Source organism: Stegodyphus dumicola, chromosome 6 (assembly GCF_044657685.1).
Source record: "Stegodyphus dumicola isolate Sdum_Otavi_A_Nest chromosome 6, ASM4465768v1".
NCBI classification, from domain to species: domain Eukaryota; kingdom Metazoa; phylum Arthropoda; class Arachnida; order Araneae; family Eresidae; genus Stegodyphus; species Stegodyphus dumicola.
Window position 1 is genome coordinate 203,923,816 of NC_140773.1, and position 144,179 is coordinate 204,067,994.

The following is a 144,179-nucleotide window of genomic DNA, read 5'->3' on the forward strand; positions in this document are numbered from 1 at the left end:
GAATACATTGTATTGTTTAAAACATAGCCAGCGCAAGTAATCTTGTTGGAAAGCACTATCATCGCATCAACAAAATGAGCTTCAATCAATAAATGCATTTTTGTAGTCAGGTATGCTTTTCTATTCTTTAAAAGTTAGCTAGCATGACTAATGTTAATTCTTGAATAATTCTGAATTAATCAGGTAAAATTTCTTACCTGTCTTCTTCCAATGTCACCGGATGAGTTAGTATCTTCTCTTCTTCCTAACACTCAGTAGGGCAACCATACTATATGAACAATTCCAGTTAAAATTTAAATGAACTGCATTTACAGTAAAATATGAATAGAGATTTACTGGACTATAGTTTACTTTATATGAATTTTCAGTGCCCCGACATGTCTTCATTCTCTGAAAGTTCTAGTGGCACTGTTTGATAGACCTGTTGATGGCACTCTGGCAGCTTTGTGGATGTGACAATTAACATTAAATTGTAAGCAGTAAAAGAGTGATTCATTGCCAAGAGGATGGAGACAGACGTAGGCATGCAAACAGACGGATAAAATACAAGTGGTACATTATTTTGCATCTACTTACCCTATAAAAAAGCTTGAATTGACAGCTCATCATTTTGTAATTGATTTCTTCATTTTAACATTCGAATGGTAGCTCAGAATAGATATGTTCTTATGAAACTGGACAGGTGTACAGCCCATAATATGCATGATCTGTACCTAAATGTAAGGAACCAATGTAAAGGTTCACATTTTCTTCTCAGAATGAAACAAGTTGTCTTCAGGATTATTGCAGTGAAGAGCTCTTATTGCAAATGACTTGTGAGAGCTCTAATTTGCACTGATGAAAAGGAGACAGGAATGCCAACCTGGATTGTACTTGATGCAATAAAAGCTATTGCCGCACCCAGAAAAATCCATGTCATGATAGTACATATAGAACTCTTATCAGAGCCTAGAGACATAAAGATGCTAATCCTGTTGACGAGTTAGATGGTGACAGCGATACCACTTCACCTGACAAATGAAATTGTCTTCAAGATGTTATGAACGCTGCTGTTAGTTTTGAGAAGTTTGTTAGTGCAGATCACGATGTTGCTGTGTGTGTTCCAGAGGAATCTGATGTACAGGCAGTTGTGTCTGAGGTGCAATAAATGTCATCAGAAGAAAATGAGGAAGACAATATCATTCTGCCCACCCTCCAGGAAAAGTTACACACCTTGGACATAGAACATTTTGCTGCAACATCTGAATTGACTGCTAATTTTACAGAAATGATATTATTAGGCATTTTCATTCCTGTCTGTGACACTGCAATATGCAAGAATTTTGCAACAAAAAATAATAAATTTTTGCTGCAAAGTCCTTGCGTATTTTTTATGCATTTTTTGAAGTTACAATAGAATAATTTATGCAGTACTGTAGTGTTTTCTGTGGCAACATAAATATATTGTATATAAGTGTATACTTTAAATAGTTCGTGCGTAGAAAAAAATTATTCCAAAAATAAAATTTGAGCCAACCAATTAACACAAACTCTTGATTTTTCAGTCCCTTGAGGTTCGTATTAAAGAGTTTACTGTGTATATCTCTTTATGGCTATGAAGATGTGAGCTAATGCATTTTCAAGAGAAGCCTGCAACAAAGATTAACTGCTGACATGTTTTATTTTGGAAGTTTAGTACTTATTCTCTCTCTCATTTTTTGGGGGGTAGGGGTGAATTAGGAATGTGATACATGTTATAATTTTAGAGATTACTAATACTTGCATCAATTGAATTTGAATGTTTCTAACATTCACTCATTATATGCAGTTTTTAGCAAGCGTTTAATAAAAATTGTCATTACATTTCAAATACATTTATAGCACAAAGACAGTTTTCATGATATAAAATTTCACTTTTGCTTTCTATTCTGAGTATATAAAATAATCCTCCATATTTTCAGTTGTATTTTTTTTTTTTTTTTCAAAATATGCAGTGATACCAAAATTTATGTAATTTAAATTCCCTTGATTTTTTTCATAATTACTTAATAATCACCAATAAATTATAATTAAATTTGTAAGTTTATTCATGTTAAAGAAAAATTAATTTTATTGATAAATGCTGTTCCAGTTGCTTAAAAAACTGAATTGTGTTAAATCATTTAAAATTTCAAGGTGAATTTGGGAAGTTCAAATTATACTACTATAGTGTAGATCGGATATTTGTTACTGATGGATTGCTGACCATTAAATAAAAAGTATTCTATAATGAAAGGTAAACTTAATGTTATGCTTAAAAGAAAAGAAAATTACAAAACCAAATGAAAAAGTTTCTGCAATTTGAATGAATTCTGAGTTTTTGAGCTTTACATAAAATATATCTAATTAATTGTGTAATTTCTATAATTGGTGACTTACTCCCAAAGTTTTAATTCCTCATCAGCATCTTTTCTGCAGAATGCTTCATTTTTAGATTTGAAAACTTCAGCTTTTATTTTGTTTGGGATAGGACCTCATGCTGCTCACTTCTTATGAAGATTCTCTTACACGGGTTGTTTGCACATTTTCAGAAGAAATTTCATGAGAAAAGTGAAGAATCTTTCAAAAGAAATAGTGGGTAACGATTCATAGTTTTGAGCCCAGATTATTGTTTATTTTGAAAGTGGCATGTGTAAACAAGTTTGGGATTGGAAATTATGTTCCTTTACTTTCTAAAGAGAAATATTCTTTTTCCTGTAACTAAAAATCGCTGTGAAAATCATGGAATCAACATCACTAAATGCAAAATAAATAATATTCATAATGAAACTAAACTTTACTTACTATTATTTTTACATTGGGGGGGGGGAATATAAAAAGTATTCGTGGAATGCAATACTTCAAATTTACAAGCTTGGTAAAAAAAAAAAAAAAGTCCACCAATTCGACAGTTACAGTTGAGTTGGTCCACTAAACTGTAACTTGTTACTCAACAGTTAAAAATGAAAGAGAGAGAAAAGAGATCTGCTAACTCAACAGTTACAGTCAACAACAAATAAAATAATAGATGAGAAATTCATTTTTAAAAAAGCTATAAAGCATAAAATTCATCACTTTTGGCCTAGGCAAGTGACTATGTGTTAACTTGAATTCAAACCTGTTTACATTAGAAAATCCTTCAGAAAGGCATCCTTTTTTTTTTTTTTTTTTTTTTTTTTTTTTTTTTTTTAGGCTGATAGCCTGTATTTGCTTTCTCATAATCTATCTAGGCCAGAGTTTGAATGCAAATGGTTATAGAATTCCCTGTCAAAATCTTTTAGCCGGAAATAAGTTGGTCGGTTAATGTGTTAAGGTAAAACACATAAGGAAGAGCCTAAGTGATACCTTTGAGAACGAGTTTCTTAGGACAACCTGCTGATATTCTCGTTAGAAAGGCGAAACCCCGTTTACTGGAAACCAGAAACAGATCAATCTATCAATGTTCAGTGATTTTAGTCATTCAGCATTAATGTGCTAGCTAATCTTAGGAATTCAAACAAAATAATTTTAAAAAAAAACACTTTTGCTTTCAAATTCCTTTGGCAAATGAATGTTATAAGTTAGCTGAAAGAATTTGAAAGGATTTTCTTTATATTACAGCAGGCGCAACTTCATGTTTTCATTCATGTATTATTATCGAATTACTGAAGTCCCGCCCGCTTATACAAGGAAATGTGGAAAATACATTGTTTATTGTGATCAACAATTTGATTACAATGTGATTATATTATAATCAAAATATTATAGAGGGAACTTTTTAAACTGAAGTTGCCAAATAAATTGAAAGTAAAATATACGAATTGCTAAATGCCGTTGAGTAAGGATTTGATTCGCCAGACAGCTTAGTTTCAATATAAATCAACTAAACCCGTTTTCCAATTCAGTAATCAGTAATCGAAGAAAGAAAAAAATTCTCATTCAAGACCGTCCCATACCGGTGTTCAGATTGTACCTCACATAAATGCGCCAGTTTTTAGCACCAGGTAAACAACTTATTTAATTAAAATTTTGATTAATTGGTGCCCCATGAAATCTTATTCCCAGGAAATCTAGCCTCTAAAACTCACCTCTTATTTTGACACAGATGTAAATGATAGTAAATTTCATGCACTGCTTTAAAGCGCTACTACATAGATAGTATGAGTTAGGAACAGCGTGGAAACAGAAGAATGTTTTTGGAATTTCGTGTAAAACGTGTCCTAAACAAGAAATACATCATTAGAAATTGTGATAGGCACAATTGGGTGTGAAAAAGAGTATGCAATGACATGTGACAGTTCGAGTTGTTCATCATCAGTTGTTCGAGTGAAAGGAACAGACTTGCTTAGTGAGCAGTTGAAGTGAGAGGTGCAGGCATATTTAGTGATCAGTAGAATGCAACACAAAAGGTGCTAACGATAAAAGAGCTCGCGTTCATTGGGTGTTATGCGGAACACCATTGGAAGAGCTACAGCAGAATACTGAAAATGCTATTACTACCATCCCTTAGGCTATGTGTGTCTCACAGTTTGATAAATCGAGTACAGTGGACATCGGCGGTGGCCATTTTCTGTAAAGCATAGTTCTGTTCATTAACTACGATAAATTTAATGTCAGAATTTGTTCCTGACCTGTTGACTGTCCTTTATAAATAAAATTCAATCAACATTACCAAACTAAAATTTTGAGAGCTAATTAAAAAAATAAAGTGTTCAAGCGGATTTTATAAAACTTGACAGTTTGCCGTAGTTTTAGGTACAGAATCGAATTATAGAGGCTACTTGCACATTTCATAGACGATTTTGTTTTGCTGTTTAAAAAAAAAAAATCTTCTGTTCAGAATTCTTATTTTTTAACTGCAACTATATTTTTGAAAGTATTAATCATAGTCTGCTACTTGGCACTTTTGTTTTCACGCAAAATGTCGCTTTTAAATAAGCAATGGATGGAAGTATATGTGTTCTTTCTGAAGAAAATTATTCGTATATAGTTATCAAAAAAATGTTGTGAAAGTCATGTTATCAAAAAATGTTGTGAAAGTTTCGATATCAAAAGCTACAATAGGTAATGTTGTCAACAACAAAGGAGCGAAACGTCAAATTTTAGTTCAAGTGGAAAAATTGTTCCAGAAACGAAAGAAAAAACGGAATGTTTAGAATATTTCAAAAGTAAGGTCTTTAATGTTAAAAGAAAATCCGCCAATTCAAAGTACAGTTGCGAATCATTAAAATGCTCAGTGTTAACTGTTAACGAAATGGCCGATCCAGATTTGAATCTTAAAAAGAGAGGAAAATATAGTGTGCATCATCTTTCTCCACGATATATTGCCGAACGCAGAACGTGCTGCAGTATTCTTTATGAGAAACATTTACCCTGATAAAAATGAAAAAAAAATGTTGTCACAGTATGTAGAGTCCAGTAGATGAAATTCTGTCTGCAACTGGAGTAGCAGGAAACTACACAATAGAAGTGTTAAAGTACCCTTTATTAAATCTTTGAAAATTTACAATGCGTCAACTCGACGCTAACAAACTTCGTCTCTGCTTGGGTGGTAACTGAAAATCAAGTAACTAGAACTAAAAATTTGAAGATATTAACAAACGATAGAACTAGACTACAGGGCTTAGCGAGATCCCATACCCTTTTCGAAGCTAGTGACAGCAAATAAACGCAATTAAGCTACTTGAACCAGCAATAAGCAAACGTACCTACGCCAGAGACTGCGGCTAAATCCTAACTCTCTCTTTCTCTTACCCAAACTCAGCTTTTAAATATTTTTTTCCTACAAAGTTGAAATTTGCATTTCTTCAAGCGCGCTACAACATTTAACTATTCTGGCACTGACAATTAGGGGAAGGAAGGCTTGTAGGAAAGTTTGAATTTAAACTTTAAATTGTTAGTTAAAATAAATATAAATCCCTACAAGTATACGAATCTTGGGTGTATTTAAATGAGTGCAATGAAACACAGATCTATTTATTATCATCAAAGAGAAGAAAAAATCTGAAAACATGGTTCAATCTAAAGAAAGTTTTTCTAAGGGATTTATGATTGTTGGTGGTTTTTCATATAACGGCAAATTAAAAATGCAGAGAGTGGAGAGAAATGTTAAGATCTGCTCCACATATTATCATAAATATATGCTACACCCAATTTTCAAATATGAAATACCTTCTCTTTTCCTACAATGCCATCAATCAGTAGAAGTGCATCGAGATAAAATTGAAACTTCAACCTTCGCATTACCTCGTTTTCAAATGTAATTTTTTTTTCACTTTATAATTCCTAGTTTCGGAAGACACCACTATGAATCAATTCTTATAGCTTTGTAATATAACGCCTGAAAACTTCTTAACTGTTTCGGGGGGGGGGGAATGCGTACAGGTCATACATAGGTAATGAAATTAATAAAAATTCAAGGCCATAGGACACATCAGTGGCTAGCAGTTGCACACTGCATTTTCAAATCAGTAACTGGTGAACATCCCTTGCCGCAATGCATGTTTGTAAACACAGAGCAATGGTAAGCAATGATAAAGATTTCTAATTTCATCCCAAACATTCCTCAATTGCTGCTGCAGTTCTGCAACATGTTGGGGTGCCCGAATTTGGCGGCCTACCATATCCCACACATATTCGATTGGCGAAAGGTCTGGTGGCCTTGCTTGTCAAAGAAGAGCATCAACAGCTTGGAAACAGTCCAGAAGCATGCGAACCGTATGGGATCTAGCATTATCCTGTTCAGAAATGGCTCCAGGAATGCCATGAAAAGTAAAGCAAACAGTCTCAGGATGTCATCAGCATATCGTCGAGCAGTTACAGTTGTATGCTGAATGAGTAGGGTCGGCCTGCTGTTTTAAGAATTAGCATTCCACACCATCATATCAGGGATAATGGCTGTGCAATTCAGTAAAACAAAGCTAATTGCGAATGCTGGCATCTCCTCCCACGGACCCGTTTGTCATCTGTTCCAAACTGAAGCAGCTTCTTCGCTCAACACTATCGTTACGGTTTTTGTATTTATTTAGCTACTTTTAGTAGAATGTGTAATTAAAATTGTTTTATATTCCGGTGTAATGCAGCACGAGACTTATTTGAAGAGAAAGCCACGCCGGAAAAATTAAAAACAGGAGCACGCGCATTTAACATTTTAAGAAATAGATATCTCGTAATTGCATTCTTTTGCTATCCAGAAAAATCAAGAAAATACCAGAATATTCTCGTGCAGTATTGAAAAGCTTATAAGAGCTAGAGGAAAACATCTCAATTCAGTTGTTTACTTGTTGCTGTTATTGATTGTAGCGAATTCGCGGTGAGATCGGATTAGCTTTCTCAGTGCTTTTGAATTGAGTTCTGTTCAACGTTTTTGTATAGTTTAAAATATAACTACTGTGAGATATTGCGATATTGTACGAATATCTCTGAGGAAATTTGAGCATTTTGTTTTATTTGTTGTGATAAGAATAAATTTTATTCACTTTTGATCGGACTTGCGCATTCAGTTTATTACGAACCCGTCCGGACGCAACACTATGCTATGTCAATAGACTGGCAGCCATGATGATCGGCTACGACATACTCCAGACGCCTGTGTTGGAGTTGTGGGGTTAAAGGCAGACGTCTTAAAAGCCGCTGTGAAAGTGTCGTGAGATGGGATAGGTGCCAAAAGTGGCCCCTAGTCCCTTCCATACCACTTCGTTAATTGATGCTGTTAGAGCATCAATCGTTGACCGCTTCGTTGATTGATGCTGTTAGAGCAGCTTGGGCATGTCGTACAACCATACGATCTTGCCTCGCATTCGTGCACCTCTGCCATCCACAACCTTGATTCCGCCGATGAGTATCTTGTAGCAACCATTACTGATAGCCATGTCCGCAAGGTGCAAGTGGCGGCCTATCGCTCGGTATGACCAGGCCGCTTCACGACTCCCTACTGTAGGTCCACGTTCCTCCAATTGTCTATAAAGTCTCCAACAACGTCGTAATGGCATTACTGGTCTCCAGGGAACTTCAACGTCGACTACGTGAGAGAAATAAACTGTCCGAAATTGTTTCTTGTTTTATACGATGTTAGTTGCGCAGTAGGAACGCATGTTATGACAGAGTTAACACTCATTGTATTTAATCATTGGACTTAAAAATTTAATAATTTGCGTACTTGGTACCAAAGAACTTGCATACAAAATTTCGAAATGATTGGATCATTTTAAGGGCGCTTCGCCTTTTTTGCAAAAGCTTCTGCGCTTTTCTTGGACAGAAATCTGTAATTTTTATTTGCAAAATTAATTTAATTTTTCTTATACAGGCTTTCTTAATTCAAGTTCCATAACTTTGAACTAGTTTTACATATAAATAGAATTAATAACGAGCAAGCACAAGACTTTATGCAAAACAAATGACCTAAATGCTAACAAATAAGAATACATCAAATGCCATATCAAACGTATTAAATTATGTTAAATCAGCTAGCGCACACGTGCAGTAAACGTACACGAAGTGAGGATAAAAATGTAATTAAAAATATCAAACAAGTTAGTTAATTTAAAACCATTTTTTTTTTCAAATTTTTATTTATTATAATGTTAAGAATAAGAATAATTCCAAAATTATTTTTTAATCAATGACGACTGTCAACAATTAATACCTATATTCTCAATCAGCCAACCATTTCATTGCTTAATGAATTAATAAAAAAAATCAAAAATTATACGTAGTTATAACCGTAACTTTAAGTTCAAATATTATGATTTTTACAATAAAAAATAATGCCTGCTAATAAATATACTTTCATTCAGTGAAATTTTCATAAAACTTCGTTAAATCCCATATATACAGGAAAAAATGTTTCCAAGATATCGATTCATAAGCCCGCTTTGTAATAAAAAAAAGGCTATTAGCATAGTTCAAGAAGCTGATGTAAAATCAAAATGTAGTAGCTCCGAATCTGATGATTTGGAAGATATTTATAAGAGAAGGCCAAGTTTTGAAAATTATGAATATCCTAATGATTACTGGAAACTTATGAAATCAGTAAAATATTTTAGTTATGATAGACCTTTGCTCACAACACTTGCGCTGATTACTTCATACGACTGTGATTTTCAAGATCCTGTTATGTTAAAATGTTTGAGTCACTACAAAGTAATAGAAATTTTGCTCAATGTTTTACACAGTGACGAAAAAAGACTTCAGTTCATGGCTTTAAAATTTTTAAGAAAGCTATCAAAAATCAGAATGCTGCGTCATGAAATTGTCTATCTTGGTGGTATTCAGTCAGTGGTTAAACTTTTATCTGAGCCGCAAACTGACATAAGACAAGCGGCAACTGAAACTATTACATGCATTGCTGATTTCCATAAAGCATGGAGAACAGTCCAACTTTCTGGAGGCATCCCACTTCTTGTTAACATGATCTATCTTCCTAAACATTTACTTTATGAGAAATCAGAAGTTTTAAGTGACCATCTAACTGGAATCATAAATGCTGCTGAAGCAGCAGCGGGAGCACTATTTGAAGTTTGTAACTGCCGTAAAAATCGAATCGAGCTTTTATCCAGTGGTGCATTACGGGGTTGTCAGAATATTCTTAAAACTCCACATGTCCAATTAGCAACAATTATAATGCAACTTATTCAACGATGTGCTACTTATAAATGCGTTCGTTTGGCTATACGAAATTTAGGAATGCTAGAAGATTTTCGCAGTCATTTTTATAGTGAGGATCAAGGACTAATGCAAGCAGCAGCACAAGCGGCTTTTACCTGTGCAGAAGGAGATGAATCAAGACAATTTTTTGGCAAAGCTGGATTTGTGGATAAACTTTTTGAAATAATTCAAACGTCTTCATTCCATACAGATCACAGAATGATGGCTTCCATATCAGGGGCTTTATGGAAATGCGCAGAAAATGAAGCAAATGTCTTGCGGCTACAAGCATTGAATGCTTCGCCATTGTTAATTCAACTTTTGGCTTCACAGCCAGTCGACGTTCAGGAGCATTTAGTGGCATGTCTCTGCTGCTGTATGACAAATCCTCAAACCCGAAACACGGTTCGAAAGAATAATGGCATTGAGATGCTAATTGGACGTCTTCATACTACAGCTCCAAAACTGATAATGTATTTAAACAGAGCTTTAGGCATTGTTTCACGTGATACTGAATGTTTAGCGCTCTTAGAGAAGCATAATGCATTGCGACTAATATGGTCTCACCTTAAAAATGACAACCCATCTGTTGTGTCAAATACAGCATGGCAATTAGCAGCTATTTTAAAAAATATTGAAAATTCGGCAATGTATGTTCGATCATTGGTGGGGGGAGTTCAACTCCTAACAGAACTTCTGAACTCTAAACATACACGCGTACTCACGCCTATTTGTGCTCTCATCATTGTCTTATCGAAAGAGCCACAAAATCTTCGAATTTTATCGGATTATCATATAGTTAAATCCCTTTCAAAGCTAACTCAAACTAAATGCAAACGCTTGCGATATCATCTATGTATGGCAATAACTGCTTGTTGTCCCTACAGAAATAACAGACAGGAATTTGCAAAACAGCAAATAGTATTTCCATTAATAAAAATGCTGCAAAGTAGAGATTCAGTAGTAACAGGAGCTGCTACTCACGCTCTTTCTCAGTTGTCAATTATTCCTAAGTGGTGTGCTGTTATGTATAATAGTCCGAGAGTATACGAAATCTTGCTCGAACAAATGAAAAGTAAAGATCATGATGTTCAGGAATGTGCAGCTGAGATCATTCAGAAAATGCGTTTATTTGCACTCAATCGTGATGGAAATATTCCATTATGGTTGTTAGAAAAACATAGTCAGTTTTTTTCAAAACAGTTATAAAATGGGACCTTTAAATATTTTTCTTCCGAAACGAATTCTAACGAGGAATAAAATCTTTATTAACTATAAAAATGTGGGGGAAGTTTTTAAAATTACTTATCTATATATTTTAAACAAGTTTATTAATGTATAGCTTAAATATACACAATTTACGATACCATTAAAGTATTTATGTATTAACACAACCACCTGAGCAGAGCTTGGAAAAATTTTCAAAATGCGCCAAACTCTGACATCCATGCGCGTAACAACTTTTTCAGTTTTAGTAAGTAACGCCACCATTTTCGCATGCGTTCTTTTCGCTGCATCTGTGATGTTTGTTGCATTAAATAGTATTTTAAAATATGTGCTTGTGAGATGTGCTTGCATTTGTAGAAACTGCTGCAAAATTTTTCAGGAATACATCTTACTGCTCATAGGACTTAAAATACCCATGATTAAAACGATCGTTACAAAATTTCTACCAGAACAAAACCTCGCTTGTGAGTTTTTTTGATTGATTTTTCAGGATAAATATCTAATTAAAATAAAAAATATATAATTTTTTTTTTTTTTTTTTTTTTTTTTTTTTTTTTTTGCAATTACGTTTAAATTAATTTTTGCAATTAAGTTAAGTTTACTACCTTAATTCTTTATCATCTGTAAAACTCGCCAAATTGTGCCAAGATGGTTGCCCTAATATGTAAGTAGAACCAAAGTTATATTTTACCTTATTTTAATGAAACACTATTTTTTTAACAAGTTTATATAAATATATATACAGCATGGCAATTAGCAGCTATTTTAAAAAATGTTGAAAATTCGGCAATGTATGTTCATTCGTTGGTAGGCGGAGTTCAACTTCTAACAAAACTTCTAAACTCTAAACATACACGTGTACTCACGCCTATTTGTGCTCTGATCGTAGTCTTATCAAAAGAGCCACCTTCGAATTTTATCGGATTATCATATAAAATCCCTTTCAAAGCTAACTCAAACTAAATGCAAATGCTTGCGATATCATCTATGTATGGATATTATCGATTATCATCTATAAATCGGAGTAGTCTCTTAAATTCCTTACTTAATTTAATGCGTTTATACAAGACTTAAAGATCTTGTTCAAGTTTTTCGAAAAACCTTAAAAATTTGATATATAGATCTTGTTCAAGTTTTTCGATGACATCTATAGAAACTGCAGCATACGAAGTCCTTCGGTCATATTTATCTACCAGTGATAGCTTAAGTAAATAACAATAATAATAGCAGGGAGTTTTTAAATTAAGAATTCCATTTCAGACCTCTACTTTACTATATTCGGCATTTTCCAGCGTCATGTGCCTTCTGGGCCTTGCTTATCATCGAGCCGGAGACGTCGCGCCTTGCGCGATATTCCGGCAATATTTGTGCGGATAAGGATAAGGAAATTAAGAATTAAAAAATATAGCTCAAAGAACCAAGTTTAAATAACATAAAGAAACTACAATATGTATTTCACAAGAAAGTTGTGAATTTCTTAGTGTAACGACATAACATTAAAATGTCTACACGCTTAAAATATTCTCAGTGGAACTTTAATAATTCATTGAGTATACAATGTAGAGCAGGAGTAAACAGATACTTTTAACCACGAGCCAAAAAGGTGGTTTTCAAACGCAGCATGCAAATGGTGTATTTAATTATGGCAAAGCACACGAGGGCTATCTGCCTAAGGGGAGGGATGCCTTTCGTGGAGGACTTTCTAAGGGAAACTGGCTCGTATACACGTTACACATGGGGAAAACCACAGCATGCAAATGAGCCGTCGCGAGGTGCGATGGTGCTTGTGTGATATGTTCTTTTGAGGCTACCCTATTATTTGCTAGTATGGGATAGGGAAGGACACTCTTTTCTGGTAGATATTAAATACAATTTAAAATAGCAGTTGATACATTTAATTTCATATTTTTTACTTAAAGCCACATACATTGAATATTGGAACATGAAGTCCCTGCCTGCTTTCCATTCTACAGGTCAGAGACAACTGAATATTTTATTGGTTTTAAAAGAGAGAGTTTGCCGCTCTCCCTTTCCCTTAGAAAGCACCCCCCCCCTGTAAGAAACAGTTTGCCACTCCTCCTCTCTCTTAAAGAAGAGGCGAATCTCCCCTTTTTTTTCCTGTGAGTTTCTGCCAATTTGCAGTTTCAACACGCCAAAAATGGGAATTTTTACTATTGGTCATCAAATGATATCATATATACTGTTTTATTTTTAAATGAAAATGACGGGTAAAATGTTCTTTTCCTAATCTCCTTCTTCTGACCAGTCTTTTTATCTAAAAAGTGTTCATATTTAATTGTTTACTTTCTAATTTAAAAGCTGCTAGAAATTATAGGAATATATTATTCGGCGAATACACATACATATCTAGGATTCTCAGCTTAAGTTGACCACTAGTATATTCATTCATCGTATAAACACATGTACTACGAACTCGTGTTGCTAATTTCGGTAGTTTGAGTACAAACTTGAATAGAAAAGAAATGAAAATATCGTTGGACAAGATTTTATGACGCGCCGGATTAAGCAATTAAAAGGGACGCACCCGGTCCTCGTGCTGGCTTTTGCTCAATCCTAATCTCTAGAGCAGTTGTTGCCAACCTTTAGAGCTTCATGGACCACTTAGTATATAATTTCATATTTAGCGGACCACTAATATGAATTAAGAAAATAAAGGTAATATATGCATTCATAAAATAATAATCAGAAAACGTTTATTTTATTAATGTGAAATGCACATTAAAGATAACAAAGTTATAGAGTAACTAATTAAAAAATAAAAAATTTAGGTTTATTTAAGTATTATACATTTTTAAGTTTATTTAAAATAAAAATTTAAGAAAAAATTAGGTTAATTTAAGTATTACGCATATTTATTCCTGTTTGTTTGAAATTAATTTATGGATTTTTGGTTCCAATGTCATCACGGGACGGAGAGCACGTTTGTTTCAAGCTGAGACGGACTTTTAATTGCTGTTACAGATGGAAATGTCTTTTTGCACAAATATATTGTTGAAAATTGAATTAAAATTTTCATTGCTTTTCCACTCAGTGATGGGTGTTCATTTTTTATAAAGAGAAAAAACGAGTCTTTATTAAGATGACTAGAATTTAGTTTTTAAACTGTCTCGCAAAATAGATCAGTCTGATCTCCTTTTTCATTCATGCTTAATTTGCTATCTTCAGAGTTTCCTGAAAATGGATCTATTATCCACATAGTTCCATGCCCAGGATCTTCTTGCTTCAGCTAATAAAAACAAAAACATTCTGTCAGTGACTGTAAGTGCTGTTGAATAAAGGATACCACTTGCGGGTTGGCAGCCTTCTCTCCCATATCCTCATTAAAATTTACAGACATTTGTAGGTTTCCTTCTGCCAACAGCGTTTGCCACGGTGATATTTTTTGAAAAGCTTCTCTCTTACCTCGTACTGTAAACACGTCCTTAAGTTTTCTTTGCAAGGACATGTTTAATTCGTTTAACAGAGGAAGAACATCTGCCAGGTATGCAAGCTTGGCTACCCACTCATCGTGGAACAAGAGCTCTTGAAATTCTGAATTATTTTGCTGCTGAAAAATAATTTGATTTCTTCATGCAGGACAAACAGTTGAATCAGTACTTTGCCCCTCGAAAGTCATCTCCCTTCAGTGTGAAAAAGGTGAGTATACCGGGAACCCATTTCTACAAAAAGTGTTTCAAATATTCAAGAATTAAGCACTTGTGTTGAATTTCATTTCTGATATTAATAACATCTGATCATATAGCTGTGCGGTCATTTTTTTTCACCACAAGATGCTCACAATGTATAATGCAGTGTGTAGGCAGAAAGACTGGGTGTCTAAACTTTTCACCTTTGCAAGAACTCCTGAGCGATGTCCAGTCATGCTTGCAGCACGGTCTGTACATATTCCAATACATTTTTTCCATTCAACTTAGTGATTCAGGAAATAATTGTCAAGTACTTTAAAAATCTCAAAGCTCGATGTTCTACTCGGTAAGTTGAGCAAGCAAAGTAGTTCTTCCTGTAATTCTCCTTCGCACACAATTGCCTTGTTACTTATGTCCGTAGATTCATCAAATTGAATTGAACAAAATGGTGAAATTTTACCATTTTTATAACTTGATTTTCAGTATCTTCAGTCATTTCTTGAATTCTGCGCTTAACAGTGTTAGCAGACTTATTACTTTCAGTTCTGTACAGCTTTTTTCTCCAAACCTCTTCACAGGCTCGCAACATGCAAGGCTTGAGTACTTCTCCGATCGTATGAGGCATATTGTATTTCTCTATTTGAAGTGCTATCAGATAGTAAGCCTTTAATAGGGACTTATCTTAAACAACCATATTTTAAGGCACCTACTTGTTTTTGCATATTTTCACGCAGTCTTCGAAAATATTCAAGTAGTTTCTAAGTAAAATCTGGATGTTTTGATTTTAAGTGTCTTTCGAGTTTTGAAGGTTTTATGGCATCGCTAGATAAACTCTGAGAACAGATAATACAAAAAAGGTAACTCACTACAAGGTTCTGGATTTAATACAAATTTTCAAGAATCTGAATCACATTTTCTTCTTATTTTGGGTTTTTCTTTTCGCCTTCAGTTTGAATATTCTTTCTAAGGCTGTCTGACCGTGACGAGGAATGAGGATGTTCTGATTCTTGACCACCACTTTGTTAAGAGAACTAATACTATTTTCATTAGTTATTCTATTTTTAGTTTTACTAAAGAAATGTAAAATATTCGTTTACTATTTCTCACTCATTATGATTCCATTATCTATTTTGTTTGGATCTGAAAACAAACAAAAAAATTAAATAAAATACTAAAAAATTATTATTAATGCATGAAAAATATCCGTAAAAAGTGCATAAATTATTTCCCAATTTTTTTGCGGACCATCAAAAAGTTTTCGTGGACCACCAATGGCTGTATCAGTGGTACCATTACTGTATATATGTTGAGTATACAATTCACTAAGCAGTGCAGAATAAGATGATGTGCTGACGTAGATGAATAACTGCTTGGTAAATCTTTGAAAATCTGCAATTGTTTTTACCAGTTTCTTTCCAAATATATTACTCAGACTTTGTACGATTATCATCATCTTGATCTGTACATGTTCGATTATTTCATCTATCACAAAGTAGATTTTTACGAACAAGGAATTGTTTGCATTCATTCAAATTCGCGCCTTTCTTCACTAACCTTCTCTGAATTTAACTAAATCTTACTGAATCCAAGAAGTTAATTACGGGAACTTCTCCGCATCAGCTAAATCCCATCTTCAAACATGATGCCTAACCACAATTTACATAAAACACTGCTCTTTACATTTTCCCACGCAAATAACAAAATCAGAACCCTGTCTTTTAACGTGAACTGTTTCTGAAATTTTGGGATGCTCAAATTTCGCATATCGATGTACAGAATTCCTCTTTACATGCTAGATGATTCCTTTTCCATTGGTTGGCTAGGACTTGTTATTATTTTGGAGATGTGGAAGACACTTATCTTCCACATCTTCAGCTGGGGGATGTACGCAAAAATTATCCAACACAAGAATCATTTTTTCTTGTTTGTTAATAAACCCTTCACCCTCAAATACTCCTTCATAATAGATACAGGTATGCGAACAATGCATCTATGCGTTCTTCTGTGTCTGATAACGGATACACAAATTCTTCGTATTTTTAAAGCACCATAAATTGAGGTACTCGATTTTCACTGACAATCCCATTTTGTGAGTATCTGTAGCGTTTGCACATACCACAACAGTTAGACGGCTTTTATTCTGCTTAAGGCCATTTCGTCAAGGCTTTCATCGCACGAGCCAAAATTGATGTGAAAAGAAAACTCCACAGTAATTCAACCATATCGGCATTATGTATTTGTTCCCCGTCATCATATTATACTTATCCACTATTTTCTGAACTGCCTAAAATTTGTTTACTCACGATTCTCGGCTCTTCTCAAACCAGCAGAAGTATATAACCAAAGACTTCCCGGTCCTTCTTGAAAGGTAGTCGGAATTTAATAATGGCTTTTTCTTGTGTTTTGTAATTAGTATCTTAAGATATCAGTGTTGATAAATAAAAAAACTCTTGTTCCATTCTCAGATAATTCGGTATTATTTTCGACTATTTCCACATTCTGCCTCACAGCGCAAATCTTACATCATTTTACTGTGTATAGATTTTAAATTCTGTAACTTTTGGGTAATTTCCCTCCAAGATTACAAACTTGATGGAAATAGAAACGTCATGAGGTGGTGTAGTTAAAAGGTGTAATAAAAAAAAAATGTTTACAATAATGTACATACAAATGTTATTTAAACAATTTGCTTTTTGGAGGGGGGGGGGAAAGATACATGTGTCGAAGACAGGATTCTATTAATGTGAAGAATACAAGAGTTTCCAGCAAACATTTTCTGTGCAGTGATTATGAAGATGACATGAAAAATCGCTTGCTTGGATTGCCGCAAAAGAAACTTAAAATCCAATACTGTGAAAAGAAAATAATGCAGAGTGCTATACGAATTAAATTTGAAGAAAATTAATTTTGATATTGATTACGAAAATGATGATAGGAAAAATAAATCAAATACTAATGATTTTAAAATAGAATTCCCAAATGACGATGTAAATATTCCTGAATGCCCTAATTGTAAAAATAAACAAGAATGGATTGATAATTTGCAAAAAAGAAAGCTAGTTCAGCGTTTTACCTAATTTATTAATCGTATAAAAAGTCAAAGTAATTTTGCACGAGAAAGATCCCCCGCCTTTGCCCCTCTTTTGAAGTAAACAAAAGTTGTTTTTGTCGAAATTAAGACAGCGATCTTGTATTCATTTTAAATGTAACGCAAAGCTTAAATTGCACCCGACTCGAGTACTTCTTAGTTTGGGGGATAATTCATAATTCTGGCCTGAACGCAACGCAGCCCTAAATAAGAAGGCTTCGGCACTTTTATGTAATTGAAAACAATTTCAGCAGAAATTTGATTGATTTGTAACAAAATTAAAATTGCTTAATAAATTTTAATTTATCTCTTTACATTTTATTTAATTTTTTAATCATTAATTATTTAATTATTAATGGTTTTATTTATTTGTTTATTCTTGTTTCTCTTTCCTGACGGTCTTCCATACGGCTCCAGCCAAAGAATAGACTTTCTTTGGCTCCAGCACTCCTAATTTTAGAAATTAAGCCTTGATGTAATGCAATGTATGTGTATAAATATCAGTTAGGCAATTATTTTTACAGTATCGGTTATTATATCAAATCGGAAGAGAAAAACACCAATGTAAAATTTATAATTAAATCAAAAAAGCAATCTTAGATGAGATTACATTTTGAATAAAGCTATCGACTTCAAGGACAGTCAAACAAAATTTCCTCTTCTATAACTGCAAAAAAACAAATTGACTTTTATATTCAAAACTACGACAAACTAAGTTTTTTGGGGGGCATAACTTTAAAAAGCTGTTATTATAGTTATTACTTCCTGACAAAAGTACAAAGTAAAGGAAGTACTGTAATGTCGAAAAATTCCAGGGACCATACTTCAACGAAAATATGCATTTTGACTGCTACCGAATGCAATGTAATGATGTTTTTACGTGACATCTGTATACGTAAGGACAAAATAAAGGCCTCTTTGTCTCCAAACTAATTATAAAACTCATTTAAAATGGATTCAGTAGAGAGTTTTTTCGTGGCGTCTGTACGTACGTATGTATCTCGCATAACTCAAATACGAGTAGCCTCAGAACTGAGAAATTTTGCATATAGGAGTGCTATAAAATGTAGTTGTTTTTGGTTACAAACGACCGTACGAAAAGTATATAAATATATATACCCATTCTGTAACTAGGCTCAGTGAGCTCAGTTTTTTTCACTCTTATATGTTGGTAAATTGTGCACTTTTTGCTTTAAAAATGATTTGAATTATGTTGTTCTTATCTTCCGGTTCAGATTTTTATGCCTTTAGTTAAACTGCATGTATTAGTTGTAGAATTATCAATAATTGATTGAAGTAGAATTATCAACAATTCAAAAAATGATTGAATTATATTGTTTTTATCTTCCGGTTAATATTTTTATGCCTTTAGTTAACGTGCATGTTATAGTTGTAGAATTATAAAAAATTTAAAAGTTGTTTAAGTGTGGCCAAGCCTAATTTTTTGGTTTGGTGTCCTTTCAGTCAGTAGAATTTTATCCGTGAGGGAAAATAGTGGACTTTGAGTCGAAATATCTTTACCTCACACAGAGAGGGAAAATGAAGCAGGTTGCAAGTAAATAAACGCTCCCCACTTAGCCAAAACCTCGCAACTTTGCCCACCTTAATTCTTTCTTAAGTGCAATGTCTTTAACTGGCTCAAATTTGGCGACCGTTTGCCAAATTAGCATACTAATTAATAGCACTAACTTTCACAGAGCAGACTACTTAACGTTTTTTCCCCCGTTCAATCAAATTTTAAACAAAATTATTTAGCATACAATTTATTTCATCATGTTTAAGAACTAAGTACTGAAATAAAATTGGATTGGAAAGACTAAAAATGTTCTTTGTAATTCTGTCTTTTAAAAAAATCCAGACAAGTTAAGTTAAGGAAAACTAAAATGCGGGGATTTATAAATAATTCATTTCCTTAATTAGTATTAAAAGAGATTAGTTTATTCAGCTAGCTTGATATTTCTGTCTTTGACATACTATTAAAAAAAAGGGTAAGACAATGGTAAAGTTTTCATAGTTTATCCTTGAAGACGGCACTTTCATTTTAATTTAAGATTATTAAATTAAATTGAATTTCTTAGCAAAAAATATGAAAATCGTTTGACTGATATGTGTTACGACGTCTAATTGTTATTTAAAAAGGAAATGAATCAACAAGCTTAACATGTATGGCAATTGGCTGCATTCTGATCTTTTAGCTCACTCTCATATTTGATACTTCAGCATTAGGCACAGAAATTGCAATAAGCGTTAATGAATACTAGTTAGTATGGTAGTCTGTTAGACCCAAGCTTTATTTAATTTCTATTTATTTATTTTTTATATTTAACAACTTAAAAATATACAATACAAAATACACTAAAACATTTAAATATAACCAACATAATATACAATACATAATACACTAAAACTTTTAAACATACCTAACATAATAAGAACATACAATACAGAATACACTAAAATATTTAAGTATACGCAACATAATAATATACAGTAGATAATACATTGCAAACAGCTAAACATACAATCTTTATAACTGAATTTTAAAATAGCTTCATTTAGTTAAGCGCACTACATAACATAACTTTACTAAACAGTTGCAAATAGTTATACAATCAAAAGTCGTTATCCGGAAATGCGTTGAAGCATGCGCGTATTACCATTACACATGCGCATAATACATTTACGCATGCATGTTTAATGTATAACGGACGGTATAAGCTAAGCTAAAATTACCTAATTATCTATTTCAGTTAATGTTGCAGATTGCGTTGTTCCTTAATCTTCGAATTGCATCCGGCTTATTATTTTTTTCAGACTGATAGAGCAATTTTATAAAAGTAAGCTTGAACTTTCGATTATGTCAAATAGAATTTCTAATGCTGGATCCTGCCAAAGGATCTACAAAGCTATAGAATGTTTCGATGTCCATCAAACAAAAAGTGGAATTGCTGCAAAAAATGGATAAAGGCATATCCTTTGTTTCTCTAACCATTCCGAAATCTGTTTATCAATTTCACGCTGCTCTTCCGGGGAGGGGAACGTCGCGGCGCACAATGAACTGGAAGTTGATCTATCAGCACTATCCTTAACTTCAGGGCAGATGTTTTTTTTTATTCGCCTTATAATTCATTACTAAATGTAGTATTTCATCTCGATGTACTCTGTCTTTGATATGATTTAAATCAAATTCATTATAAATATCACGAATACACATCAAATAGTTTTCTGGTTGCAATTTTCTAATTTCGACTATGCGTAATGTATGCTTTGCGCATGCGCGTGTTGAAAGAAATGTTTAATAAAGTAAACAAATAAATATTAAGCTTTTTTATTTTTAAATTTTGATACCCTTTATATCATAATTGTTCTTTATTTCATAAATTATGGTTTCATATTTTAAATTTTATAATTTCTGCATGCCATCTTACCAGATTTAAACTGATGATCTATAATCCGGAATTGCCGTAGTTCCGACGAGTCCGGATTAAAGACTTTTGACTGTATTACCTTCAACGAAGCTTTGCACGGTAGTTTTGATAGCTTTATCTAATTTTATGTATTTTTGCATTTTTTTTTTTTTTTTTTTTTTTTTTGGAGGAATATTCAGTTCTATTATATTTTGTAGCATGTCGTAATATTGTGCGTCATTCTTTAAATGCAAAATAAGTTTTAAGATGTTTGGGTGCAGTTTTCTAACACTTTTATTTAATTTGCTATGTCAACCTTCTAAAGCATTTGTTATTCTATGCCTTTCATTGTAACAATTCCACATATCTTTTATTATGTCATTATCGAACCACTGATCAACCATATAGTCATTAAAGTCTTGAATTTGCATATTTTGAGGAGGGTAATTTTCCATGATAAGCATCCGTGCATCATCGATGCTTTTAGGGGTCATGTTTGCCAAAGCAGCTCATATATGAACACACATTTTAATTTTCTCTATAACTGGAAATTAGACCTAGTCTCTGTACCTCCCTCCAGATACACTGATTGAAGTGAAAATTGCATCCTTTTATCATGGAGTAAGGAAATGTTTTTCGCAAAGCCAATGCCACCAATTCAAAGTTATCTGGTTTCCATGCAGGGAGTAAGTGGCGAAGAGCTGTAAGCATTTTTTCATACATAATTTCAGTTTTATCTCCTAAAAGTACATATACGGTAGGGTATATTGCATTGTCTTCAGCAATAATTCCAAGGTCCATGTGAATTGTATATATCTGCTTAATTTGTGGGCAGCAGCTCTTACAAGTTCTATCCCCAAAACAACATTTACTGTTGCCTAAACATCTCAAAGAATTTTGAGCCACAAAAATCAAAATTCCTCCATCTTCGTGTATTAAAAAATTAGCTTTGTATTCATTTGGACTTATAATTTCTTGTCTTCTTTGTGATGGAGAATAAACTTTTAACGCTTTGCGATGATTTTTATACAAAGAGAATTTAACAGTTTGAAATTCTGGAGTTTCTGATACAAAATGGAGATCCGCCTCAAACACTTGTTCTTTGTAGATCTGAAAAAAATTCTTTGTAAGTTTCTTTGTAGTTTTGAGTTTCTTTGTAGATCTGCGGAACATGTGTGCTAATTTGTTACGAGATCTCTTACGGCATTCAATTTTACATTTCTCTATTTCTATTAGTGCAACACTAGGAATGTATGAATGATCTTGTCTTTCATTTATCAGGTGATATCTTTTGACTGTCAACAAACTTCCATTGCATTTAGCATTTCTACATACCCTTATTATGGACCCATTTTTAACTCATATCTACCCTTTATATGCAACAGAAGGTCTTTCTTTATAAGTGTGCAGAATTTCTATTTTGTCCACTGGAATTACAAGTAACTTAGTGTCCAGTAAGGAGAGAAAAGATAAAGTGCATGCGCATTAGGTAAGCGGGCACTGAATCATCTGCGAAAAACATTCTTTTTTTACATCATTTTAGATTTATTAAAGTATTTGAAAAGAACATGCAGCAACGATTAGATAATTCTTCAGAGATATAATTTTTGTGCATTCTGAGTTATAAAATGAATGAGATGTAACGTTGTTAAGTGAACTTTGTGGCAGAGTGTCGCTATGGTAAATAAAAATAGTGAATTTTAAACAGTGCATTTATTCTAACGTGGTTTATGCACTATCGATATTATTCATTATTGCTAATCAATAATTATTCATTTTATTGTTAATCAATTTCAAATCTATGTGAATCTGCAGACATCGATCCTGAAATTTCTAGGCAATGAAATTACGATAAATAAGCGATTTTCATAATAAAGAAATTTGAATTTTCAAATTTTGTTTTATTTATTGAAAAACAGGAAGGGCAAAGAAGATTTTTTTTAAACCTATTATTCTTTTCTGTATGTATTTAGTTTTTTTTTTCAGTTAGTCTGATTTTAAATAGTCTGGGTAAATGGTGGACCAATTAGCCAGGCAAGGTTATTGCTGTATCTCAGTTTTAAGTGAATCTGTGTGAAAGATTTTTGTTTTCAATTTAAGTTTAAATAAAATCTTATTGTTAATCAATTTCAAATCTAAATGAATTTTATTTCAGCATTATCGGTTAATTTCATGCTTGAAAGAGTAGAGCAAAACTTACTTTTTATCTAACTCTTTAATTTCAAATTATAATTAATTTTAAACATGGTTAAATTCATCTAAATTGTATTTCATCATTGCTCCACTGCTCTACAGAAGCCAAGTTTAGCAAGTTTTTGCCAAATGTGTGTATGGATAACTTGGAGTCGGAATACTTGCACGTGTACCTTAAGTGAAAGGGGGGTTAGAATTTTCGGCTAAAAACTCACTATTTTCCTTCTCGGCTCAAAATCCACGAATAAAAAATGGACATCACCAATTTTTTTACCATAGCAGCCAAAGTTGTTTACATTTGAAACTTAGCAGAATAGTGGATTTGTTGCCAGCAACAACATAGTAATGTCTTTCTTTTTTCAATTTAAATCATGCTTAACCCATTCTAGAATTATCATTTAAATTTGTTAAATTATCCCATATATTGACTCAGCATAGCGTCCACAACAAATAAAATCAGTTTCTACGCCTTCAGTGTCTTATTGCTGGGTGAGACCAAAAGTAAACTTTCAGTTTTGTGCACTGAAAAATCTGCCTTCTTGCTTGTTTTTGCGTAGAAACTGTAATTCTAATTGTAAGAATTGTTTTTTTAATTGTTTTCACTGTATTTGGTGTTTTATCTTTTTCTATAACTTTCAATTTTTAATATAGATATTTTGAGTTTTTATGTATTTTTGCTTTGTTGCGAAGTGAGAACTGAATTAATTGAATGAGAAATATATCTCTAATGAAATTTAAGGAAATAAGTTTAAGCGAAATGCAGAAAAAAATGCATATAATTTAATATTCCATACAAGGTAGTCATGTAGCGTACACATCAGACTTTTTTTTAGAAAGAGTAATAGAATTTTCCCATTTAGTATGCAGATAAAGAAAAGATAATGAATGCCATAGTTTTTTTCCTTCAAGATTTATGTTTTTTTCCTTCATGATTTAATAACAAATGCAGAGGGATAAAACCTACAACTTTTAAGAAAACATAGCTTTATTTTATCTATTATTTTTTAATTAATAAATAAGTACTATTAACTTTTCAATGTAATATTAATGACATCTTCTCTTCTAAATCAAAGCTATTTGTTCACGCGCAGATTTTTTTTCAAACTTAAAATATTTATTTCTTATATCTTACTTGCTGCGAATTGCATCTATCAACCAATGCACAAAAATCGTAATTACTTGTCATGAGGAAAAAATGTGTAAATACACCATTCACTTAGTAATTATCATTATTTAATGAACATGTACTGCAGGTACAGAGAGCAAAATACTTATGTTAACAATAAACAATACCTTAAAATGGAAGGGCCATATAGATTCTATAAAAAATAAGGGAGAAAAGTAGTTAACATAGTTAACAACGTTCTGACAATTGGAAAGTATTTGGAAACTTATCTCAGGAAAAGAGATTTAATCTACACTAATTCATCAAATCATTAATGTATTATCTGCTAAGTGTACTGCAACAAAGAATGGCATAATAATATCACAGAAAACTGAAAACAAATACTTACGAATAATAAGAAATGCACATACATAATCAGCAGCTGCATGGAGATCAGCAGAATTTCACTAGAAGTTTTCTATACAAACATCTACAAAAAAGCACTTAATTGTGGACATCAAAATGCCTTTAATCTTTTCTATTACATAATAATAATAATAAATGAGGACAAACACCTTCAGCCTTCTGTGGCCTATCTTTTTTAAACAATGATTTTCTAACATAACCTGTAATACTGAACATTACTTGTATACACTCAAGAGCCAAAACATTATGACCACCTGTCAATAATGAGTTGGGCCACCTTTGGCGCGCAACACAGCTTCAACCCGCCTTGGCATGGATGCCACAAGTCCTTGATAGATGGCCGGAGACAGATTGTACCAGATGTTGTAGCAACGGTCACGCAAATCCGATATATTGCGAATTGGTGGTCTTTGAACTCTGAGCTGCTGTCCCATGACATCAAAGAGGAGATTTCACCTCTCTTTTACACAAAAGGCAAAAACCCAAACACCATTAAGTGGGTTCTCGAATGCTCCCCTCGTACTCTATCAAAATGTATTGAACGTAGGAAAATTATAATTAATTGGAGCATTCTCCCAATCGCAGAATTCTACGGAGTGAGGAGATGCTACAGATGCCAAGATTTCTCACATTCTGGTAGTGCATGCAAATTTAGGACTTATTGCGCTTTCTGTGGCGGACCTCACTCCATAAGGAATTGCAAAGAAGACGTACCGGATTGTATCAACTGTAAACTGTTCAACTGCACATATGGAACCTACATCAATACTTCACATGCTGCATTCTCCCCCAAATGCCCATTATATCAGAGGGAAATCTCAAAAATTAAAGCTGCTGCAGTTTACACATCAAAGCAAGAAGAATAGTTAGCTTACTACCTAGTTTCTTTTAAGTTAATTTAAACTTCCCTTTGTGTACATGAATCCATCAAATACTACCGCCGCCCTTTCAATTCCCCAATCTCAACTGTTTACGACAATTTTACACAATAATTCGCCTCACAGGACAAGCTTAGAATTCTTCAAATAAACTTAGGCAGAGGAAAAAAGGCGTCAGAACAACTTAGTGAAGTAACTGAAAATAACAATCATGATGTAATTTGCATTACTGAGCCGTATTGCGTAAAAGGTGAAGTTAGATGCCTTCCCCTTCACTGGCAAATATTTTAATCTACTGAAAAGGATCCTCTAGTTAACCCACGTGCCAGTATTATAGTCACCAATACCAAATGGTCCCCTACAATTATATTAAGCCATAGAGATGTGATGACGATAAGTATTAATTGTAAATCAGAACAGCTATTAATTACTTCCATTTACTGCTCACCACGAGAGGATATGGGGCCGAATCTCCACACATTAGAAAATATCTTTAGTAATCTCAGAAGATCACAGCACGTGATTACAGGTGACTTCAATGCTCACCATCAAATGTGGCATTACAATAATACAGATAATAGAGGACATACACTAGCCGACTTTATTGCTACACACAATCTGTATATACATAACCTCTCTTCAGACACTCCTACATTTGAAACAACAAATGGTAAAGGATGGCCGGACTTGACACTGTCAACATTGAGTATCTCCAATAAAATACAAGAATGGAAAGTTCTTGATGATCCAATCCACTCAGATCATAACTACATTTCATTTGAATTATCAGAAGAAATCCCCGACCTCAAATTAAGAAGATTTTCAATCTCAAAGCAAAAAGCAAAGCAATTTGGAAGAAAAATCTCCACATGTCTTCAGTATGCGGAGAAACTTATAGATAAATGCACATCACCCGATGCAGTCCATGATTTAATGGAAACAATTATCAAAACAATACAGGAGACAGCGACCAACACATTTAAACTCCGTAACAACAACAAGATTACGAAGACTAACTGGTGGACAAAGGAATTAAGACGTGAAAAGCAACATACAAGGGCCCTTCGTAGAAAAATGAAAAGTGCTCCGGAAGGGTTGAAAATGGAAATATGGATAAAATACAAGCAACAATTGGCAAATTACAAAAAGAAAATAACTGAAGCAAAATTAAGCAGCTGGAAGAATTACTGCTGTAGTAATAAAGATACGTACGGCCAGCGGCTACAAGTAAAGTTTTTAGTCCCGCACATATCGGTCTTTCGAGAGATCAACTCTCACATAACAGCCAGCTTGGTAATGCCACTGAAAAGATTCTCAACAATATTCTAGATGTTGTCTTCCTAAAAGATAACGCAGAAGATGATGGCCACTCACATTCCGATATTAGATACAATAATACCGCTCCAAATACGCCAGACGATGTGGAATTCCACTCACAAGAAATTTCAAAAATTATTAAGTATCTTCCGAATAATAAAGCTCCGGGACCTGACGGATTAGACAACAGGATTATTAAGATAATTCACCACGCAATGCCTTTTCTGTTCCACAAACTACTAAACCTCTGCCTCAAATTTTATGTCTTCCCGAATTGTCTCAAACAGGGACAAACAATACTATTCAAGAAAAATAATAAAGATCCTACGGATCCAGAAGCCTTCAGACCAATCAACCTCTTACCTGCAATAGGTAAACTTCTGGAACGTGAATGGGCAGATTACGCCACCACTTAGAGAAAAACGAAACCATAAGCCCCAACCAATACGGCTTCAGACCTCTCAAATCTACATTACATGCGATAGAACTTCAAGAGCAGATCCGTAGGAATAAATCTTCAGCTCTCCATACAGCAGTACTCTGCATGGATCTCAAAAATGCGTTTGACTCCGTGTGGTGGCCTGGTATCCTTGAAGCCTTGCGCAACATTAAATGCCCTCAGAACATATTCAAGCTAACGAATAGTTTCCTAACAAACAGAGCAACGATAATCATCAGCAACAACTGTATAGTAGAAAGAAGAATAACGAGGGGCTGTTCACAGGGTTCTTGTCTAAGTGCAGACCTGTGGAACATCACCTTCAATTATATCACCTCCTACAAGTGGCCGGACCATACAAAGCTCATCGCCTTTGCCGACGATGTGGCCTTTGTAACAAATGGGCATTCAAGAGACATACTAGAAAAGAATAGTAACGAGACTCTCTCCATATTCCATTCCCTCTGCGTCAATCAAAAACTAATAATTTCAGAGTCTAAATCACATATTTTATTTCCAAAACCGGACAAATCGCTACAAAGGCTACCTTGCATTAAAATCAATAATAGAAGAATCAAGATCTCAAAAGAAATCAAATTTCTTGGATTGAAAATTGATCAAAAGTTTTCTTGGATCCCACACCTCATGGAAATTCGGAAGAAGACCCAAACTATTTCTAGAGCCCTCGCGAGGATGCAAGGCACAACATGGGGCCTCAAGTCGAGGATGCAAAACATTCTCTATAATACCGTGATCGAAAAAATAATCCTCTACGGGGCATCAGCATAGACTCACCCTATGACAGTGAAAAAGAAAAGACTCTTAGCTTCGATCCAACGCCCCTTCCTCTTACAAATAGCAAAAGCATACAGAACTACCTCAACGGCAGCTCTCTGTGTATTAACAGGAATCCCACCCCTCCACCTGAAAGCAAAAGAAGATGCAGACTTAGCCACGTTATTCCACCTCAAGGAAAACATAGAGGTAGAAGATCAAAACCTGTGCCCCCTTGATTTTGAACAGCCACGAAATCCTTACCTAAGACACCCTGCAGTACATGCAAAACTCAGAATATCTACAAAAGAAGACACCCTCAGTGTACCTTCATTTCCAGTCGTGTACACAGATGGGTCAAAGTTAAACGAAGAAGTAGGATGCGCATTCTTTGCACTCCTCTCAGAACAAGAAACAACAGAATGGAAAGGACACCTAAGGAACAACAACAGCGTTTTCCAAGCTGAGCTTTCAGCCATAAAACACGCTATTCTGTGGTCTCATCAAAAGCATCTAACATATGTTACCATCTACAGTGATAGCCAAGCGGCAATTAAAGCTGTCGATGATGCAAGAAACAAATCATCAATAGTGCAAGATATCTACGATTTATTATCACAGCGCAAGAGAACATCTATAAAAATAAAGTGGGTAAAAGCGCATGCTGGACAAGCCCAAAATGAAAGGGCAGATGCGCTTGCTAAAAATGCAGCTCAAGACCCATCTCTACCTCCAATCAATGTCCCATTCCCTAAATCGTATATGAAACATATGTTGAAAAAAATTACATTAAAAAAATGGGAAACTGAATGAGAAAATGCAGAAGTAGGTAGAAGGCTTTTCAACTTCTACAAGAAACCCACATATGATCCAATCTCTTATAACTTCTTCATCAACATATTCTTATCTGGACATGGTCCTTTCCCCACGTACTACTTTGCACGAAATTTGAGCGATTCAGACAAGTGCGTATGTGGGGAAAAGGGAGACCCAGAGCACTATATTTTCAAGTGCCAGCTCACAAAAGAGCTACACTGCAAAGGAAGGTCACAAATTACGCCTGAGTACATTAAATGCATGCTAACGATACCTCATTTACAACAAAAGGTTTCTTGATTATGAAGAAACTTTTTGCATATAAAAGAGAAGACATATGTCAAGATGCTATCGCATCTGTATAAATACCTCTTATTCTACAACTTGCAAAAATAATGCAAGATTTCAGAAATATTGCAAGTGTCTGAAACAGGCTAAATATGGTATAAATAGTTTTTATAAAATAGTTACATTAAGAATTTGGACTGTATTAGTGTAATAATTAAATCATTAATTAAAATATAATGTAAATAATATACGACTCTATTAGATATATTAGTGTAAATGTAAGTATTATGTGATTTTCTAATGTATATTTTCTGTATTTATGATACATTAATTTACAAAAATAATAATGTAAGACTTCAGTGCTGATGCATTTGTGTGTAACAAGTTAAAAAAATGAAAGGAAATGTATTAATAAGAGAATTCGCCTTAGTAATTCAACTAAGTATGATAAAATGCACACACGAAAAAAAAAAAAAAAAAAAAATCTTCAATTAGCTCCTTAAAATGATGTTTATTTTAATTCGATGTAACTAGATATACTAATGTAAATATATTGTTTGTATGAAGTACAATGTACAATGAAAGTTTGCATGTATGTTCGAAGTAATTATGTTATTTCAATCTGCCATAATCCAACTTTTGTTAATAGGTTAATTTCTTTGCAATAATTGTATACTATGTCTTTGTAATTGTATATTCAATACGTAAGTCTAATATTAATGTAAAATTACTATGTAAATGTCTTGGTAGGCTAGCATCCGATGCGGGCCAACTAAAAGCCCAGCGGGGTACAGTAGTGCGGCGGAGCAACACCTGTAAAAGTCACTGACGAAGTTCTGGTGCTCCGTCCACTTTTCCCTGTCCCATGACATCCCAAATGTGTTCTAACGGATTGAAATCTGGTGAGTTAGGCGGCCAGGACATTAACTGGAAATCAGCATCATGTTCCTGGAACCACTCCAACACAATTGTAGCATTGTGACACGGGGCATTGTCCTGTTGGAACATTCCATTTCCAGCTGGAAAAACAGAGGCCATGTAAGTGTGCAACTGGTCCGCAATGATGTTCAGATACCCTGTAGCATTCATGGTCTGCTCTACCACAACCACGAGTCCCAGAGACGCCCAAGAGAACGTCCCCCAGAGCATAATACTGCCACCACCAGCCTGTGTATGACCTACTGTGCATTGAGGGAGCAACTGTTCGCCTGGAAGAAGGCGTATCCTGACACGGCCATCGGCGTGATGAATGACAAACTGTGATTCATCTGACCAGGCAACTCTCTCTCACTGATCCATGGACCAGTCGCAATGTTCCCGGGCCCAGCGCAGGCCCAGTTGGCGATGACGCTTGGTCAGCAAAGGCACACGAGTAGGATGTTTGCTGCATAGCCCCATATTCAACAGTGTCCGCTGAACACTGTGCTACGATACTTTTCTACTTGACCCTGCACTGTATTCGGCTGTCAGCTGAGCCACTGTCTGGCTCCGGTTTTGCTTCACCATGCGAGAGAGTCTCCGATGACCTTTTCCTTTGATAGCATGTGGACGTCCAACACCATGTCGTCGACTGCTGGTTTCACTGTCATTCATCCACTTTTCATACGTACTACTGTATATTGCGAACAACCCACGAGTCGTGCAGTTTCGGAAATACTTGCTCTGAGCCTTCGAGCCATTACAATCTGCCCTCTATCAAAGTCATTTAGATCCACATCCTTTCCCATCACACACAGAAGTAAGTGAAAGAATGATTCTTCAGACTCTCCAGCAGCAGTTAAATACCACTTCCACCTGATCATGTGCCTTCCACGTCATCCAGGCACGTTCATCGCAAAATGTAGGGCTGGTCATAATATTTTGGCTCTTGAGTGTATATTGTGTATATTTTTCTTAAATTTCCTAGGATTTATGTATATAGATTTTTCACATTGTATTTATTCTTGACATTACATTATTTAGTATTCTTTTTGTATATCTTTCTGTTGTGCACTATACTGCATTCATTCAGCCAATAGGGGCTTATATCATACTTTTATTTAACATTCTGACTTAATTCACACACATTGCAGCTCATTATCCTGATAACATTCTTTTTTGACTTGCCTTGTTGAATGTTTAAAGCCTGTGGGATTATGATACCCTTATTTTCTGTCTTCACTTTAGAGACTGTAGTGGAAATTTCAATAGCAGATCCAATGTTGTGTGCAAAATATACAATTTCATAACAAAATCTTTTTAGCAATCAAATATTTTATTTCAGAATTACATAAGGTGGAATTTACAAATTTTTATCCTCAAAATTGGTTGAAAGTTAAAAGAAAAATAAGCTCATTGACTGACAAGAACAACAACAGAAAAAAAAAAAAAAAAATTCAACCAAAATTATTAAACTATAATAACTACTAAACTAACCAAAACTATTAAACTACAGTAGTTATTAGCTAATATTCCATTACATACTTTTATTATTTAATTAGGAAAAATAAAACAGTATGCACATATTATTTATTACATATACCTAAAACTTTAAGATATACTACTCCTTATGCAGAACAAACAAACACACACACAAAACTTAGCATAAAGGAATGCCAGAACCAATATATAGATACAGACCGTAAATTTAATCTAGCAACAAAATGAAAAGAGTTAAATATGTTTTAATTAAAATAACATACTATGTTAAAATAAAATAGAACTTCTTTTCATGATATCACATGTGTTTACAGAATAAGAATTGTATTCTTTTTTTACATTATACAGTCAAAAGCCGTTAATTCGGACACCCATAATCCGGAATGATCTACAATCCGGACCTCAAAGCTAAAAACTTTCTGCGCATGCACCGCTTTGACACATGCGCATAGGCGTTTACGCGTGTGCGTAAGACCTTTACGACTGTGCATATGCGTGTGTGCAAATGCAGAATACGCTTTCGTGTGCGCGTTTAATTAATAATTAATAAGCAGAAATTCTAAAATTAAAAATATGAAACCATAATTTATGAAATAAAGAACAATTATGATCTAAAAAGTATCAAAATTTACAAAAAAAAAAAAAAAAAAAAAAAAAAATTAATATTTATTTGTTTACTTTATTAAGCATTTCTTTCAATGTAAGTTGTTTAAGTTGCTTCGTTTTATGTGATAATACTTTCTCTTTAATTCTATAAACAGACATAATTTCTTGTTCATTTACAAAGTTCCGCTGTTCAAGTCCCGTAATTATTATGCCGAGAATACCGACTAACTTGTCAATCGAAATTTTTTCGTTCTCACTAACCTCTCTGTCACCTTCTTCATGTCTTTATCCATTTTTTGCAGCAATTCCACTTTTTGTTTGATGGACATCAAAACATACTTTCGTTTTGTAGATCCTTTGGGAGCTCCAGCATCGGAAATTCTATTTGACATAATCGAAAGTTCAAGTTTACTTTTATAAAATTGCTCTTACAGTCTGCAAAAAATAATAAGCCGCATCCAATTCGAAGATTAAGGAACAACGCAACGTTTAATGTATAACGGACGGTATAAGCTAAAATTATCTATTTCAGTTAATGTTGAAGATTGCGTTGTTCCTTAATCTTCGAATTGGATCCGGTTTATTATTTTTTGCAGACTGTAAGAGCAATTTTATAAAAGTAAACTTGAACTTTCGATTATGTCAAATAGAATTTCTGTTTCTGGAGCTCCCAAAGGATCGTACAAAACGAAAGTATGTTTCGATGTCCATCAAACAAAAAGTGGAATTGCTGCAAAAAATGGATAAAGACATGAAGAATGTGACAGAGAGATTAGTGAAAACGAAAAAATTTCGATTGACAAGTTAGTCAGTATTCTCGGCACAATAATTAACAGGACTTGAACAGCGGAACTTTGTAACTGAACAAGAAATCGTGTCTGTTTATAGAATTAAAGAGAAAGTATTATCACATAAAACGAAGCAACTTACATTGAAAGAAATGTTTAATAAAGTAAACAAATAAATATTAAGGTTTTTTTTTGTAAATTTTGACACCCTTTAGATCATAATTGTTCTTTATTTCATAAATTACAGTTTCATATTTTTAATTTTAGAATTTCTGCTTGCCATCTTACGAGATTTAAACTGATGATCTATAATCCGGAATCGTATCCGGAAGTCGCGACAAGTCCGGATTAACGATTTTGACTGTACAAAGACTTTCACTATTTTCAATTATGACAATAATTTGCACTTTAAAAATATTTATGGCTAATATCACTTAGGCTGCTATTACTCATCCATTTGTTTTAGAAGAGCAACTGTTTGGAACAATTTTTCTGCTTTGCCACAACAGCCAATCACCACAGATCACTTTGGGGTTAACATGTAAAGGGGAAACTGGTTCTCCATTACAAAGGTGTTGATAGCTGATTGGTTGAAAATGAACAACTTGCAATTTTTTTTTTAAAGGAACAAAAAAAACCGCATGTCTTTCTTTCAATAGTAAACCAGGCAGAAAAATTGGCCAAAACAGTTAATCGTATGAAACAAATGCATGTGTGATAGGGGTCTTATTCTGCTAATCTAAACTAATAAAATGTATTGAATGCCACTAGAGATCACAGTTTCACTAATGAATATTTTCTTCATATAACAGAAAAAAACATCATTTCTTCATATAACAGTTAACCAGATGAAGCTAATTGTTCAGGCTCATCTAAAGCAGTTTTCATTATACTGCCACTAAAGCCAGCATCTACTTCCATAGAATATATGAGTAATTGAACTAAATTAAAATGAGCAAGCCACTCTGGAAAAGGTTGATATGCTGGGTGATTTTCTAAATCTTTAAAATAAGCTTTGACAGTTTCCACATCATAAAAAATTACTCCTAATCCATTCAACAATTGCTTCTTTGTTATACCACGATCTAGAAGAAAGTCGACCACTTTGGAACAATTTGCTAATGATGAATTTTCACGGTGAGGGTATAAGCACAGATTATCTTGAATGTCTTTTTCAGTGCAGCCCAGTACTTCAGCAAGGTACAAAGATACATCATTTATGTTTGTTTTGTACCTTCCTTCACAAAGATACCTATCAAAACTGGACTTAGAAAGAGTAAACATAGTTATACAGCATGGCACATCAAAAGTTTTCATTGCTTGTAACCTGAGATTCAAATTGTTATAGTAATAAACTAACCATAAAAATTTTCTGTATGGTTTCAGAATGGAAAAGTCTTTTGAATTACATAAAGTTTCTAAACGCTGTTGAACAGTATTAGGGGTGAAAATGAAAACTTTCGGACAAGACAAAATCTGCTTATCTGTAATTTGGAAATCTTGCAAAACACTTTCCAGTTTTTGAACAGAATCAACCGGTCGTCTCAAAAGGATCGGCACTCTTTTTGCCACATCCAGAGTATTCACACCTAAAATTTCAGGCATTTCAGAAAGAAAGTAATCTACAGATTCATGATGTAAAGAAAGTAAATTAGGTGCTTGAGTAACCTAAGGAGGGGAAAAAAAAAAAAAAATAATGTACATCTTTTGCACAGTATTTTCTAAAGTGACACCAATTCAAAATATACATTCATTACTTCATAATAAGAGATACATAAAAATTTGTTTCAAATATTTTTCTGCACAATGTACTCCTTGCTTAAGAAACAGGAAGGCAAAAAAATAGCCCTACCTTAAAAGAGGGAATGCAGATAATAACTATGGCATTGACAGATAATAAGAACTAGCAAAAATATTACTGCTATTAAAATAATATATAATGTTACAACAATGACAATAATGGGCTGATGTAATAACAAAGCTCAGATTATGTTACTTTGAATATATATACAGTACAAAGTCCGTAATCTGGACGTCCATTATCCGGAATGATCTATAATCTGGACCTCAAAGCCACAAACCTTTTTTTTTGGTATGCTTTACGCATGTGCATTTAACACATTGACTGCCAGTCACTAAAGTTAGATTGATAGTTATTGCCACCCATATGGAAGTAAACTGTATCCAGATGCCAACATACTTATTATAAGAAATATGATTTAAAAACCCTAATAAAAGATAATTATGTGATACCTAAGTATTATTTAAGCCTTTTATTAAAGAATTTTTTAATTACGTGCCAGTGCGTGATTCGCACTACATGTCAAAATTTTCCCCAAATGCCACATTATGCGCTGGCACGTGGAATGTAAAAAATAAATTTAAATAAGAAAAATAAGTGACAGTACACATTATTTTTATATCAATATGTATTACAGACAATTATACAAATTACAAAGGAATTTATAACAAGACAATTACAAAGACATTATACAGATACATCTAGAATGTTATTTGTGTATTATCTTTGACTAATCTAAGCAGTACCCGGGAGATCCTTCACAAAATTTGCAAACATATATTGTATCTTTACATTTCCCTTGGGAATAGCAACTTTTGCATTGCTTTCTTGGAATTTTTCCTTCTTTTTTTTCTTCCCGAGTACTCAGCACATATTTAGATTCAGACTGATGACTTACAGGAGCAGGAAGAACAGATGGCTGTTTCAGTAAACTTCTATCATGGATAAACGGTAGTCATACATTGATGCATTTTCATTGGAATACTTATTATAGATAAAGTGGAAATTGTTCATCATTATTTGCAAAATATGCACAAATATTTTCGTGGGCCACCTAATTATTTTTCTCTCACAAGGATAATAAGCAAACATCTGATCTTGCTTATCAATAAAGGCCATAAATTTATTATATTGAATTATAGGTAGAGGTTTCAATTAACTTTCACCTCTTTTGCTTGTTATTTCTGCCATATTATTTTTATATTCATTGGAAATGTAAGTGACTCTTATCCTGCCACTTTGCAATCATCACACCATTAGCATACTTTGCTACAGTTTTGCTACAGTTTGCCCTTTCTTCAGTTTTTTTTTTTTTCGTTTACCACTTTTGGAAATGTCTTTCTGTTCTTTCTGATTGTCCCAGTGCAATGAGTTTTCCTATCAGCAAGACATTTTGACAGTTCATAGCTGTTATAATAATTGTCCATAAATATGCTATGTCCTACATCCAACATTCCCTCGTGCAAATTCATAACGACTTTTTTTGCATGTTCTTTTCCACCAGAATTATCCAACATGCCTGTATATATCACAAATTTCAGAACCATACCATCAGGGGTTGTGATCATGTACAACTTGATACCATATTTGTGATGTTTATTTGGCATATACTGTCTGAATATAAGCCGTCCATGCCACAATACCATAACTAATCTCATGCCCTGGGTAATATATTTCAGATACTCGTACGATGAACAAATTCACCATATCTCTTACTTTATACAGTCGATCCTTTGGAAGCTCTGTATTCTGATCTGGGATTTTTGCGAAGTGCAATGCCCTCAGTAACAACAAAAACCAATTCCTGCTCATATTTTCTGAAAATACACATAAACCAAACAGTCAATCTGTTTTCCAGTAATCTTGTATACGGTTGATTCATTTAGTTCCCATATGTATGATCAATCCCACAAATATCAAGAGTTCCTCTTTTATGGTGTTCTTCCAAGCATTGATGCGAGAATGTTTCTTTTTTTTCCTTGCGAAAAAGTATTTTTTGAGCATAATCATTAGTTTCAGCAACTATTTCTTCCAAGATACCATCAGTGAAAAAATGACGAAAGAAATCTATAGGATTGTTACTTGAAACAGGTTGGTGCAAACACTCGGATTTTATGAAAGGAAATTTTTTCATTGATGTTGAATTGTTTTCCCAAATAACGTTTTCCGCAATAGTTGAATCATCCTGCTGACATGCAGCCTCTTGCACAATTCGTTCTTCATCATCATCAGAATCCGAAATATCATAGGTACCAGTCAGAGGAACAAATTCTTCGTCACTGTCATAACTAAAATTGCTTGGGTACTCATCAGATAGCTCAGCCAACAAATTTGCTATTTCATCATCCATAAGAGCCTTTTCATATTGAACTTTTCTTTTTTTTGGGCGCGAAGGCCCTGCACTATCATCTCTATAACTCATACTAAAAGATTATTTTTTCAATAAAAAATAAAACAATTATTTCGAAACCACGATTATTTATACGTAGTTTCTAATTTTCACTCCATGCCAATACCAGAAGAAATACCCTGCATGCAATGCCAAATGAACTGGAGAATGAATAACAAGTATACGATTTTCCCGTACAAGCGCGTGACTAGCTGCAGAGACATCACCCCACATCACGCACTGGCGCATGATTGGCTCCTTGCTGATAACAAAACATCATGCGCTAGTGCATGATTGGCAGTCAATGTGTTAATGTATAATGGACAGTATATGCTAGGCTAAAATTATCTTTAGTGATTCTAAGGCATTTCAGTTAATGTTGCAGATTGCGCCGTTCCTTAATCTTCTAATTGAATCCAGTTTATTATTTTTTTGCAGACTGTTAGAGCAATTTTATAAAAATTAAGCTCGAACTTTCGATTATGTCAAAAAGAGTTTCCAATTCTGGAGCTGCCTAACGATCTACAAAGCGAAAGCATGTTTCGATGTCCATCAAACAAAAAGTGGAATTGCTGCAAAAAACGGGTAAAGGCATATCTGTCTCAAAATTATGCAAGGAGTATGACATTGGAAAGTCAACTGTTTATGACATAAGCAAAAAGAAAAGGAACTTTTTGAATTTTTTAAGGATTCCAACACCCCACTTGCAATGAATAACAGAAAAGCTTTAACTGATACTGAAGCTGCTGAACAATTTGCAAATGAATTCATTGAACTCATTACTAGTGAACAATTATCTCCAGAACAGATTTACAACGCTGATGAAACTGGTCTTTTCTGGCAATATGTACTGCAAAATACCTTGGCAACCTCTACAGGAAAAGCTCCAACTGGTGTCAAAGATTCCAAAGCGAGACTAACAATTTTAGCGTGCGCAAATGCTGCAGGAACGCACAAGTGCAAATTTTTCGTAATCGGAAAACATGCACGACCTCGAGCATTTAAAGGAGTAACGATTTTCCCCGTTATATATCGCGCAAATAAAAGAGCATGGATGACACAAGCGTTGATGAATGATTGGTTTGAAAATCATTTTATACCCAAGGCTCGAAGACATTTAAATTCGGTTGGTTTACCTCACGACTCAAAGATAGTCCTGATTGTTGACAACTGTTCGGCGCATACTTCACTTAAAGTTTTAATGAAAGATAATGTATCCGTATTATTCTTCTCTCCAAATTGTACGTCTATCATTCAGCCTATGGATATGAGAATAGTGCACGCACTGAAATGCAAATATAAAGTAGCATTTTTAAAAATCTATGTTAAATTTCTTGAACAATGGCAAGACTATTCAAAACTTTTTGAAATTTTTTAGCATAAAATCTGCTGTGTGGGGCATCACAAGATCGTGGGAGGATATGTCTCCAAATACGTTAAAAGATGCTTGGCATAATTTATGGCCAGCTACCATATTTCATGGTGAACACTATGAAGATAACTACAAATTTGAAGATTTTCGGACATTACAAACTAAAGATGAATTTTTTCCAGTTATTGGATTTTGTAAAGAAATGTGGAGAAGTGGTAATAAATGAAGATGATAAAACAGAAGTTTTTCATTGCGACGACAATGACTCAATCATCAATCAATTAACGGACGGCAAAATCTGTAGTATGGTTCTCGATCCAGAAAATACCGCTTCTGATAGTGAAGAAAGTGACAAGAGAGGTTATTGAAAACGAAAAAATTTCGATTGACAAGTTAGTCGGTATTCTCAACACAGCAATTACAGGATTTGAATAGTGGAACTTTGTAATTGAACAAGAAATTATGTCTGTTTATAGAATTAAAGAGAAAGTATTAGCACAAAAAACAAAGCAACTTAAACAACTTACATTGAAAGAAATGCTTAATAAAGTAAATAAATAAATATTGCACTTTTTTTTGGTAAATTTTGATACCCTTTAGATCACAATTGCTCTTTATTTCATAAATTATAGTTTCATATTTTTAATTGTATAATTTCTGCATGCCATCTTACCAGTTTTAATTTGATGATCTATAATCCGGAATCCCGACAAGTGAGAATTACGGACTTAGTACTGTATATATGTATAGACAGAGAGATGACAGTCCCTTCATATTTTAAAGTTCAGGCCCTTGCAGGCTAATGAACTCATACAGCTGTACTTATTGTTTCAATGTAATGTAATATTTTTCCATACTTGTCCACTTAGTCTTGAGCAAAGGATTTATGTACTTTTGGTACATATTCATCAACTACACATAAATATTTAACGTAGTGAGAGATAATCCTTTCTGGTGAGAGATAAATGTCATCAACTTAACAATGCTGAGAAAAATATAAACAATGTGAAAAATTGTTCCATATGCCAAACTGCACCACAATAGACTAGAATAATCATATAAGTTTGTGTGATATGATTGAAGAAATGTCAAATAAAGATTCAAACCTGATCATCTAAGAATATGGAAGCTTGTTTATTAAACACAAAAACTAGCTAGCAGTTTCTTCTCTGGAAACGGATTAATATGATATTTGCCTGGAAACTAGTGAATGCTTCCTTTCTTTTGTACTTGATCATTCATAGGTAGGATCCATAAATATATTCAGATTCTTGAAAATTGTTGAAACAGGTACATTCTCGGCATTTAAAAGATATTTATGGGTAGTGATCAATTTGGAGGCATGTTAGAAGAACCTCCTTCTTATAGCTTCTACTTGCCTACCAGTATTCCAAAATAGCTTTATGCATTTCAGCTTATTATTCACCAGATCATTTGACAGTCATTGGCATTTTTTCAGAATTTTCTACTTCATAACTCCACAGATATCACTGAAAGGGATGAGCAGACAGCACCATTTTACACTTTGCTGTGATGTCTACAAACTCATTGCCTTTTATCCCACATGTCCTGGAACACAACAGTAAAGAAATATTCTACCCACATCTCTTTAAATCTACATTTACAGGATTCTAAGTGACCGAACATGCTTCTAAAACTTTCAGCACACTATAAAAATTGGTCTAAATTACAAAATTTTTCTGGCATAAATTAGATATATATAAAGGGCATAAAACACAGCAGTTAGTGCCAAAGCAAAAACTGTGCAGGCTTCATGCAATTACCTACCCTCCATATGATCATTAATTATGTACCAACATAACTAGTTTCTTTTGATCCAACAGCATTTATTGAGTAATAAGTACTGTATTTATTGAGTAATAAGTACTGTATTTATTTTTAAGCTCAAGAAAAGTTTTTTTGTAGATGATCTCTTGTAGTACAGTCAAAAGTCGTTAATCCGGGCTCGCCGGGACTTCGGCGATTCCGGATTATCGATTTTTCCGGATTATAGATCATCAGTTTAAATCTCATAAGATGGCATGCAGAAATTCTAAAATTAAAAACATGAAACCGTAATTTATGAAATAAAAAACAATTATGATCTAAAGGGTATCAAAATTTACAACAACAAAAAAAAAAAAAAAAAAAAAAAAAAAAGCTTAATATTTATTTGTTTACTTTATTAAACATTTCTTTCAATGTAAGTTATTTAAGTTGCTTCATTTTATGTGATAATACTTTCTCTTTAATTCTGATGCTAAAGCAAAGTTTAAGGTTTAAAGAGATTAAACATTTAGCAGTAGTAGCAATAAAAGCTCCCCGAGATATGTTGTGCAGACATTGAAGACAATAAAAGATTTTGAACTTAACCAATTTATTAACAATATAATAAAGAATAAAAACACAGAAAATAAATGTCAACAATATTAGAGTCTTAGGAAAAATATAATATAACCATCATTCATCAAATATTTTTACCTGGTCTCCAAAACACTGGCATTCTATACAAACAAAAAGTCCTAAACAGTAATTATGCGGCCTAAAATTGAATCTGGCTACACATTTAATAAGTCCATAATCAATGGTCAAGAAAAACACCTGAAAATTTAAATGAAGTTCTTGAAAACACTTAAAACCGGCCTAACTCCGTTTGCAGAAGGAATCGCCGTTCATGTATTTTTAATTGCCGCCTTTATTGAAGAACATGGATGCTGTCCACGGCAGTCACTCACATGGTAGCCTCTGGAACCAAAGAACTTTAATCTGGAACAATCATCCCACAAACCGGAACCAAGGCACTTTAATCACCGGACTGCATGCATCCTTCTGAAGGGGCTGGAAACCGCTCACTCAAGTGCCGGGAAAGCAGGAACTAGAAGGGGTGAGCTTGGATCTTGGATCATATCTTTACTGCTGGCTTTAGCTACTAGGAGCTCTTACCAGTATATTATCATTTTACCATAGGCCATAAAGTTAAAAATTTAAGAGGTGTATTTAAAATACACCGCGCCCAAAGGCGAGATCATTAAATGAGAGAACTCATAAAATAAGTTTTGCTAAATTGCATATCATGGCATAGCATGGGTGATTATATACATAAATGGTGGCGAGAAGCGAAATGAAAGTCTAAGCTTCTGCGTGAGTCAAGAAGAGCAGAAACACGTGATCAGAGTCCGGCATTTAGATTGGTCGAGGAGTCAGAGTTCGAAAAATGAAGTTTTTGTAGTTTTTGGCAATAAATAAAGTTCGAACATAGTAAAAGCAACATCTACTTGTGAATTTAAGAGTCTTATGTCTTTTGAAACACTTGAAAATCTTCTAAACTTGCGATATAATCATTAAATGAATAGGAAACTGTAAAAGGTGAAAATGAGGTCATGTAGCTCACTAGGTCTAATGAGTGAGAGTAAGCACTTGGTGTTACCATGAACTTTGATTTTAAAACACACGATACAAAATAGTAAAAATAAAAAGTAAAAATCTTGGTTAAATAAGTAGTAAAACGAAGAATTCATCGATGAAAAATAAAGTCCTAATTTTGCAAAGTTCATCTTTCTTGAATAGTAACTGCAAAGGAATAGTATTTTTTTTTTTTTTTATACATTATATACACTACCACCACTTAGAATTGTGGTGGATCGTTCGAGGTCTTTTCACTACGTTCTCAATAGTAGGGTCATAGTCTGTAAGCGATTTAATAGCTTCATAGGGAGAATTTCTCATATCTTCAAAGAAGTTGTGTGCAGAAATTAGGATTTGGTCGTGAATTGGATTGATATCCAGGTCTTTGTGAATTTGAGAATTTCGCACGAACCAGGGTGCGTTCACTGCTATGTAAGATTTTGTTTTGAAGTACATTTAATTTTTGTCTGCCTATTTTTCGGGCAGTAGCCCAGGCTGAAACTGCATAGAGTATTATTGGTTGAATAAGTGAGATGTAGATATTTTTCTTGGTATGGAGGTTTAACTTAGAGTTTCTTCCAATTAATGAGTAGAGATCAATGAAACCAGCGTTAGCCTTATTTGTAACATATTGAATATGATCTTTGAAATTTAGGGTTTTGTCAATATAGACACCTAAATATTTATAGGAGTTGGCAACAGGAATATCTTGGTTATTGAGTCGGATATTTATATTCACTGGGATATTTTTTCTGTATCTGCGAAAGAGAACTACGCAGCATTTATCAGTATTTAGTTTGATTTTCCAGTCTTGACAAAATTTGTTAATAATGTTGACTTGGAGCTGAAGTTTCTCTAAAGCATTATTTGGACTTCGTGAACTGGTGAGAATGACTGTGTCGTCGGCATATTTGAGTATATTAGAATGAAAAGGTAGAGGCATATCATTTATGAATATTGTAAAAAGCTTCGGTCCTAAAACACTGCCTTGAGCTACTCCACTGTAAATCACTTTTTTTGAAGAGATTGCTTCACCACAGCGCACTTGAAAAGTACGATGTTTAAAATAAGAATGCATAAGCTTAATAAAGCTGTTTGGTAAAAGGAAGTTAGATAGCTTATGAAGTAAGCCAGCATGCCACACTCGATCGAAAGCTTTTTCGAAATCGAGGAAGCATGCCGCTACTCCGTTCTTTTTTGTAAATTCTTGGGCAATAAATTCAACTAAATTTAATATTTGATGTGTGGTATTGTGGCCTTTGCGGAATCCAAATTGATGCTTGTCTATTAGATTAAGGCGTTCTGAGTAGGTTCTGATTGGTGAGCCGAGCACTAAGTACTTGTTCGAAAACTTTTCCAAGCGCTCGCAGAAGACTGATGGGTCTGTAATTTTTTGCTAGCTTTGGATCTTTTCCTGGTTTGGGGATCGTTACAACGATCGAATGTTTCCACTGCGATGGAAAGTAGCTGAGTCTAATACAAGCATTAAAAATATTTGTAATTAAGACTATGCATCTTCTAGGTAAAGCTTGCAACGCTTCATTAGAAATCATGTGATATCCTTTAGCTTTGCGCTTCTTTAATTTTTTAATAATTTGCTGAACTTCGTTTGGAGATGCACGTGTAAAAAAATTAATGCTGGGACTGTTGAGGATGCTATTGACAGAGTAATTAATATCTTTTTCGTGATCAGAATTTTTATTTTCATGTTGTTTAAAAATGTTTTCTAATTTTTTTGCATGAATTTCAGCTATGGAGTCTTCGGAGTGGTGAATTTTGCCCATGTGATACAGGGGGTGAATTTGATTGGGTGAAAGATTTCTGAGTGATTTAGCTACTTTCCAAACAGAGTTTGGATAAAGATCCATGTTTTCTAGGAAATTATCCCACGAATTTGATCGATGGGTGGCGATGTCTTCTTTTATTTTTCTGTTTAAATAATTAATATGAGGTTTTTCAGTAGGATTGCGAGTAATATGCCATCTTTTTCTAAGTCTATTTCTTTCTTGTATAAGGGATTTAATTTCTTCTGGGATGCCATAGGGATTTTTATTCTTGACTGTATAGGTAGCATTATTGATAGCGTTTTGAATTTTGGAGTTTAATCTGGTGATTTCCAGCTCAATATCGCAGTCATAACGAAGTGTGGCTCTGCTGTTAACAGAATTTAGCTGTTCGGTAACCATATACCAATTAACTTTTGTATGAGCTTTAGGGAGAGGGGGATAAAATCCATAGAAGTTGAAGACTATAGGGAGATGGTCAGACGAAAGTTCTGGGAGAACATCAAGGTTAGGAATATTAGGAAGTTTTTCATCAAAACTATATCTAAAATATCCCCTAGTCCATTGTGCGTATAGTGCGTTGGGTGATTGGGAGCAATGAGATTGATGTTACTATTGTGGATGAAGTTGCTTAAATTTTCTCCATTTCTATTTGTGACTCTACAGTTCCAAGAGGATTGTTTAGCATTTAAATCACCTACTATTAAGGTGGGGTAGTTATTTTCAGTAAGTAGTTTCAGATTATTGAGATCAAGATTGCTGGAGGGGGGATTGTAGACGGAGATAAAAAGAAAAGGTTCTCTAAAATCACTATAGATAAGTACTGCAGCATTTTCTATAGTACAAGCGGGATTTAAATCATATTTGGCTGTTTTGATATGGTTTTTAATGAGAATTGCGTTTCCTCCCCCTCTATTATGTCTTCTGTCTTTTCTGTAGATGCGGTAGCCTTGTATTTTAAATTTGTCGCAAGAGCGGAGATGGGTTTCATTTACTAGCATAACATCAATGTTATGTCTAGTAAGAAAATTTGAAATTTCCACTTGTTGGTATCTGATGCCGTTTGCATTATAGTAACAAATCTTTAAGAAGCTATTTGTAGCTGAGATAAAATTTATTTGACTATGAGTTTGATTAAAATTCATAGTTTAGATTTGAGAAATATTCGAAGGCCGCCATATCTACCTCTAGTTTGTCTAATATTGTTTTTGCTGTTTTAAATTTCTGGAAGAATTCTTTAACTTGAGTGAATTGGATTTTTATCCAGTCAAAAAAGCCAAGTGGGTTTGAGTTTGTGTCTTCTGTTTTACTAGTGTTTTCATTTTCCTTTGAAGTATTCCATGCATATTTTGGTTTGTTCTCAGGGAGTGAAGGAAAATCCTTTTTGTTAAATTTAAATTGTTCTTTTTTCTTTTCTTCTTTGAAAGCTTTAGATTCTTCGATTTGCTTCTGAACATTATAAGGATGTTTACTGCAACCTTTGAAGGAAGAAACGTGATTTTGCCCACAGAGGGCACAGACAGGGAGTTTGTTGTCATATTTTGTTTGTTTACAAGTGAATGTTTCATGACGCTCTGCACATTTTAAACAGCAAGGTTTATAGTGACATTTGTCCCGTGTGTGCCCGTACCTTTGGCACTTATGGCACTGCACGGGTCCAGGGCGAGCTTTAAAAGGCTCGATGAAGACATCCAGACCTCTGAGTTTCTTTAGATCATATATTCTTTTACCTTCTTTATTTCTAGTACATTCTGCTATAAAAATAGGAAGATGAACTTTCTTTCCTTCAATAGTGTGAATTATTTGTCGAATTTTTTGAATTGGGATACCTTCTTGGGCAATTTCGTTTTTGATTAGTTCCATATTAGCTGTTTTTGGAAGTTTTTTAATTATTGCCTTGATAGGCTTTTCACTGTTGAGTTTATAAGTATGAAAAGGAATAAGTAGTTTAGTTAGGTATTCAGTAACTGTGCGGTAGTGGTCGAGTCATAAACTCTTATGGTCAGTGTACCTCCACTTAGGTTTCCACGATATTTTTTTATATTTAATTGCTCTTCAAAATCTTCTTTCATCTTATCCCAATCCCCCGTGAAGTCTGCTAAGACTATAGGGGGAATGTGTCCTGCTTTTTCGTTTGGTGTAATAAATTCACCTTCCTCTGCTTTCATATTGTCTTCAGGGTTTAGTTCCTCGAATTTATTTTTTTGAGCTGGTTCTTCAATTTCGGAATTTGATAGAGTTCTTTTATGAGTTTTTTAGGGGTTATGTATCCTTCTTTATCTATTGTGGTTTTCTTTTTGATTCTAGATTTTTGACTAGCAGTAATATCAGATTGATTTGTTTCCTCTGTTGGATTATTTAGGGTTTCTTTTTGTTTCATTTTATTAATGTATAATCCTAAGATTTGTATATCCTTTTCCATAGCATTGACGTGAGCTAAGTGAACTTCAGTCGCATTTTTTGGATTAAATGAATTTTGATAAGCATGAAACTCAGAAAGCATAAGTTGCTTAAGTTTTTCTAAGTTATCGCAGGTAACTTCCAGATTTCTGTGATCACACACAGATTTGATACGGTTTTCAATCGCCTCCTTGTCCATGATATGTATGAATCCTAACTTTTAACCTAATGGCGAAAAGAATAAAGAAAACATACTTATCGTGAACATCAAGAAGAGACGACAGCAACTCACGATCAGCTTTAGTAGTGAGAGCAATGTCGTTTTCCCTTACTTCACAAAATCGCAGGAAAAACAACGCCGTAGACAGAAAGAACAATTTCTTTAATCAACAGCAACACCTCATGCCAGCACTACCAAATCGAATTCACCCCCAGGAAAAAAAAGCGAAGGGGTGAGCCAGAGCGACGCGAAATACTTATAGCAGAAGTAGGAATGACGTCATCTCACGGCAACCAATCAGCTATCGGCACGAATCGGCTTTTCAGATGACGTAACATCATGTTTCGTTTTTGCATCTCAATTAGGTTGAAACAGTTCATTCTCAATGCAAACAGTGGCAGCAAGAAAAAGAAGTAGAAGTAACTACTATATTACATTAAAATAAGGACTAAACTAAATAAACATTTCAAGGAGGAGAGATGATGCAGTAAAAGGTTTAAAAATAAGCTATGTTTTCCAACAAATGCCCCCCACATCATCATCTCCGACCTGAAATAAAAACCGAATGCCAGTATCTTTACAAAATTCAAAACAAGAATAAATAAATATCACAATTTCATTCAGAAATTTTTAAGAAAATTTTTCTTTGGGAAAATCTTATCCCATTATTCAAAAATTTTATCGTAGCAAGAAAGTCCAACATGTTACAGAACAATACAAAGACATATATATGATCACACACTCAATACTTTTACCCAGGGCCCTGGTCACTCATACAACATTCTACACTATACAATTTTACATTTACCTAATATCCATCATAATATGACTTATAACATATTAGTTTCAAATAAATAAAACTCTTAATTTAAATACACACAAAAACAAATTTCATAGGAAAATTGTTCCACAAAATCTTATCAGGTTATGGTTAGTCAGCGGTTTTGTCATGGGATCAGCCAGATTATCTTTAGTTGGGACATATTTTAAATCAAAAATTTCCCTGTTCAATAGATCACGAATGAAAAATAGTTTCACATCTATATGTTTTGTCCTTGAGTTTTCAATGGGTGATTTTGTAAAACATATAGCAGCCATATTATCAGCAAACAATATTGGCCTCGAAACATAGTTACTTGCAATTTTAAACTGAATGCATTCATCCAAAATGTTTTTAAACCAAACTAATTCTTTTGCTGATTCAGTCATGGAGATAAATTCAGCCTCCATAGTAGATAAACTCACTCCCCTTTCTTTAAATGTACGCCAAGATACAGGTGATTCTCCCAACAAAGCTATTTGTCCACCAATAGACACCATATCATCCCTGCTTGAAGCAAAATCCGAATCTGAATATATATTGAGCTTCAGTTCCTTCCATACCAGTTTGAGTTTGTGCTGTCTGGTATTGGAAACATACCCTAACAGTTTAAGTAATCCTTCCTAGTGAAACTTACCAGGATTGCTTTGGAATTGAGAAAATATATTAACAGCATAAGCTATATCCAGACGAGTACGATTGCAAAGAAACGAGAGACATCCCAAAACATTTCTATAAGGATAATTCATCATTTCAGTCGTTTCTTCTTGTGTACTGGGACTTTGAGTATTTCACACCTTTAACTATTGGAAGGGAAGTAATTTGTATTTTAAAAGACTTAAATCGATCAACTATGTCTTCTATATATAATTGCTGATGAATTAAAACACTATTGTTCTCATATACAAACTCCACACTCAGAAGCTTTCTTGTTTTACCTAAAATTTTCAAATCAAAATGTGAACTCAGGACTTTTAATATCCTTTTGGCCTGAACTTCACTTTTCCCAAACACAACTATATCATCAACATAAACCAACAGAATGACAAAATCTTTAAAACGATAGACACAATTACACCACTCAAACTTGATAAACCCTAGGTTACATAGTGTTCTATCCAACTCGTAGTATCATAATCGGCCACTCTGATGCAAACCATACAAGGCTCTATCTAAACGATATACAAAAGTTTCTTTATCTCGCTCTACAAAACCCTGAGGTTGGGACATATAAAAATTTCCTCTGATAAAGGAGCATAGAGATAGGCACTTTTCACGTCACATTGTATATTTGCCCATCCAAGGTGTGCAACTAAAAGGGAGAAAAAGAGCCTTATTACTGAAAAGTTGACTACAGGAGAGTAGGTTTCATCATAGGTATCGTATTTAATTTGCCGATAACCCTGAGCCACTAAACGAGCTTTAAAACGAACAATGTTTCCAAATTTGTCACGTTTAATGTTGAAAATCCACCTGCAACCTAGTGGAGTCTTGTCTTTAGGAAGTGGAACAAGATGCCATACCTTATGCTTTCGCATGTTGGCCATTTCCTCTTCCATTGCCTCTATCCATTTAAGCTTTTCTGCAGATTTCATTGCCTGGTTATAAGTGTTTGGAATTGAAACATCTAGTCAGCTATCTCGGGTATACGACGTTGAAGGAGTACCAGTTGGGTCGATTTCACCACTATAAGTATTGCTTCCCTTGAAATCAAACAAGGTAGGATCATACTGAATATTATGTTCCGTGCAATACCTTTCTACATCATTTGGTGATCGTAGTCTTTGATTAGACCCCCTCTCAAAATAATACACATCCGTACAAGTGCCGTCTGGCCTTGGAACAGGTTTACGAAGCCAAGTTACTTGTCTCAATGTAGATTGAGTATCAGTGCCAATTGTAGAAGAAGGTACATTGGTATCGGTTCTTTCCTCTATTTCAGGAAAATAGCCAACTGGAGTGTCAGTAGATTGGAACTCTACCTTTTCTTCAGATTCCAAATCAGGAAGGGTGCCCAGTGCAGCTCCACTGCCACTTTTCTGCATTCCAATTGACTCTTTAAAAGTAGCATTTAGGGTTTCTACTACCTTTTGCTCATTTTCCAACCAAATCTTGTACCCTTTTGTTCGTACACTGTACCCAATCAATCGGCCCTTTGTTGCCTTTGGATCAAGTTTAGAATTTCTTTTAGCCTTTGGAATTCCCACATAGGCAATCGTTCCAATCGTTAAGATGACGTACTGATGGTTTCCGCTTAGTGTATAATTCGAATGGGGTTCTATCTTGGCCCTTATGACAGATTCTATTAAATGAATATGCAAAATACATTACTGCATCTGACCAAAATTCGGAACTCATTCCACTATCGTGTAAGATTGCACGTACATTATTGAGAGCTGTCTGATTAAATCTCTCACAAACTCCATTCTGTTCTGGGGTATATACATCTGTAAATTCGTGCTTTACACCATTTTTATTACAATATGACCTGAATTGATCATTATCATATTCTCGCCCATTGTCAGTCCTAAAGTATTTCAATCTAAGGTTCAAAGATCTTTCCGCACGTGCTATATGCCTTTCAAATACTTCAAACACCTGACTTTTCTCCACAATGGGGTACACTACCACGTAACGAGAATATTCGTCAATAAAGGAAACGAAATAACGTTCACCATTCCTACCTGGAATGTTAATAGGTCCCCATACATCAGAAAAAACCCTTTCAAGCGGTCTCTTTGCTTGAATACCTTCTAAGGGTCTATAGGAGATTCGTCTTTGCTTATTGATTTGGCAATGTTCACAAAACAAATTAGGTGAGTGCTTTAACACAGGAAGACCTCGAACTGAATGTCTCTTACTAGTCCTGACAATAGTATCATAATTTATATGACCAAACCGACCATGCCATAATTCACTATTATTATGCTGAACTGTGGATGCCTCAAATTTTACAGATTTGCCCCCCTTTTTCATTATTTTCGGGAATACATGATAGTTACTTCCTATCAACTTAGCCTTGTACAAAGTTGAATTCTCATCATCAGTAACTTTAATTTGCCCATTTTTACCATAAAATCTCGCTCCATTGATATCCACCCTAGGTACAGATATTAAATTTCGTCTCAGTTCAGGTGAATATAACACATCTTTAAGCAAAATAACCGTATCCCCAAAAGAAAAAAATGGAAAACAAATAAGGAGAGTTTAAAAGGAAAGGGGAAAAGATCACTAAGGCTTCAGGATCGTGCCTCTTGTCTTACCAAGAGGGTGATCGCTTGAAGGGCAAGGGTACCTCGGGATTGCCTCACCTTTACTCATAAAGAATGAACCCCTGAGGAGTGTACAATCTGGTATACCTCAAAATAGTTTGAAATATATAGTGCCACAAGGACTTCCTTGCAATTACACTTAGTTTCATTCAATTTTTTTGCCTTTCTACCTATTTTACAATTTTTCTTTTCTTTTCTTTTCTTTTTTTTTTTTTTAGCTTCTGAGCATGAAATATTCTTTGGAAAATATCTCCACTGCTTTATTTGTAAACAATGCAGTTTGTTACAAACACACATCCTTCTGTGTTCTGAACAGTTACATCTTGAAATATGTACATCTGTAACAGATACTATAGCAATAATCACATGTCATACAATGCAGCCTGAAACTGTCAACAAGCAATCTCAGTTGATAAGTCATACATGCCACATTAACTGAGGTGTCAACTTATTTTCATGACAACTGCCTATCAACATGTGTATTATGTTGCAGGCAGCTTTAACACAAAAAAATCTCGATGCATGTGGTACATCTTTTCAGCACAAGAGGTTAATAGTTTTAATTATCCTACAACAGATAAAATACAAAAAATCTTAAAGACTGATAAAATAAGTGTCTATACAGGGTGATACTGTGCTACAACCACTTTATCTTTCTACCAATACAATATTCAAGGATTTTAAGAAAGATTATTTAATTCTTCAACGATAGCAAATTGTGCATATTGGTATTCACCTTCAAGGTAGTTTAAAGCGCTCAGAAACTGCAATATCTGCATAGATCAAACAAACTGGACAAAGATTTCATGATCACTGAGTGATTAAGAGCAAAATGTTTTAAGAAATATAACATTTGAAATGCATTCAATAGCACAGATGATGATATACTTTGGAATAAATTACTGTACTGGATAGGAACTTGGGATAAATGAAGGAATGAAGGTGAAACTTCCACTGCTCTATTTGCCTTTGAAAATTTGAATCTAAACTTTAATCAGTGAGGTAACAATATAGCATTAGTGATTTGAATAGATTAATTTAATGACAAATTAGATCAGAGTTCTCACAAATAAGACAATGGTTAGTAGCTCATAATTATATTTTGCTTAAAACCAAGAAAAAATATTTTTGTAACTATGTAAAATACTTTTCGATAAATATTAAATGAATTTGGAAAAAAAGTGTTCATTTTTAAAGAAGTGAAAATTATTCACTTTTTTATGAAGGTCTGAAAAATGGGTGCAGATATTACTTATGTGAACATGGTGTCAAAAATTGTAATGATTAGAAAAAGCATTAATATTTAACAATCATGGCATACATGCAATTTACATTGTATACGGAAAATAAATTAAATAAAATACTAACCTGTGAAATAGAAAATCCAAATTTCTCAAGAAGTAAATTTAAAAGTTGGTCAGTATTTAAAATACTTTGTACTTGTAATGGAGGATACCTACTAAGTAGTCGATTAGCTTTATACAAGGAACAATCAAGTTTATTAGATAAAAATACAGCATTCATTGCTGTTTTGATCTTCTTCAAACTACTGCCATCTCTGTACATCTCTTGTAAGCGTGATATTATTTCCCTATTATTTCCAGATCCAAGCAAATAAGGCATGATGTGATGAGGCTGACTATCAAATGAAAAAGAAATGCCTTCTTTCTGCAAGGTACCAGGTGTTTTCTTAACAAATTGAGGAAATCTAAAACAAACAAACAAATTTTAAATTATGGTAATCTGAGAAACTGAATGCATTTTACCAATTATATTTCAGAATCGTAAACTGTAATGACTCATAAATAAGATATTCTTAACTCTTTGATGCGTGCGTTACTATTTTTATAATTTTTTTAACTAAAAACTCTAGAAATTGAATATTATGATCGGATACACAAATAATATATGAATTTAAAAAATCTACTCTTGTTCATTGTTCTGTGGGTGGTGGTAACACTGTGAAACCACACGTTTGGCTGAATGGATAAAACAACTAAGTAAAATAATGATTTAAAAAAAAAAAAAAAAAGACTCTCTTTTTTTCTTTTTTTTAAATTTTACAGAACAAATTTTTTTTTTTTTTTTTTTTTTTTGTGACACTGTTCAAAGCATATTTTGTCTTTTTGGTACATGCATAGACCCACATTGCACGTTTAGCACATGTATCTTATCTGAGGTTTCTTCCTTGTGCTACAAAATGTACACTGCTCAAAAAAAAAAAAAAAAAAAAGGACAGTCCTATATCTCCCGATCTACTGGGCTGATTGACAAAATTCAAATAGCATTCTTCATGTCTCGAAAGCACGACTTAGGATATATATTAGATTTATATATAGCACTATTCTGACATAGGTATTTTGACACAAAATCGGACTTTTTCTGAAATAACATACCAATTTTTTTACATATTTCGATTCTACAACTTAAATTACGCCTAAATATGAAATTTTGTAAAATTTGGAGCGAAATTTACGGAGAAATTCACAAATTTATGTTGGCACTTTTTTGTCAGTTTGCACCAAGAATACTTCACTTGGCGAACTTCTTAATATATGGCAACCTAGTTTCCTTTCCCGTAAGAGGAAAAAAAGTCACCATCGTTCCTTTTTTCCAAATAATATTCTTCATATTATATTTTTAATTATAACTTATTATTTTAAGTATTTTTTCTTTTTTGAATTTATTTTAATTGTTTAAGTTGCATGTTTTTTCTTCGAATAACTGTTTTAAAAATTTCTATTTACCTATTCGAACTGCGTAAATAAAGGTGCAGCGTTTATTTTTTCAAATAGTTTTCTTTATATATATTTTTTTATTATAGTTATTATTTTAGGTAATTTTTAAATTTTTATACTTTTATTTTAATTGTTTGTGTTGCATTGTCTCTTCAGATAATTGTTTTAAAATTTTCTATTTATTCCTTCGAACTGAGCATTTTTAATATAAATTTTCCAAACTTTGATTTTATTTATTTGAATTGCGTTTCATTCGGAAGAATACTTTGTAACCCAGACTACGATGCATTTGAAAACTGCATATATTAAAAGAGAAAATACAGTAAAGCACAGTTAACACGCCTTTCAATGTTCTGTTCAGAAAAGATATATATAAATAAGAGAGATGTATAACCGACATTTTAACTTAGGATGACTTGCATAAACTGCTTTAAACAGTTTTATCATTGTGCCCATTGCTTTACACAATTTTATCCTACATTTGGTTTCTTAAAATGTTATTCATATTTTAGTCAAATATTTTATTTTTGAAATCGCAAGAATCAAATATCATAACATTGAAAAGTTTTAAATTAAAAAAAATACAAATACTAAATTTTACGAAAAAATTTATTTTTCTTCTTTTTTTCTTTAAGCATTCTGCAAGTATATTAAAAAGTATCCAACTTTTCGAAACATTTTGGTATTTCTGACAATCATTTTAAATAAAGTTATCGCCTACCACTTCATAAAGGCCCACAAACGGCCAAGCGGTAAAGACGCTGATCACTGGTAGTTCGGTCCGAGGTTCGAATCCCGTGAACGGGCTGGTTGCATGGGTGTTTTCGTGGTTTTCCCGATGTGTAACGTGTATACGAGCCAGTTTCCCTTAGAAAGTCCTCCACGAAGGCATCCCTCCCTTTAGGCAGATAGCCCTCGTGTGCTTTGCCATAGTTAAATAATCCAATCAATCCAATCCAATCCTTAATTAAATATAATTGATTTGTAACTTCTACTAGAACTGACGTTAAGAATTGACGTGCAAATAAAAAATATCGTGTGCAATCTTGATTAATATAAAATTTAAAATATTTGCACAGAAAAATATTTGCATTCAGACAGAATGTTTTTTGAAATATTTGCAATTACTTTATAAGAAGGATTTATTAATAACCATAATAATTACTTATTATTATGAAAGCATCTTAATCAAATAGCTCCCATGTTCTTTCTGTGTTCAAATAACCAACTAACCTAGTTTAAGCGTGATTTCCAAGAGAAGTTACTAGCAAAACCCGAATATTCATTAACAATCATGTAGCTTGCCAATTGGGAGCAACATGAAAGATATGGTGCCAATAATTGAATTGCTGTTACGGTATGCTGTTTCTAAACTTAGATGGTCATTTCTTAATTAAATATAATGTATGTGTAATTTCTACTAGAGCTGATGGTAAGAACTGAAGTGTAAATAAATAATATTGTGTGAAATATTGATTAATATAAAATTAAAAATATTTCCATAGAAAAATATTTGCATTCAGACAGAACATTTTTTTGAAATATTTGCAATTACTTTATAAGAAGGATTTATTAATAACCGTAATAATTACTTATTATATTACTGATGATTAGGAATCAGTTCTTGACAATTACATTCTAAATTAGAATTTTAAGAATTATTAGAATTTTAAATTAGAATAATGAAAATACGGTACGCACAAAAATACATTTTAAGATAAAAAATGAGTTAAGATAAAAAATGATTTAAACTTCTTGAATTCATTTAATAAACATCGTATCCTCGTTGTTAATTGAATTCAGAATGTTGGGTGTCGTTTATATAATTATTCTTACTTGTTCACGGAATCTGCTGACTTATCCAGAGATTAAGTAGCTGCAGATCATTTCTACATAACCATTAAACTTCCATTAATTCAGTCTCTAGAGGGTTGTATATTTATATCATAATTTGACTTTTATAAAAATGATTATTCTAAATCTTATGTTTCTATAAAAATATACTGTGCTTTAAAAATATGGATGATAGTACCAGCCGCTCTTTCAGGCACTTCAAAAGCATCAGTTTGTTTAGAAATAAATTGTGCAGTTAATGTCATAAAATTCAAATAAACATCAAACGAAAATTCTCAGTTTTAGACAATTCGATTTAAATGAAGTAAAGTAGCAGACGATAAAACGCCGAAGGTAAAAATTTACTCTTATTTAAAAAAAAAAAAAAAAAAAAAGAGAAATTAAAAAAAAATATTAAAAAATTTATTTAAAAAAATAGCTTTTCATATAGTATTAATAAATATTTATTACACATCATTGAGGGAAAAATGTCATATAATTAATTCTCCGTAAAATTTTACTTGAAATTTAAGGTTAAAAATAGCTGTGGCAATACAGTGTAACAAAAATCCATAGACCACATTTGGCGTTATTATTGCTCAAAAAAAAAAGATGCCAAATTTCAAAACGCGAAAATATGTAAATTTGTGTATATCTTAAATTTTGAATAAAAAAGTCTAATTTTTTGCAGATATGCTTAAAAATATACCTACTTTAAGATGATGGTAAAAATTTTATAGGTTATAATACAAAATTTTTTTCAAAAAATTTATAAAAATTATTTAAAAATAGAAATTTAAAAAATAAAACACAAAAAATGGGTAAAGTTTATTTGGAATGAACCTAAATTTTGAAATGTGAGAGAAAAAATCAAAAAAATTTAATAAAAAAAGAGATCTAAATAAATATTTGCCAAATTCAATTAACATTGAGGAGCTAAAATTTTGAGAGCTAATATTTCAAAAACTACTCATACGATTTTTACAAAACTTGGCATTCTGGCATAATTTGAGTCGTAGAATCAAAATATGTAAAAAAATTGGTATGTTATTTCAGAAAAAGTCCGATTTTGTGTCAAAATACCTATGTTGGAATAGTGCTATATATAAATCTAATATATATTCTAAGTCGCGCTTTCAAGACATGAAGAACGCAATTTGAATTTCGTGAATCGCCCCAGTAGAACGGGAGATATAGCACTGTCCCATTTTTTTTTTTTTTTTTTTTTGAGCAGTGTACATTACCTGGATCTAAATTTCACTGGTGTATGTCCAGCGTTATTTAGTTTCTTTTCATCTGGCACGTGAAATTTGTGGACTTTTATGTTAATGGGGGGGGGGCTTGGTCTTTTTGCCTTTGGTATGGATCATTCATTTCCCATTCATACTTATTTTATTCGTACTTCGTCCCAAAATATTCAGAAAATATTTTAAATTTAAAAACAACTTTAGCGATTTCTATTTTTAATTATAGCAAAGTATATTTATATTAAATTTAAACCACAGGAAATAATTTATAAAATCACAATACTAGCTTGGGGAGCAAGTGTGTTGAGGTCAGAGAAGTCTCTGGAAAAGAAAGACCTTTTTACTGGGCAGGTGCATGTATCGTAAAATAACTCTGTGGTTTCAAAACCCCTTATCTATATCCGGGTAAAAATAAACATTCCTATTTGAGAAGCAAGCAAATGCCATTGTGAAGAGCAATGGTTTCAAGGTACGACCACCGAGCCTCTAGAGCATTGTGACACAATGCTCTAGTGGGGCAGTGGTCGTGAATGCCATACATATAGAGCAAATGCCAAACATATAGAGGTTTGCATAGCAAATGCCATACATATAGAGGTTTTTTTTTTTATATATATATACAGTTTAATTATTGCTATTTTTTATTGTTTATGATAGAAATCATGATGTATGATGAATAACTTTTGAAATTTAAAGTTTTTTATATTAATAAAAGGAATTTATTTTGTCTCATTGAAAAATAATTTTAAAAGGCATCCGATTTGAAGTACTAAGACCTAAAACATGTATGATTCTGCAGTCATTTTGTGTTATTTAGAGGTAAAAGATCAGTAATCAATCGATTTTCACTAAAAAATTTCGGAAAGAAGAGGAGAAAAATATTCTAAAATTGGTGGTTCCAAAGCACGACCACCGCACGCCAAAGGGTTAAAATGAGCTTCTTAATTAAAAAATATATCAGCTTTATAATCTAATACTTAACGTCTGTGGGACAGCATATTGCTGAACTAAAAACCCTCTGCAGACAGATGTGTCATATATGTATCAGTCCCAACTGTCGCTAGCAGCCGGGCGATGCACTGGTGCATCACCGTTTGCATTGATCTTCCAGGTGAGTGTGGCATATACACACTTTCAAATATACACATTCTTTTAGAATTTTTTAAATCACTATGAAAGCATTCCATGTCCACCACAGTTAGCTTTTTTGAACAAATACATTGTTGACCTTGTGTTCATGAAATACTTTCTGATTCTGGTGATTTGTTTAGAAGTATGGGCAGATGATATAAAGCATGGGTGTCTAAACTCTGACCGTTTGAGAGCCGCATTGCAAAGGGGAAAAAATTGCGGGGCCACATATACAACATTTTTTAACAAATTGAAATAAAATTTAGCTCTATGTCGCAATTACGTCAAATTTTTACCAGATAGTTCAACACTTTGTAGTTAATACATCATGACATACTAACATGTTTTTATTTTTAAATAAACACCAATAAATCGATTATATATAAATCGAAATAAAAAATGTTTAAATTTAAATACTTTCATAATTTGCGCTTGGGCCGCATGCGGCCCGTGGACTGCACTTTAGACATCCATGAGATAAAGTGAACAAAACCCAGCTCACATACAGTTGGCTTCATGTGATATAAATATAAAACAGTTTCTGATGCTTCAATTTTTTTTTTTTTTTTTCCTATGGGAGGATTGGGAGTGGAGATGTGGTTTTAGAAACTCCAATTTGTATTCAGTTTGCATCTTCTTTAGACAGCAGCTATACGTTTTTTAAGGTAAGAGAGTTAAACTAATAATAGTGCAATATCTAATAGAAAGATGCTTTTAATGGAAGAAGAATATACTCAAATTGAAGAAGAGTATATTCACCCATGAGTGTCCATTTGAGCCATGACTGATTATTCTGACACTGAAAACTCTAGATTTAAATGAGAATAGCGATTTTGATACCAAAATTTTCTGAGCCTGAACCGGAAGTCTGTTTTGCTTTCACCTCACAATAAATGAAAACAGTGGCTACTCTGTCATGAACTCAATCTGCTAAGTAACTGGAGCTTTATGAATTTACGGGAATTGCAAAAGTTAACTTAATTCAAAGTTATGTGAATGAAATTCATTTTTTTCACCATCTTTTTCTCGATATTCTAATGAACATAATAGTTGAAGAAACTAGATGTGGCCTACAATCAATTATTCTGCTGGGATGGAATTAAAAACTTCAATCTGAAAATGTGTTTCATAACTAATGAAATGATAGCAACTAGATTATCACATGTTGTCGCCTTTTTGAATCATTTATGATATAATATTTGATCGCATATTTTATTATTTTTTTATGTATGTTTTGATATAGATTTAAGTAAGTTTTTTACATCCTTTCATCAAGATGAGTCAAATATTTTATTTTGCATTTATATTTTAATAAATTTCTTTTAGAATTTCTTGATAGTCTGTAGTTATGAATATATTACTGTTAGATGCCAATCATAGAAAAAATCAAAACATTTGATAAAAAAATATTTTTAATGAATTTTTTTTTAAAAAAGTTAGGTTTAGTGACGTGAAATATCCCATCTTGCAAGATCATACTATTGCAACAACACACCATCTCCAAGGTGAGTTGCACTAAGTGGCATGCCCTTGCATAAGAGGATTAACTGTAATGCATATATGATACACCTGTCGTGAAGGAGTTAAAAATACAAAGTAACTTTTCACTTAACACATACATATTTTTTAATTTTAAGATGCACCCTATAATTTCAGTCCCACTAAAAGAGAAAAAGATTTTCACTTTAATAAAATAAATGAAAGTTAATGATAAAATATATCTAGTAAATATTTTTAGTAGTTAACTTATTAGCAACAATAAATCTTATTTAAACTGATGATTTGAAAAAACTATTATTTCAGAATAATTAGGAATTCTTTTACAAATCCTTACCTATAATTCTGAGACACCATTAAATCTGAAAAGTACTTTATTTATAGTAATGTTTATATGGAAAAAAGGGCATGTCATAAAATTCAAAGAAATATAGTACAAATCTCATTTATGCATTAATTTTTAGCTATCACGGCCAAATTTGTGAAACAACATAACCTATTTTTCTTATTTGCTTGTTGTTTGTTAAATGATTTTTCTTGTTGTTCGACTGTTTCAACCATAAATCACAAAAAATTCCATTTTGCTTTTTTTCTGACATTCTTATCCATTGAATATGACTTTTAAAGCAATTTTGGTACTGATGGTATACATTCTGAGCAGTGTGCTATTAGTACAACCAGATAGATTTCTATGCTAATGAGTCCCAGTGTGAATCTCGGATAAAGGATGGATGCTTATGTGTTTAAAACTTAAGCCAACAGGTCATTTGATGGTAAGGAAAAGAAAGTACAAGACCCAGTCAAAAATGGAGAGATCAGGCAGATAGCCCTCTTGTGCTTTGCCTAAATCAAATAATCCAGTCTAAATGGTGGTCTAATCTCTATAGCCTTTGCCATTTTCTCACTTTACATGAGAGTATTTCTTTTCAGGAATGTAATCTGTTCTTTCATCTTTCACCAGGAATCAACCTCTGTATGTTGCTTTTGATTTTGAACAAGGATTGGATTTTTTTTCTTAGAAATGAAGAAAGGATCAATTATAATCAACAAGGAGAACTACTGATGTTGCTTGTTTTAGTTTATACTTCAACATATGTATAACCAGTTCAGCAGTTTTTGATTTAAAAAACTGAATTATGTTATCGATTTCATTCAAAATGAATTCAAAAGTTATTTAAAAAATAATTTACTTTGTTTTCTTTTCTCAATTTTACTTCTTTAAGGACAGTTTTCTTTACAGATGTTTTGAGTGATTAGTTGTGATTCAGTGTCTCGGAAGATTTGCTGTTTTTTGTACCGTACTAATATTATTCAGTTCTTATATGGCTTGGTAACCACTGAGAAAATCTCTATCAGAGATAAAAAATACTATTTATGTAGCAGTTGTTTTAATATGCAAAAGAATTTACAATTGGTTGGATACATGAACAAGATTTATAAAGGATTACACAGAACTTTCCACCTGTACTTGATCAGTATAACTGTCAAAACCTTCCCACACATAGATGTGTATAAGCATTTAAAATATATTACCTATATCTCAGTAAATCAGTTCCTTTAGTATATTTTTCTGATAACTTCAACAACCACTCAAAATAGCATGCTGTATTCACATTTTTTCTACATAATAACTCTTTCATGATGATTACTGGCTAACCCTAGGCAGAGATCATTATTTACTTCAGTTATTGTATTATTATATTGTTAATCTTTGGGGTAGGGAGATGGATGGCCTTCTAACCTAGATTAGCAATGATTTCAAATTTTATTTAAAATTTCTGATCTATGTTTTGATAATAGTGATTTTAGAAATCTTTCATCTTCATCACCAAACTTTTGTTTCAATAATGATGCATCAAGCAGTGAAGGATCCGACACAAACTTTCAGACAAAGTTTTTGTCAAAATACTGTATACTGATGCTAGCAAAATTTTGGTAGCTTATGACATTTTCTCCTATGTTGCTTGATGATGCTCAACACCTGCAGTTTCAGAAAGCTATAAACTTGAAAGGGAAGATATTTTGCATTAGTTTTTTTTTTTCCAAATTAGATTTTGCATCTGCATAATACCTATCAAAAATTACACTATGACTTTGTGGGAGAAATGAAAGGTGAATGACAGTATAGCAGAACCACTATATTACAAACATAATTACCTATCTCATTCCTGATAAAAACTCATGAAAAGGGAGGAAATGTTTCTACTGTTCTGATAAAATATCTGCATGTCAACCAGCTTGGTACCTAAGTGATTTTACATGCATACAGGCTGTTTCATTTTGAATGGGACAAAAAGAGAGTATACATGTGAATGCTGTAATTACTTTATTTTGATTAATCCAATTTACTGTAGTTTCTATAGATGTTCTATGTGTGCCCCTCCAGTGACACAGCAAATATCTATGCTGTATTCCAGTTCCAGCCACGGTCATGATAAAATATCCTTTGTTAATGAGTCGAGCACTTCACTTATTCACTGCTTCAGTTGCTGTAAGTTCTGGGGAAATGGAGGGACTTTATCTTTAACAAAACACCATTGAAAAACCTTACAAGAGGTTGATCTAGGGATCTCGGTAGGGAACAAAGCAACAGCATATCGTATGACTCAGTACAACCAATATAGTGATGGGGTAGACTATCGTTCAGATACTTGCATATTTTTTATGCCAATGAAGAATGTTGAAGCACTGTCTTGCTGCAGAATGAAGTCGGGAACTGCTTCCTCCAAATGAGGGGACAACCGTTCTGATAGCATAGCTTGATAAATGTGACCGTTAATCAATTTTTCCATGAAGAAAAAAGGACCCCAACCACAAATGTTGGAAATGGCACAGAAGACATTCACCTTCGGAGAATCGTGGTAATGTGGATTTCCCATGTCCCAAAATCATAAATTATGTTAAGTGGCTTCATCCGTAAATACAAAACTGTTTATGAAACCATCTACCTCAAGTTTATTTTTCAAATTCTCACAGAAAGCTGCAACAGTTTGTTAAGAAGGTTTAAATGACTGAAAGGTGTATGGCCAGATTTGTTGACATTTCCATAACACATGCCACACAGTTATACAAGGCATACTGAGTTCAGAATTTGCACGATTTTGTGGGACTTTAGCAAGACGTTTCATAAATTTTTTCAACCACTTCGGCTTTGGCTACTGTTCATCCTAGGTTGGTTTTCTTACACAAGGAACCCATGTCCTGAAACTGCTTCACCTATCATTTGATGCTGTGGTTCTTTACAGATTTCATGTGAAAATGTCTTATGAATGAAAGATGATAACCTGTATGTTGTGGCAGAAATGAATGATGATAACCTGTATGTTTTGGCATGAATGAATGACGATAACCTAATATGTTTTGGCATATTCCAAAACACAGTATGCTTTCTCCTACATGGATAATGACATTTTGATTTATAGTGTCTCTAGCATAGATTTCATTTCACTGTTGCCTGATAAAAACTTGCATAATTGTAGTTTCAAAATTAGTTTGTTTCGATTAAATAAATCAGTTACAGAATTTGAACTAATCTATTATTTTTATCTATTCAATATGAAACAACCTGTATTTTATTTTGCCCAAAAGAGATAAAAAAAATGAAGGACTCCCTTCAAAACCAAGGAATTCTGCAATCTAAGTCAGTAAAACGTCCATTTGAGTAAATCATAATACTTTAACTTCTCAAATTTTACACTTACAGGAAGGAACTTTATATTTAAATAATTAAAGTATGAAAAATTATATTTTATTACCAACAAAATCTCTCCCACTCACTAGGCAAAAGGTGTTTTCATGACATTAGATACCTTTTTTGAGAAATTTTTTAATTAAATGCATATTGCATCTAGAATTAATACTTAAGGAAACAAGCTAATAAGCCTTTTTTCAAGACCACATCAATATAACTAAAAATATTAAAATAAACTGCCCTTCCTTTCAAATCTTGTAACGAAAACTCTCCTACAAACTGAAAATGGATACTCAATCTGCTTTCAAATGAGAAATCTGTACAAAATGCTTTTAGAAAAGCTAGCTACTATGTAAAACAGAAACATCGATGCATTCAAACATATGCCAATTAATGTCGTATATGTCAAATAATTGCTCAATCATCAATATTGCCATATATGGCAATAGTGGCTCAGCCAAATATTGCCATACATGTCAATTAATTACTCAGCCTTCAGATGTTATGCTAATGCTGGTTTATAATCTAAGCAAATTAAACAAAAAAATGCATATTAATTTCAATCCTCAGTTCATTTAATTTTATTCAATCCTCTCATCAATACGTACTGAAGTTCAGATGCCCACCACCAGAAAAAAAAGATATCCAGGAATTGAAAAATAATTCCACAGTAATAAAAGCAAAATGTTAATTTCAATACATAAGGATATAATATACACATATTTTTTTAATTTGTGGTGATTTTCAAACATTAATTTCAACAACCACATTAATACTTTAGTTATAAAAAAAGAGAAAGAGAAACTATGATCTTCCAGACGCAAATAAGTTTTTGTACAGAAGTATGCAATTTAATTGATTTTCTCTTGCATTTTGAAACAAATAATTAAAATTTGACATGCCTCCTACAGAAAAGCAAGCAGTGGAATATTTGAATGTTTTAAAAATTACAACATTGGTTATAATTAGTGTACACGATGAAAACTTTGAAAGATTGAGTTTTGGCAAAATAGTGCAGTAAAAAGCCACTTAAGATTCATATTTAAGGGAATTTATATTGTGCCTAATCCATAAAGATGACGACTAATTTGTTACTATTTTAAATGCCACTAGGAAATTTTGGTCACTGGAATGATTAGAATAAATTTTTAATCGATTTGATTGTCAGATAATCTCAAACACTGAAATTCTATTCTAATTTGTTTATGTGTTGTATCCGTAATTTGTATCTGTTGGTTCCGGTTTGGCTTATGTAATTACGGCAAAACATCGAGGGCTATCTGCCGAAGAGGAAGGACACCTTCGTGGAGGACTTTCTAAGGGAAACTGGGTTAATCTTTGGATTATGGTAACTTGGCGATTTTTTAGCACCCAACTCTGCTACAGCAACCCTCTATTCTTTTTTTCGCCGCCATTTTGTCTTCACGAAATAAAGACATGTTTATTTTCTTTTTATTTACTCAACACTTTTTCCAACAATCCGAATTACACTTATGCTAGAAATTTTATGGAACAAAACTGATTAATCATGACAAATATTAACTGCAAAATTAGGAAAAAGTGCAGAATCGAAAACTCCTTGCCGCGTTTTTCAGAATCGCACATACACAGTAACCATGTACACGTCGACTTATTTTTACTTAAAAAAAATCCCAGAATTGCACAAAAATGGCATTGCACTCACTCTTAACTTTATCCATCTACACTGCTATTTTCTCATAAATTAAAAAAATTTGCACGAAAATGCAGGAAAATTTTGTGAATCTTTAAACTCCGTAAAAAGCACATATATGAAATTACCTGATCGCGAAAAAGTATATACCCTTTCCAAGGATGAACATTTGCATGTATAATATAAATAAAATATCCAAAAACTTTTACCTTTAAATTATCTATTATAAACGTCACCAACAAATTTATAACGCAAACATTAAAGTGGTTTGCCTAAGGTGGTTCATATATAATATTTAATAGATAATTAAAATTATCAAAACGTTACTTACTTTAAAATATTACTAGCAGTAACATTAGAGCAACCTAATTCCTTAAGTGAAAAGTACCGATGTTGTAATAGACTGGAGTTCAAAGAAAGAATAATAGGAAATTCAACTAAATCACTAAGCTTTAAGTGTTCACTACAAAATTTAGCATTGCGAATAAAGTGTTCTGATTTTAACTGCAAAATATTTCTGTTTCTTGCAACTATCTCCCCAGCCGTAAGATCTGTGCATTCTAATACTTCGGCAAGCTTATGTATGCGTAATTTGCGCGCATTTTTTGCACTAATACTTTCCTCAGATGAAGACCTGAAACGAATGTGTTTAACTTCAACAATAAATAACTGCCTAATTACACAAGGTTTTGTAATAATTAAAGGCGAAAACATGTTTACATCGCCTGACCATGCCTTATTATTTTTTTCCTTTGCATGACATTTCACTTCACATCTTATCATTAAAGAAAAACAGTTAGTTAATATTTTATTATTTCGTATCAAATATGCCATTATTCAAAAAGTTCAATAATTCATTAACTAAAATATTAAATATAAATTAATAGCAACATTTTCAATATGAAACTTTAGAGTTACTTATTTATATAAATCTAAAATCATACACATCAGAATGCGACTCTGAATCTGGCTCCATGTCAAAACATTCATATAATTTTGCCTAAGGTGGTTTGTATTTTGGCAACGTCGGCATATTAAAAAAAATTAAACAACATTCTTTTTGTGGTATTAATAGGTTTTGTACGTTTAAGGTATGTAGCGATTTATTATTAACCATTATTCTAAATCCATAACATATATACATTTTTTGTTTAGGAAAGTCGTTATACATGAATGAATAAGAAACTGACGTGGTATTTGCGTCGCAATTGCCCTTCAAATCTTCCGAGATTCTAATGTTTTAAAATTTAGAGCGTGGGTGTATGTTGTGTTTGTTATGTTTTTCTTTGATAATTTCATCTTTTGTTGCATTATCTGTTTTATCTTACATTCTTTAGGTAATTTTAATGCGTATATTTGAAGGAACTTTAAAAACTTCTAATTTCTTTTATGTTTTCTTAATACTTTATATAAATGAAGTGAATTTAAAGTTTTATATAGAGCATCGTAATTATTTGCTATTATCTTTAAAACAGTTTCGTCATTAAATGTGTTTCTTCAGTTAAGTATATGCATGAGATACTGTCACATGAAAAGAGAGATTCATTAATGATAATTTTTGTAAGCTTGTGAAAAATCAGTCAAAATAAAAAGCTTTTAGTATATTCGTGTATTATATATTTTATAATATTTTTGATAAATTAAAAAACACTTAATGTGAAGTGTGAAAAGAGGATTTTATAAAATCTGTAATCATTTATTAAATAAATGAGAACGGATTTTATAAGTACTGTTTTAAGTAGGTTTAGTTTGTAAAAGATTTTAAAATTTTCCCTTTTTAGTCTGAGTTTTTATTTCTTTTTTAATTTAATAAATAAAAATAAAATAATATGTGCCTCTGAAGTTTAACTAAATGTGACATTATTATGTTTCATTAGTTTTAAGATTCGCTGCTTAATTTCAGTCTTACTCGGGGGAAAAAATGAAATCAAATATTTAAATATAACTAGTAATTATTTTTTAATGATTGATTTTGATTTATTAACAATTATAGTATTCTTATATAAATTAATTTGGAAAAATGCATTAGTATGGAATATTATTTAAAATTCTGAGATGAATTTGAAATTCTAAGATGAATTTTGAAATTCAAAATAATAATTTGAAATTCTAAGATGTTATCAGCTTGAGGCACTCCTTGTATTTAATACATTTATAGGAAAACGGTGATCTTAAATTCAAAGAACATATTCTATTTTGGCAGAGATATGTTATATTTTATTTATGTTTAATTTTGGTTCAGTGCTTTTCAGTTTTTATAATTGTATTTTAAAAGCCATTTATAAAGATGCATCATATTGACAGGATAGGTATATATAATATTTTTATGTCATTAGTGATATTCTTGTAGTTTATAATTTATAGGAAATAATTCTAGATTACAGGAGAGCAGAAGTAATTCATTAATGCAGCACTGTAAAAAATCTTTTTAATTAAATTAACTGCAGTCCTTTTTTTTTTTTTTTGTGTGTGTGTGTGAGTGTGTGTGAATGCTTTTATATTAATTTTTATGTCAGTTAAATAAGAACTATCCTCCTTTTAATTTCTTCATTATTACTAGTTTGTACCCTGACCAAAAAAAGTGAAAATTAGAATGACGGATACTTTTCTGTTAGGAGCACCATCTCAGAAAGATATCAAAATGCTGTACAAATGTTTCTTCTGGTAATCATTACCTAGCCTTTGAGAGTGCAAAAAATACATTTGATGACTTATTTTGTTTCGACTGGCAGCTGCACATCCTTCAACAACAATGTTAGTGGCTTTTATCTGTATCTGAGGTGGCATTTCTAATGGGAATATACCAAACAATGTTTATTGACCTTATACTAGTTTTATTATTGACAAATTATTTTTCTGCACCAAAATATTACTAAAGGTGCAATAAATCCGTTTCCATGTTGTTAATTTTAAATTTCAAGTAATATATCCTTTGCTAGTATTAAAAAATATTAGAATTTGCTTTGAACTTTTAATTGTAATGTCTTATTCATGTTTTTTAATTATAAATTTGATATCAACTATCTATTACATTTAAATTTTCTCTTCTGCCTATAGTCTCATGCAGTTTATACACATTTATCGATCAGCATTCTCTAATTTTACAATTAAGTTGGTTTTGAAGAACGTGAAGCCTTTTCATCACTTTGCTGGTCGTCTCTTTTCTGTATGCTCAATATCAGCTGTGGTTCAGAAGTACAACATTGAGACTATTTGGCTATCTTCTGATTTCAAACGTGAGTTTTTCTTAATTTGACACAATGAAAATTCCTAGCATTGTGCTGATATTAACCTGTATATGAATGGAAACATGAATATTACTGTTATCTTGTTGCAATTTCAAATTATATAATTAAGATTTCTAAGGTCGTGAGCTACCAGTTAGTTTCATAAAGCCATTCGTAACAATTCGTTAATTTACTATTTATAGTTTTCAATCTGATTTTATGGTTACATTTATTCTGAAGCAGCATTCTTCAAGGAATTTTTTTTTTTTTTTTTTTTTTCTTCCTGAGGTATCGGTCACTGCGTAACACATACTGTATATTTATGCTCTCATTTTTAAGCATATTTCTTTCCTATTCACTTCTGACCATATGCAATATGAAAACTGCTTTATGAAGCTCATAATTAGTAAATGAACCTTACTATTCATAATCATTAATATCCCATTAAGAAGATTTAGGGCCATTGTGGATCTTAGGAGCAGAAAAAGGATATTGTGGATTAGGGGAAGAGCAACAGCAGACTAAAAATTAAAATAAATAAATGTGTTTTAAAAAATAATTAAAATTTCACTGGATTATAAAAAACATTTCAGACAATCTTTACAAGAGTCATCAAATTATGTCTGTTGACCTTCACATGTTAGTGTATGTTACATATGTGTAAAGTTCATTCTTCCTTCTCCTTTCTTCATGGTAAGTAATAAAATGTAATAGCCTATGAGTTTAATATTCTCAGAATAAAATCCCAGGTCTGTACATGTAGAGATATCAATTATAGGTACTTTTTTGTTATGCACCTGCCACACATTGTAATAGTATGTGTATTTAATTATTCGAGTTACATAAACACACACAGGCACACATAGTTCCCAGATGATGCTATCATTGGGCTTTGGCATGTGTTCAATTCATTATCACAGAGGCCAAAAGGCATGGCATGTACATAAATGGAAAAATACCCAATTATGTAGAAGTAATGTTCTCTTTCAAGTTACCTTGTGTGCTTTGGGAGGAATTTCCAGGTAGATAGATAAACATTTGTGAACATATTTCACCAATTTTAGTCTGTTTTGCAATTTTAGGGCAAGTTTAATTAATAATAGGATGCAACTCAAATGCAATAAATAAAAACATAAAGTCAGTGCCCTCAGATCACGGTCAAAAGCTATCTAATATAGTAAAATCTCTTCGGTACAACCAAGAAGACTGATTCCAGCTGATTTTGATCTTTTATAGAGGTGCTTGTTCTGTGTGACTATGGTATTGATGCTATTTCCATTCTTAGAAATAGTTGTCATCTTAGCTGGTTGCCATGAAAGTTTTCATTGTATATCCTTATTATTGCCTTGTTGGTATAAGTGAATGGTGACTCTGACTGCTGTATTGATGTGCCCAGGTTTGAATCCAGGAGAAAGCATTAATCTTTGTAAGAGTATAGTGTCTGTGCAGCAAAAGGGCACTCAAAATACACGGCAAGCCGAAATTCCTCTTATCAGGTTGGTGATACAGGAAGAAGGATGGGAAACCTTGGCTCGCTCTTTTCCCTGGGGCATTCTGCCTCGAAGTTAAGGCAGAACTGTACAGTTAGTGCGGCAGGACTATACATGTATAACCGAAGGGGAAATTCTGGTGTTCTGCCAACTTCTACATATAGTCGAGTGGTTAATACAGCTGAAAACGGGTAGTTATAGGTGAATCCCAAGCTAATGGGCTAGTTACATGGTTGGTTTACCCCGTTTGTAATGTGAATATGAGCCAGTTTCCTTAAGAAAGTCCTCCAAGAAGGCAGCCCTCCTCTTAGGCAGATAGCCCTTGTGACTTTGCCATATTCAAATAACCTATTACAAAATTGAATGAAAAATGCTTTAAGAAAGCAGTGATTATCCAAAAAGTAGGTTGGGAAGCTGCACATCTTAAATTTCTGAAATTTAGATAGATATCTAATAAGAGTTATAATACAGTAAACATCTGTAATAGTTTTCTAAGTCAGTTAGATATAATGACTTACTTTTTTGTTTAAGCAGAAATGTATATGTTTTTATGTTGGTGGTCATGTTGACAATGTATGACACTCTTAATTTTGAATGCAGTAAATTTTGTTTGGAATATGGAACAGTTTTTAGTAAATTCATTCTTATTTTTTAGTACTTTCCTTTCATTTTATTGTAACCTGGATATATATTCCATGTTAATTTATTTTTTAAATGCTTACATTTTTGTAATGCCAGGTAGATTTTCAAAAATGGAATGCTGTGGAAATGGTTGTGGCATAGATTTTTCAAAAGAAGAATTGAAGCAGAGATTAACTCCACAGCAATATTCTGTGACACAAGAAAAGGATACTGAAAGGTTGGTGTTATGTTATCTGTCTATATGGATATCTGTAACATGTTATTAACTAAATGTGTAGTTGTTTAGGGAAGTTATTACAGTAAGTATATCTGTGGGGAGCTTTGTGTTCCTTTAATTATTTATATTTTTACTTTATGTATAAATGTTAAGAATTTTGGCAGAAGATAAAACCGATTAACATAAAGAGATATAGCTGTCACACGAGTAGGATGTGTGATAGAAGATAGCTTGAAACTGTTTCGTAGGTGACTGGAATTTTGTAAAAGTGCAAATAGTTTGATAATTAAAATGCGATTTTATTTCTGGGTGATGAATTTCATAGAACATACTGACTTGATTGGTGCAACACTAGGGGTGTGATAAGTGCCCCCACAGTTTTGTATATGCATATCATATTGTTAAAAAATTGTTTACTAGAATATATTAAATTAAATTTGAATAATTCTCTTGCGCATTGCTGTAAAGAATGAAATTTGAATTTAACAAATATTCTATTCTATAAAGCTAGTATAAATTTAAAATGTAAGAAAGAAATTTTAATTGAAAAAATAAAAAATAAAATTAATTATTGCTGTTAAACTAATTTATCATTTAAATTCTAAGAGCATATGTAAATTAAATGCATGTATCTAAAACCAAGAAAAAATATATATTCCAAAAAATTAATAATTTAATTTTTTATTTTTACAATTAAAATTTCTTAGTTATATTTCTAATTTATAGAATAGAATATTTGTTAAATTCATATTGTTACAATCTATGAAGCTACCAAATGGTTAACTACATGCTTATGACCACTAAGCCCAGTGGAGAAAAGTGAGTGCATACTTTAGTAAGACCTACAAATAAACTGGAAATGGTTTGAAACCTGAATAGCAATTGTGCAAGAGCTTACAGCATTGTAGATTGCTGCAGACAAAAGCGACACATTACAGATTCTTTGTAGGTGAATGCAGGCAAATAAAATCGAAAATTGAAAAGGGTATTGCTAGTTAAGTTAGTAGTTTGTTAATAATTTTTTTTTTTAAATCTTAAATATATAATTTTTTTGATTGTAAACTTGGTTTTAAACTAAATATTAAAACTCTAAAATATTCCTTTTTTTATTATATACTAAATGCAACAATAACAAGATATGAAATTTTCTAAAATAATTCAAATTTAAGTTTTGAATTATAAATGTTTTTATGACATATATATTTATAAGTGATAGCCAACTTGTATTAGGCAAAACATGCATTGTAATATTTAACCCTTTTGCGACAAGTGCCTCAGTCACCAAACCACTGTCTTGTAATGGTAAACTAACAGGATTCACTGTCTTGTTGGGATGGGTAATTTGTATTGCTAAATGCGTAACTTTGAAATAAAATTCACATAAATTAAATTTGTATTCCCATTGTTCCGATTTTTGTCAATGAGAGGAACATTTAGGTAGTTGTCAGAATTAATTTTTGAAAACTTTATATATTTTAAACCTGTAAAGCGATAGGGCATACATCCCCATGTCGGCAAAAATAAAAACAAAAGTATTGAGAAGCATGGAAAACATCAGCTGACAAAATTAATTAGAAGCTCTGTTTTTGTACATTATTTAGCCCATGATTTCTACTTTGATTTGGAATCAAAATACCAAAAATAAAAAATACCTGTACAGAATGAAGGTCAACATTCTCCAGTCTTGATAAGCTTCACCATGAGCGACATTAAGCCACTTCCCTATAATCAGTGATATAATAACATACCTGGCTCTAAGACACAGTTGGCAGTCAATGAATATGACATACCCATTCCAAAAGGGTTAAAGATGGTAAAATGCTGTTAAAGGTTTTGAGTTCAATGATTGTTTTAAGTCTAGGCACAAATGGTAATTTTATGTCTATTTTCAATTAATTAATGGAATATTGGTTAAAAATTGAGCTTTGTTATTTATATCAATTCAATATTTGCGTATAATTTGGTTGTTGAAATACTGGCATGGAAATTTCCAATAAGAATTAAGCACAAAGTTCTTAGTAATGGATGGACCAGCAGTAATATTTCATTTGTAATATACGGTTGGCTGCAAAAATATGAAAAAGCAGAATTGTGAATGATTAAAGAGATGTAAAAGTATGTAATTTAATATTTAATAATATTTGGAAATATAGTCATTAGTTAACAACACTCATGGCTATGAAGAAGTTATTTTGAAAAGAACTAAGCTCAGAAGTTAAAAAGCTTTTTTTCTCAACTTTTTAAATATGTACTGTCTTCATGCAGACAAGTTTATTTTGAAGTTGACATATACCAGTCATTTTGAAAAAAATTCTCGCATGTACTTAAGCATACTAAGAGCTGGCTCTAGATATTTTACTACCTGATGCAGTCTTTGCAGGTCCTAAAGTCTGATACTGAGTGCCTCCCTAAATTCTAAATTTTTGTCGCCCCTAAATTTTTGGTCCTAGCATTTTTCCTAAATTCTAAAAATTATGACATGACTTAATTTTGCTACTCAGTGCTTCTCTAAATTAAAAGAAAATTTGGCTTCCCTAAATTCTGCTGCCGGTTCTGGGTTTATGTGAATAAAAAATCAATTATTCTTAATTCAAATTGCACTAAATGTAATCTTTTTGCCAATGAGTATGATTAACAACATCTATTTTTAGCATATGGAAAGAAATTTTTGTTAAATTTTTCCTTGCCAACATTTAGCGCATTTAACTTAATTCTGTAATCGTCAAGTGTAATGTTAACATAGAAGGTTACCCTACTCTTTGTTATTAAATTAGTAATATTAAAAAAAAAAAAAATTAGACATTGTTGTATGAGTCATTACCCAAGTTATCTTGTGTTGACAAACATGCGGTGATGAAAGCAAAATATAATAAATAATGATTTGCCAGGTTTGGCAAAATCAACAATGTTTCTGTGTAAAATGTTTGGTTTGCCAACCAGATATGGAGCCAAATTATTGATCATACAAATTTATACTAAAATGATTATTTGTTCAATAATGAAGTATTTTATATAGTGCCAAAGTGAAATTAACCCTCCTCATGTTTTATTATGGGGGAAAAAATATCAAATGGGCATACGTAAAGCATAAAAAAAAGTGCCTAAAATTTTTTTTTGTTGGGTGGCTTTAAGGTCCGAATTTTAGATCATTCCGGATATTGGACATCCGGATCTCGAACTTTGTACTGTACTTGAATTTTACGTGCTATAATTTGAATTTGAGGCCCCACCAGTGGCCAAGCGGTAAAGACGAAGACACTGGTTGTTCAGTGCGGGGTTCGAATCCCGTGAAAGGGCTGGCTGCATGGGCGTTTTCGTGGTTTTCCCCATGTGTAATGTGTATACGAGTGTCCTCCATGAATGCATATCTCCCTTTAGGCAAATAGCCCTCGTGTGCTTGTGTGCTTTGCCATAATTGAATAATCTAATCAAATTCATTTTAAGTTGGTAGATACAATATGTGCCACCTTGTGTTATTTATACAGTGCTTAATGCTTCACGCATGCACAGTTACAATTTTTTTCATAATGCATGTAAAAGGGTTCTTAATTTCACTGTGCCACTAGATAAAAAAATCTTCATGTCGAAGAATTATTGGCAGTACTTTTGATATTTTTGAATCATTTATTAGCGCGAATCTATGAGATCAATAATTTGACTTCGTAGCTACCTTATTGCTTGGCACGCATCTCAAACTGAACTAACTATATTTTAATCCTATTTTGTAAAGATAATTAAGTTTTAAAAGCTGCTGTAAATCTTGTTATTTTTATTTGAGCATGCAGTGAGAGGTGCAGATAAATTGCTGTGATAGTAACAGTATTGTGACTGACAGGGTAATGCATAAGTACAGTCAAAAGTCGTTAATCCGGACTCGTTGGGACTTCGGCGATTCCGGATTATCGATTTTTCCGGATTATAGATCATCATTTTAAATCTGGTAAGATGGCATGCAGAAATTACAAAATTAAAAATATGAAACCGTAATTTATGAAATAAAGAACAATTATGATCTAAAGGCTATCAAAATTTACAAAAGGAAAAAGCTTAATATTTATTTTACTTTATTAAACATTTCTTTCAATGTAAGTTGTTTTGTTTCATGTGATAATGCTTTCTCTTTAATTCTATTAAACAGACATAATTTCTTGTTTAGATGCAAAGTTTTGCTGTTCAAGTCCTATAATTGCTGTGTCGAGAATACCGACTAATTTGTCAATCGAAATTTTTTTGTTTTCAATAACATCTGTCACTTTCTTGACTATCGGAAGCGAATTATAATGACGAGGAACTTGTTTTAAATCATATCAAAGACGGAGTACATCGAGATGAAATACTACATTTAGTAAGGAATTATAAGCCAAATAAAATAAAAACATCTGTCTTGAAGATAAGGATAGTGCTGACAGATCAACTTCTAATTCATTACGCGCCGCGGCGTCCCCCCCGAGCAGCGTGAAATTGATAAACAGATTTCGAAACATACTTTCGCTTTAGATCCTTTACATATTAGCAAATATAGTATATTGGAAATTCTATTTGATATAATCGAAAGTTCAAGCTTACTTTTATAAAATTGCTCTAACAGTCTGCAAAAAATAATAAGCCGGATCCAATTCGAAGATTAAGGAACAACGCAATCTGCAACATTAACTGAATTAGATAATTTTAGCTTAACTTATACCGTACGCTATACATTAAATGCGCATGCGTAAACATTTTATGCGCACGCGCACATTCGCATCCGTAAAGGTCTTACGCGCACACGTAAACGCCTATGAGCATGTGTCAACGCAACGCATGCGCAGAAAGTTTGTAGCTTTGAGGTCTGGATTATGGGTGTCCGAATTAACGACTTTTGACTGTACTATAAATTCTTCTGTAAAAATGATTTCTGTATAAATAAAATTTATAAGCATACCATTCATTGAAATGTTGAATTTTTTTAGACCATTTACTGGAAAATATTGTAATCACTTTGAAAAAGGCATTTATTCTTGCATTGTGTGCAATCAAGATCTCTTTTCATCTGAAGCGAAGTTTGAAACAAAATGTGGTTGGCCTTCATTTTTTGATGTGATTGATAGCAATAATGTGAAATTCAAAGAAGATTTATCTCATGGTAAGTTATAAAAGTAAAATATAGCAACTCAGGAAAGTAGTGATATTACTTTTCAGTTAAAATAATTTACATTTTTTTAATAATAGAATTATTAAATCTTAAATAATGTTATTCAGAACAGACAATATTTCGGCATTTTACGAAATGGTGCAATACATTTTGGCATTTTCTGAAATAATACTACCCAGATCAGTGAATTTATATGGTTATTGCCAACATGCAGTCAATGAAAAATTAAATAACATGATCAATTAGGAATAGCTCTAAGCACGTAATTAATTGAATTTTAGCAGCTCATAAAATGTGTTAAAAAAAGGCTTGATACTTTTTAGGTAAGAAATGGTTTGTAAGCATTAATATGTAATTAATAAATAGGTTTTTTGGTAATATTAAAAAATATTAAAGATACTGGCTATTGAATAGTATGTTAAAAAGTTTGTTTTTAAAAAATAAAACATTTGTGTAAACTTAATGAAAATAAGCGTGTGCATATTAAATTTAAAATAATAACAATTTGTTAAAAATAATGGTAATGAATTGTATTCTGTTGTGTTACATGTTCTGTGTTATTATCATGTATATTATCCATAGATTTAAATTTATATTATTCATTCAGACTTGCATTTTAAAGGAATTAAAGCTAAATTCTCATTTTTGTTAATGAAACACTATGCATATTTGATTTATAAAAAATCATGTGTGTAATCTAAAAATGTGAGTGAGGGGGAAGGGGTATTGCAAATCAATTGTTAGAATTATTTCTCAATTTATAAGTTATACACCTTTAGTAAATTAAATAAAACTGCCTAAGTCAACAGTAATATTGTTGGGAATTTCCATGCCTTTTTAAGTGCAATAGCAGTTGAATATAAAATAATTCAAAATCCAACTGATTGACTTTTTCAGTTATCATTTATAGTTTTTTAGCATCATTTCTTGCATAATTTAATAATGTTTTCTCTTTCCTTTGTTTATCTTTGTCTGAGTATTAGTAATAAGTTATGCAAAAAACTGATACAGTCAAAAGTCTTTGATCCGGACTCGTCGGGACTTCGGTGATTCCGAATTGTCGATTTTTCCGGATTATAGATCATCAGTTTAAATCTGGTAAGATGGCATGCAGAAATTATAAAATTAAAAATATGAAACCGTAATTTATAAAATAATGAGCAATTATGATCTAAAGGGTATCAAAATTTACAAAAAAAAAGCTTGATATTTATTTGTTTACTTTATTAAACATTTCTTTCAATGTAAGTTGTTTAAGTTGCTTCCTTTTTTATGTTATAATACATTCTCTTTAATTCTATAAACAGACATAATTTCTTGTTCAGTTACAAAGTAATTTGTCAATCGAAATTTTTTTGTTTTCAATAACCTCTGTTACTTTCTTCAGCAGGAAGCAAATTATAATGAATTATAATGATGAGGCATTTGATTTAAATCATATCAAAGAGCAGATGAAATACTACATTGAGTAAGCAATTATAAGCCAAATAAAATAAAAACATCTGCCCTTAAGATAAGGATAGTGCTGACAGATCAACTTCCAATTCAATGCAGGCAGATAAACAAACGTTAAAGTTTAGATAAACAAAGGATATGGCCTTTATCCATTTTTTGCAGCAATTCCACTTTTTGTTTAATGGACTCGGAAAGATACTTTCGCTTTGTATATCCTTTACATATTAGTAAATATATATCGGAAATTCTAAATTCTATTTGACATAATCGAAAGTTCAAGCTTACTTTTATAAAATTGCTCTAACAGTCTGCAAAAAATAATAATCCGGATCCAATTCGAAGATTAAGGAACAACGCAATCTGCAACATTAACTGAAATAGATAATTAGGTAATTTTAGCTTAGCTTATCCCGTCCGTTATACATTAAACGCGCATTCGTAAACGTATTTTGCGCACGCGCAAATTCGCAGCGGTAAAGGTCTTACGCGTTGACGCATGCGCAGAAAATTTGTAGCTTTGAGGTCCGGATTATGGGTGTCCGAATTAACGACTTTTGACTGTAGTATCTACAAGGAAGCCTTTGTTGTATGAAAGAATGATTTTATTTATTAAATATTAATTTTATTACCTTTTGATTTTACAAAGTCACGGGAAGTATATACGAGACACTGTATTGTGTCAAAATATAAATTAACTTTTTTTTTAATTTTTTAATTTAAACTCAGTTGTGGTGTCCGCCGATAACATCGCGGACGAAAACGTCGCGCAGAAAACAACGCAAGGCGAAAACATCGTGGGAGAAAACATCGCAGTTCTAAAACATCGTCGTACAAAATATCGTCGTCGAAAATAAAGCGGTGCAAAAACTTCGCAGTTTAAAAACATCGTCGTCGAAAATATCGTGGTAAAAAATAAAGTATCTACAAATCATCGCATGACGATAACATCGCAGACATGCTTTTTTCAGGCTTTAATAACTGTAAATGGATATTCCCATAATGATTTATGAGCGCAAAATGGGAAGAAGGATAATTTTTACTTTCATATTTTTTATTAACAAAAAATTTTTGCTGAAAAAGTAAGAATTTAGAATTTCCGATATATACTTAAGCATAGAAAATTAATGCAACTTATAGCACTTAATAGAATTTTAACTAACAAACTAACAAAGTAATATATATAGTAGTAACAATGTAATATATATAGTAACAAAGTAATATTAATAGTTAACTAACAAAGGTCATTAATAAGTCATTTTTATAAAGTTTTTACTGGTAATTTTTGATGAAAAGTATTATCTAAAAAAGATTAGAAAAAGGATGGTAAGTAACTGCATAACCTTATTTTTAAAAAAATTGCTAAGTTAATTTTGAGATTATTTTCTTCATTTTTGATAATCTAATACACTTATAGAGAAAATTATTTCTTGTTTTGTTTCAGTTTATTCTTAAAATGACATTAAAATTTTCATGCACAGCGTGCAGTCAGTTACTTGAATGCTGATTTTATAGTTATGAAGAAAGTCAGCTATATAATATTTCAATAGGTTTTATATTTATTAGATTATGCCAAAGCACACTACGGCTATCTGCTTAAGGGGTGGGATTCCTTTGTGGAGTACATTCTCAGGAACTGGTTCACATGCACATTATTCTTTAGAAAAATCACAAAAATCTTCATGCAGTTTTTTTTTTTTTTTTTTTTTTTTAGAAATAATGTATACTTGCAGTGAACCTGCTTGGTGACATCTCCCTCTAAGACGAACAGTGTTTTTGAGAACAATAAACATTGGTTTTAATCATCACGCAAGTTCACCACATTCACTCAAGATTAAAAAGAATGGAATTTTGAGTAGTCGCTTTAAATACGATTGCTTACATTTACGTTTATATTTAGACCGCTTAGACGGTATAGTGGTTTGAGTCGCTGTGCTGCGATACCAAAGGTCCCCGGTTCGAACCTCGGAGAAGGCAGGATTGTAACTGTCCTTCATAGGAGGCAAATGTGGCCCACCTATAATTAAGTGCCTCCGTAATAAAGTGACCATCACTTAGTAGTGGCCAAACCGAAGTCCGCTGAGGGCCGCCATTGGTAGAAGAAAACTTTTATATAAGACATTTCTTATAAGCACTTAAGAGTATTTTATTTAAATTTTCATATACATTTTACTCGAAAATTTTGTAATTACTTATTGAACTTACCGTGACAAACTTCCTAAGACAATTTTAATGTTTTTCTTTTGTGTTTAATTTTCAGAATATCTAAATTTATGCACTCCAGAAATCTGTAGCGAAATTAAAATTAATATTTCTGAGAGAGAGTCTACTATGTGGCGATTCTTTGTCCTAAGAATTCTTTACCTTTGAAGTATAGTATTTTTTAGTATGCTGTAGTTTAGTACAACTTTTAGTGTGTTGGTTGTGATTCATACTATGTATTAATACTTGTATATACTCGAAACATATGCTTTTTTTGGAGTAATGGATTGCACAGACTCTCTCTTTTTTGTTCATTTTATTGTTGCATTATGTTTAATTCTTATGTAGTGGTGATGATGGAGTGTGAGGAGCTGTATATAGTCCTTATTTATTTTAAATAATGTCCTCATTCACTTCTGTAGTCTTTATTATGTTGCACATTGTCCTTATTTATTTTGGTAATAACCATGGTTTCTTACTGATCCTGTGACTCAATTATTTTAATGCATGTTATGTATTAGTGCATATTTCCCACTAAACATATATTATAAAACTCTATTAATATACGTCTTCAACATATTAAACATGTTTTGGATATAAGAAACACAATTAATTCAAATAGACTCATGAATCTGTGAGTTTTTATGAGCAAAAATTTATAATTTTAAGTGTGATATAGTGCAGAATATCAAAAACAAGGATGTGCAAGTTGTCAAAATATAAAATCTTTAAATGAAAGGAAAAATACTTTTTTTGAGGACTCAAATACATTTAACAAATGGCATTTGGAGAAGATGATTTTACTGGTTGAAATCTGAATAACTAAATACTGAAAATTTATAAAACATCTTAAATTGTTTAACCCTTTCAATCCCAATTTATTTGTTTCAACTGACTTGATTTTTTTTTATGCCTTCTTGGTAATTATCACAAATGACACAAATCACACTAACAGAAATTGACAGTCTGTCACTAAGCCTCTATAAGAAGATGCGCACAACAATTTTGTAATGGGGATGTTAAAAATGATGCCTGCTACCAGTGGGATATCAACTATGTAGTAAATTAATGCATTTAATTCTCTCTAGGTTTCTTTAAACATCTACTGGGACTTAACCCATTGGGACTGAAAGGGTTAAGGGAGAGACTTAAATGCTGTATTTCACCGCACTTAAAATTTTCAGAATATTGATTTATGCGTTTTTACAAAAGTTCATTTTTTAATAAATGATTACATTTCATATTCAGTTATTCATAAAAGGAAATTTTTTCTTTCATTAATAGTGGTAGTATATATTTGTTTCGAAAGAGAAGTGAGAATTAGGATTTGCCTGGGAATTGTAGCAATCTGTATGCAGGGTGAAAGCAATTAAGAACTTTTCGGGAAACTAACGCTTGAAGGTCTTAGTTTTGAGTATTGAGTTGAAAAACAAGCTAAGTGGCTGAACTCAGGGGAGGGCGAATGAATTACAGCTATTTATACTATTGGAGAGGGTCAACCATTAGTTAACATCCGTGAACGGGTGTTTCGTTCAAGCCTTACTCCAGGGTCCTGTCCCCTCTGGCCGCTGAAGGCTATTTGGTTAATAAAAGACAGCTGAAAATTTCGGTCATTACTGATGATGGTCCATGTACAGACAGAAATAGCATTTCTTAACTTCTTAGTATTTGTGTGTTTTACATCAACCATGCAGTTTAAAAAGAGAACCCAGAAAAGTTTAGAGTTCAAGCGTGTTTAGATCGCCCTTCTTTGTTTGTTTTTGAAAAAAGGCCCTTTGCCTCTTTTGCATATAAGTATTCATACATACAGATTTATTTAATTAATATATAATTTCATCAATGAATTATATTAAAAATATAGATTTAATTAACATTTTCTTTCCTTTTTTGGCCAAAGTTCAACGATACGAATAATGAATAATCCGAAATTTTAAACTTTTTCCAATAAAATTACATATTTACGTAGTTCAATTAAGGAGGCGAAACTCTACGATTATACGTATGATGAAAACATCATAAATTCAAACTTTGTCGCTGAGAATGGAAAATATTTAAAATCTGAGGAACAAGATTTTCCAAAATTAAATAATTTTTTAATTATATAAACTTTAAGCAGTGTCTTTTCAGAACTGTGCATTATGCATTTATTTATTTTTTTAAATTTCTTTATTATTAAATACTTCTTCAGACCAATAAGAGAAATATACAAATTTTCCCGAAATATGTTTTAATCTGTCAAAACAACTTTAAAAATTTGGCGTCCGGTGTTTAAACACAACAATTATAAAATTTCCTTTTACGATTTAATGTATTTAAGGAATAAAACTTTAGTTTATGTAAATAATGAGAATAATATAAATACAAAGAAATGAAAAAATATAAGTGCTTTACAAGTAAATGAAATTGGTATAATGCTTTTAAAAGTACTGTGGTTTTTTTTTTTTTTTTTTTTTCCAGTTCCGCTTTCCGAAATGTTTCATTAATTCCCCTGTGCTTCCGATTGCTCAACAAACGCCCACACGACTGTCTTTCTTTATGTCTCGTGATCACAACGTCTGTTCCTGTACGATTAAATCTACATAATAACAGGACCGAGTAATTCTAAATTAAAATGTAATCTTAATTATCTAATTAATTTTAATTCTAAATTAAAATGTAATCTTTAGAAAAAATTATACAAAATGAAATTTAGAATTGTACACAGCCCCTTAAAGAATAAAATATCATATATTTCACATCTATGGCCTAGAAACAGCATCTACAGCTTTACGGACTGGGAATATCATTTTACGAATTATTATTAACTAGGAGTATGATATACGGCTTTACGAATTGGGAATATGATTTGGCCTTTACGACGAACTGTTAAAAAAATAATCTACATAACCTCTACATTGATAAGCATAATGCACAATGTTCCAAAGACCTAGTTTAAATTTATATGTGATTATCCACATAAGACAATCGTATGATTAATTCTATTCACTTTAAGTATCTTTTATAGAATATTTCACATTTAGTGCATTTGTATAACATATTTCATTAAATGTAAGGCAACTTTCTTATGTATAAGCTAAATAATGTTCATTAATTTTAAAAGTTATATAAACTTGTGGTGATATTTATATGACATTAAATAGTTTGCTATAAGATTTGGAAAAATAAGAAAATAGCCATACATTTTCTAGAAACATTCAATTTTTTTCTGGAAACATGTTTACTGAAACATTTTTCCCAGGATAATTTTTCAGGGACATTTTTTTTAACGCCATGCATAATAACACTGCTTAATAACAGTACCGTGTGCAATAAATTTTCATAATGATAATTTTTTATGAAATAATACAGTTGTCCATTTATCCGCACTTCCTGTTATTTGAGGTAATCCACATTACCTTAAATGATTGAATTCCACACATATGATAAGAAAACCTAATTAAACAAAACTTAATTAAAAGACTTAATTACTAAAAAAACCTACATAAAATATTTATCAGGACAGAGAATAATGCATATTAATTAATTTTCAGGTTTAAATAACACTGTCTTTCATGTTATTTTTTCCCGTGCAATTCCCATCTGAGTTATTTATTCTAGCTGAGTACTTCTTTCTCTTCATCATTGTCTCGGTCCTATTATCATGTAAGAGGTATTTATATTTTTTATAAAAATGCACTAAAAATAAAAATTGTTAGCAAATAAACGCATTGCACAATTTACATACTACATTTACATATAAATATATATGTAAACAACATGTCTAGAATTTAATTGCACACTTTCGACATGTACATTTCGTTTCCATAAAGAGTGTAATCTCTTATCATATGTTTCTATGTTTACACAATAGGCTAGGTTGTTTAAATATGGCAAGGCACACAAAGGCTATCAAGCTTAGAGAAAGGATGCCTGCGATGAGGGCTTTCTCGATACCAACCACGAAGCCAGCCTCTTTGCCTGAAATGGCACTGCGTTCAAACTCCTAGCATTCAGCGATTTTAACCATTCAGCCACCAATAGGGGTCATGATTACAGTAAGATTAAAGATTATAATTTATAAATTCGAATGCTTTGCGAAACATTTGTTCATATAAAATTAAATGTGAAACAAAAACAAAAAAATTCAATAAAAAATGAAAATGCGTCAAAAAAACGTGCAGAGTGACTTTAAGATTTAAAGCTCATAGCTCATTTCTGATTTTCCTGGTAGACTCAATCTTAAGTTTCTCAAGTAAATGGTTTGCTTATAGTATGATAGTGGCTGTGATCTACATGCATCGTGTGCTCGACAATACGTGGATAAATATCGATAGAGACCTCGAGATACGTAATTAATAAAGTACTTCTGATAAAACTCAACATTCAGATCATTACAATAGTCCAGTTGTACAAAAAAACATGACACGGAAGGCTTTTTACCACTTTACTTAGAGTATAATATGCTTATATAAGACATCTCTATAACTAAAACTTGGATGTTGGATTGCTGTATTTTTTACTCTTTTTATTTTAATTCTACACAGATATTTTTATTCTAACTAGACTCATCTCTCTTTTTATCTTCGTTTTACTTCTAATTGTTTATCATAAAATTTCAGTCTAATTATTTTAAGATTCAATTACTATCTGATATTTGATTTAAAGATCTTTTTCTTTGGGTTTGAACCATTTTAAGATAATTAAATAATTTATTCCGATTTCAAAACTCTGTTTACTAGCTTTTCTCAGTAAAGATGCTAATATTCGTTACCTGAAAGGAACCTCGAGTTTCATTTTTATTAAATTTTTAATCTGTTCCAGCACTATATACAAAAACTGCTCATTAATTTTAAACTACCAATAATGATCCCAGATACATTAAAAATAAATCAAATTGTAAATTGCTTAGCTGACATTTTTCAGTTCACAGAAATTTTCCTGGTGTTCAACTACTAATAAACATATACTAACTGTGTTTAATAATGGAACACCTGCTTATTTTTACTTAACAAACTGTAAAACGTCATTTGAGCCTGAAGGGGAAACAGGTGGCTCCTGCCTCGAGAAAACCATTGTTTGACAATTAGGTAAATAATGTATGTCTGATGCTCCAAGTCTTAGTTGTACCTGAAACTCGGAAACTTAACTGCGTTTTCTGTCAGAGAAGCCAACATGCCGTTACACTATATCATCAGCCAAAAGAACCGTAAACAACTTATGGTGAAAGGATACATCTATAATTTTGAACGTGCTAGTGCTGAGAAAAGTATTTGGAAATGTGTAGAGTATTTTACTTGTAAGTGCAAAGGACGAATTCACACTCAAGATGATAATATCATTCTTGAAAAATCTCACGGGCATCCTCCAAATGCTGACAAAATTACAGCGAAAAGATTATGAGTTCAATTAAAAGAGCGTGCAGTAACAACGCAGGAATCGACACATTCTTTAGCAGCAGTTGGTACAATTGGTCTTCCTTGTACTGTTTCGGGGCATATATCACCAGTGGAAAATATTAAAAAAATTATCAGATATGCTCGACACGGAGAAATGCCATTACATAATCCTAGATGTCTTGAGAATTAGTAATCCCAGAACAGTTTTCAAAAACACTAAAAGAAGAGAAATTTTTGCTGTATGACAATGGAGCGCAGACAGACAGAATTCTAATTTTTTCGACCCTCAGAAATCTGGACTTCATGGCTGAATGTCCGAACTGGTTTGCTGATGGAACTTTTAAAGCAACACCACCGCTTTTCAGTCAGATTTATACAATCCATGGTGTTAAATATGATAATGTGATACCTTCAGTGTATGTATTAATGCCAAACAAACGCGAAGAAACATACAAATGAGTGTTTACGGTGATAAAATCTTTGAAACCGGATCTGCAGCCCCAAACTGTAATGACTGATTTTGAAAAGGCTGCCATAAATGCCTTTAAAAATTCCTTTCCGAATATCATTCAGAGAAGATGATTTTTTCATTTAAGTCAGTGTGTGTATAGAAAGTTTCAGTGTGCAGGTTTGCAAAGTAAATATGAAACTGATCCGAATTTCGTTTTGGAAATCTCTCAACTTGCAGCTTTGGCTTTCGTTCCTACTTCAGATGTCATTGAAGCATTTGAACAATTAATATCATCTACTTATTTTGTAAATAATATGAACATCATTCAGCCAATCATAAATTATTTAAGACACATGGATTGGTAGATTTACTCGTCGTGGACAACGTTGCAGACCAGTGTTTGACATCTCTCTTTGGAACTGTTATGATGCTGTAAAAGATAAAGTTCCAAGGACAAATAATGCGGTTGAAGGATGGCATCGCAGATTCAAAGAACTCATGAACGGATGCCATCCAACAATCTGGAAATTTATTTATTGCTTAAAAAAGGAACAAAATTTAAATTCTATAAAAATTGAACAATACATTGCAGGTCACTATCCACCAGTAAGTAGAAAAATTTACAGAGATACATCTCTCAGAATTCAAAAGATTGTAAATGATTATAATGATCAGCCTATTTTAGACTATTTAAGGGGAATAGCCTACAATTTTCAACTGCAGGTGTAAATTTTTTATACATTAATTAATGAGGATGTTTAATGTCTGATATAATTATACATGTTTTTATTACTACAGCTTTAACATGAGTCGTAATTACATTATATTTTCTGAAAAATATTAGGCGAACTTTTATGCTCTTAGAGTTGATATTTACAATTATACTAGCTTTCATGAATATATGTAAATGATATTTTACTCGATATAATGTGTTTTATTTAAGCCTCTTTGGTATAATGTGTTTTATTTAAGCCTCTTTGGTATACAATCTTTGGTAGTATAAATCAAATTTTATTTCATCAGAGAAATTATGAACGAATTTGGTATTAACATTAACGATATTTTTGAAAAATTCCTATCAATTAAAATTTTATTTCGCTTCATTTTTCATTAATTCATGTTTGTGTGAGAAAATGACTTTAGAGTATTTGTTTACAGTGGATAAATTTTTAGCTTAATAAGCTATCTATATTTTAATAAAATTCAGTAAATTTAATACCATTGTGGATGCATATAAGACGAAATTTTCAATTTCTATTCCTTTCTGAAATCATCCTGATCAGGCAGCTTAATATTAAAGAATAGGTTTAAGAGTATTTTTTAACTCGTAAAGCAATGGGAGATATATTTACTTAATTTTATCTCAAATAACAAGATTAGACTTTTAATGGCTTTTCTTCTAACTTACTTGATATATCAAACTTATATACGTGGGCACATCTTATATGTAAGCACCTTTTGTCTTTCTGAAAGATTCTTAAAAACTTTTTCATATATGACACCATTATGTTTTGAGACAATACGGTATTTTATTGCATATTTCTGTATATTTAAAAGGGGGAAAATTTGAAAACTGAGGTAAGAGATTTGCTTTTAAATCCCTAGTCATTTCAATTTTGATCAATACTGATAATATAACATAATTTAAAAAATAATTTATTATATGACAGTAATGTAAATTTAACGTTAAAAATCCTTAACAGCAGTTTTTCATTTGCTAAATATAGAATGATATATAAATGGAAGTTTTATTTGATAAATATGAAAGGTATTTTAGAGAGTTTCATGTTTTTCTGCAATGGGTAACACTATAAACATCGGTCTTTTGCTACAAAAATACATTCTCAAAATATGCTTATGGTTTTCCATGTATAGCTTATTCGCAAATATTTATGACGCAATTTTAAATATTAACTCTAACTTAGGCGGAAATTTCTACTATGTTTACAGTTTTCTCGCGCTCCTAATTTTTTAAATGTATACAATGAAGTATTTATTATTTAATTAATTTTTTATAACTGCATTAATAGATGGTACATTATTTGCAAAGTTTTGACACGATATCACCTTTTACGAAATGAAGGAAAGTAAAATTATTGTTTATTCTTAAGCTACAAATTTTGAACAAGGCTGACATATCTACGCTAAATTTTATAATGGTGCCATAAATATTTTTCATTATTCAATAACAACTATAAATTTTTATAATTACTTAAAAATCGTAAAAGACTGGATTATAAGGCACTGTGTTTAATAAAAATAATATAATATTAAGAATGGCAACTTTTGATTAAAATATAGATTCAAAATATTATTTCCTGACGCACTGCAAGTACTGATGCACCAGTAAGTAGTTCCTGATGCACTGAAAGTAGCACAGTCTATTGTAAACGAATTTTTCAGGATGCACTTTTGGATATAATTTGATCTGATAAATAAACATTTATACAAGGTGATTATGTAATTCGACAAACAATCTCTATACTGCTTCATAAAATAGATAACTTATGATGGGAGTCTTCTTTTATAAAATACTGTGGTTTAATGTTGCAAACGAAGTTTCAGCTTAAGTTTGGAAATTAATATAGAGGGAAAGTTAAAAAGGAGTCTTTCAAAACTAACAGGTTAGCATATGAATAGCATTAGGGAAGAATATAAAACACATTTCAGTATACATTCAGTATTTATTTCACAATAAGGAAACATTTTTCACTATATAAATAGCATAAGGAAATACTTTTCCAGTACATGAATGTAAAAAAACTTTTCAGTATATATCCAGTACTTATTTCGGTATAAAAAAACTCATTTGAGTATGTAAATAGCATAGGAAAAGAATTTTTAAGCATATGATTCATATATTATATTCATATATTAATATATCAATTTCTTTAATCAACTTTCGATTTCTTTAAAAAACATTAACATTTAAGAACTAATCAATAGAAAAAATGCAAATAAACAAAAAGTAAACACATTTAATTAAAATAAAACTTTAACAAACATTCTCTATTCGTAAAAAGCAAATTTAAAGTTAATTAAATTTTAAATTATGAAATTTAATTGCAAACAAATAAATGATTAATTATTGCTGCGAACTAATCTACAATATCATTTAAATTCTGAGAGCATATATAAATTACGTGAAAGTATCAAAATCCATGAATAAATATATAATTCCAAAAAAATTTTTAATCCTAAAAAATTTTTTAAAATGTATAAGTGAATAATTGTTGAACAGGCAGGAGACAAACTTATCAAGGGAAGTTGCCTCCAAACCTAACTCTTCAATTATTCAATTCGTGTTTCGTCATCCATGTATTCAGAATTTAAATGATATTGCAGATTAGTTCGCAGCAATAATTAATCATTCGTTTGTTTACAATTAAATTTCATAATTTAAAATTTAATTAACTTTGCTTTTTACGAATAGAGAATGTTTGTTAAATTCAAATTTCATTACTTAATGCGCAAGAGAATTATTTAAATTTAATTTAACTTAATGTTTATTAAAAGTAAAACTATAATTTAACTAAAATATTTATTCTTTTTAATTAAAATAAAAATGTATTTTTTATTCACGAGAGATGCCTTTGACTCGAATTTTTATGCCTGTTATGGAACTTGAAGGGCATCAAAAGAACTTTTGAAATCTGCACTGAGATTGAACTTATTGAGATCTGTAGTTTTCAAAGCTTTATTTTTTTTAATATGAGACAAGGTTGGTTTGTATTAAAAAAAAAAAAAAAAAAAAATCTAAAATGAGAAAAGATATATATTTTTTTTTACTTCTCAAACGAAAATATCAAATGCTCCTCAGCTGACTACCTCCTATGCAACCTTTTTCACATTTTATATGATTTTTAAAATTATTTGGATGATTACTCCAGGAACCAAACCTTTTTTTAGTAAGATCGGTCAAAAGTACGCAATTTGTCTAGTAATTTAATGGGAAAAAAAGCAAAAGAAAAAAGAAAGACATGAAAGAAAAATAAGATATTTACACCAGTTTTTTTTAAAAAATAATATTGTAATTATTTAGTAAAATCATATCTTCTTGTATAATGCATACCACATTACTTCATTTTGTTTAAATTGTAGAAGATATTAAAGTTAAGTAAAAATTTCAAATTACCTTCGAATGCCACTTCCAGATACTTTTACAACAGGTAAACGAGTAAACAAAAAGTTAACATTTCTAGTCTCCTCTCCTGAAATTAAGCTCAAACTCTATACATAACTGTAAATAAATTAAATGAATATTGTAGAAAAAGTAGAAATCTTCTTCATTAAAATTTCTGAATTTATGTGTTCATTGATACTAGACTATCAAAAATGCAAATTGTGTGTCTTTCAAATTGCAAATTCATAGATATGCAAGAAATTCATATTATATTTAATTGTAGGGAGTTATGAAACTAGCATTATTTTCAATATAAAGACCTACATTCATTTAAGTCAATCGGAGTTTATTGTCTGCTTTCTAAACATTTGTCAATAAAATAAATATAACTCAAATATTTTTATATACAAATCAGAAAGACCTTACACAAAGATATAACCAGATAGCCATTATCTATACTGTTTTAATGATTTGAAGCATCATAATATGCATTTTTGTAAGACTCATTTGATAACACTGTAGTTAGCTAGGTCAGTAGTGAAACAATCATAGATGACTCAATGCTAAAGAAAAAGATGCAAGAATTCTGAATACAGTTGAGAAAATTCATAATTATCTGATTGTTTTATAATTCTACATTTCCTATGAGCTATAATTTTTATTGCAATTCTTACCCATTACAATTAGGAATATATTAATCCTAGAAGCATTCGAAATTCATTTAAAAGAAATTCAAAACAATTTAGAGAAACTACTATTTTCTACTTTTATATATGTATTAGTTTTCAATAACAAGAGGATTTCCCAAAAATTTTGGTCCGGTTTAATGCAAAATTAGAGCACAAAATTTAAATCATATTTTTCGTATCAAAATCCTAGTGCTAAATATCCATAAAAAATAATTCATTTTATGATGAAACTGAAACATTCGAAGTTTATTGCAAAAGTTGCCTTCAAGAAGCAAAATGATTGTGTCACAGTATCAATGGGAATTCGTAAATATTACTAAAATGCATTACTATAATATGTAATATAATAAGGACTAGTAAATACGGATAATATACAAAACAAATAAAGACTATATGTAGTCCTCTGAACACGCACCATCACCACTACACTTTATATAAAAATTAGTCATATTTTAACAATAAAACGAAAAAAAGTTTTTTTGAGCAATCCAGCACTCAAAAAAGCATGTGATTCGATTTTATACAAGTATATAGTATGAATCATAGCCAACATGCTAATTAAGCCTGACGTGAATATTAGAAAGAACACATATCGAAGTATAAAAAATGGCTAACTCCATGAAGTTATAAACTTATATGCAACATTTTGTTCTTTTTGTTACATGCAGATGCAATAATGAACATCGTAGTAGAGTTTTTATGGCTGGGAAAAGAGATAGAGAAGCTTTTTTTCCCTCTCTGTGAAGTGTAACAGGAAGAAAATGTTTAATGTTGAGGTAAAGAAATCCAGATAAGCAATTAGTATATTTGTTGTTTACAGTGGTGTACATAAACTGAATTCTACATTTACCTAATAACACACCTCTCATTGACTCAGCTATTTCACAGTATATCTTTGCTTATTATTGTGAACTGAGAAACTAAAACTACAGTTAATTACAGATGAAAAAAAAACAATAAGATTTGTAAAATTATTAAAACAAAAAGATAATTTTGTTTGATTTAAAACGTAAACTATGGAAATTAACATGCCTTCTTTCAAGATATCTTTTTCCAATAGTTTAACGCCTAGACGCACTAAATACTTTCATTTTTTTGAAACAATTTCTTTCTGGATACTTTAATTAAAAAATAATCATGCATGAAGCGAACCCGGATTTTAAAGTTTAATTATCATTGATATTCAAAATCATATGTTTCTAAAGCATATGTGATTCATAAATATGTATTCATATGATTCATAAAAATGTTATATTTTCTTATTCCAAAAAATTTGTCATATAAATTCAAAAAGAAATTGTACTTTCACGTTTCAGTCAGTGAAAAGAAAAGACAATATAAAATATGTACAGTTTTTATCCTTGAAATCTATATAAAGGAAATTCGATTAAGTTTTTATTTCACAAAATTTTATCTTTAATTAAAAATCTACAAGAAAAATTAGTCGCTTCAAAGTTGCTAGGCAAAGAATCGCTACAAAATAGAATCTCACTCAGAAATATTAATTTTAATTTCGCTACAGATTTTTGGCGAGCATAATTTAAGATATTCTGAAAATTAAGAAATACCGGAGAAAACATTCAAAATTGTCTTAGAAAGTTGGCCACTGTAAGTTCAACAAGTAACTACAAATTTTCGAATAAAATGTATATGAAAAATTAAATAATACTTTTAAAGTACTAAATAAGAAATGTCTAAATCTAAAAGTAAATGTAGGCAACCCTATTTAAAGCGACTACTCAAAATTCCATATCTTTTTAATCTTGAGTGAATGTGGTGAACTTGCATAATGATTAAAAACCAATGTTTATTATTCTCAAAAACACTGTTCGTCTTAGAGGGAGATAGTCACAAAGAATGTTCACTGCAAGTATACATTATTTCTAAAAAAAAAAAAAAAAAAAAAAAAAAAAAAAAAAAGAAGAAGAAGCTGCATGAAGATTTTCGTGATTTTCCTAAAGTATAATGTGCATATGAACCAGTTCCTGAGAATGTACTCCACAAAGGAATCCCACCCCTTAAGCAGATAGCCGTAGTGTGCTTTGGCATAATCTAATAAATCCAAATCCTACTGAAATATTATGCATAGCTGGTTTTCTTCATAACTAACAACTCGTCATTCAAGTAACTGACTGCACGCCGTGCATGGAAATTTTAATGACATTTTAAGAATAAACTGAAACAAAACAAGAAATAATTTTCGCTATAAGAGTATTAGACTAACAAAAGTGAAGAAAATAATCTCAAAATTAACTTAGCAATTTTTTTAAAAATAAGATTATGCAGTTACTTACCTTCCTTTTTCTAATCTTTTTTAGATAATACTTTTCATAAAAAATTACCAGTAAAAACTTTATAAAAATGATTTATTAATGACCATTGTTAGTTAACTATGTCGGTTTAAAATTCTATTAAGTGCTATAAGTTGCATTAATTTTCTATTCTTAAGTATCCTTCTTACTTTTTCAACTAAAATTTATTAGTTAATAAAAAATATGAAAGTAAAAATTATCCTTCTTTCCATCTTCCACAAATCATTACGGGAATATCCATTTACAGTTATTAAAGCCTGAAAAAAGCATATCTGCGATGTTATTGTCATGCGATGATTTGTAGATACTTTATTTTTTACCACGATATTTTCGACGACGATGTTTTTAAACTGCGAAATTTTTTAACCGCTTTATTTTCGACGACGATATTTTGTACGACGATGTTTTAGAACTGCGATGTTTTCTCCCACGATGTTTTGTAGCACGACATTTTCGCCTTGCGTTGTTTTCTCCGCGATGTTTTCGGCTGTAACCCTCAGTTGTTATTAATTTATTTATTATTAATAACAACTGAGGTTATTAATTTTTCAGTATTGCTCTTACATTGAGACTAACGGAAAAGAAATTAATTAAAAATATAAATATTTAATGATAATTTATTATGTATGTGCATTTTCTTTATGTTTCTAGCATTTTACTGTAACTATATATATATATATCATTTTCTGGTAAGCATTTCAGTATGAATTTATATACCATTTTCAAATATGAATCCTTAGTAAATCAGTCATTAAATGGCCAAATTTTATTTCTAGTATAGTATAACTGAGGTCGTGGAAAATCTGTAGTTTTTTACACTTCTAGAATATTTAATATCTTTTCCAAATGTTTATATTTTATAATTTTTGACTGTAGAAGAAAGGGGAGATAACAGTAATGTAATATGAGAGTAAGGAAAAAATATAAATATGTAGTTCTTTAAAACTGTGCTTATCTTTAATAAATCTAAAGCTTACATCAAACGTTTATTTTTCATCATACTTTTAACTATATACATTTAAAATCTTCTCCTTAACTATTTATTTTATTGTAAAAAAGCAAGTATCTGATAAAAACTTAAAAAACATTTCATTATTTTGTACTTTTAAATTTATTATGAAATAAACTAAAGGTTAATTTTTTTAAGTTCAGAGCATTCAAAATTGTTTCCTTAATAAGTAAGTTGAAAAAATTCTATAATGAATTTAAGAAATGGATAACAGAAACTTTTCACTGATTAGATTCTTGCATTGTTTAATACGTCATTATGAGTATCGTAAATATTGCCTAAAACAAAAATGATGTTAAGGAAATCTGGTTCCCATTTTCAAATATGAAAGAAAATTTTTGGAAAGTATGAAATAGTATTTTCCAGCTTTCCTAACCTAACAGTAGTACTATTGTTTTCCAAGCAGTTTGATATTTTCTGAAGTATTAATACTAAATTCTTATTGAGGATATATTATCACATTAAAATGATATTAAACCATAATCAAAAGAATTCATTTCTGACTGTAAATTATAATACTTATTTAAAATGTAGGATAAGAAATAATTTTTCTTTTCTTTAGAAAGTGAGTACATTTCTTAAACCATTCTTGGTTTTAAATTATGATAGTTATTTAATGCGAAGTAAGGGAAATTAAGTGTTTATTGTTTACGTTTGGACAGTTTCCTCACCCAGCATGAAATAAAGTCCCCTAACTTGTAATAGAGGAGTAGCCTAGACTAACAAAGCATGCCAAACACAAACATAGGGTGACATCACTTTTTTTCTTGTGCTGTCCATTTTCTTCCAGTTAGTTGTAATCTTCTTCTCCTAACTATGAAAACAGACATGAAGCGGACGGAGGTCCTTTGTTCAAAATGTGGAGCTCACCTTGGCCATGTGTTTGATGATGGACCAAAGCCAACAAAGAAACGCTACTGCATCAATTCAGCGGCACTAGATTTTAAAAAGGCTGAAGACTGTTCATCTAATGATGTTCCTAAGAGTTAAAATGAAATAATAATTTTTGTACTGCGATTAGTTGTTCTAGGTGCTCTCAGCGAAAAGCTTTTTATACTGTTCAAAATGCATTTTGTACATCTGTTTTTGTAAAGCACCTTTAGTTTAAATATACATACTGCATTGACTGTTGCTATGTGATAAAAAGTAATCAGTTTATAAAAAATATTGAGAATTTTATTTGCATTTTAAAACTAATTATTTAGTAATTAGTTTTAAAAACGTGTTATTGAGAATGGAAATAATGAACAGATGTAATGTCCGTTACGTCTGTTCATTATTTCTATTCTGAATAACACATTTTTTCATTTATGTATTAGAATGAATATAAAATGATGTATTTTTATTTTAAAAAAATTTTTCTTTTTTTGCCTTCGTAGTTAAGGCAATATTGTATTCTTAAAATATATGTAAAAGATATATATGTGACTACTTATTGTGTTTCAAGTATAAAGATGTGCATTGAATTATCATATGATTTCATAATAATTTTATCTGCATTGTGTGCTTATTTTGTGGTTATTACAATGAAGCTTTGAGCATTTACGACTTTTGTCAGTACTCGCATTTCATCTGCAAATGAAATTTTATATAGTTATATTTTTAAAATAATTTCTTTTGTTTGGAAACATTCTTGAATGAAGTATAAATTTGTTAAAATAAGAATGAATATTTTCAATGGGACATATTTTTAATAAGGGTTTTTCTAAGACCTCTGTACTATATTTCATGCTAATTTCTATTCAAACAATTATTCTTTGTAATATTTCACATCTGTAAGTTCAGTTAAAAGATCTTTTATTGATTTTATATGCATTTTTGGAGGTGAAAATTAATGAATAAATTTTTAATATTAAAAATTATTTTGATGTTTCGTATTTTTCAAATTTTGGTGTAGAAGTAAAAGTATTCTTTCAAAACTAAATGTTTTGTTTCAGATGTAATGTATGTATTATTCAATTTATTTATCATATCAGGGTGATGAACTTTATTGTAAATTGTGAATAATATATAATAGAATTAATTACAAATGAATAATGCATGTAAAATATTTCATATGAAAAGTGAAAGTTTTTTCAGGAGTGATTGAATTTAGATAAATTTAGATCAAAATAAACTAATCTGCATAATAATTTGCTTGCAGTATTTGATATTTTTTGAGAATTTGCTTCCAATGAATGTATTATTTCTATAATATGTTGAGTTATTTCTTAGTATATTTTATCTGTTTATGGAAAAAAGAGAATTTTTTTTTTTTTTTTTTAAATTTTTATTTTGGGATTTTGTTTGGTTTAAACAGTTAGGTGGTTATTAAAAAGTCATTTGCTTTTACTTTGTATATGTTGGCTAGATACAACTTATGCTGTAGTGATTAATTATTAAACTTTTAATAATTGTGAGTATTAAATGTGAGCAACTTTGGAAAATCTTAATTTCTTTGAAAAAGTGCATCTTGTTCATAGTATTATGAACAAAAGCTGAAAAATGTATTTAAATTGTAATTAGAAAAATCAAAATAAATATATGAATAAGTTTGTTGAAATTGCTTTTTTTTTTTGGGGGTGTGTGTGTGTGTGTGTGTGTGTGTGTGTGTGTGTGTGTGTGTGTGTTCGCATAGGGTGTAAAACGAGTACGGAAATATGTATACACATCTTCTAACCGAGGACATCCTCGGTTGACAAGAATGCCAGAAAATCGCAATCAGCAGGGTTCGTACGGTCCTTAAAAGTTCTTAAAAAGTCCTTAATTTTTTTCAAAAATGATTTTTGGTCCTTAAAATTCCTTAATTTTGGCCAAAACGAATAAACGATCCTTAATTTTGCTCATTTGACATTTCTTATCATTTCTAATGATTGCCATTCTCAGTGTAAATTGCGATTTCTCATGAATATGGAATTAAAATTACACCGCTCTTAAACAATCTGTTGGCGGATTTGCGTTGCAAACCGTTTGCATTAAATCTGCTGCTGAAGTATTTTTCAAGCTATGCTTCTCTAACAGTATTTCTGCTGTCTCTGAGTTATTGCCGTGGTTACAATAAGCATGCGGGCCAAAGTTATAAATTAAAAGTTCACTCCTGCTTGGTTACAATTAAAGCTTTTGTCTCCACAATAATATTAGCATATAAGCATCCTGTCTTATACTATTACATTTTTCTTAAACAAAACACTTTGTTGTGTTCTTTAAATAGTCGTGATAAAGTCCCTTATCGTCATTAAAAAGCAAATGGCCTAGGAGTTGCTGTGGCCTTCGACAGAAACAAGCAGCAATAATGAGTATCTTTCACTACAATAGAAGTTATTAACTTAAGCTAGCAATCAGATCGAGAAACGTGAAAATCTAGTTATGCTTTGCCAGGATGAAACAACTAGCTTACTTATATATTAGCTGAACATACTATCTGTTATACACGGTCACAAAGTGAGGAAGTCGATAATAAATTGCAAGTTCATCTTTTAATACCCTATGTTGTTTTTATCCCTTAAGTCATTGTACCTAAAGCTTTGGTCCCAAAATATTCCCCTATTATCAATAACAAATTTTTATTTTTCATTATTAATCTAGAGCTTTATATTATATCAGAAAGTTGCTTAAAATAGTGCAAATTATATGACCTTTTTTAATCATCAGTATTGAATTTTAGAGAAAATTAATATTCCTAATTTCAGATTAAGCAATACAGCAAAACACTTGACGCGTTTTTATCAAATTTCTGACTGCATTTTGAGCGGTGCAATGTCTCTTATTTTATTTATCTCTACATTATACACTGAGCTTCCATATTAAGAATCAGACGATATTTTCATTCGCATATATGTGAATGCTGCAACTTTTGAACTTTGAATAAAAGCATTTCGTGTCGAACTGTTTATATTAAAAGCAAAGTATTAATTACACGTACGCTACATGCTACTGCTTTAAAAACTGCTTATTTAAGCGACTTTTTTATCGAAATAACTGGTAGTGTTTGCGTGATTCATTTGTCGGGATCTGAGAGAAACTAATATGGATTGTGAAAAATTGAAGCTCAAGAAAATTGTCCCTCGTTTTGAGTTCGAGATGAGTTTCAAGTTTAGCTTATAAGGTTATAAGGTATTTCTCCCACTTTCCTAGCGTGCCTTCTTGGTGTAGTGGTTCTGCATGCTGGGCCGGTATTCCAGAGGTCCTTCGTTTGATTCCCGGCGAAGGCATTGCTAATTTTTCATCTAGCCTACTTAAAAAAAAACCTAATCACTCTACAGTGGCGCCTGAACTAAAAGGGTATTGGATAAGGTTTCTCCACACCCAGGATTTGGCGAATGGGTCGCCTGAAACCCCCAGTCGCCCTTTAAAAAGGGGAGTATATAAGGTATTTCTCCCACTTTCCTAGCGTCCCTTCGTGTTGTAGTTGTTCTGCACGCTGGGCCGGTATTCCAGAGGTCCGTGGTTCGGTTCCCGGCGAAGACGTTCCTAAGTTTTCATTTTGCCTACTTCCAAAAATACCTAAATACAAAAATGTCTACAAGGTTATTTCTTAAGGAGAAAAATATTTTCCTCTTTGGCATATGATATTACGATATGCGTTTAATATCACACAGTATGTTTTATCTACTCAAAAGTAGGGATTAATTCATATTAGTTTCCTTTATTTCAAATTTTATTTTTGAATAAGTGGGCAGATAGAATATGGTTGTTGATAGAACTGGATATTTAACGTTAAAAGCGATCAAAATCACTTTTATGATTCTTTTCAATAATTATATACTGTAAGGACTATTTCCAATTCTTTTTTATTAGTCTTAAATATAGATATTTCATGAAATAATTTTAATTGGTAATTTGTAAATAACAGATTTTATTAAAATATTCATTAGTTACAATTCTGGTTTCCTAAGCAAATTCCCTTTTTAATTTTTCTCTTTTGAAAGGCAAAACTCTCAAAATGTCCAAATCCAGATTTGATTCAAAGCGGCTAAAAATGCAAGATATAAATCGCTAACTGCATGCATATTTAACATGAATAATTTTATTATTTTAATTGTCTCATTGGAATAATGAAGGTGTTATTTACTGATCTATATCGTCAGGACTTCTGACAAAATTGAAGGCGTCAATAAAAGTGCTTGCTCATTACTTCGTAAAATGGTTTCGGTTAAGCTGATTATGGAAACGTCCACTAGAGCTGTATACCAAATAAAAGAGATGCCTTCGTCGAAAACTTTTGAATGGAAAATGACTCGTATACACGTTACATATGGGGAAAACCATGAAAACACCTACGCAGCCATTTAAAAAAACGTGGTGTCTTAATTGAAAAGTTCAAATTAAATCTGAGGTATTAATTTATTCAATAGCTATCTTTTTTTAATTGTGCTCTTATTTAAATGTACTAAGAGGGCAAAATGATCTCTCAGAGGTAGACCTGAAGCAATGTTCCAGCAAACTGATTTCGCTATTTTTTTTTTAACAAATAATTTTTATCAGTTATATCTCTATGGGATAATGCTTACAGAAAATTGTCTAAATTGACTATTTAAGAACATAAAATACAGTTTTGTAGCAGTTACTTCAGCAGAAGACTGTTAACAAATATATTATAAAATCACAATAACCAATAAAAAATTTGTAATAAGTCTTGAAATAATTTGTGAAAAAATTACTTTGCTTCTAGATCGGGAACAATAATTCATTTCACTAATAGTCACAATGCAATTCCCACTACTGAGATTCAGAAGAGTCGAATGACGAAAAAAAGTGAGAAATTTCGAGTTTACGAATCTCGAATATTTTTCAAGCCTGGCAGGATTAGATTGTTTTACCTGCTAAGGTATTTCTCCCGTTTTCTTGGCATGCCTTCGTAGTGTGGTGATTCCCGTTGAAGGCGTTGCATATTTTTCAGTTTAATCTGCTTCCAAAAAATACCTAATATCTCTACATTGGCGCCAGAATTAGAAAGAGTGGTGGATGATGAACCTCCGCACCCAGGATTCGGCGATTGGGTCCCCTAAAAACTCCGCCCTTTAAAAGGGGGAGTATATAAGGTATTTCTCCCGCCTTCTTGAAATGTTTTAGTGTGGTGGTCTGCACGTTCAGCGCGTAATTGAGAGGTCCATGGTTCGATTCCCGGTGAAGGCGTTACATCTTGCTTGTTTCCCAAAAAAAAAAAAAAAAAAAAAAAAAAAAAATACCTAATGTCTCTACAACCTTATAAATAATTATAGCAAAATATATTTTAGGATTGTCAGTGATTAGTAATTATAAAATTATGAATAACGATTGAGCTATTTTTAAGTGTAATTTCGCTTGTATAGGAAACGTTATGTTCTATATATCAAGAGAAAAGTACGAATAATGTATTATGTCCAGATATGTGATTCGCTTATTTATCTTCTTACTACTTTTCTCTACATCATAATGTACAAGCCTTTCTGATATCATATGTTAGATGTAAAATGTGTTTCTCTCGAAACACTGTGCAATATTTACTTCTAGGGCCATAGACAGATGATAGCTCCAACTATTTTGCATAAAATCTAGATAAGTGCATTTCTAGTGTAAAAAATTATATACAAGAAATAATTATATTGTGAGTTCAATTGTATGCCCTAATGCTGCGATATATAATTCTAGATATCACTGCAATTTTTTATTCATGCTATACCTTAAAGCAAGGTAGTTAGCCGTTATAAACATTCAATTTCATATTAATTAATATCTAAAGTAGTTAGGTCTATTTCGAAAAATAAAGCTGATACGGAAAAAATCGATGTCACTTTTGAAATGCAGTGAATATCCAAAAATAAATTTCATTTCCAAAACACTAAAAAAAAAGTTTCTTTTCGACCAGCAAGAAACAAGAATCACCATAAATAAAATTTATTTCAAATCATAACGAATAAGTTCTTTCTGGGTCAACATTTAACGTTTACACGACTCCTTTACACATCGGACATAACAATTACGGAAATATCTAACAAAAGCTTTGGATTATTTTTCAAGGTGCTCGGTTTTAAAGCAATGATTATAGTAATATTTGTTTCCATATAATTTTAAAGACCTTTTTGGCTACTATATTATTTCACGTTAAAAAGTCGATGAAAATAAGTACATTTAACATTTTAGAGAAAACGTAAAATAATTCAATAAATTTATTCATTCTTAGTGAAGTGAACAAAATTAATCCAATTCTGAACAATAGAAGAAAAATGTATTTTATTATTACTTGCTAATTCCAATCTCGATTATTTACTTATTCCTAGTCAATTAATTAATGCTAATTTCAAAATGATTAACTTATTATAAGAAATGATGAATTTGAAAATTCCTATTTAAAAGAGGTAACCAAATGATACTGTAATTTGTGCTAATTCACCATTAATTCCACTTTCAATATGAAGGAGATACTGTCATTTTGCAATTCCTTTTGAGAATAAAAAGGGAGCAAAATCGAGTTTGATATGATGACAAACTTTAACAACGTTTCTTGCAATACATAATGTAATGTCGCAATGAAATGGGCTTTGTTTTTCAAAATCAATTTCTTTATCGGGGATACATAAAAAATAATTCTGATATCGTTGAAATTTCATATTTCAGTTCTTTTGCACTAGTCTCCTTTGCACTCAGTCTCCTTTGCATTAGAACAATCTTAATAGCTTTCCTTAAAATCGTATTTAGCCTAATCGAAACCACAAAAATTCAAAATTTTAATTCACTGCTGGATAGCCATAAGTCTTATATTGCCATAGTTCATAGGTAAATTATTATTCTGTATATTTGATAAAGGAGTAGAAAGCAAAGCTCATGAATAAATATGCAGAAATGTTTACATCCGAGCAATTAATTTCAGGTTGCTCTTTTCAAACGCTGTACATTCACTTCGACTACTAGAAAGGCTAGCTTTTCTGTCGGAATATTTAAAACTTGCGAAGAATACAATGATTTAATAAAAATAAATTTTTGTATCTATGAATTACCAACCAATTAGTTTTTCATTAATGATTTCAAAATAAATTTTAATACATAATTTAATATTGTAATATTGGTTGCATTATTTTACGATATAGTGTTTAAGTTTCATGCCTCCCTCCTAATTTACGAAAGGATTTCTGCCGCAAAAGTGAAAGACAATGAAGCTATCTTAATTTATATGAAAATTACTTCAGGTTTCCCAGCTTTTCAAATTAACCATTATATGTTTCCAATTAATACATTATTATAAAATAATAACAAAATAAATAGTGATATGATAAATGCGTAGACCATATGGATAACATCGTTTGGAAATGGAATTTCCGGGGTTGGAATCTCAGAGTAACAAATACCGAAATACAAGAAAGCATAGCTGGTTTTTGTTTTTCCTGATCATAATAAATATCTAATAGCTCTACAAACTTCGCCTTCTTTGTCCAGAATCATAAGACATGTCTCCCATTAACGGACATCAGAATTCTCAACAATTATCCAACAATTTTAAATCTAATACTTAATTTCGCCTTCTAAATTTGCTAGCAGAAAGAGCGCATTGTAAAGTGTAATTATGATGGTGCGTTGAGAATTCTGATGTCCGTTAATGGGAGACATATGGCTTTTGATTCTGGACAGAAAAGGCGAAGTTTGTAGAGCTATTAGATATTTATTTTGATCAGGAAAAACAAAAACCAGCTATGCTTTCTTGTATTTCGGTATTTGTTACTCTGAGATTCCAAGCCCGGAAATTCGATTTCCAAACGATGAGGCTACTAGTTACACCACGAGATCATGCAGTCGGGAAAACGGAAATTCTTATACACTTCTCCACTTAAATAGCGACTGGGAGAATGGAAAAGAACCGATCTTCGAAATCCACGTGGTGAAAAATTAATACCATTAACACATTTTGTCTGGTGTCACTGCAGAGATATTATGTTTTTCAGAGCGAGAAGCGTGGATAATCAGCTATAACCTCGTCGAGATTCGAAACGAATTATGAAACTCAGCTGAACATGCTTACCAATTTCACAGTACGCAATACAATACGGCGGGGGAAAATTCGTTATGCTTCCATTTTTAATACCTAATCATTTTACGTTTCTCTGTTTTAAAATGCGTAAAAATTTATTTGAAGCTTCTTAATGCTTGCTTTTTACCTTTCGAAATGCTTGTTACAGAATACGATATTCTTCAAGGGCTAGATTACGAAGATATTATTGAACAAAGTTTTTGACAGAAGGGGGGGATTTCTAAGCTCGGCAAGAGGTTTCACGCCATAAGCACACTACTCGAAAGTACTATGTTTAAAAAAAAGTATAAGGAACAGAGATCGCAACTTTACTCGTACAAGTGACCTTGTAGAACGTTCTCAACCACGCTTCAATTTCCCGCTGTTTATTGTAACGCCATAAACACACAGTCAGCAGAAATTAATTTACATCTACTGTCTGATGCAAACTCTCATTTCAAATAACTGACAACCATTTACAGGGCATTAAAAGTCTACTTTTCTGTTCATCGCAAATGCGATTTGATTTACTTTATTTAAAATCAGAACATCTTTTTCTCATATCATACTAATGAGTGAATTATCTGAAGAAGAGTTCTGTAATATTACGAATTAGTAATCTTAATTAATTAATCTTAAGCATTTATCATCTAAAAAGCTTGAATATAACATTTATCATTTAAAAAGCTTGATCTTTATGATTTTTCATAACAGTTATTAAAAAGTAATAACATACAAATACAGCTTTTTAAAGTACTACAAGTGTGCATTTCTCACTTTTTTTCTGACTTAGTATATAAGTATACCTATATAAGTATATATAATAATATACTTTTTTCTGAATTAGTATATATTAGTTCTTCCCCCTTTTCTTGGTGTAGCATTAGCACACTCGGCCCGTATTCGAGAGATCCAGGTTCGAGTCCCGGTGAAAGGATTTTTCGTGTTTCTTACTTCAAAAATCCTATTTACTGTACAAATTATTTCTCATTTTTTGTTCTTCTGACAATGTTTATTATTCTTTCATTTCAAATTTATCGCAACTAGTAAAGTTTTTCATTCTAAATATTTTTGAGCTGTAAAGTCGCTGAATACTGAGTATACACATGTTTTTCATTTCCTTTATTTGTGGACTATTTTTCAATAAAATCTTTTAATAGGCGAAAATATCTATTATATGTGTAAGTATGATAACATAACACTAATATTTACTTTAATCAATATGAAATGTTTGATTGGGGATGTTCTTTCAGTTGTATTGTTCCCCCGACAAATGAATATATCATGGATTTTTGAATATATACGCATGTTTGACATTTTTATATTATTTATTATTAACTATTTGCTAAATCTGCTGCTGAAGTATTTTTCAAGCTATGCTTCTCTAACGGCGTTTCTGCTGTCTCCGAATTATCGCCGTGGTTACAATAAGTATGTGGGTAAAAGTCATAAATTAAAAGTTTACTTCTGCTTGGTTATAATTAAAGCTATAATGTACAACTAAAGAAAAAGAAGTCGATTTTGTCTCCATAATAATGTTAGCAAGTAAGCGCCCTGTCTTATACTATTACCAAACATTTCTCTCATACAAAGCACTTTGTTGTGTTCTTCAAATAGTCGTGATAAAGCCCTTTATCATCATTAAAAAGCAAATGGATTGAGAGTTGCTGTGGCCTTCGACAGAAACATGGTGAGCTATCTTTCAGTAGGATAGAAACTATTAACTTAGCTAGCGAATCAAAGAGGAGCTAATAAAATATTTAAATTTAGCATAACTGTGAGTAAAGTTTAAAACACAATTGTCATAACTTTTTTAAATTTTCATTTTTACTATTTGATTTAAAATATAAAATTTTATAATAGTTTTAGCGGTTCTAGTAAATAAAGTTAAATAAATAAACTAGTAAACACATTTGTAAGCCACGTGGGCTCGGGTATTATAACAAGGATTTTTTCAGTCAGGAAGATTGTTGCTATCGTCCAAATTCGAATCTTTCATTTGAAGCATCGTGGAAAAATGACACCTGGAAAGGGAAAAACCATTACTCTTCTTTTTTATTTTTTTAAATTTAATTATTATTATTTGTCGCTAAAGTGATGAATGATAGAGGTTATGAGGAATAATAGTGGTTATGTTATGATTTAAAAAGATAATTTTATTAAAAATCTGTGTGATTTAATTGAAAGATTGTGATTTGAAAGAAAATATGAGATTAAATAATAATTTACAAACTTTTCTACTTCGTAGGCACATAATAAAATTTACGTGGTGTACCATAATGTACTCATGTCGCATACGAAAACTGTAACTAATATTGTCTGAAGCCTAATATCTTCAAATGGAGCTAAAAGTGTAATTGTAAACAAAAAGGCGATATTCAGGGTAAAGTCAAAAACTCTGACACTTAATAAATTAAGAAGAAATACAGTTTTTTCGGAAGAAAAATGCAGTATCTTTAATATTAATTTTAAAATTCAATTCATATTTGGAAACCAGAGAACAGTTTCTGGGATCAGCACACCCTGTGTGATAGACTGTAAGGAATTTAACACCTGTCTCGCACTAAGTCAGCAAATCTTCAGAGCCAGATGTTCTGTTTTCTGTTTGTTGCTCTATCAAAATCCGAGTCACACATAGACCAAAAACGTTCCTCATTTTCAGATTTTCAATTAAAATTAGCCTACAGATTCCTTTGCTTATCCCAAGCATGTCTGAAATTTGTTGTGAAAATATGCTGACACATCTATCAGCTTTTACCAAGAAGGAATCATTTCCTCATTCTTTGAAGGGCACCCTATCTTTGATTCATCTTCAACGCTTTCGCGCGCACATTTAATGAGGTTTAGCACTCATATACTTATGTTCTTGATAATGCCACATCAATATGTACTGTTCGAATCATCTAACGTTTCAGTAGCAGATTTACCAAATGTGTAACAAAATTTAATGCTACAATTTTGTTCATCTCGAAGCAAAATTTTTGGTTCAGTCTCGTCTCACTAAATGAAAATAAATCCTCTGTTTTGATACGCAAACGATAAAACAACCAGTTTAAACTAGCAAAAAAGAGCTGGGATGTCACTCTATACATTTAGTCTCTCAGGTTTTTATTTTATTATTTCGTCTTTTAATTTGTCTGCTTACTTTCCGGGGATACCTTGAATTATAAACAATTTCTTAGCTCATGTAACCGATATTCATCTCAGAATTATGTTTTTATTTGATAAAAAAGTGAGCGGTATGTTCTAGAACTATTTGTTTGCTCTTTTTTCAGCTGGCCGTATAAAGCAGCTTCATTTATCTATTTGCAGTTCTATCAAAGCAAAAAAGAGGTACACATATAAGTTTTTTGCATGATACAGGAATCATAATTTATATTATAATTAGGTATTATATCTAGATAGTTCACTAGGGCTAGCAAAGCCCATTAGGGCTATCTGCTAAGGAAAAGGATGCCTTCGCTTAGGACTTTCAAACGGAAACTGGTTCGTATATAAGTTACACATGGGGAAAACAATGAAAACATCCATGCAGCCATTTGAAAAAACACGATGTCTAATTGAAAAGTTCGAATTAAATCTGAGATATTAATTAATTCAATAATTATCTTTTAAATCTGAGCACAGTTAAAATTATGTATAAGGGCGAGTCAAATGAAAGTGAGCCAACCTCTCCTCAGCAAGAATGGTTCGGTCCATCATCTGCGGCGCATGCGGGTAGCACAGAGACAGCCTTCATTTACGAAAGTGGCGCGAAAGTGTGAGGTTAAAGTTCTTTAAGGCGCTCTTACACTGGGTTGAAGACGGTAGCGTGACATAATGGACTCTCCAAAAGAGGAACAGCGTGGTGTAGTCAGGTTTTTGACAGCTGAAGGTGTTTCCCAACATGAAATTAGTCGCCATATGACTGCTGTGTACGGTGAACATTGCATCGCATTGGCCACTGTGAAGCGTTGGAGCAAACGGTTCAGAGAAGGACGTGAAAGTTGCAAAGACGATCCAAGACCGGGCCAAAGCCACCTTGCAATCACCCCCGACACAATTGCACAGATTGATGAGCTGATTAGACAAGAACGGAGGATAAGCATCGATGAACTGGCAGAGCGTGTGAACATCAGTCACGGTTCGGTTCACACCATAATTCATGATCATCTCAGTTATTGGCTTTTGTGTGCTCAATGGATGCCCAAGATTTTGAACGACCGCCAGAAGACGGAGAGGTTCGGCGCTGCTTTGACTCATCTCATCCGGTATCACAATGAGGGTGACGACTTCTTGTCTGCAATTGTGACCGGAGACGAATCATGGTGCCACCACTACGAACCTGAAACACGCCGGCAAAGCTTACAGTGGAAACATTTGAATTCACCACCCCCGAAGAAAGCAAAGGCTGTCATTTCCTCGGGAAAGGTGCTATTGACTTTTCTTTTCGATCGTCAGGGGCCATTACTGATTGAATTTGCTAAACGTGGAAAGACTATCAATAGTTCGCGATATTGGATCGGCTGCGTGTCGCAATCAAGAACAAACGACCTGGAAGATTGACGAATGGTGTGATCTTGCTACACGACAATGCTCGTCCCCACGTCGCTGATGATGTTAAGACACAACTGGTAAAGTTCAAGTGGGACACGCTGCAACATCCTCCATACAGCCCAGATTTGTCGCTATGCGACTTTCACATTTTCGGGAAACTGAAAAAACATCTGAAGGGTACCAGATTCGTGTCGGACGACGCCGTGAAGGAGTCGGTTACAGACTTTTTGAATCGACAGCCCAAGGAGTTTTATGAGACGGGGATCACGCGGCTCATTTGTCAATGGGATAAATGTCTCAATGTTCATGGAGACTACCTTTATAATACAGAGTACCTTATAAACCTTTATAAACAGATATACTACCTTTATAAACAGAGTACTTTATTTTATGCAAAATATACCTTTTATATTTTGCATAAAATAAAGTACTCTGTTTGTCATATATTCGCATTGGCTCACTTTCATTTGACTCGCCCTTGTACTAAGATAGCGGTCAAAATGATTTTTCAGCGGTATACCTGAAAGCAATGTACTAGTAAAATGATCTCGAGAACTTTTTTTAATAAATAATAATTTTCATGAGATATATCTCTATGCGATACTGCTTAAAGAAAATTGTCCAAATTGACCATTTAAGAGCATAAAGTACTGATTTGTAGCAATTATTTCAGCAGAAAACTGTTAACAAATAGATTATTAAAATCACAATAACCAATAAACAATACATAATAAATCTTTAAAAAAAATTTGCAAAAAACTATTTTGTTTCTAAATCAGGAACAATAATTTTATTCGCTAATATTCCCAATGAAATTCAGACTACCCTTGGTGTGAGATTTAGTAAATGTGTCATGTGTCAAACATCACTATTATAAGCTGTTGCTTTAAAATAGGAGCTTCAAGGTTATCTTTCTCCGCCCAATATAGCCGAATAGTCAGACCCAAATAGTTATAAAATATTCTTTTTCGATATTGTATTGGAAGTCAATGAAACTAATTTTTCTATGGTTTTAAGGCTGAGATTCAGAAGAGTCAAATGACGAAAAATAAGTGAGAAGTTTTAAGTTCAAGAATCTCGAATTCAAGCCCTGGCGGGATTAGATTGTTTTACCTTATAAATAATAATAATAAAACACATAATACGATTGACAGTGTTTAGTAGTTATAAAATAATGAAAGATGATTGACCTATTTCGAAGCGTAATGTTGTTCGTATAGTAAACGTTAAGTTATATACATTAAGAAACAGTGTGAATAATGCAATGTCCACATCTATATGAATCATTTATTTCCCTTCCTACTACTTTTTCTCTACATCATATTCTGATAACATCTATTAAGTATAATATCGCAAAGTGTTTCTCTCGAAACACTTTGCAATATTTACATCCAGGGACATAAACAGATGATAGTTCCAACTATTTTGCATAAAATCTAGATAAGTGAATTGCTAGTGTAAGAATTCTATACAAACAATAGTTATATTTTTAATGTATGCCGTAATACGTGAAGTATAATAGATGTCATTGTAATTTTTTATTACTTATCCATGCTATACCTTAATAAGGAATTAAGCTTTCATACATAACAAATTCCATGTTAATAGGTAAGATGATTATGCCATATTTCGAAAAATAAAGGTAACACGAAAATATCGATGCCGTTATTGAAATGCAGTGTGTATCCAAAAACAAATTTAATTTACAAAACGCCAAGAAAAATGTTTCTTGTCGACTAGCATCATTCAGTATGAATGAAAATTTAATTCAACCGTAGCGAATGTAGTTCTTTCTGGGGCAACATTAAACGTTTACACCACTTCGCTATACTTCCGAATCTCAGTTACGGAAATATCGAACACGATATATGGCTTATTTTTCAATAATGCATGGTTTAAAAAACAATGATTATAGAAATATTTATTTACATATGATTTAAAAGACATTATCCGCGACTATATTATTGTTACAAATTGTGTACATAGATAGATAATTTTAGTGCGATTATGAGTGAAACTATTGTATTTTGTGTAAACTATTGTATTCCGTGTATTTTAACACGGAAAATCTAAAGAGAGAAGCTATACCGCAAAAGTCAGAATACAAGAACAAGTCCATTTATAATTGAATAAACGGGTATCTCGGTAATTTGGCAAGAAATCGCCAAAAGTTGCCAAACTTGGAGACCATTTGACGACATTTTTATCCATTCCCTGTATTACCATAATAGGCATTATAATTGAATAAATGTAATTGATCACTATATTAGCTGCAACCGTAATTCGACCCTTATATTGCTTTCCAGTAATTTCGAGAAGCAGAAAGTTCTAGAAATATGTCGGCTGTCGGGTGAAAACTATATAAGGTTGGGGAAAGAGAGTATCTACTCTCAGTTAGATATTTGTATAGTTGTTGTTGTTGCGATTTGTTAGTTCAGCGTGAACTGAGATGTCTTCGGATTAGCTTTCTCTTTAGATGCATTTTGCATTGCGCTGTGTTTAATGGTGTTAGTAGTTTGAAGTTTAACTACTGATTGTATTACGTGATACTGTGAACACTTGTACGGATATTTCTGTGGAAAGTTCCAGAGCTCTGAAATATTTCTTTTGATAAAAACTAAATTTCATTAATCCATTATCGTACCTGTGTGCATTCAGTCTATTACGAAACCGTACGCACGCAACATTATTACGTTAAAAATCAATGAAAATTACATTTAACATTTTGAAGGAAACTTAAAATCACAATTGAATAAATTTTATTAATTCTTAGTGAACTGAACAAAATAAATCTAATTATGAGAAGATAACAATAGAATAAAAATATATTAGCCAGTGTTATGAAAATGTACCTTTACTATTTAAATAATGTTAAATTGATTAAAAACCATATTATAAGAAATGATGAATTTTTCAAAATTCTGTTTAAAGGAGGTAACCTAATGATAGATAATTTTTGTTAGTTCACCATTAATTACCATTTCAGTATGAGGGAGATACTGCCATTTTTTACAACTTTTTTTGAGAATTAAAAAGTGAGCAAAATCGAATTTTATATTATGACAAACCTAAGCATCGTTTCTTACAACAGATAAATGTAATGACGCAATGAAACATGGTCTGTTTTTAAAAATCGATTTCTGTATCGGGGATACATAAAAAATAATCCAAATACCATCAACACAACAATATCGTTGAAACTTCTTATCACAATAAAATTTCCTTTATACTTGAATGATCTTACCAATTTCCCTCAAAATCATATTCAGCCTAATCGAAACCATAAATCATAGGTGAATTATCATTCTATGTAGTTGATAAAGGAGTATCAGAAAGCAAAGCTAATGAATAAACATGCTGAAATGTTTACATCCAAAGCAAAACTGTTAAAAACTTGTATATTCACTTTTGTTGTTATTGCTTATGCTCACTTGTCTGACATAGTCAGTCCAAGCCCACAAATTCCTCGTGGCAAGGAGCGCTAGATTACACCTGCCGTTGGCAACAACCTTGAGCACCATTCAGATGAAAGTGTAATTTAGCTTAGTTCTGTCCCCAATTTTGATTGAGACCCTCAGACTCGTCCCCCCCACTCTTCTCCCCTTCCACCAAACCACACGTCAGGACTTTCGGCTCGCCGCAAATTTAAAGTGTCGCCATGCCGCACCGACACTATCCATTTATAAACTATCCATGCCTTCTCCGGGATTCGAAACCGGGTCCTTCAGCACGGCAGTCAGCGACGCTAACTACTATACTGGTTGGACTGCGCATTCGCTTCTACAACTAGAAAAGCTAGCTTTGCTGTCTCATATTTAAAACTTGCAAAGAATGCACAGATTTAATGAAAGTAAATTGTGTCTGCATCTATGAATTATCAACCAATTTACTTTTTCATAAATGATTTCATAATAAAATTTAATGCATAATTAATATTGCAATAGGGATTATGTTTTTATAATGTTTTAAGTATTATACCTGCCTCTACGTTGCGAAAGGATTTCTGCCGAAATAGTGTAAGACAAAGAAGCTACCTTAATTTACATGAAAAATGACTTCAGGATTCCCAGCTTTTCAAAATGTCCATGAAATCTTACCAATTAACACATTATTCTTAAATAATATTGAAAGAAAAAATGATATGATAAATGCATGGACTACACGGACACAATTACCACCTGTACGACATAATTTCGCCTTCTAAAACTGAAAAAAAAAAAAAGAGCGCATTGTAAGGCCTAAAGATGATGGGTTTGATGATGATGCGTGGAGAATTCTGATGTCTATTAATGGGAGACGTATGTCTCATGATGCTAGACATGGAAGGCGAAGTTTTGAGTGCTATTAGATGTTGTAAAGAGAGAAGTAGAGGGCGCTGCTTGGCAGTAGCGCAATGCATGTAAGTAGAAACGAAATGTCGTTTGATTAGGCAACATGATTTCTGTGAAGGTAGACCACCTAACAATAGGACAATTGTAAATATGTAAATATAACGAATAATAAATAGCATTAGAAAACTGAACCATCGGATGTTTTGTGCTTGCTCTACGGGCCGCCATGGATAAATGCAGGTTCGTCACAATGGTGCATCTTACGGAAAGTTTGGATTTGTTAAAGTGAACTTCACGAGGAAGTATGTGTCCAGACCATGCCCTAGGTAAGAGCATGATTATTATTAAATTTTGAACGTGTTTGATTTGAATTTTGATAATTTGCAGTCTTGGGTACATTTGTGTATTAACGCGAAATAATGGCAGAACTAGATAGATTAAAACGAAAGAGAACCGCATTGAGAATGGTAGTATCTAAACTATTAAAGAAAGTCGAGGATAGCTTAGCAAAGAAAGATACAGATGAATTATGCGAAGTGCATGAATTATTAATAGAAAAGAAAAGTAATTTGAAAGAATTAGACGAGGCAATTCATTCCGTAATTGAGATAGATTCTCTAGAAGCGGATGTAGTTAGTTCTGAGGAATATCAGGAAAAATGTTCTCGAGCTATTAAACGAATTAATCGAATGTTGGAAGAGGATAAAATAAGTATTAAAGATCCTGAACAAAACTTGGTTAGACTGCAAAATGTACAAACTACGGTAAAACTTCCAAAACTAGTTTTAGAGAAATATTCAGGTGATCCTGAAAAATTTATGGAGTTTTGGAACAGTTACGAAAGCACTATAGACAAAAACGAAAGTCTTAGTAAGATAGAAAAATTCGCATACTTGAAAACATTACTTACAGGTGCCGCGAGTAATGTAGTATCTTCATTAGAATTAAATGCAAAAAATTACGATGAGAGTATAAAAACTTTGAAGGATAGATTCGGGAAAAAAGAAATAATAATTAGTCAATTCATGAACAAACTGTTAAATTTAGAACCAGTAAGGAATTCAAATAATATTAAAGCTTTACGTAGGTTATATGATGAAATCGAAATTGCAGTTCGGAATTTGGAAGCGCAAGGAGTTACGAAAGGTTCATTTGGTCAGTTATTAATACCTCTGTTGTTAAAAGCTATTCCAGAAGAATTCGTTCTGGAATTTAATCGAGGGAAAAACCCAAATGAAGAAATTAATGTTTCAGACTTGTTGGACTTCATAAAGCGGGAAATTGAATGTCGTGAAGCGTCGAGTTTATTGACGCGAGATAAAAGAAATACCTTGCCTCCACGTTTCGAACATGCTAAGTCTGATTATAAAAAAATTCACAGAAATGTACCTACGGCTGCCAGTTTCAATGCTGTTGATAATCGTGCATGCATCTTCTGCGAAAAGTCCCATAATTCATTTTCTTGTGATAAAAGCATTAAAGAAAAATTGTGTAAGTTACGTACTGAAAATAGATGCTTTATTTGTTTTCGAAAATATCACATTTGGAAATCGTGCAGAAATAAAACTAACTGCTTAAAATGCGGGTTTAAGTCGCATCATGAATCACTATGTACGAGTAGTTCAAATCGTAATAAAGCGCGAACGGCTTCAAATCAAAACATAAAGGAATTGTGCGAAAGCTCGCGAGACAATTCAGTAGATGAAACACAAAACTCTCCGAAAGAACACACGCTTTCTGTTGTTCCATGTGATAAATCATTGAATAAAAATGCTTTATTGCAAACCTGTTCAGTGTTAGCTCATTATGACGGAAAGTCAGAGTTAACTAATTTAATTTTCGATTGTGGTGCTACACGAAGTTTTGTTCATATTAGTGTAGTTAAGAAATTAAACTTAAAATTTGTTGGAGAAGAAACATTGTCTATTTATTCTTTCGGAATGAAATACGCAGTACCTAAAACATATAAGGTTGTGGAATTCTGTGTTTCGGATGCGAAGCAAAAGAACAAAATAAAAATCAGCTGTCTCGTCACTGACGCCATTACGGCTGCGCATATGACTACGCCGTCAAAACAAACACTAAAAATGATGTATGAGTGCGGATTGCGAATCGCTTGTTTATGTAAAGGAAGCGTTGGAATTCTAATAGGTGTGGATTATTACTGGAAGATGGTAAGGGGGGAAAAGATTCAATTAGGAAAGGAAATTTATGCGATTTCTACTATGTTTGGATGGGTCCCAGTTGGCCTTCAAGATAAAGAGAGCGAAATAGTATCTTAAAACACGGCAATAGTAAACCTTTCTTCTTGCGTAACTGATTCATTGCGATCGTTATGGACTTTAGATTTGATGGGCCTTACCGATGACTCAGCGATTTCTAACGAGGTGAGAGAAATGATTCAAAGCTTTGAAAAGGAAATACGGGTAGAAGGTAATAGGTACTATGTCAGTTTATTATGGAAATCGGAAGCAGGGCAATTAGAAAATAATTTCGGAGTAGCATTAAGACGATTTGAAAGTCTTAAAAATAGACTTATTAGAAATACTGAGATTTATCAGCAGTATAAATCCGTAATTGAAGAGCAAATGAAGGAGGGTATAGTTGAGAAGTGTTCACAGGAAATAACGGAGGCATCGTATTTTATGCCGCACAGGGAAATAATAAAACCTAAGGAAACCACAAATTGTAGGATTGTTTACGACGCGAGCTCTTCTAGAACTAAAGGTGTAAAGTCCTTAAATGATTTTTTAGACATTGGACCTAGTTTGATCCCCGTGGTTTTGGACATAATTTTAAAATTTCGGAAATATGAAATTGCTTTCAGCGGAGATTTATCTAAGGCCTTTTTGATGATAGGAATCTTAGAAAAGGATAGGGAATATTTAAAATTTCTTTGGTTCGGGAATAGTGAGGAAAAATATAAAGTTTTAAGGTTTAAACGTCTTCCATTCGGACTTTGCTGTAGTCCAGCAATTTTAGCGATGACGATAAAATTCCACATTAAAAAATATAAAAGCACAAATCCAGAAAGTTATGAAATGTTAGATTCCTCGTTACATGTAGACGATTTATACTACGGTGCAGACACTATTGAAGATGCATGTCGATTATCCTCAGACGCGGTTAAGATTTTTAAAGACGCTGAGATGAATTTGAGAAAATTAAGGTCAAATTCCGACGAACTTAATTCCTGGTGGATTGGAAAAAGTTATAACATAGAACCAGCTAAAGAGTCAAAATTTTTGGGCATGATCTGGAACTCTGAAGCAGATAAGATCAAGTTGAATTGCGAATTTTTAGGAAATTTATCCCATGACAGTGCTGAGGCCACAAAAACTAAATATTCTATTCTCCAAAGGGTGGCCAAAGTTTACGATCCAATTGGTGTGTTTCAACCTTTTGTGATGAAAATGAAAATTCTGTTACAAAAAATTTGGACATTAGGTGTGAACTGGGATGATACCCTTCCATTAGAAATAGTTTAGGACTGGAGTCGCTGGCAAGCTGAATTAAAGGTGTTGGAGGAGTTTTCTCTTCCGAGAAAATATTTTGGTAGTAGTGAAAAATCTAAGGTTAGTCTTCATGTATTTGCTGACGCTAGCCCTAAAGCGTACGGCGCAGTAGCATACTTTAGATACCTTGATTCAGAAAACATTATTTGCACCAGTTTCATTACCGCAAAGGGTCACGTAGCTCCACTCAAGACTATGACTTTACCTCGTTTGGAGTTGATGGCTGCTTTAGTAGCCGCCGAATTGTCTATGTATTTGACAAAGCTGTTTCCTGAACTGTGTCATCAAACGTTTCTTTGGAGTGATAGCCAAATAACTATCTACTGGATAAAGGGATGTGCAAGAAATTGGAAACCCTTTGTATCAAACCGAGTTTCTGATATTCAGTCACTCACGGATCCTGAATGCTGGTTTCACTGCAGTGGGAGTGAAAACCCTGCTGACCTTTTATCTCGAGGAGAAAATGCCTTTAATCTTGTGAGAAGTTCCCTTTGGTTACAGGGACCTAACTGGCTGTCTCAACCTGAAAGTGTTTGGCCAGTAAATCAACAGACCAACATCGACGAGGAGAGCGTTCAGAACGAAGCAAGGGTGCAAACATCTCTTCATGTTTCTGTTCAAGACGTAGAATCTTCGGCATTACTACAGTTAACGCGATTCAGCAGGCTGCTGAAGGTGTATCGAATTACGGCTTATGTTATGCGGTTTGCCAACAATATAAAACGAAATTCAGTGAAATTCAAAGGTCCATTAAGCTCTGTTGAGATTTCGCAAGCTGAGCTCTATTGGGTAAAGGTTACACAGCGAAAATACTTTGCGAGGGAGATTCTAGATCTATCAAGTGGAAAATGCTTAGAAAAGACATCGTCGATTTATTCACTTAACCCAGAATTGGATACCCATGGTCTTCTGCGTTTAAAGGGCAGACTTCAATTCTCAGACTTTGCTTTCGAAGAAAAACACCCATGGCTGTTACCTTATAAAGATAGATACAGTGAACTAGTAATTTTTGAGTCTCATAACAAATTGTTTCATGCTGGAGTCGAAGCTACCTTGGCCGATATTAGAGAAAAGGTTTGGATCATAAAAGGACGCCAATTCGTCAAGTCCACGTTAAGTAAGTGCTTTTTGTGTAAACGATACAAGGTGCGTGCCGGTACACAGGAAACCGCTCCTTTACCACCTGATCGTGTTCTTCAATCATCTCCATTTTCTGTAACAGGGCTGGATTATGCTGGTCCCTTTTTTACAAAGGACAGCAAGAATAAACATTATCTGCTTTTGTTTACATGTGTTACAACTCGAGCTTTACATCTAGAACTTGTCCCTTCTATGAGCGTGGAGAATTTCATGCTTGCGTTTCGCAGGTTTATTTCTCGTCGTGGATTGTGCTCAACGATATATTCGGACAATGCCAAGATATTCAAATGTGCTGATCTCGAGTTGCGAAAAATTTGGAAGTGTATTCAACATCCATCTGTACAAAATTTGTTTTCTTCCCACGATATAACATGGAAGTTTATTGTGGAAAAAGGAGCATGGTGGGGAGGGTTCTGGGAAAGACATTTTAAAACGATTAAAACTTGTTTAAGGAAAATAGTTGGACGTTCTAGTCTCTGTTTGAATGAGCTAGAAACAGTCTTCGTAGAAATCGAAGCCATAATTAATTCAAGACCCATAACGTATGTGTACAATGACCCTTCAGAACCCTCACCGCTAACTCCTGCTCATTTTTTAATTGGTAAACGTTTACTTTCTCTTCCAGTTACAAGAGTGTGCAGAGAAGACTTGATTGGGTCTAGACATTCCTTGATCAAAAGGTATAAACATCAACAAACCTTGTTAAACCACTTTTGGAATAGGTGGAGGAAGGATTACTTGCTTTCTTTAAGATCTGTGAATTTATGTCCACCTACTAAAGTGTCAGGTCAGTTTAATGTTAATGATGTAGTCCTTGTACATGACGACCGTTTACCTAGGAATTTGTGGACACTAGGTAAGATAATAGAAACTTATCCTGGCAGAGATGGTCAGGTTCGCTCGTGTCTCATTAAAACTCAAACAGGTAATCTAAAGAGACCAGTACAATTGCTGTACAACCTTGAAGTGCATAATTAGTAGTAAAGAGTTACAGTGTAATAATCTGATTTATTGTTTGCACATATGTCATTTTCAGAGTATCTTTATTAATTAATGCTAAATGTAGTTTAGTTTATATAATTCTTGCGAATTTTGATTTAGTATAATGTTTTTTATTTAGTAATTACTTTATAAGTTGATTTAACGTGTTTAAACATTACTTAATTGTTATTTGTAATTTGATGTAATTTATAGAGTATTCAAATGTTGTGTTTGATTTAGAAATTATGGTTTATTTTGTATTCGGTTTGTATGAACTTAAAGAGTTCACAGGTGGGGAGTGTTGTAAAGAGAGAAGTAGAGGGCGCTGCTTGGCAGTAGCGTAATGCATGTAAGTAGAAACGAAATGTCGTTTGATTAGGCAACATGATTTCTGTGAAGGTAGTCCGCCTAACAATAGGACAGTTGTAAATACGTAAATATAACGAATAATAAATAGCATTAGAAAACTGAACCATAGGATGTTTTGTGCTTGCTCTACGGGCCGCCATGGATAAATGCAGGTTCGTCACATTAGATATTTACGTTGATCAGAAAACACAAAAATCAGCTATGATTTCTAGTAGTTCCTAATTTTCTGTGTTATACCGAGATTCGAACCCCGGAACTTCGATTTCCAAACGATCAGACTTCTAGTTAAACCAACAGATCATACATTGAAATTCGTACAGACTTAAATTCTTATATTCTTCCTGACTTAAAGAGCGACTGGGAGAGAGGAAAAGACCCGATCTGCCAAGTCCATATGGTGAAGAATTATTACCCAGAACATTTTTTGTCCGGTTTCATTACATAGATTGCTTTTTCGGAGAAACGTGGATAATCAACTATGCCCTTGCCGGGATTTGAAACATGAATTATCCAAACAGCTAGACATGCTACCAATTATACAGCAGAAGACAAAATACGGAAGGTGAAAGCTCGTTGTAAGTTCATTTTTAATATCTAATCATCATTTTCATTCACCTTTCTCTATTTTAAATTGCGTTAAAATTATCTGAATATTCTTTAATACTTGTTTTTTTTTTTTTTTTTTACTTTAGCAATACTTGCCATAGATACACTTCAATGGCTAGATTACGAAGATATTACTGATCAAATTTTGAATTTTTAACGTTTCTGAAATGAGGATACGAAAATGAAAAATTCAAGTACTTTAAAGGCTGTTTAATAGTTTTTTTTATACCAGAAACGCCTTTGTTTTAGTTAGTATTCTATTAGTGCAGGGGTTCTCAACCAGAATTTCATAGTTTCAGGATGGAAACGCGATCAGCCTTTTATTTACGTAATATTTAGCTTATGAATATAAAAATGTTTTGGTTATGAATATAAACTACTACTTTTATTCAAGTTTTGTTATTTATCAGCATTTTCTATACTTATCTTGTTTAATTTATAAAACAAGAAATACCTGAATGTAAATAAATAAATATGTATTTTTCGAGTTTTTGAGAGGAGGGGGGGTGATCGCCAAATAATGGCGAAAGAAGAGCATGGGGGGCAAAAAGGATTGAGAAAAACCACTGGATTAGTATTTGCATTCTTTATAACTATTAAAACCTTTAAGCGGCGTTATTTAAGATTTTTATCAGAAGCATTTTGTATAAATGGAGCCCAGACTTAAATTTTGCCAAACCCGGCAAGAAGCGTTTATTCGCGCTGTATTTTTAAAAGAGCATAAGGAACAAAGATCGCAAGTTCTACTAACGACCTAGGAGAACATCGGTCAAATTTGTTTCAGTTTCCCGCCGTTTATCGTGACGCCATAAATATGCGAAGAGTCGGCAGAAATGATTGTACGTCTACGCTCACGCAAACTCCCATTTCAAGTATCTGACTGCCTTTTCAGCGCTTAAAGTCTATTTTTTTAATCATTGAAAATACGATTGGATTTACTTTATTCAAAATGAGAACATGTTTCTCGAATGTCATACCCATGAAGGAATTATCTGAAGAATTCTCTGAAATACAGTGTAATAATCTGATTTATTGTTTGCACATATGTCATTTTCAGAGTATCTTTATTAATTAATGCTAAATGTAGTTTAGTTTATATAATTCTTGCGAATTTTGATTTAGTATAATGTTTTTTATTTAGTTTATTATTAATTATTATAATTTGTATATTTATACAAATTATATTAATAATAAATATTTAATTATTATAATTTTAATTTGTATAAATATACAAATATCTGAAATATTATTAATTATTATAATTCGATTAATTAATCTTAAACATTACATTAATAGAATTTTATCATCTAAAAAGCTCGAGAAGCTTAATGTTTATGATTTTTCATAAGTTATTAAAAATAAGAACATATAAATAAGATTTTTTAAAGGATTATAAGTGTACATTTCTGCATTTAACATACATTTTTATCTTATAAGGAATTATTGATTTAAAAAATGGTAACTATTTGCAGTCTTTATATAGCAGCTGAGTTAATATTGCGTGAATAATCACGATTCAAAATAATTCTCCTACTAAATAGTGGCATGAGAAACAGATGAAATTAGGTTTTTAATCAAATTTTACGACTTTTTTCGAACCTGCAACAGAACTCACTAGCGATGAGTGGGTTTATTTCTATTCCAGGTTCAATAGAAAAATTCAAAATATCATTGTGTTAGATTTTACGATATTTTATTTAGCATTTAAATAAATTTGCAATAGAGTTAGAATATCCGCAAAAGCTGCTTTCGCCGTCTGGACAACCTGAAATGTTTTATAAATCGACGGACAATACAACATGGATGCGGAGATGAGAGTCGGGGATTATTTTCGCAAAATCATTTACTATTTTTCTAAAGAATTTTTATCTTCAACTTTCGAAATTTATAACCAGAAATTCTGGTTGGGTTCAATTTATCCGGATCCCTGAGCGCCCACCCCAAGCGCCCGATGGATAAACCTGCATTGCATTGCGTATATCTATTAGTTTTAAAGTTTTTTGCGTTTGAATACATTTCTGAGAAATAATATCGGAACTTCTTATTGCTGAAAGCATATTTTGTGTCTTAATTATATTTGCTTTATCCTCAATAAATTAATCCTTAATGTAATTAAAAGTAAAGATTTAAACTTAAACTAAATAATTAAAAGTAAAGATTTGCGTAACTGGTTAATTGAAACCAGTTACGCAAAGAGAGGTTACTTAACTTTTGAGCGAGTCTCATTTTCTGACAGTCAAAATTTCTGAGTTTTCTCAACTTTTGAGAAAAAGAGTTTGTAATATGTATAAAAACGTGCGAAAACTATATGTCTTAGTGGATATCGTTTTGCAGATAGCCTGTGACTTCTCTTACCAGCATTTTCTTAATATTAAAAGCTGTGTTAATTTTTTTAACACTACCACTCCATACAAGTTTGCTCTTTTCCACATATTGACAAGGTGAAAATATTCACTTGAATGATAAACGCAACGTTGAATGCAAGAACATATATAAGCTCAAATTTAGGAGCTTTCGGGCTGCATGATTTAAAAAAATACGCGAAGAATAATTGATTAATAAGGCTTCGCATGCTTTTGTTGGAGCCTTATTATTGGACAAAAGTATGCTAAGTATATTTTATACAGAAGTTAATATGTTTATTAATAATCGTAATAACATATTAATTTCTGTATGATAATCTCTTCTGTACCGCTTCTGGACAAATTAGATTTAATTTTTAAATCCAAGCACTTTTCAAAAAAATATGAATTGTTGAAAATTTTAATGTAAGCATGTTTTTTGAATATTTGTGTTACACCTTTTTAAGGAAGTTTTTTTTTTCCTCCTCTACAAAAATTTTTATGGATTGTGTCTTAGACAAACAATTTTTAATTTTCAACCAATTGAATTTGAATCCAATTCTTATAATAATTGCCGTAATCAGTTTTCTTTTTAAGATAGTTATCTAAAGAGAATTTGTAAGTGATTGATGCAATTAATGTTATAAGATATAAAAATGGTAAATGGTAAATGTGATATAAAATGGTAAAATGTGCAGGTAAGCCCGTATTATGTCTAATGCGCATATAACATGGAATGAAGTAGCATATTTTCTATTTCACGGGCATTCTCTGCAAAGCATTTTATTTTACTGGCCGAAATTTAAGTACTTACTTTAAATTGTTAAATGTCACAGGATTTTATTTATTTTATTTTTAGATGTTCCCTAAGTCGTATTACTGAATTTTCTGCCAGTCATATTTATTATTTCAGATTTATTGTATTTTAAATCAATCGAAGAAATATATATATATGAAATGTAATTTCTCATACATTATTTGTTTTGTGCAGCCGGGGCAGCAGGAATGAGACAAATTTTGGAATATAAAGTGGTAGGTTTATTTTACATCCATCTCACAAGCGGTTCTTTTCGTACCTTGAGCAGAAGCCCTACTTATACATATGTGTGCGTCACGAGGCTCATCCAATCAGCGATATTAAATGAAATCACGAGGTGACGCTATCTTCTCATCAGGAGTGTTCTTAAGGACTTTATGTAATATGACAGATTTATGAGTTTGGCGACTTGGCGGGCGCCAACAGGTTAATATATTTTATACTAAAGAAAGGATTTCGCCAAAATTTAGGAACAGGGATGCAATTTAGGTAGAGAATCGCCAACACATTATTAAGCAATATTATTAGAATTTAATTTAATCAATTGATTTAAAAATATCATTACAGATTATCCCCCCCCATCTGAAAAGGCTTGCAGTCGCGGCCGTCGACCCAAGACAGTCCAGATAGTGAGCAGAAAATTTAGCTATTATGAAATTAAGTGAGTAGGAAAACTGATTGGATTTACCTCAAGGCACACAAAATGTTTACATAAAATATGACATAAAATATTTGAATATAAGTAATACAGTATATAAAATATAATAAATGATTAATGAAATTATAATATAGGAACTAAGTGCAAAGCAAATAAAGCACTAATAACATATTGCTGGTTAGCTACGCGGCAATAGGAAATAGTAACGCGGCAATAGGAAATAGTAATATAACTGAATTTGTAAGTTTATATCTTAGGGCATGCCATTCACAGTTTGTGTATGAGTCCATACAATCATTACAGTTGTCATTCAGGCTCATCTTCAGTCTTTTACTGGTCTTTGGAGATCTCCGGATCATTTAATTAGCGCTAGAATTATGGATCAGCATTGGCACTGAAAACATTTGAGTTTTTATGTCACGATACTAGAGCTCTTATACTCTTGTTGAAAATACACATTTTGCTAGGTTTTTAACATATTTTGTCACTCTATTTTTCTCTTATTAATGATAACAAAACAAAATTTAACTTCCAACATCCATACCAGTTTTTTGTACACGATGCTGCAGAAACATAAAATGAAATTCAGAAGTTTCAACAACTAAAATTTAACTTTTTCAACTGTTGCTACAATTTATAACACAAACATAGGAAAACGAGCTCAAGGAAATGTGAGGGTATAGTACTCTACTTGTAGTATAGCCTCAATTGAGTGTTTTCCACACGGAAAGTGCATTGAACCTGAAACTCAAGTTTGAAGGAGCCCAGTAAAAGAAAAGGGCAGACAAACTTTTCAGACACTGAGAGATAAATCAACTATTAAGGGGGACAACAGGATGAAAACTAAAAGGAGGGTTATGGATAGTTTATTGATTTATAAATTTTGATTTATTCATGATGTAATTTAAAGTTCTCGGGTGGATAATAGAACCTTAATTTTGACGCATGTACAATCTCAGTTGGTTTCTTCGTGTGAAAATTTTCCCTGTCGATTTCATAATTAACTTCAGATAATTTATTCATAATCCGATAAGGGCCTGAATAGGGTGAAGTCAATTTTCTAGTATTTGGGTATTCGAATTCCTCGTAAAGGACAAAATCTCCAGGTTGAAATTTAGATTCTACAAATCTGATGTCATATCTAGTTTTATTCTTTTGGTGGTATTCGATAGTTCTTTTCTTTGCTAAAGCCCTTGCTTCATTTAAGGAAGGGTATTTATTTTGATCAATTGGAGATTCAAAAGGAAGGTTACCAAATAGTAAGTATGCTGGGGTGAATTTAGTTACCGTATGAGGGGAGTTGTTATATTCGATAACAACTTTCTCTAGCACTTTAGTCCATGGTACTTTTTTAGAAGAAGAATTTACTTTACATTTTAGTCGACTTACTATTGATTGATTTACTCTTTCTACTTTACCATTTGTCTGGGGATGGTGAGATGAAGTTAAAAGTTGTTTAACATTATGCTTTTTAAGAAATTTTTTGAATCTAGAGGAAGTGAAGGCTGCATTCCTGTCACTCAGAAATTTTTCGGGAACTTGTATTTGAAATATTTGTTTTAGACAATTGGCATAGGTTTCTGAAGTTACACTTTTAGAGGGAAAAGCCCAGACATATCTTGTTGCATGGTCAATAACTATATGTAAATATTTTTTTGTAGAATTATAATAATTAAATCCTCCCACAGTGTCAATAGAGAGACATTCGAAAGGTTTGTCGGTTGGGGGTACGTCTTGCATAAGACCAAATTTTTTCTGTTTTTTCTTTTTATTAAGTTGACAAGTATGACAATGTTTAACAAAATTTCCGATATCTTCGCTAATATGAGGCCAATAATATTGAGGGGTGATTAAGTTAAGCATAATTTGAACTCCCGGGTGACCAAAATTTTCATGGGTTTTATTCAGCAATTTTAATCTTAAAGATTTAGGTACTACAATTTTATAAAAATTCTTTTTCTTAATTACCATCATATCATTTATCTCTTGGTAATTTTTTCCGCAGACATTATCAGTTTTTTGTTGTTGGATTATTTCATTTCTGTCAAGTAAATGTACATAATGTTGGAGGTGCTGTGAAACAGGATGTCTAGAAAGCATGTCAGCTTCAATATTGGTAGAGCCCTTCTGATACTTTACTTCATAATTGAACATACTTAGTTTGAGTGACCAACGGAAGAGTCTGCCTTTTAAATTTTTAACATTTTTGAGCCAAACGAGGGCCGCATGGTCCGTATGTATAACAAATTTTTCTGCATGCAGATAGTAATAGAATTTGTCTAGGGCATCTACTATGGCCAAAAATTCTAACTCAGTAATCGTATAATTTTTCTATAATTTCTTAAAGTTCGAGAATGATATGATAGAGGGTGAAGGACATCATTTTCATCTGGTTGTTTCAAAACAGCTCCAACAGCAGTTTGTTAAAGTACTCAAGCCATGAATTTATATCCATATGATTCTGCGCATCAAAGGGAATTATACTTGTTTCAGGTTCAGCACTAGCTGCCCTTAATGAATCATCAGGATCAGAGATGTTTTCATTAGCCATTATTCTCTTAATAATACTTTCATAAATAAAACTAACTCAAAAATAATACTCTTTAAATTTTCCCAAAACAATATTAAAACCAAAATACATCCTTTAAATACCAAATTTAAAATACATTTATACCAAAATAATACTTTTTAAAATTTTCAAAATAAAAACACTATTATTAAATCAGTAATTATAATTCAATAGTAATAATATCATTTGCATCGCCAATCTTTTTACTAATTGCTTCTGTTTGACTTATTGTGACGAGAATACGAGTGATGAAATCGACACGAAAATACACATTTTTGTGCACTCTTGATTAGATTTTCGCAAAACACGATCAATCACCACACAAGCACAAAGATCTCGAGAGCAACACAGAACGGCGTAGACGTAGGGAAAGATTTCCATTCTCAAAAGTAGGTCAACGGTAAGAGCACATTTGATGAACGACGAACTTTCGATGGAAACACAGATCACGCATCACAGGGGGCAGAAGGATGTTTCTCTGGAAGTAAAATAATCTGTGTGATGTAGCCGTTCCTCAATAGACACTAATGCCGGCTAGCTTTAAACGGATTTATTAACAGAGCACACAGGAACGGTTACAAACAAAAGAAATATACATAAAAATGAAACATATACCAAATGGAACATCAAACATTGAGAATAACATAACATAGTAAGCTTTCATCATGGCGGCTGGAGGTCGACTGACGTTTTTTCATATCGCCACGAGATGGCGTTTAAATAAAATAGTTCGGTTACAGTTCATGAGTTCATGGTGTGAATAAAATAGTTCAATTACACTTAAATAGGTCTGTTACATCCTCCCCCTCTGACTTCGTAGATGTCTCGGCAAGAAGTCAGGAACTGACCTTTGTCTACTTTGTGCAGCGGGCGGAGAATCAGATGAATGCGCTCCAGTTTGACAAGCAGTAGATTTTGCGTCACCAGCACCTTCTGCAACAGGTGCAGATTCGGGCGGTATTACACGTTTCGGGCGTCCTCTTTTCTTTAAGGGAACCGCTGGAATTACACGAGCTGAGTTTTGCTTATTTCGATCTTGATATGGTTTCAAGGCTGAAACATGATACTTGCCGAGAATTTTGTCTGGTTCATGAGGATCGGCAATATCATAAGTGGTTGGAGATCTTGTAGTCACTATTACATAAGGACCATCTCTGTTGGGCATCAATTTAGCAGTTTTCTTCAGTGGACCTTTGCTGATTGGTTGGAGGGTGACCCAAACTTTATCTCCAGGAACGAATTTCGGTGTTTCTCTTCGTTTTTTGTCAGCATATCGTTTCTGCTTATCTTGATGCATTTCGACTCTTTCTCGTACCTGTTGTATATTTCTTGCAAAACGTTTCAAATATGGAGTAATTTCGGGAACAAAATTATCGTTCTCAATTACGGCTTTTATATCATGCTTTACATCATCTAAGGTTCGTAACTCTCGTGCAAATTGAAGAAAAGCAGCAGAATGTCCAGTTGAATCACATTTGACTGTATTCAAAGCAAACCTTATTACTGGCAGTTTATCCTTCCATGACTGATGGTCGTTACCAACAAGTATTGCTAAACGTGGTTTCAGATCTCTATTCTTCCTTTCAACTGGGTTAGATTGTGGGTGATAGACAGGAGTAAGACTTCGTTCAATGTTCAAGATATAGCATAGTTGTTGCATAACGGCACTAGTAAACTGGGTACCATTATCACTTATTATTTTCCTGGGTAACCCAAATCGAAGGGCAACTTCTTCCAAAAGAATAGTGGCACATTCTCTGGCCGTGGCTTCCTTTAAAGCAAATAGTTCTGTCCACTTCGTGGCACAGTCCTGCACAATAAAAATCCATTTTTCACCAGACGGTGTTTCAGGAAGGGGACCGAAAAGATCAATTGACAAGGTCTCAAAACGTTGAGCATAGACTGGAGTTTGAAGTAAACCAGATGGCTTTTGATTAGTGGCTTCTCCCCCTACTTTGAAGACAGTGTGATATTTGTTAAGCAATGCATCAGTTGCAAGCCGTTGGGCTGTAGTTAATTGCTGTCCTTCATTTTCTCGTAGTCGGCAGTTGTTTACAACAACTGGGGTTTCTTCTAGTACTTGGGATTGATGAGGTTTCACGAAGCTATATTTTCTTCGAGGTTCATCAGAAAAGTTCCACCTATTTTCAGCAAGATTTAAAACAATTTTAGCTTTTTGAAGAAAGTCAATTCCTAACAGAGTCGAGTTATTTTTGGCATCAGGCAACACAAGGAGCGGAGTTTTGAACTCTCTGCCTTCGAGAAGAATGATTTGTTCGGTGCGAAGTACCTCTTTTTCAGATACCAAACCATCAGCGAAAGACATCTCTAGTGTTGTCTTTTCAAATACTGCATCTTGTTTTTGCAGAATATGATAGAGGGATTCACTTGCAATTGAGTGACTAGCACCAGTGTCGGCGAAAGCTGTACCGGAAACACCACCAATACTAATTGGAAATACAGCAGTCCGAGTGGAAGATAAACAGGATCGGATTTGGATAGTGCCAAAATTTGATGAATTTGAAGTCTTTGGGGGGTTACAGTCTGGATATTTAGACTTGATAAAACCAGTTTTTCCGCACCCATAGCATGTTAAAGGAGGTCGCTTTTCCTCTGTTTGTTGCTGACCACGATTTAAAAAGGTTTTATGAGTTCCCTGTATGTCACTTTTTCGATTTTCCACTTTGTGTTTGGATGGATTAGTCGATTTGTAAGAATAGTTCCGCCTGCCAGGAAGTTCAGTTTTATAGTTCATATTTTTAACACGTACAGCTTCACAATCATCCAATTTCTGTACTAATTCAGATGAACTCTTTATTTTTCCCCAAGTATCAATAAAATGCACCTTAACGTCACTACTGACTCTTCTTTTAAGCTGATCCGTCAGGACCAAGTCTTTGAGTGATTCAAAGTCTGTAACATCGAGACTATGGAGCCACTCTTCGAGATAATTGTTTAATTCGTAAGTAAAATCTTTCCATAAAGACCCAGAGTGTTTTTGATGTGTAGTAAGTTTAATGCGAAATGATTCAGCATTTAATTTGAATCTTTGTAGCAGAATCTTCTTGATGTAAGAATAATCTTCTAATTTGTCTTTTGGTTCTCTTAAAATAATTTGCGAAATGTCTATAGGCAGAAGAGGTAGGAGATGAGTGATGTAATCTATTTGTTTTATGTTAACTTTCTCACATTGTCTTTCAAAAATTTGCAGGTAGGTTGCAATGTCAGAAGTTCCTGTAAATTTAGGGATTAGGTGTTGAATATTTGTTCCAATAGCTGCATTTGAAGCAAAGGCGGCATAGTTAGGGTTTGAGCTAGCAGCTGCCAGGTTTATTTTTAAACGTTCCAATTCTAATAAAAGTTCTTGTTCTTTTCTTTGACGTGTCTCCAGATCGTTGCTTTCACGTTGTTTTTGTTGTCTAGTTTCGATTAAAGTTTCCAGAAGATTCCTGGTAAAAGCCTCATCATAAGTGTCAGAATTAGTGTAATCATAAGTGTAAGATCTTTAAGATCTATTACTCGCATAGTGTCGTTTACAGTGAAACCCAGTTCTGCAGCGAGAGTTTTTAAATCCTCTTTTCGTACTTTGGCAAGGTAAGCCATAATTATATAAGAGGTCAGGGGGGAGGGAAAAGATGAAGTTGAATTTGTTGTTATTTCGATTTTATTCACAATACAGTATTTTAGAATTAATAATTATACCTTTAAGTAAAATGTATATACCTCTATTAAACAGCATGTATGAATGTAAACAATGTTACTCGTACATTTATATACCACTATTAAACAGTATTTATAAATGTAAACAATAATACTCACATAGTTTATTATTTCGAAGTCGTAAAAATATCATAAAATGCCCTCATAAATTCAACTTGTATCAAGAAAATAACATGTAATAAATTGCTCAAAAATTGTTTACTACTTAGCAAAACATACATAAATGTGTTACCATAAGCTTTTATATTTAAGCTGAATTCTTCGAAATCTTAATCTTAACAAAATATTAAGCTGATTAAGCAACACACAGTAACTCTTTAACTTTATTTAAATAGTCATTCGATTTTATTCATAATTATTTTCTTTCGTTCAAGAAATATTTTTTAAGACATGCATTCATTAAAGGAAAACAATCGTATTTTCTTAAAGTATTATACTATAATAATTTTCTCAAAATTTCGTCGAAAGATAAATAAACAAGTACAATATTTTATTTTATGTAGAATAAAACATTTAATAAGGGACAACAGCACTCAAAGGAAATAAAAATAATAAAAGATTTGACGTAAACACATCATAAATCATCGCTAGTCTAAACATTTCCGCGGGGGGAAAACATCTGCTGCTGTATGTCAGAACCGAAACTAATAAATTCTAATGAACAACGTCAATGAATATATTCAAACTTTAACATCAAAACATGCATTCAGTGAAACAATATTATCTACAAATTAATTTACTATGCGCATTAACATTTTAAAATAACAAATTACAATTCAAGAAATAATGTCTGGTTAACAGAAAGCCGTTTGCCTTCGTTTAATACTCTTATGTAGTATCAATAAATGAGATTTCAGTAAAGAATTTACATTTGCTTTAAGAAGCAGCTTATAATAAATAATCAGTTTAAAAGAACTTTAAACTCAGATTAAACGATAATGTAAACGAAACTTATCTTTTCCGTTGAAATTGTCCATTTGATGATTCGATGTGCTAGCAGCACGGTATGACAATTTTAATTACAGAATTCGTTTCCAGAATATTTGACCAGTAGTCCACACCTGAAAAGAAACTGAGCCGATCTCCAGCAACTAAAAGTTAAATTCGGGAGTAAGAGCTTGTTAAAGCCAAACAGAAATTCTAAACATTTTGTTGCGCCATTTTGGATTCAAATTTAGTTGGGCGCCAGTGTGATGTAGCCGTTCCTCAATAGACACTAATGCCGGCTAGCTTTAAACGGATTTATTAACAGAGCACACAGGAACGGTTACAAACAAAAGAAATATACATAAAAATGAAACATATACCAAATGGAACATCAAACATTGAGAATAACATAACATAGTAGTAAGCTTTCACCATGGCGGCTGGAGGTCGACTGACGTTTTTTCATATCGCCACGAGATGGCGTTTAAATAAAATAGTTCGGTTACAGTTCATGAGTTCATGGTGTGAATAAAATAGTTCAATTACACTTAAATAGGTCTGTTACATCTGTAGAATACCAGAATACAGGTAACTGAAGGATGATTCTCTTGAAGCAAGAACGCCTAGAGAAAAATGTAGAAACATAGAAGTCGCACAGCGGCAAATTCATCTTAAGTGCGTAACATTTTATCCGTATAATCCTTGGGGTATCTTCTTTTTTAGATAATCCCTTTGAAGGTGGTATCCTACCGGCTTTCTGAAATGTAATTTCTCATGCATTATTTGTTTTGTGCAGCCGGGGCAACAGGAATGAGACAAATTTTGGAATATAAAGTGGTAGGTTTATTTTAGCATCCATCTCACAAGCGTTTGTTTTCATACCTTGAGCAGAAGCCCTACTTATACATATGTGTGCGTCACGAGGCTCATCCAATCAGCGATATTAATTGAAATCACGAGGTGACGCTATCTTCTCATCAGGAGTGTTCTTAAGGACTTTATCTAATATGACAGATTTATGAGTTTGGCGATTTGGCGGGCGCCAACAGGTTAATATATTTTATATTAAAGAAAGGATTTCGCCAAAATTTAGGAACAGGGATGCAATTTAGGTAGAGAATCGCCAACACATTATTAAGCAGTATTATTAGAATTTAATTTAATCAATTGATTTAAAAATATCATTACATATATATATTTATGTCTAAATACAAATCAGTTTTTAACCAGTCACAAAACAGATTCGTTTTCCAGTATTTATCTCATTTAAGTATGGCATGAAACGCAGATACACATCGTGTTTAACGAGAAAAGAAAACGGTTTTGCAATTACATGTATGTCATTATTTCCGAAGAACTGAAACATTTGATGCAAAATAATATATATCCTTAAAAATGCATGAATTCAAAAATAAAATAGCACTGAATACGTATTTACCTAGCTAATGAACAGAAACAATAAATTTCGGAATTATGCTTTTTTTTTAAAACTTATTACATGTGCCGCCGTTAAGCACTACACGGAAAGGAAGGGATGTCCCGTGAAGGTCTTTTTTGAGATAAAGTGACTCGTCTTCATGTTACACATGAGAAAAACACACATTGGAATTATGCTTGGGGCCTAAATTACAGCCTAGGATGCCTTGTGTGATATTGGATGAATGATTCCTATAAACACGATTCATATATATTAAAAGTTTCATCTGATGTGCTTTGTAGAGACATTAGGATTTTTTTAAACAGCGGATGTAAACAATGAGCAATGCTCTCGCCGGGACTGGAACATGGACTCTCTTCAATAAGCTCCGAGAGTGCTACAGTTACATAACAAAGCCATACAGAAACAAGGAAGAAAATACCTTATATTGTATAATCCTCTTTTAAAGAGTGACTGGTGATTAGCGAACGCAATCGCCAAATTCTGGTGGTGAAGAATCGTCATCCACCACTTTCTAGTTCGGGCACCACTGTATAGACATTATGTTATTTAGAAGCAGAAGACATGAAAAATAAGCAGTGTCCTCGCCAGGACACGAACCTGGATCTCTCGAATACGCGCCACGTATGCTACCTTTACACCACGAAGGCATGCAGAAAGGAGGGAGAAAATACCTTATAGCTTACTAGATAAGAATCTTGATAATCGTGATGGAAGAGACAAAATGATGAAGATACTTCGAAGCTGAAATAATCTTCAAAATATATTTTAAGGTTCACTTGCTTATAACTGCTCTGTCCTATGCCGATTTCTCTGAAATCATAAAATATAAGAGAAAGGATTTTAAAATTGTCTTTTCTCTCATATTTTACAGTTTTCTTAAAAAAATATGAATTTTTAGCCCAAATTATGTTAGCTAAGAAGGGCTATTACTCTCAAAAGGATTTTGCGTTGAATCACTGCAAAAGTCTGAATTACTTTTTTTTTTTACTTTTACACTGCTAAGGAGGACTACTGACCGGGAACAAGCCCTTGCAGTATGATGTCCGCCCTGCAGACATTTATTAAGTCTAAATTAAAAAAAAAAAAAAAAAAAAAAAAAGAGTACAGAGTCACATCTAGATAGGGAATACAAAGGACTACCTTGAATACATATGACATTCCTGATAGTATAGATTACAAATAATAATAATAATAATAATAATAAATAAAAAAAATACTTAGAAGTACAAAGCTGCATTGATACAAAACTGGTAAAGGTAAAACAAAAACAGTAAAATTTAAGACTAACGTTGGAATTTCAAGCTTGCAGTTATACATCACACTGACTTACTATTATACACTTACTATAATTCCGCACATTACAACATATTATGCAATATATTACTATAATACTGAAAAACACACTAACATAGTAAAACTGATACTACAAATAAAACACACTATATACACTGCTCGTATCAGAAAAGTAGACAATTCTGTACATGATGCTGTACTGTAACGCTAAAACTAAAGAACACTAGACAATAACCTTTGGAAACAGTCACAGTGAAATTAGGAATATAATATATTGTAGCAGAGTTAGAATACGAGTCATTTCAAAACATTAAATCCAGCAAAATATTTCAATACATATTTACAAAGTTCTACAACCAAGAAAGTCTGGTTCAATACTACTATTATACATCACACTTACTTATCATTATACGACCCTAAACTATTATACTCCACATTAATAGAAAAAATTATACAAGATACTTAATGGAATACTGTACATACACTGAAATAAAATGGCGAATACTACAAAATAACAATCAATATACAATGTGCTTATCAGAAAGTTGGTTCTGCGGCCACGAATATTTGTGATAAACTGTTGCATTTTGCGCAATACTAGAAACTGTTACAAAACATTTGCACACAATATTTCATGGTACTAGCCGAGAGCTCTATATATGTATTTACTATTATACCGCAAACTTAATTTGAAAACATAACACAACGCACTTACTACTTAACAGGTCAATACACTAAGACAATATGTAAATTGAAATACACAGAATACAATACAAAAATTAAGTAAACACAATAAAATTTAAAGATTAATAATGGATAGAAGCGACACTGAAGTACAAATAGACAGACATTGATTGTGGTAATCTGCATCTAGGAGGTAACATGTTCCAGCAAAGTTATTCATGTACTGCACTAAACATGGCTGTCATGCATTAACATAGGTACAATGGCATACCATTAGTCTCTGAAATTGTCCTAATTTCAGTAGTTGAATATTATCGTATATAATAAGATACCAAATTTGTAAGGTAAGAATTATGAAAGTTGTTGGTATAGAATTGCCTGCTGTAGCTGCTGTTTGACACCGCTTCTGTTCAATAGAATTCACGAGCACAAATGTCCATTACTCGATGAATCTGATTAAATGCGAGTTTACTTCTCTTGAGGGTGTCTGACCACCCGGACCAGTGTGCTTCAGAGGGTTTTTTTAAATGAAATGGTATCGTGAGAGAGCATTCGAAAGCAAAATGATCCGGATCACCTAGTGTTCCACATCTACAACTGTCTGAAGTAGCTAATCTGAAGCGCCTAAATAGCTTGGAAATGGTCCGTGTCCAGTAAGGAAATGTGTAAGATGAGCACTACTAGTGACCAGATTCAGACCAACTTTGGGGAAGAAACGAAAGTTCTGCGGCCTGTGGTGGAGTTGTTCCATCTCTGTTGCCAAATTTCTAACATTTTAAGTTTGGTAATCTTTTTTAAATAGGAAACTGGTGCTTTTAGGGGTGTTACAGGCATATTCAAGTCGTTAGCTGCTAGCTTAGCAAGCCTATCGGCATCTTCGTTTCCAACAATGCCTACATGCGCTGGAACCCAGCTCAAGTACGGTCGTTGGGACTCGGGAATCTGAAGTAGAGCATCCCTAATAATGTGAAAAGAATCCGCTTTGCTGTTGAGTTCTTTAATGGCCAGTAGGCTCGATGCTGAATCACTCAGTATTCTGACTGGTCCTGTTAGATTTTGCTTAATATAATCTAATGCTGCCTTTATTGCTACAAGTTCCGCTGAAATACACTATTGTAATCTGACAGCCTCTGTGACCAAGTGTAGCAGATAGTATTGCCTCGCATGACGCAGAAGCCGCTACCTGTGCCAAGCTCCGTTTTGGAACCATCCGTATAAAGACAAATTTCGTGCCTAGCCGGAATTAAGGGCTCTATGGTGACTTTGTCATCATAATTTATGTCCGCCGGATGTCCTAGAGAACGAGGGAAATGATCCTCGTAATCACAAGCGCGGTAATTGGTACCCCACAAGATAAAATCTTCCTTTATGCGTAGGATCCGTGCTTGTCCAGCCTCCCTCTCCACGACAAGATCCAATGGTGATAACCCAGCGAGCACCTGCAATGAATCTGTCGAAGTGGTCCTATAAGCTTTAGTAATCATGAGGAGTTGGAGACGCTGAATAGAATTGAGTTTCCTCAGGTTTCCATTGAGATGAATACCCCATGCTGAAGACCCGTACAAAATCACCCTCGCTGTTATTGTACGATACCAGATCTTCAACATGTCTGGTCTAATGTCTAATGCATGAGCGTTTTTGTAGTTTTCCCCATGTGTAACTTGTATATGAGCGAATTTTCCTTAGAAAGACTTCTACGAAGGCCACCCTCATGCACACAGCCCTTGTATACTTTACAGCAGGGATGTCAAACTCATAGGTACACTTGGGCCAAACAAGCAAGGTTTAACTTTAGGCGGGCCGGGAAAAAAAAAATCAATATTCATAGAAACGTAGATTTATTTCGAATAATACAATGATAAACATATATATATATATTTATATAGAAAAGAACAAGAAAAATTTAATGTTTACGTCCTGATACTTGACATCTCTTCTCTGCTATTACCTTTCCTATTTCGGGAGAAATTTTGTTTGCAGTGATAACTTCCAACGCTGACCCAAGGTGAGCATCATTAATACGGTTTCTAATAGGAGACTTATTACCTTTCATGACTGAAAATAACTGCTCGCACCGATAAGTGCTACCAAACATGGAAATAATTTCATATGCGAATTTTCGAGTATTTTCAAACCTGGCTGGTAAATACTTGTAAAATTCAGGCACGCTCACTTCAATAAATTTTGGAAAACTGAGACCATGAGTTCGGCCACATTCGGCTATCGGGGGATGCGTACAAGTTCTGAGTGCACGTGTTCCCCAAAAGCCGAAGGTAGCTGAACGCAAGCTACTCACACGCATTTGTAATTTAAGTAGTGTGTGTGTCAGCTCGCTGTGAGTAATCTAATAACACTGAATAAATTATCGTTAATTACTTAGCAGTAAACATTTCATTTTTTTCTTCGTCGATATGTTATTTTATTATTATTATATTATTATTTGCCGATATATTGGCCGGGCCGCAAAAATATTTGTTGTGGGCCGCAAGGAGAAAATTACGCGAATATTTAAAAAAATTTCAGAGCCTGGCGCTTAAGAGCAAAGAGGAAATATGCAAGAGGTGGGAAAGGGATTTACGCAAAGAAATACGCTAATTGTTTGCAGGGAAGACGTAAGAAAAAATAGTATTATAAGCTGAATGTATAAAAGAAGGCAATCTCTCATCACACTGAAAATTATTTAAAAACCAGGAATTTTAACAATCTCTGTCCTGTGGATGCAGTTTAAAGCAAGAGCATGGAACTTTTAGAAACTGTTACATGTCAAGCTGCCCGATCCGCTAAAAATATGCGCTATACGCCTAGTCCATCGACAAATATAGCATACCAAGAAGCCACCTATTGTAGTTCATATTCTGGTAGCCAATAAAATTGCTAGACTACGAGAGAAGCTGACAATAAATTTGAAAACAAGGCATTGCAACCATTTGGCACTGCTGATTATTATACTGCGCAACTGCTGCTCGCGTAGGCCGAGATTAATTGGCTGTTATGATAATTAGCAATTGATGGATTTTTTTCTAAGGGACACGCAGACAGCCGGTGTGGAATCAAAATTCTTCCTACTCTCCTAGGCCGGAGGCGGTAGATGTCTTGTCCACATAGCTGTTAAATATTGCACAAAGTGCGTACCGTGGCTTAGAAACCTATTTGTACTGCATCAGCATCTATAACGCTGTAACACTCAGTAAAAGTGTCATTATTTCAGCTTTCCTTAATTTTTCAGCTGAAAAATTAATACTTACAGTGACACTTTGATCAACAACGCGCATAGACGCATCAATAGCCTGATGAAACTTGCTTATGCTTTACAGGTGCAAGTAAAAGTAAGAGGAGCACCAGACCATCATAATAAATTAAATAAATTAAATAAATTACCAGGTATTGTTCCAACCTACTAGCCTTCTTTAAGAGCTTCTGTAAAAGTTGTAAGTGACCGCATCGGTACCCTTCAATTTAAAAACTGTGTATGTTCCATGCCCCAGAACCAGCTCTGCAAATTTCGGCAGCCCATCATTCACATCCCAGGCAATAAGATCTTTGCATTTCGTACAACTGTATTGAATAAATATATTATAAGAGAATAATAGTACAGATTCACTAATTGGGTTTATACAGGGCTGTTCGACATTTCATCAGTTATCGCGATCCATTTAGTACAGCCGTATTCCTGTATGAAAGCAATCAGGTGAACGAATATTGGGAGCTTACATACTTCATCGTTATAGCGACCAGCACTGAACTGATAGAATGGATGCTTCTAGGCGCACATTTTGGTAGCTCTAATCGGCCTATCCTGTATTTTAACCAACTACCATTTCCTTTCTAAGGTTTTACTACCCTTAGTTTCGAGGTTTCCGCTGCCTCGCCTTTCAAAAAGATAATTCGAGATCACATGCTGGCCATGCTATTCTGTTTCCTCTGTACGCAGTAGAGACGTGCCTTTTCCGACGCATTTTCTAGATCTCTCCTCAACTTAAAACGTTTGGTCTCTGGTAGAAGAGAGACTAATACTGCTATAGTAACCAGCTGATACACAGATGAATTCTGATCTAATTCAAGCCGCATTAAGAGGATTCGTCTCCATACCCAGCAATATATAACAATTGCTATTATTGCCAGAGGAGATTATTGGGACTTTTGCATGTTTTGTACCTCAAAATTACCTTAAATTGTGATCGTTCCGACTTTCTTTAGCATTGACTTTATAAAAATAAACATGATTTTACTAGCTGCCTATCTTCATGGCGTAGTACGCTTTACGGCCAGCGGGATATTATTCGGTGACGTAACAAAATAGAATGATTCATCCTAAATTTGGTCTTTTTAGAGCTTAACTCTTTGCATCGAATTAGTGTTAATCGATACAGCAATCATCAGTTCGTGTATTGAAAATTTAAAAATATCTTTTGTTTAAAATGTTTCGAGCAATGTGCGTTTGAAAGGCATACATAAACTTTCATATTCTCAGTACTAAAGAGAACATTGCATTCTGAAGCAAAGCTAAATTATAGTCATTTTAATAATGTCTTGTTATGTTAATAAGAGATAGATGTACTTTACATCTATAATTACATTGATTCGGCAATGCGTTTTCGTTTTGATACTTATATGAACAATTTTTTTTCCGCGCTGGGAAAGCTTTTCATATGTTTCGTTGAGAAGATTGCATTCTTGTTCCATTAACAAAGCCGTAAACTTGCGTATCATAGCCATATTTTTATGAAAATTTCATCCGCATTTAGACGATGAATCATTTCTGGCAAACTACAAAGCAAATTTCTTCTAATCGTTCAGCATATGTGAGCTAATAATAACAGCCTTTTAGGCCTTGTAATGGTGATTATTGACGCTGACTGCCGTACCGATGGGCCCGGGTTCAAATTCCAGAGAAGACATGAATGTTTGTAAGCGTATGGTGTCTGTGCGCTAAGGGACACTGAAAATACAAAGATGTGCGTGATATCCTCAGACCTCCCCCGTGTTATTCTCTCTCAAAACTGGGGCGGAAGCAGGGCGGGTAGCTAGATTCAGTAATACCGCAATCACCTGTGGTACTACAGAGCCTAGCTACTGGCCTAATATTTTGTAAACGCTAATAATTACACAAATTCTTGATGACTGCAGTATAATTTACAGTGTTAGCATTTTTCAAATTTTTCATATTTTCTTTCATCTCACACATTTACAGTTTACCAGATGCAGTTAAACTAATAGTTTCTCTGAACTCGACTAATGTATTGTGTATAAAGTATAAGACTACTACTAAGCAAAAATCTACAAACTAGTCTATAATCAATATTTAAACAAAAATATGAAAATTACTTATTTTTTTACAAACTAGACATAACGTAAGAATACAAGAATCCTTTGATTTTCAATGCCAAAAAAGATATAAAAAATACATAAAAAATTTTCTTTTGCGTTTGTGGAAACAAATTCATCGGCTTCCTTAACTTCTTGCAAGTATCATATCCTCTACAGAGATAATTTAATATTCATAGAAATAGCAATTTTTCTTAAAAAAAACTTTTACTTCAGCCTTCGTTTAACTAGGTTAGTTGTAGAGACATTAGGTTTTTTGGAAGCACAATAGATGAAAAGTGAGCAATGCCCTCGCCGGGAATCGAACCACGGATCTTTCGAATACGCGTCGAGCGTGCTACGAAGGCATGCTAAGAAGGTGGGAGAAATACCTTACATACTCTCTCTTTTAAGGGACGACTGGGGTTTTAGGGGACCCAATCGACAAATCCTGGGTGTGAAAAATCATCATCCCTTTAGTTCGGGGGTAATTTTAGAGACATTTGGATTTTTTGGGAACATTACACTGTGAAAACTACCACGGACGTGGAATCGAACCACGGACCTTTCAAATACGTGCTGATAGTTCAGACCACTAAGCTACGAAGGCACGTAAGAAGCCGAGAGAAATACCTTATATAGTCTTGAAAATAATCACTCATTACATATTATTGAAATAAAAGTGTAAACGGCATTGTTAAATGTATACAAATGCTTTCTAAATACTTTTTGCATGTATCACAATGCTTTTAATGGCTATTAGCTGTCACTGTCTGATGTAATTTAGAATTTGTACTCTAGTTGTTTTAATTCAATATCAGGGAAATCTTCAATCAAGAGAACGTTTTCGACTTAAATATTATTTTTTTAAGACTACATAATGATTTCATTTTTTTACAAATATGAGATTTATTTCCAAAGACCATAATGTTAAAAATGCTTACGAGAAATTAAGATGAATATCTGTTTAAAACGCATATGAAACGACAGATACTATATAAACGCAGTAGCAAATATACCATGTTGTACTAATTCAGAAGTCAAACAACAAAAATCAGCGTTATATTTACCAAATTAAATAATTAAATTTGGTAAATATAATGTATAAATATAATTTGGTATAAATATAATTTGGTAACAATTTAATTTGGTAAATATAACGCTGATTTTTGTTGTTTGACTTCTGAATTAGTATTTATTCGGCGTGTTATTGTGTCTTAATTATACCATGTTGTATTTACGTATTATAGTCCTTATCCTAGTAAATAATTTTCTCTGCTGCTCACGCAAAGTAATTTGATATTCATAATATAAATATTAGCGTGTCGCACAACAGCAGCACAGCTTCGGGGTTCGACTCCCGGGCTGAGCAAGGTTTACTCAGATTTTGAGAGGATCGATAAAATGAGTACCAAGTTCGCTTAGGGACTAAACACCGGGCGGTCCTGCGACAAACTGACCACTTGTCCAAGCAAAATGTTCAAGCAGCTCAGGGCCCACAGTCTACCAGCAAGTAACAGGGAACTGCCGGCCGTAGCTCTCTAAGGGCTGTTTGTGCCGGCGCGTTTAATTTTAGTTTTAGCATGAATATTAAAGAAATTGCACATGATGCATTAAATGCAAATTTTCATTCAACTGAAAGCCAGGAATATATACCCAAAAGTAAACGTGTAATGACCGTTATCAAAATTAGTTCTCTATGAGATTCATCAAAATAGCAGTTCTCACAAATTTTGAATTTGAGGACACATTTCATGTAATGGGCATTGAGCTTGATCGTAAATAATTAATTTACAAGATATTTTAGAGCATTCCTCGTAACAAATTTAAATGCATAATATTAGTTTGAGAAATCTCTTGTGGAGGCTGGCTATTAACTTTCGGAGTTTGATTTTCTTCAGTTTGTCTCACATGATAGTGGAACCACAAAGACTTCATAGCTCCAAATTATTTCTGCCTTCTGTGTAGGTCATCACCTTAGACAATATGTCTATTAAAGATGTTAAAAGACGAGAAATAATGTTCTTTTTTGTTGTCAAAGATGTCGCTGTGTTTCACTTGTAGGGTTTGTATTTATTTTAACTAACATTTATTTTAAGTTTAAACTATGTTTCCTGTCAAGCCTTAATTTCCCCTGGAACTGTCAATGCCAGAATATGTAAATTTGAGTAGAACGCGCAAGCATTCAAATTATCAGCGGAAGTAGTATGATTTAAATAGAAGGAAACGAGTTCGGTGAGAGAGTTATTCTTACTTAGCGAGCGCGGAGGTAGAAATCGAGAATTGAAGAACCCCGCGTTGCGGCCTATGTGCTTGGCGGGAAGTAGTTGCAATTGTTCCAGTGAGCTTCAAGTCTGCTGAATTAGCTGCGGCTTTTGTAAAACGCGGTGAGTTAGTTATTTTAGAGAGCCTCGTAGTTAGAATATTGTCTTTACTTTCTTTTCAGGTTCTTATTTTTATTTGACTGCCTAGTGGGCACAGTCTGTAAGTGTCAAGAGGACGCCATTGTAATTTATTACGTTGAATAAAAAGGGACTTAAACCCTTTATAAGACTCTGTGGTTTATACAAGCTTTCACAGTCACCTCTTGGTTGCGTGCTAGTTAGAGGCGCGCAACGTTATATTGGCGCCCGAACACTTATCGAACTGAAATGGCCGAAAACTGGATGGAAGCCGCTGGACAACACCAAGAAATGACAACGCAGTTAGAAGGATTTGGATACCTGGTCCAGACTATGAGAGCATCAATCAAGCTAAACGTCTATTTCGACGGAAAAAATTCGGTGTCCGTATTTTTAGAAGGTATAGAAAACCACTTTCAGCTCTACCCTGTGCCTGAAAGACAAAAAGTTGCCATCGCCACATCAGCACTAAGAGGACAGGCCGCGCTATGGTGGAAAAATATAGGCAAATTTCTTCTAGGTGAATTTGGAAGCCCAACGTATACATTTGAAAATTTCAAAAAATCGTTAGTAAAGGCCTTCCCCATAGTGAAAGATCGCGCACGGCTGGAAGCCGAGCTATATAGTTTTTATCAACGGGATACAGCACAATTGACGGACTTTATTTTACGAAAAATCAAACTAACGGATATGTTGTATGGGAAAAAACCCGATGCGGAGATAATTGAAATAATATTACCAAGATTGTTACCCGCTGTCCAAGACTACTTTGAAATTAGAAACCCAACCACATTGCAGGAACTTTTCGAATTGGCGGTGAAATTTCAAAATCGCAGAATAGCGGAAAGAGCGAGAGGGGAAACATATTCTCAAAGTACCAGAAGGAAGGAGGAAACCAGAAATGGAAATCGCTCGTATGGGGGAAAGAACTATCAAGCTAACGCATCGAAACTTGAAGGTCAAGGCCCAAAAAGAAAATTTGAAAGTAAGCATCCGCGTACCCAGAAGACACAGATTGAAAGGAAAGCTTTAAACGACTAGAGGGGCCTGTGAAAGGGAGGGTCCAGACCCCGGAAGTTTTAGAAAAACCCTCAAATAGACATCTAAATACAGTCATCGTAAAAAACTCACAGCTACCAATTATACAAGTCCTGGTTGGCGATGTACCAGTAGAAGCCCTCATCGATACAGGGGCAGAAGGAAATTTCATGAGTGAAAAGTTCTTCAAAAAGAATTTTTATAGGATACTACTATTCAAAACCAGAAATACGGAAATTATAGCGGCGCAAGGAAAAACATGTCACTGCATCGGGAAAGTATCATTAAACTTACAGATAAAAGAGGAAAATCTCAAAGTATTAATTTTTGTGGTGAAACACCTCCAACACTCTCTTATTTTAGGTATGGACTTTTTAAGGGCCGCGAGGGCCAAATTAAATTTTCAAGATAGTTCCGTGGTGCTGGAGATGGACCAGAGGGTGGTGGAACCTGCGGAGACACCTGAATTGGACTTTAGCCATTTGAATGACCAGGAAAGTAAAGCAATACAGCAAGTGGTGAGTAATTTTTCTCATTTGTTTTCAGAAAAACCGGGAAACTGTCAGATCGTGACGCACAAGATTCAATTAAATGCCGAAAAACCTTGTAGGACTAAACCTTACCGCTATGATAAACAAAAAGACTTAATCATCGAAGAACATATTCAGGAGATGTTAAAGAATAAAATAATAACGCCCATAAATAGTGAATACGCGAGTCCAGTCGTACTATGTAGGAAAAAGAACGAGTTTCCTCCTTCGGATAAAAGGGCTTGGAGGTTTGCTATCGATTATAGAAAACTAAATAGCATAACTAAATTTCCAGTTTACCCTTTGCCGGTTATAGACGAGATCATTAGACAGATCAAATCGACGAGATATATGTCTACTTTGGACTTAACGTCTGGCTACTATCAAATAGCTATGAGACCCGAAGATATACATAAAACCGCGTTTATAACAAAATCGGGCACTTATGCATTTTTACGCATGCCTTTTGGGTTGTGTGGGGCCCCATCAACATTCCAGAGAGCTATGGACATTGTTCTAAAGCCTGTCCTAGGAAAATCAACCTTAATTTATCTAGATGATATAATTATAACGAGTAATACGTTGGAACAACACATTAATGACCTCGAACAAGTTTTTAAATTATTAAAAGAGGCCGGTCTTACAATTAACGCCTCAAAATGCAAGTTCGCAACTAAAGAACTTAAATATCTCGGTTATAAAATTTCGCAAAAGGGTATAGAAACGCAAGATTCAAAAATAAAAGCTATTAAGAATTTCCCACCGCCCAACACCGCCAAGAAACTTTCGTCTTTCCTTGGACTATGTTCTTACTATCGATCTTTCATAAAAGATTTCGCTAATATTGTTGAACCACTCTTAGTAATCAAAAGAAAAAAGAGTAAATTTACGTGGACAGCGGAAGCGAACACAGCTTTTGAAAGATTAAAAGAAGCGCTTATTAATGCCCCTGTTTTAAAATTCCCTGAGGGGGATGAAAACCTGGAAATTGCGGCAGATGCATCAGACTATGCGGTGGGTGCGGTTCTTATGCAAAATAACCATCCGCTGGCATTTTTTAGTAAAACATTGAATCAAACACAAAGGAATTATACAGCTACAGAAAGAGAAACATTAGCCGTATTAATGGCTGTACACAAATTTCGAGTTTATTTCGGCAAATCGCCAGTAACAGTCTTTTCGGATCATGCGGCTGTTGGTAGACTTTACTCGGGAAAAAACCTAACGCCCAGGTTAATAAGATGGGCTTTAAAACTCCAAGAATATAATATCACAATAAAATATAAACCGGGTAAGGAAAACAATGTAGCTGACGCACTTTCTCGTATAAAACTGGACGATGAAGGTAATGAACTTAAATGCGCTGTGTTGACTTCAAAAATTTTAGATTCTAGAGATAAGGTTATTACTGAACTTAAAGCTGATCCTGAATTTGGAAATATCTATGCTTATTTGAAAGACCCCGAAAGCTTTGAGCACACAGATATCGATGCGATAAGAAATAGAGCAAAAAACTATGAAATAATAGATAATTTATTATTCTATACGAAAACAACAAACGAAAATCTTGACTATAAGCCAGTCATCCCAGCCTCGCTTCGATTAAGCATTTTGAAGGAGTTGCACGAAAAAAAAAAACAGCGGGCCACCTCGGGGTCAGGAAGACTTTAAAAAGGGTACGCGAGGCGGTATATTTCCCGCAATTATACAAAATAGTAACGGCGTATGTCAGGTCCTGCAATCAATGTCAGTTAATAAATGATATTAATTACAGCCCGGCCGGGTACTTAAATAGCATTCGCGCTACATTTCCGAATGAAGTTTTAGGCATAGATCTCCTTGGTCCCTTCCCCCAGAGCGAGTTAAATAAAAATCGTTTTCTTTTAGTAATAGTAGATCATTTTTCAAAATGGATAGAAATTGTTCCATTTAAACGCGCGTCAGCCAAAACAGTCGCAGATGCATTCTTACACAGATACATTTTAAAATACGGTGCACCGATAAAAGTCATTAGCGATAACGGAAAACAATTCATTAGTCAAATATTTGAAAACATATGCAATGGACTTGATATACGCCATATCAAAATGGTTCCGTATAGACCACAGGCTAACATAGCAGAAAGAGTTAATAAAAACATTGTAAAAATAATTCGCAGTTACGTTAGCACACATCGCAAGCGCTGGGATGGCTACATAAATGAATTAGCTTATGCTTTAAGAACGGCACATCATGATACTACGGGAAAAACTTCAGCAGAATTATTTTTAGGCAGAAAGTTAATTACGCCTTTAGATAAATTATTCTTTGTGCAACAAAGAGAGCAGGAATTTAGACAAAAGGACGTGCAAAAGCTAATTGATCAGGCGCTTAAAACCTCGGATACGGCAAGAAATAGGCAGAAAATTTATTATGATAGAAAACGCCGTGAAGCAGATTTTAAAGTTGGGGATAAAGTATTGAAACGGAAATTTTCTTTATCAAGTGCCCCAGACAATTTTATGGCAAAGCTAGCTCCAAAGTTTGAAGGCCCCTATGTAATTCAGGAAATCAAAGGAGTAGTCTTATATCTTAAAAACGAGAGAGGGGAAATCTGTAAAGCAAGTCCCGACCAGGTGAAAAAATACTATAATCCCAATGATTTTGAAATCCTTAAAAGTTTCTTGCAGGACTCAAGTCTAAACGAAATAGAAGGGCCAGAGACTGCAACAACTATTCCACCACCCAAGAAACGGAGAACTGAAGAGAGACCTAGCACTTCTACAACCCGGACGTCGGTATCAAAAAGAAAAAAGGATTTTCAAACTCCGGCGTTTAAGAAAAACAAAAATACAGATGAACCGGGTAAAGAAACCGTGGTAAAGACGAAAACACCACCTACAAAAGATGGCAGGAGAAATTACACATCAAGGAGAACGCGCACACGGCCACAGAGTCAGGTGCCAGCAAGGCCGCCGTTCCGGAAACTGAAACGCCAACAGGAGGCACAGAAGTACGAGGAACAGAAGAAATTCAAGAAGGACTCCAGACCGGAGGACGTCACGACCAGCCGTCCCAGGCAGAAACGCAAAGGCCAACAACCAGACGATTACTCCGTCAAGAGGCCAGCATGTAGAGGACGCAAAAGAAAAAACAACGGGGACGACACTCGGAGATCAACAAGGAGAAGATTGACATCCATGACACCTCTAACTTGGGATCAATTTTGTCAAAAACGGATGACGGAGTTTCAAGCATCGAAAACTCAAAGATAAGTTAAAACCTTCTATAAATTTTTTTTCTCTTTTGTTCCGAAATGTTATGCATAAGTACGAAGTTCTATGTTTTGACGAAAGTCAATATGTCTCGGTTGAGACTTAGTTTTGTTTTACTTTATTTAGCTAAGGC

The 144,179-nt window shown here is 32.8% G+C and overlaps 3 protein-coding genes across 10 annotated transcripts; 2 read left to right on the forward strand and 1 right to left on the reverse strand.

Annotated features, from left to right (window-relative positions):
• The first annotated feature begins 8,788 nt into the window (after window positions 1-8,788).
• LOC118201611 (armadillo repeat-containing protein gudu-like) lies at window positions 8,789-10,855 on the forward strand. Its single transcript, XM_035373737.2, has one exon. It carries the CDS (start codon window positions 8,818-8,820, stop codon window positions 10,828-10,830), a length of 2,013 nt encoding a protein of 670 aa, XP_035229628.1. The 5' UTR covers window positions 8,789-8,817; the 3' UTR covers window positions 10,831-10,855.
• Window positions 10,856-31,444: 20,589 nt separating this feature from the next.
• Window positions 31,445-65,058, reverse strand: mTerf5 (mitochondrial transcription termination factor 5). The gene is made up of 3 exons (XM_035373736.2): window positions 64,642-65,058; window positions 51,870-52,209; window positions 31,445-34,706 (listed from the first exon to the last, which is right to left on the reverse strand). The coding sequence occupies exons 1-3, from the start codon at window positions 65,022-65,024 to the stop codon at window positions 33,879-33,881; spliced, it is 1,551 nt and encodes a 516-aa protein (XP_035229627.1). The 5' UTR covers window positions 65,025-65,058; the 3' UTR covers window positions 31,445-33,878.
• A 236-nt stretch (window positions 65,059-65,294) lies between these two features.
• SelR (methionine sulfoxide reductase SelR) lies at window positions 65,295-95,172 on the forward strand. 8 transcript variants are annotated; one of them, XM_035373729.2, is made up of 5 exons: window positions 65,295-65,401; window positions 67,368-67,546; window positions 69,766-69,886; window positions 74,836-75,008; window positions 93,421-95,172. In XM_035373729.2, exons 2-5 carry the CDS (start codon window positions 67,372-67,374, stop codon window positions 93,618-93,620), a joined length of 669 nt encoding a protein of 222 aa, XP_035229620.1. In that variant the 5' UTR covers window positions 65,295-65,401; window positions 67,368-67,371; the 3' UTR covers window positions 93,621-95,172. The 8 variants fall into 8 exon arrangements, with proteins under 8 accessions (XP_035229620.1, XP_035229624.1, XP_085675502.1 ...); XM_085819376.1 differs by having other exon boundaries at window positions 65,298-65,401; window positions 93,457-95,172; XM_035373728.2 differs by lacking the exon at window positions 65,295-65,401 and adding an exon at window positions 65,516-65,647.
• Window positions 95,173-144,179: the final 49,007 nt, after the last annotated feature.

Coding starts and splice junctions, on each gene's coding strand:
- LOC118201611 (XM_035373737.2), top strand. CDS start 8,818: ATGTTTCCAAGATATCGATTCATAAGCCCGCTTTGTAATAAAAAAAAG.
- SelR (XM_035373729.2), top strand. CDS start 67,372: ATGCAGTTTATACACATTTATCGATCAGCATTCTCTAATTTTACAATT. Junction 67,547..69,765: donor GCTATCTTCTGATTTCAAAC/GTGAGTTTTTCT, acceptor TTGTAATGCCAG/GTAGATTTTCAAAAATGGAA. Junction 75,009..93,420: donor CAAAGAAGATTTATCTCATG/GTAAGTTATAAA, acceptor ATTTTCTTCCAG/TTAGTTGTAATCTTCTTCTC.
- mTerf5 (XM_035373736.2), bottom strand. CDS start 65,024: ATGTTTTCGCCTTTAATTATTACAAAACCTTGTGTAATTAGGCAGTTA. Junction 52,210..64,641: donor ACTGCTAGTAATATTTTAAA/GTAAGTAACGTT, acceptor TGTTTGTTTTAG/ATTTCCTCAATTTGTTAAGA. Junction 34,707..51,869: donor TTGGATTTTCTATTTCACAG/GTTAGTATTTTA, acceptor TCCCCTCCTTAG/GTTACTCAAGCACCTAATTT.